At 46.6% G+C, this 143,031-nt stretch overlaps 2 protein-coding genes across 5 annotated transcripts in view; both read left to right on the top strand.

Annotated features, from left to right (window-relative positions):
* SGMS1 (sphingomyelin synthase 1) overlaps window positions 1–45,088 on the top strand; it is a 282,425-nt gene extending 237,337 nt beyond the window's left edge. For both annotated transcript variants that reach the window (XM_042961125.1, XM_042961126.1), the window contains 5 exons: window positions 5,025–5,803; window positions 23,322–23,439; window positions 39,452–39,605; window positions 42,617–42,783; window positions 43,477–45,088. In XM_042961125.1, the coding sequence (XP_042817059.1) occupies window positions 5,199–5,803; window positions 23,322–23,439; window positions 39,452–39,605; window positions 42,617–42,783; window positions 43,477–43,656 (1,224 nt within the window). In that variant the 5' untranslated portion in view covers window positions 5,025–5,198 and the 3' untranslated portion in view covers window positions 43,657–45,088. The remainder of the gene's footprint in view (window positions 1–5,024; window positions 5,804–23,321; window positions 23,440–39,451; window positions 39,606–42,616; window positions 42,784–43,476) is intronic.
* An 8,464-nt stretch (window positions 45,089–53,552) lies between these two features.
* ASAH2 (N-acylsphingosine amidohydrolase 2) lies at window positions 53,553–142,482 on the top strand. Of its 3 annotated transcripts, XM_042960804.1 has the most exons (22): window positions 53,553–54,983; window positions 83,556–83,674; window positions 86,370–86,501; window positions 89,190–89,395; window positions 91,059–91,208; window positions 99,188–99,364; window positions 100,643–100,770; window positions 101,911–101,988; window positions 112,521–112,641; window positions 114,191–114,316; window positions 118,287–118,373; window positions 120,566–120,670; window positions 120,809–120,890; window positions 122,928–123,043; window positions 124,096–124,190; window positions 125,356–125,395; window positions 126,422–126,517; window positions 129,589–129,684; window positions 131,739–131,885; window positions 136,837–136,896; window positions 140,232–140,320; window positions 142,270–142,482. In XM_042960804.1, exons 3-22 carry the CDS (start codon window positions 86,375–86,377, stop codon window positions 142,457–142,459), a joined length of 2,316 nt encoding a protein of 771 aa, XP_042816738.1. In that variant the 5' UTR covers window positions 53,553–54,983; window positions 83,556–83,674; window positions 86,370–86,374; the 3' UTR covers window positions 142,460–142,482. The 3 variants fall into 3 exon arrangements, with proteins under 3 accessions (XP_042816738.1, XP_042816740.1, XP_042816739.1); XM_042960806.1 differs by lacking the exon at window positions 131,739–131,885; XM_042960805.1 differs by lacking the exon at window positions 120,809–120,890 and having other exon boundaries at window positions 120,526–120,670.
* Window positions 142,483–143,031: the final 549 nt, after the last annotated feature.

Raw genomic sequence — 143,031 nt, 5'->3', positions numbered from 1 at the left:
AACCTGCTTCGGATTCTGTGTCTCCTTCTCTCTCTGCCTCTCCCCTGCTTGCACTCTGCCTCTCTCTCTCTCTCTCTCTCAAAAGTAAATAGACATTAAAAAATTTTTTTTAATTCAGTTCTTACTTTCATGACACTTACTTTTAATAAGTTCCTTGAAACTTTAAAGGTTAACTGACGTTCAGTAAATAATTTTTTTTACATTTTTATGTATTGCTTTATGTTATCCAAAGCACAGTTGTGCACACATTCTTGAAACTAATGCAATAAGCAGATGGAATAAATCATTCCTCCACAGGAAACTGAGGCCTTGGGATTGGAGGAAAGTACAGAGTAATTATTAGAACTCAGATTTTTCAGGGGCGCCTGGGCGGCTCAGATGGTTAAACGTCTGACTTCGTCTCAGGTCATGATCTCTCAGTTTGTGGGTTCGAGACCCACATCGGGCTCTATGCTGACAGCTTGGAGCCTGGAGCCCACTTCGGATTCTGTGTCTCCCCCTCTCTCTGCCCCTCCCCCGCTCGTTCTCTGTCTTCCTCTCTCTCAAAAAAATAAAAAAACATTAAAAAATTAAAAAGAACTTAGATTTTCTGCGCAATTGTTGTGCACTGCGTTATGCAATGTGTTTTAATTTCTTGAAAACTTGTGTTCATTGTTTAATTCATATCGTAGCTTTTTGTGAACACAACGATGTCTTATTTCTCGACAATACCAGACAATAAGATAATATAGTAGATTCTTTTTGAGCAGAGATAAACCACATACTCATAAATGACTTAGTTCTTTTGTTTGGTTAATGTTTTGTTTTCATTACCAGGCTAATTGCTTTAACATATTTGTCTGGTTGTAGAGAGCTGGCCGTGATAATGAAGTACAAATAGTTTATAGTGTGTTGTGGCACATTATCTGATGGCTTTTATAATTTTAAAGCCTAAAATATCTACTGTAAGAATGGGAGCCGGATTGTGTTAGCAGATTTCTTTTTCATTTAGTCTGGGTCCGAGAGAAACCTGCTAGATATAGGATCCGTGATGAGTAGGAGGGGTTGTTCCTGCCCTCAGTCCTGTAGGACTCCATGATTTTGGTTTATAGACTCTTAGCCTGCCCCTCACACATGTTCACATCCCTGAGGTCGTCGAGTACCTGCAGCGGGGGGCCCGGGACGCATGTTGGGTTCCGTCTCGCTGCAGACTAGCTCTGCTCTTCTGCAGGAGAGTTTAGACGCATCACCGCCCCCTGGACTCTGGTTTACTTCCGTCCGAAAATTGCCCATGAACGAGCGTCCCGGCACCTCTTCCCTCTCTCATCTTCCAGTATTTCGGGATATACCGAGTTTATGTCCAGATTTTATTCTCTTTTTACTTTGGAATTCTGAGTACCCAATCTAATGCGTTGAGCTCTGCATTATTTCTGAACATTCTCCCAGGAATGGATTCGGGGCGACTTTTCTGGACGGCGGTACTAGTTGTTTTCGGAGCTCAGCCCAACATGCAGTCTTCTGGGTCTAGATGGGAAAACACTTCTCAGAAACGCTGCACCCTATCCTATCCTATCCTGTCCTGTCCTGTCCTGTCCTGTCCTATCCTGTCCTGTCCTGTGCTGTCCTATCCTAAAGTGCGCATGTGGGGGGTCTGGGTGGCTCAGTCGGTTACGCATGGCCTCAGCGTTCACTCAGGTCATGATCTCATGGCTTGTGGGTTTGAGCCCCGCACTAGGCTCTGTGTGGACAGCTCGGAGCCTGGAGTCTGCTTCGGATTCTGCGTCTCCCTCTCTCTCTGCCCCGCCCCCACTCACACTCCATCTCTCTCTCAAAAATAAACATTAAAAAAAAAAAAAAAGTGAGCGTGTGAGGCCAGCCACTTTGTCTCCCACGGCTGGACCCTGGGGTGTCTGAGTAAGTCCTCACCTTTGAGCAGTGACCTTTGAAGTATTGAGTATGCCCGGCAGTTGCTTCCATGGAAATTTTCTTTTCCCCTTTTACGTGATCTTAAAATCGTCTGCAAGAAAATAGCATCTAGGCCTTTATTTTCAAGCTTCAAAGCTTGCTTGAAAAACAAAGGTTTCTTTTCTGAGGAAATTTGGAAGGCTGTTTGAACTCGTGTGTCAGAATGATGGGGCTTTAAAAATGCCATTTGGAGGTGGCAGCTTCAGTCCCTATTTATGAAATGTCACCGGGGGCCCAGTCGGGTGTCAGAAAGCAAGCAGGACATTACCAGAAGAACAAGACATATTTCTTGGTGTAATCAGTAGCTTTCATTCCTTTTCCCCCATGAGGTCCTCAGAGCAGGAGCAGCCCCAGGGAAGGTGGGCGGGGTTGTTGTTAATCCTATTTTCCAGAGGAAACTGAGGCTCGGCGAGGGTTCAGGACTTTCTCAGGAAGGGATGTAGCCAGGCAGGGGCCCGACTCCCCGCTCCCCGACTCACATAGGCGGCCGTCTTTGTGGGCACACGAGCCGGTTACATCACGTGGTCGCAGGTATCCGCGTGGTCGGGATTCAGGGATGGGGATGGGATTGGCAAGGACCTGAAGGACCAAGGGAAGAAGACCTTGGACTTGTTGGAGCGGAGTCGATGGCGGGGTGTGGGCACTGGGGGTGAGCGCCGGGACGGCCTCGGGGAGGGGACAGCGCTGTTGTCCTCTCACCAGGGGCGCCGTCGCTGCGTCTTGCTGCGTCTTGACAGTTCCTGTGGCTGTCAGACTGCTGATGGGACTCACTTTTGTGACATCCGTGTTCCTCCACCTGCGAGCGTGTCTGACGGCCTCCATTGTCTCCTACCTTTGGCTGTTTTCCTGTTTTAAAGGTTATTAAGCCTTAAGAGGAGATTATCAGACAATTTCCTCATCAGAAAGAAGTGAAAGCACGAGTTGGCATGGTCTGGTCTCTGTGGTCCCCCGCGGCTTCCCCTCTGGCCGACTTCCCCACCTCCGGCAGGGGAAATGAGGAAGCCACACGAAAAGCCCTTTCATTCCCTTGGGCCTGAACGTTCCACCAGGATTTCTTCTCTAGAGTTCTTGTAGCCACTCCCACGTGCAGAAGGCCCCCTTGCCTGTTACTGTCACTCTGCCGGGCAGTATCTGGCGAGTTCCCCTTTCCTGTAGGACCTTCCGGCAGGACTCCCATGTGGCTTGTGTCTTCCCGTCGCCGGGCAGGACTGGCGACGACTGACGCTCTTCTCTAGTGCTTTTCAAATGGCCAGAGGTCCACTTTGGCTTCATGTTTCCCTCTGAAGAATGCCCACCGCATCCTCCTTGGCCGTCCAAACGGTTTTCAAGCAGCTTGCAGCGTCAGTGGCAATGTCAGTAGGTCTTACTTTCCACGACCCCGTCTACATGCCGGTAGATGTCAGGGGCGTGCCCTGAGGTACTGAGCAGGGGTCGAGTGAGCACCTCCCAGCCCTTGCACGGTGAGTGTGTGGATGCTCAAGGTGGCAGCCCTCCCGCCCTCACTCGTGGTCTCCTGGGTGAAGTGCAGACAGACGCTTGCCACAGGCCGGTGGAACAGCAACGTGGATGCCCAGAAGAGAGAACACCCAGTGTTTTTGCAAGGTCTGGAATATCTTGAGCTGTGCTGCCCTTTGGTTGGTTGCTACGGGGGTGGAGAAACTGGGAGTGGATGGCTGTCCGCCTTCATTCCGGCCTCTGATTCAGGGTACGGTGGAGACGAGTCTGGACTTGGGAATTGAAGACCTGAATTTGGGTCTTGTTTGTGCCGTTACCAATGTGCTCCTTGCGGGGTTGACAGGGATCCCTGGGGAAGAAAAGTGGTGGGGAGCAAGCCTCAGTGAAGTCCATTCGAGGAATCGTGGTAACCCGGTTTTGGTCCCGGACGATTTCCTGGGGCCTCGAACTCATGCACAGTCCCAACTGCCACAGACTGCTGGCCCTCGGAGAGGACGTGCACTTCCTAGACTTCATTTGGATGATTCCTAAAGTGCAGAGCATTGTGTCAGATTACGATTCTACGAGGCATACTCGGGAAACACGGTCACGACTCATTTCTAGCCATTAAACCTATTGATCTGTGCACGTTTTTTCGTGTGGTTTTGTTTTTGTTGTTGTTGTTTTGTAGTTAACACCACATTCACCTTTTGAGAAACAAAAGTTAGCTCTTGGACAGGGTGTTGCCATGGTGAGGGAAAGTAGACTTTGGCTACTGGATAGGATAGAAAATTTGAGAAAGAGAAAAAAAGGATATGGGATCTCCAGACCCCTTTTAGTGCTCCAATTACATACGATTTTTCAAGGGGATACTTGACTGTTCGTTTCACAGATGAGGGCGCTGAAGCTCCCCCAGTGGGTTGCCCACGGGAGATGTTCACTCAAATCATGCTTGGTCTTCCGCTGACCGCCGTTATTTCGCTAACCACGATCGTTTGTTCCAGAACGCGGTCTTTACTTCTAACGTGTTGTTTTGGATTTTAAGTGATTGTTACAACACTAATACATGCTGATTAAAGAAAACCAGCTGAGAGAAGAGTAGAAAATGACCCCACATTTGAAAAAAGGGATTCTTTGGTGTTTTTTTGCGTGTAGGACTCTGCAGTTGTTGGACCAGATGCTCTCGAAGCTCAGCATTTCTGTGATTCTCTTGTGTCTCTGTGACGTTGCAGTGGCTTATGTACGTTTGAAGACATTTCTCCACCAGATAGTTTGGTAGATTCGGCCACTTTGCCGCGTTATTTCAGATTATCTCAGAAAGTAGGTAGTAAGCACAGAGGGAATCCCCAACCTATTCCGAGGCATATCCGGAGCACTGTTGGATGCTGGCTTAGAAAACATTCTTCGGTATCTGTCCGGGTCTCACCTAATGCTCCTTCAGGAACGATGGGCCAGGGAGACCCTGGGCCAGGCCCTGCGGCCAGCTGCACCCTCCCCGGCAGGTGGTTCTCCGGGTGTGCGGGGCGCCTTCCCCGGTAGCCTGTTCTCGGGGTGCACGCTCTGCCTTCCCCGGTGGCCGGTGCTCGGGGCGCGCCCCCGGGGACTGATGTGCGGCCCCCTCCTGACTGTGTCTCTTGCCTCCGCAGAAGGAAGACCCCCGGTGCACCATGAGGTGAGCGCGCTCGGGCGCCCAGAGCCCCGGAGAGCTGCGTGCGGGCTGCGGGAGCGGCTCCGCGCGTCTGGCCTCGCACGTCCCCGGCATGAGGCCGGGCAGCATGGGCGCGCCGCCGCGGGACCGCTGACCCCCGCCCGCCGGGACCATGAAGGAGGTGGCGCACTGGTCCCCCAGGAAGGTGGCAGACTGGCTGCTGGAGCACGCCATGCCCGAGTACTGTGAGCCCCTGGAACACTTCACGGGCCGGGACCTGATCGGCCTGACCCGGGAGGACTTCGCGCGGCCGCCCCTGTGCCGCGTGTCGGCCGACAGCGGGCAGCGGCTCCTGGACATGATCGAGACCCTGAAGGTGGAGCAGCACATGGAGGCGCACAAGAACGGCCACGCCAACGGGCACCTGGGCGCAGGCGCGGCCGGCCCCGGCCCCCAGGCCACGCCCAACGGGGTGCCCAACGGCTACCGGAAGGAGATGATCAGGATCCCCATGCCCGAGCCCGAGCGCTCCCAGTACCCCATGGAGTGGGGCAAGACCTGCCTGGCCTTCCTGTACGCGCTCTCCTGCTTCGTCCTCACCACGGTGATGATCTCGGTCGTCCACGAGCGAGTGCCTCCCAAGGAGGTGCAGCCCCCGCTGCCGGACACGTTTTTTGACCATTTTAACCGCGTGCAGTGGGCCTTTTCTATCTGTGAGATTAACGGCATGATCCTCGTAGGACTCTGGTTAATTCAGTGGCTGCTCTTAAAATACAAGTAAGTGGGAAGCGAAAGCTCTGGGCCGCGGCGATTGGAGCGGGTGGGGGAGCGGTCCGGGGGGGGGGGGGGCGCAGGCGTCTGGTGCGGGTTATTGGGCAGTGACGCTCAGCGGGAGAAAACCCTCGGACCCCTCCGGAGAGCACAGGCTCCTGCATCACGGAGGAGCCACCCAGCGTTGGCGCCATTAACCCCCCAAATAAATCGTCGACTGGCCCGTGTGCCGTGACGGCCGCGTGGCTTTTCCCACGCAGGGTCAGACACGCAGACCCTCAGCGGTAGGGATTTAAGGACGTCTCGCACCCAGAATGCAGGACAGCCGTTCCAGGGTGGCTTGGGCTGTTGGGAAGGCGGCACCCTCGGGAAATGACCGTGCGTGAACCCGCACGGCTTTCCACCGTCCAGAATGCACAGCACTTACAGTCACGTGGGGCTCTTTCGCTGAGGCTTCTCAGGAGCTTGCACAGGCACCTCCTTTTGGTTGCCGCTGGGTGCCAGGTGGCTTTCGTGTCCTAGGCTGTGCACTCAGTACGGACCCCTCGGGCGCGCTGGTTGCCCGGGCCCACAAAACCCACCTTGCCCCCGTCGTCGGCGTCTGGCTTTTCCATTAGTGGAACGTTTTCGTGTTCCATGCGTGGGAGCTGGGAACCGATTTGCATCTGTGTCCAGTGGACTGCGTTTCATGACCCCCAGTGTGGATCACCCCCAGTGATCTCCACAGTTAAGGAGATCATCTGAAATCAAGACAACCAAGTGCAGACTGAGAGCCTGTGCTGAACTTTTGTCCAAGAAATGATGAGTTTTTTTCCTGGCATGTTTTCTTATTAATTCTTATATAAAGATAGCATTTCTTATAAATTCTGTATCTGCCCGTGGAAGCGAACGCAGTTCCCCACCGCGTGCCGGGAAAGAACGGCCTTACCCCTTTATAAAGGAAGTTGTTTAAGTGGCCGGTGCCGACTTTGGGGTTGGCCTGGCACTTCCACAGTAAACTGGGTTTGAAATACAAACCGTGGTCTGGGCTGCATTCGATTTGGCGGAAGACTTTCGTTCGCTTCGTTTTAATAGGCTGAGGAAGCAGGAGAGGCTCTAGAAATGTGAGGTGCTGAGAATTTACTTAATGCGTTTTTTTCAGCTGCCAGACTTCACATCTGCTTTTGACGTAAAAGCCCATGAGAAGAAAATGCCAGTAGGATTTCTGGGTTTTGTCTGATCTCTGTTATTTTGTTTACCCTGAGTTTGTTTTCTGGTTTTTCGTAAAAATTCGCACATGCAAGTAAATGGTTTACTGCCCCAGAATGAAACCCTGCAGATCAGTCAACACCGTGTACAAGTTCGAATCTTTCACTTTTATTTAACTAATTTTTAATTAGTCAATTAATTTTTTTTTTAGGACCGCACCTTTTCGATACCGTGCTCTTGTTCTACGACGTGTCCCAACCATAGGGCTCATTTCTGCAAAGTGTGTTGCTATTTACATTCCTCTGGGCTGGGACTTGTCACACTTGTTTCTCTTGAAGCTTTCTGATTCTATGTTTTCCTGGTACTTCCTGCCACTGCTGCGGTCCCTTGTGTATTTAACTTTCTCAGCAGCTGCGGATCTGTGGGTGTCGGCCCCCCACCGAGCCCCCACTGAGCCCCCACATGCTGGGTGTTGTGGGGGAGTCTCTAAGCCTCCAGAGCTTTGTTTTCCTCACGGATAAATTAAGGGCCTCCTAGTCTAGAGAGTTTCTGTTATCCTGCAACTGTGTTTCATTCGTTTCTAACATTGTTCCTTTTTTTTTTTTTTTTAAAGTCTGTTTATTTTCGAGAGGGAGAGCAAGTGGGGAGGGAACGGAGAGAGACAGAGAGACAACCGCAAGGAGGCCGGCCCCACTTAGTGCAGAGCCCGGTGCGGGGCTCGAGTTCATCAACCGCCGGATCGCGACCTGAGCCGAAGTTGGATGCTTCACCGACTGACCCCCCCCCCCCCCACACTGGGCACCCCTGTTTCTAACATTATTGAATGGGCCAGTTATGTTTAAACACTGTTAGCCGCAGAGCATTTTTTTGTCCGGAACACATCCAAGTAAAGATTCTCTGAAGTCTTCTCTCAAGATTCCATGTGGGCAGCTGAGGGAGGCCGGCTGTTGTCGTGACAGTCCAGCCCCTGTCCTGCTCTCCGTGTCCTTCGTCGGGAGGCCTCTCCTGAGCGTGTGTGGCACAGCGGGTGTGTAAGAGGCAGGAAGAGCGATGAAGCGGGTGGGAATGAACCGGCTCCCTTCCCCTGGCCCGCAGGAGGAAGAGGAAAATGTTCTGTAGAGTCAGAGAGACCCCTTGTTTCCGGTGTGTGGCTTTTGTGGGGCAGCGGTTTTATTTATCCAGTGTGTTAGGGAAGCGGATCCTTCTGGTTCTGGAACGTTCTGTGTAACAGAGCTAACTTGTCACTGTGTTTGTGCTCGACTCTCCTGATTCTTGCCCGCCGTCCCCAGTGTGCAAGGGGTTTGCCGCCTAAGAGCACATTTTACACAGCTCCCAGGAGTGAGGCCCGTCCAGCCAGTCATTCCCACAGGGCGTTTGACTTTCAGAGTGTCAAAGCCCTTCCGGGCGCCTGGGGGGCTCAGTCATTGGGCATCTGACTTCGGCTCAGGTCATGAACTCACAATTCGTGGGTTCGAGCCCCACATCGGGCTCTGTGCTGACAGCTCGAAGCCTGGAGCCTGCTTCGGATTCTGTCTCTCTCCATCTCTCGGCCCCTCCCCTGCTCATGTTCTATCTATCTATCAAAAACAAATAAACATTAAAAAAAAAAAAAGGTACTTAAAAAGAAGTAAAAGTAATTAGGACACATGAGAGCTGGTCTCAACAGGGTGCTCTCTTTGTGAAAATGCATCAAGCTGTAGTTATAACTTGAGCACTTTGCTTTATCTATTTATGCAATACTTCAACAAAAAAGTTTACATTTAGAAACCAAAATACTGGGGTGCCTGGGTGGCTCAGTTGGTTAAGCATTGACTTCAGCTCAGGTCATGAACTCATAGTTCGTGGGTTCGAGCCCCGCTTCGGGCTCTGTGCTGACAGCTCAGAGCCTGGAGCCTGCTTTGGAATTTGTGTTTCCCTTTCTCTCTGCCCTCCCCCACTCGCGGTCTCTCTCTCTCTCTCTCTCTCAAAAATAAAGGTTTAAAAAGAAAAAAAAGTCTCGGAGCCCTTCAAGGCATCAGCCTGTTCCTTCCTGCTTCTGTATCTTCCACTCCTCAGGGAAGGATCAGAGGCTGAAGCCATGGAGGATGATTGATTCACTGAGAGGTAACATCACTAAAATTTGGGCCCCACCCCGCGATCACAAGCCCATCGGCAGGACGCGTGAGGTGCAAACCTTGACACGCTATTGACACTGAGACGCGTGCTGCCCTTCTGTCGCCTGTGGGTGTCCTTTACTGTTAAACAGAAGTTGTAGTTTTTTACTTAAAATATTTTTTTGCCTCCTTAACACGTCCGCCTCAGGTTTGTATGTACGTGTGTTTGTGTTCACGTGGGATTTCCGTGGGATTTCCATGACATCGCTAAGCGGAAGATAATAGTGCCCGTTCTTCGAAACTTTTTCTCCTTTTTTTTTTCTTTGCTTATTTACTTATTTATTTATTTATTTATTTATTAATTTACATCCAAGTTAGTTAGCATACAGTGCAACAGTGATTTCAGGAGTAGATTCCTTAGTGCCCCTTACCTGTTTAGCCCATCCCCCTTCCCTCAACCCCTCCTGTAACCCTCAGTTTGTTCTCCATATTTAAGAGTCTCTATTGTTTTGTCCCCCTCCCTGTTTTTATATTATTTTTGCTTCCCTTCCCTTGTGTTCATCTGTTTTGTATCTTAAATTCTTCATATGAGTGAAGTCATATGATATTTGTCTTTCTCTGACTAATTTCACTTGGCATAATACCCTCCAGTTCCATCCACGTAGTTGCAAATGGCAAGATTTCATTCTTTTTGATTGCCGAGTAATACTCCATTTGTGTGTGTGTGTGTGTGTGTATACACATACATACATATATACATACCACATTTTCTGTATCCATTCATCCGTTGATGGACATTTGGGCTCTTTCCATACTTTGCCTATTGTCAATAGTGCTGCTATAAACATGGGGCGCATGTGTCCCTTCAAAATAGCACAGCTGTATCCCTTGTATAAATGCCTAGTAGTACAATTGCTGGGTCGTAGGGTAGCTCTATTTTCAATTTTTTGAGGAGCCTCCACACTGTTTTCCAGAGGGGCTGCACCAGCTTGCACTCCCACTAGCAGTGCAAAAGGGTTCCTCTTTCTCCACATCCTGGCCAACATCCGTTGTTGCCTGAGTTGTTAATCTTAGCTATTCTGACAGGTTTGGGGCGGTATCTCATTGTGGTTTTGATCTGCATTTCCCTGACGATGAGTGATGTTGAGCATTTTTTCATGTGCCGGTTGGCCACCTGGATATCTTCTTTGGAGAAGTGTCTACTCATGTCTTTTGCCCGTGTCTTCACTGGATTATTTGTTTTTAGGGTGTTGAGTTTGGTAAGTTCTTTATAGATTTTGGATACTATAACCCTTTATCTGATCTGTCATTTGCAAATATCTTCTCCCATTCCATCGGTTGCCTTTTGGTTTTACTGATGGTTTCCTTTGCCGTGCAGAAGCTTTTTATTTTGATGAGGTCCCAATAGTTGATTTTTGCTTTTGTTTCCCTTGCCTACGGAGACCTGTTGAGTAAGAAGTTGCTGGGGCCAAGGTCAAAGAGGTTTTGCCTGCTTTCTCCTTAAGGATGTTGATGGCTTCCTGTCTTACATTGAGGCCTTTCATCCATTTTGAGTTTATTTTTGTGTCTGGTGTAAGAAAGTGGTCCGGGTTCATTCTTCTGCGTGTCACTGTCCAGTTTTCCCAGCACCATTTGCTGAAGAGACTGTCTTTTTTTCCATTGGATATTCTTTCCTGCTTTGTCAAAGATTAGTTGGCCATACGTTTGTGGGTCCATTGCTGGGTTCTGTATTCCATTCCATTGATCTGAGTGTCTTGTTTTTGTGCCATGGAACTTTTTCATCTTTAAAATCGTGCATAATGTCGTCTCCCATTTAGAATTGGACTTTGAAGCCATTGACTAGGAAAAACTCCCTGGAAATCTCTGCATTTGTGTGAGACTTGCCTGCAACAGGTATCCCTTGTGTTAAGAAAGGACAGAGAACATGTCACCCCTGACAGATGCGGTAAGGGTTCCTCACGCGTGGCTGAATCCCAGCTAACACGGTGGTGCCTGTGTGTGATACGTGTAGCTGAGCCCCTGACAGAGAAGAAGGTCAAGGAGCAGGATGGTGGGCTTCCCAAGTCAGTCAGGGGTCTCCCAACCCCCAGAGAAATCGCTTGTGGCTTAGAGCGGCATCCTCAGGTGCCACAAACTCAACCTGTCCCAAACCAAGTCACCATCTTTTTCTTCCGGTCCTCCGCGTGCGTGGGCAGTGGCATTGTCTAGAAGCCTACGGCATGTCGTGGGTTTGCCTAGAAGCCTGTAGCGTGTCGGCTTGCGTCACACAGACAGCCACTGCATTCTGGCGAGTCTGACCTCAGGTTCTGTACGTCTTTCTGTTGCTGCCTAGTGATGTGTGGTGGGTCCTCAGAGGGAGGCCTAGTTCCTCAGCATGCAGTTCGGGGTCCTTCAGGGTCTGGCCCCAGTCTGTCCTGCCTCATCCCTGACTACCCCGCTCCAGTTTCCTGGGAATGCTCGTCCCAGTGCTTTCTCCTCGTTGTGGGTGGTCTCCCTCGCTGCCAGGTTTTAAGTCCCTGAGGGAGAGGCCTCGGTCCCACTTGTCACTCATCTTTAGGCCCCGCTGCCGGGTACGGAGAGTGACACACAGAAAGTGCTCATTTAAAGTTCATTTGTTCCTTCAGCTTGTCTTTACTGAGCAGCCTGTTAGGTGCCAGGCACTGTCACAGACCCTGAGGCTGCAGCAGAGGCCCCGGTGTCCTCGTGGAGCTTGTATTGTGGCCAGTGGGAGGCAGGCAGTGAGCAAATGAATACGTGATTCCAGGTAGCGTTCAGGGAAATGGGGGAAAATGAAGAAAGCACTGTGACGGGTTAGCAAGCGGATGACGATTTAGATACGGTGATTAGAAAAGTCAGTTTAGGGGCCCCTGGGGGGCTCAGTCGGTTGAGCGTCCGACTTCAGCCCAGGTCACAGTCTCGCGGTTCGTGGGTTCGAGCCCCGCGTCGGGCTCTGCGCTGACAGCTCAGAGCCTGGAGCCTGCTTGGGATTCTGTGTCTCCCTCTCTCTCTGCCCCTCCCCTGCTCACGCTCACTCACTCTCTCTCTCTGTCTCTCTAAAATAAATAAAATAGTGAAAAAAAAGAAAAGTCAGTTGAGCAGACACCTGAACCCAAGTGAGGGGAGCACCCTGCGGTGTTGGGGACAGGGGCCGTGCACACCGGAGACGCAACAGGTGCAGCGGCCCCCGGGCTCACTGGAGCAGCAGCTCAGGGCGCGTGCGGCCCACTGAGCTGAGAGGAAGCCGCGACTCAGACGGTCAGCAGGGTGTGGACGGCAGGCGAGCGGGGACGTTGTGGGCCACGGATGAACAGGATGCCGTTCTGAGTGTGGTGACAGGTCGTCAGAGGAGAATGACGCGAACGGGTCACGTCATAAAGGAGTCGCTCCGGCCACAGCATAGAGTGGACGCGGGGCCGGTCGGGACGCATCGCAGCAGCCAGATGGATCGTCGCCGTGACTTAGACTCACGTGACATTTGCGTAAACCTTGTTGCTCTAGAAGCCACGGCTGCGACTACATGTGGGCTCCCGTATGTTTTATAGCCACGACGCTGGCTTCGGCTGCAGAATTTCTCATATAAGGCTTTCAGGTCAGTCTGTGAACCGCTGAATTTTATATAGCATCTAATGAGGAGCTGGAATTCACTAACGTGGCGCTCTCGCCACCTTGCTTGGACACACCCGATCACACGTTCATCCCGACAGGTGTTTTCTCCTGTGGCTTCTTTTGGACCAGATACTTGTCTAAAAGGTGTAGTGCAAGCCCGTTGGGGCTGGGGGTGGGGATTGTGTAAGAACGAATTAAGTATCGCAGGATACATTATTGGCCCCACTGCCGGAGAGAAGATTTGAAGAGAAAAAGGAGCCACTGGAGAGTTGGGTCCTGGAGCGCAGTCGCAAGAGGTCAGTGCTCGAGACAGCCTGGGCCTGCCGTAGAACATTCCGGCATAAAGAGTTAGAAGGTTAGAAGGAGTCACAGGGGGCGACTGCCGCCACTGAGTCTGTCCTTTGACGGTTGGGGCCAAGACGAAAGGCGAGGAGGGAGAGGGTGCTGGCAGAGCCCGCTCAGGACCGTCTCTGGGGCCTCGCTGACCTACGGGAAGAGGCAGGTGCAGTTTTCCCGGCCGGCTTCCCCGGGACGGCACCCAGGGCACCGGGAGGGCATTCTGGATGGCGACAGCAGCGTGCGGGCGACGTTCAGACCATGCGGGAAAGGACTTGTTTCGTATTCTGTCCTTTGATAAGCGCTCTGGCCTCGCGGGCGGCGTTGATCAGGAGGGTCACGTGCCAGCCTGAGGACGCATCCGCAGCCTTCACCTCGTCCCGCGAGTGGGATCTAATCTCCCGCCGATGAGCAGCCACTGTATTTTGGTTCGTGTCTTACTGCACAGGCTGGACCCCGTGCTATAACATTTACCGTCTGTTCTGCCCCCTTCTTGACTGCCCTGCACCCGTGCTACTCCTCACGGGTAGTTAATTGGATCGAGCACTTACCTCTTGCCTCTTCCGTAGTCCCCAGGGTCCTTTATGGCCACGGTTACTGTCCACGTCTGGCCGGATCTTCGGTGGTTGTGGTTAAGCTTTTCAGAGCTCTGCGTTCAGGGCGTCCGCGATGAAGCTGGTGTCCCCACGTTTCCAGGCAACAGAGTTCATTTTCCAAGTTCCAGAAGTGCCCTTTCTGGAGGCCGTCGCCCGCTGCTGTAGACGGACCTCACGCTGAGGACCGCGAGGCTGGTCTGCTGGGACGTCCAGACATCGTTCTGTCGAGCTGTTGGTCAGGAAGTCCTGGTCAGGTGGCATGCCAGGGCCCAGCACCAGCACGGCCGAGCCGCGTGGGGGTTCTCTTCGGCCGGGCGCTGTCAGTTTCTGAAAGCGTGTGTTGTCCAAACTCACCAGGTATACAGCTCAGAAGGACACACGTTCCCCCATGTTGGTGCAGCGCTGGAGTTGGGGGGGGGGGGACACCTGGCTCATGTAATTGACCGGTCGGCTGTCGTGTTCCTTGTCCGTGCCAGCGGTGAAGCAAGACGAGGGCTCAGGGACCCCCCTTCCCGCCTTCGCCCCCCTCTGCACACAGGCTGCGTCCGGGACGTGAGCCCCCCCCGTCTCTTTTCTTCTGCACCTCCCGTCCGTGTGGCCAGCACTCAGGGTCACCCCGTTCAAGTGGCACATTCCAAACCAGCTGAGGTCAAGAATTGGTTTCTACGTGCGTCCCGTCATTTAACCCCGTCAGTCCTTAACATAACTGGCGGCTCCCCTTTCTCAGCAAAGGAAGCCGAGACGCAGGGTTGACTTGCCGCAGGTCCCACGGGGAGTGAGTTGGGGCCGGAAGGCTCTGCGGCAGAGAGGCAGTCTAGAAGTGCCCTTGTCCTGTGGAGACACGCTTTCTTAGCTGATGCGGTGGCACGAGACGGCGTGATTAGGACAGACAGACCGAAGACGGATCCCCTGTGTTGAGCGGCAGGGTTGATGTGTCCTCGCCCACCGTGCGGAGACACGTGCGCCTGCCCCGCCCCCCCTCCCCCCCCTCCCCCGACAGTGGTGACGTCTTGCTGTGCCACCGTGCTTTGTAGGAAGTGCACTTGGCTCCATGCTGGCCGTGTGCCGCCCTGTCACCTCCCACGTGGGCCCAGCTCACCACTGCTCTGGGAGATCCCCTCGGCCACCAGCTTCAGTCACGCTTTTCCCCTGGAGACCGCCGAGCAGGGGCGCCCAATCTTATTTGCTAATGCTCTGTTTCCGGCAAGTTCTCTCCCCTTTGATTGCAGCCCTCCCACCAGCTGGGCTGCAGGACCTGGGCTGAGATCCTGTTTCCTTTCCTTTCCTGGGGACCTTCTCTGTCCCATTATTTTCCCCAGCGATCCTGACCTCCCAGGTTTCCACGGGCCCCTGCTTCAGCTCCTCTGATGGGGACGTTGCTTGCAGAGGAGGGGACTGTCACTCTAGGAGCTGGGTGGTGGACTCAGTCCGGGCTCTGCCTGACTTCTCATTCCCACGGTGGCTGACAGGCGGTCTCCTCGTATTTTCTCATGTTTACCAGGTTAGATCTCAAGACCTAAATGCTAGTCTAAGTCCTAGGAATTCTAGGGAAATCGGATTCACCCTGCAGAGCTCCCTAAATGCTGGAATCACAGCAGTTTAGGTTTTAAGTTAACATAAATGTTGTAAGAGTTTTTTGCACCAAGACTTAAGAGAAAAGGGGGAGAGAGCGAAACTAAAAGTACACAGGCACAATAAATGACCATTTTCATGGGTCGATTTTTATTTATAACGCTAAAGAAAACTAAGTAATGCAGCTTGCCTCTAGGCAGATTAGAAGTGAAACAAAAAGAAAACAGAAGTCACCTGTCGGGTTGCCAAACATAAACAATGGGTTTGTAGCCCTTGGGATATTTTTCTGTATGTGCCCAGATATGTGTAATCTGTATATGAGTGGGTGTTTAAGCAGTATTAGGTTCACCTTCTTTCTGTTTTATAGCACACCCAGGCATGCTCTCTCCCAAACCATTAGTTACCCATGGTCTGATTTGGAAGTCACCGCATTTGTCCCCCGCCAGCCTGTCGGCACTGTGACAGTGACAGGCACTCAGTTACGCGGCAGATCTTACTTGTGGAAGATCACCTGTCCCTGCAGCCACTTACTGTACTAACCGAGTAGATCTGGTCAGCCTGTCTGAAGTCCCTGCCTGAGTCCTTGACACCCTCCTGGTTCCCAAGCCTAACCCACCACATCCGTCTTAGTAAGTGGCATCCCACCCTTCCTCACCACCTCTGTGGCCGCCCTGGATCTGCCACCATCCTCTCTGGGCTGGGCTGTCACAGGAGCCTCCCCCCACCCCGTCTCTCTGTTCCTGGTCTCGCTTCCCCTGATACGCTTGTCAGCCTGGCAGCCTGCGTGTGTCACCGTGAGAGTAAGCAGGTGTACCTCCCTCTTCTCCCAGCTGCGACAGCTTTGAGGTCAAAGTGCTCGTGCTGACCCGGGGGGGTCCTCCCAGCTCTCCTGTCCTCGGACGTTCTACTCCACCACCCCTCACCTGTCAGCAGACGCCCGCACACGCTAGCCTCTGTCTGGAATCTCCTGCCACGGACATCCTCCTGGCTAACCCCCATTCACAGGGACGTCTCCTCCGACCCGCGTAGCCCCAGACTGCAGTCTGCCTTCCCCCACACCCTCGCTCAGTTTGACCGCCTCGCTCTCTAGATAAAATGCTCTGTATTTTGCTTATTTGTCTTGCTAGTTGTCCGCCCCTTCCACCGCTAGGCAAGCACCCAGGCAGGCTTCCCGTCCGTGCTGTGCAGCACAACATTCCCAGTGCCCAGCACGTGTATTTTTGTTACGTGAACAAATGCGGAAGTCTTAAAAAATTTGAAGTAATCTCCATACCCAACGTGGGGCTCGAACTCAGGACCCCAAGAGCAAGAGTCGCAGGCTCTACCGGCTGTGAGCCAGCCGGGTGTCCCTACGTGAACAAATAAATAATAGCAGCGGCTAACGTTTATTGAATGTTGCCCTGTGCTCATCACCGTGCCAAAAATTCAGTGTTAGCCACTGCTGCTGATGTATGTGCTTATTACGGTTTTTGAAACCCTCTAAAACCCTCTGTGAGAAGGAGAGTGTGTTACTTTTAAGGTTAATCCATTAGCCCAGAGCAAACATCAATAATCGTTCAGTTCCGCTAGCTGTGACAGAACCAGACCCTAAGAAGGTGATTTAAGGTGGTAAGTTTTGATGTAGGAAAGATGTGAGTGTACATATACCTATATGCGTCATATGTATGCATGTAGGCATTTATGTATATGATGCATATATGTTATGGACACGTAAGATCTATGTATTTGGGTATACCATGTATGTGCTTGCATTATGTGTGTGCGTATAGCTATGTGTTATATATGTGTATATGTAACACAAGCACGCATGTTTATACACACGTATGTACGTGTGCATGTGAACATATATCATTTTTGTTAATAGCCTGAAATACCAACAAGAAACGTAACTCCTTCTGTTTTGCACATATAGATCTAGCAGTTTCTGGAAGACACTTGACGTTAATTCTTCATGACTGTTCCAGGCAGATCATATTGATATCGTCTCTCATATCTTGTAGAGTAACATTTTTTTTCTTTACCTTATGTTACAGTCTCTGTTTAACCCAGGAAATGATAACGTATATATTGATACATTGAGTGCGGGCAGTTTTATAATATGACCTGTTCTTTGCTAATTCCTTAAGCCAGTGTGGATCGTTTCCTGCTTGTAATCAATTATTGTATTAGAGTGCACATCTTTTTTTTTTTTTTTTTTTTTAGAGTGCACATCTTCTACATGGCACTTAGGAAAGAAAACCTAAGCCATTGCCTTTTTTTTTTCTTTTGCCCTGACCATTTCTTTAGTGAAAAGAACAGCTGGTTGAAACTCCAGAGACCAAGGGCCCATGTGGTTCTCATTGACTGGCTCTGGCCCCAGGCTAGTGCTTGAACGTTTTACATCCTGATTTTTCCTTCTGTAAAATGGGACAATAACCTATGCTAAGCAGGAATGTGGTTAAAATAATTAATACCAAAGATGTAAAATTTCTTTGAGATGGCTCATTAAAAGGGAGAAAGGCATTCCGCATGCACAGACACCTGTCTGGGCGGGGTCTGTGAGCATGTCTGTCTCCTGACTCACAGGCTGTGCCATCCACCCTTGCGGGTGCCCAGGAAATATTAAATGAGTTACAGATCTTTGCGGGGGGGGGGGCATGCACGTTTGCTCTTTGTCCCACGGCATTTACCCTGTCCCTTTTGTGTGTTTCACAAACCTTTCCTTGGCATTTTCTTTCACAAAGTAGTGAGTTAAGCTCCAGGTTTTCATGGCTGTCCGTCCACCTGGACCAGTCGAGACCCGGGTGAGGGCTGTGAAGACACGGGACGGCGGGGGGCGGCTCGGTCCCGGGCTGCGGGCATCTGCGTGGATGCAGCCATCCTAGCAGGTGTTGTGAATGTTACTGCGCGTGCCGGAAGGTGCAGAGTGAGTGTCGGAGGCGGGTTAGTTCTGGCTGATACATGGACGAGTTTAAAGGACAGTCGTTTACGAAAGGAGGCGGGAAGGGCCTGTCAGAGGCAATAAAGAAGCGATGTTCTGAGGCACAGAGCCGCGTGGTCTGGCCAGTGTCGCAGGTACCACCGTGAGCCTCACTGGGACTAAAAGAGAGGCCCAGCCGTGTCTAAGAGCTTCCCCTGGTAGAAGGGACGAGCCCCTCTGTTGCTAATGGTGGTGTCAGCGTCACGTGAAATATACCATAAAGTAGAAGCAAAGTTCAAGAGTGGTGCAGAGGGCGAAGTGGCTCAGTCCATTTGGGGACATCTGGAAGGCTTCGGGCAGAGGTGGCATTTGGGGTGGGTGGCTGGGATTATTGCAGACGGGATAATGGCAGAGGCCAAGGAGAGAGATTCAGGGCAAACGCAAGAAGCTAGGGTTTTAGAGAATAATGAGCAGCTTCTTTTGCCCCGGGGAGTGGGCTTTGTGTCTGCCAGGTAAGGCAGCTGTGGGGTCTGGTGGAGGGGACTTTGAACTTGAGTAGGCAGTGGTGAGGGGCTGACATTATCCAGGGAACCCAAGGGCTGGTAGCAAGGAAGTAAAGGGAGGAGAACATTTAAAACCTGTTGAAGTTTGGAGGGGCACCTGGGTGGCTCAGTCGGTTAAGTGTCCGACTTCAGCTCTGGTCTCGTGGATCGGGGGTTCGAGCCCCACATTGGGCTTTGTGCCGACAGCATGGAACCTGCTTCTGATCCTGTCCCCCGTCTCTCTCTGCTGTTCCCCTGCTCGTGAGTGTGTGTGGGCGCTCTCTCTCGCAAAAAAAACAAAAAAACCCACTTTGGAGTAAATGTCCACAGAGCATGGGAATGGGGCGGGGGTGGTGAAGAAATTAAAACACAAGGATGGGATAGAGCGTACCAGGGAACTTCTCCAGAGTCTCCTGCCAGAGGACGGAGTGACAGGCAGCATCCTGGGAAACGAGCGGATGGAATGGCGGGCACAGAGGTCCTACCTGAGGCAGGAGGGACTTTGCACAGTAGATTCCAAGGGCGCCAGTGGCAGCGGACTGGGGTTGAATCCGGACGACAGCGGCTGGAACGGCGGGACATGAGGTTGGACAGAGGCGGGCCGGGCTGTCCCGGGCCTCCTGGGCTTGGTAAGGGCTTCGGATCGAACTGTAAACGCATTTGGCCACCACTGAAGGGGGTCAGAGGCTGTGTTCTGTTTATCTGTTTCCAAAAAAATGATCCCGGCTCATCCGTGTGGAAGGGATTTTAGGGAAGCACGGGTGGTGTTAGGGGCAACAGGTGCCAGGTCATTGTGTGGGAGTGCGGGCGAGACGGAACACCGAGGCGTGGCTGCCGCTCCAGACCCGCAGATCGAACCCCAGCGGGTAAGCAGACGTGGCCGTGCACGGTGGTAGACGCCTTTAGTGCTGGAGATCTAGATGGATCTGGTCCCGGACTGTGATAACCAGTGTGCCTACTAAATTATCATCAGAACTCTTCGTTTTTAGAGTTCTGGTCGATAGGAAATATGACGTAAAACCCTAACTTAGTGAAAAATCTGAGTTAAATAGATTTTTCAACGTGATTTAAATGTGTTAGGATGTCACCTCATCTGTAGGTGCACAGGGTGTGTTCTCCAGGTAAAATTGGGGTTCCTTACACAATTTGACACCCATTTCCCGAGTCTTTTCGTGTCGTGTGATATATTTGTACTTCGGCTTAAACTCAGAGCCTCAGTCTCCCCATCTGTGAACCAAGGATCATATTGCGTTGCAGGTTGCCTTAAGAGCTAAATGGCACAGAGCCTGGCATATGGGAGAAATCTGGCAAAATCCTGGTTACTGTTTGTAACAGCCTGGAAAGACACCTCAGTAGCATTTCTCTGATTCGTGAGGAGGAGGAGGAGGCGAGGTGTCCTTTTGCTGGTGAGGAAGTAATTTTCAAGGAAATTAGTTGCGGTGGCCCAAGTCACCAGGTGCACCTTTGTTAGAGGCCGAGCACCCGTGTGATGCCCTCAGAGCACCGGGTCTGCGTGGTGGACCCACGACTGCGCCACAGACGACGGGTCTCCCTGTCCTGTCCCTGCCACGTGTGCTTCTCTTGTTTCTCGCTTCTTGGATTGTTGCTTAGTCCACTGCCGTGTTTCAGGGCCCGTTGGTTCTAAGGGCCAGAAGCTTCCATAAAGCAGGCAGACCAGGTCTGAGCTCTGAAAGCATTTGTACGTTTTCTAGCTGTGGATTAGTTGAAAGAGACAGCTTGTGGGAAACAGAAGGACTCTCCAGTGTTTTAATTTTACACTGTAGTGTGTTGACTTCTTTCAGCCTTTTTTCCTATAGAACTTTACAGATCATTGTGCCAGGTGCCAAAACCCACCTAACTTTGGTAGTATTTATTCAGGTTCTGAGTACTTTTTTCCTTTCTAAATTAGGGATGTTGAAAAGTTCACAGTCACCTGTTCTAGACATGACATCTCCTCTAACAAGTCTTTAATAATTGTCTGTAAAATAGTAATTAGTGCTTTTATTCTTGTACCTGTATAATCACATTTCACCAACGTGGATTGTTTCTGTTTTTTTTCTGTCTCAGGAAAAGTTGTAAGGGCCTATTAGTCAAATAGTCCGCAAATAGATAGCCACGGCCAAAGACAAGTACCTGAGGAGGTCATGGTCAGGGCACAGTGTGAGCGGACGGGGAACAGGCTTCTCTCCGGCGTGAAAGGAGAGATGACCCCACGCGAGAAGAACACCACTGTGGTGTCGACAGTTAGCAGTGTCTTGTTCTTGGCATTTGCTGGATTTCTCGTAATACCTCATCAACACTTTCTCTGTGGCTTTTTTGTTGCCTTGTTCCATTTTTAACTGCTGTAAACCTTTTTAAAAAACACATCTCGAACTTTTGAACCTCTAAGTAAGTAAAACATTCTAACGTGTGAAATTTTTGATGAAGGAATCAGTGCCTTAAGTACATACATTTCTTTGAAACACTTTTATGATCTACTTTTTTAAGTTTGTGGGGGGAGATCCTAGCTTAACTTTATAGATTGAAGATATTCTAAGATTAATTTTTAAAAGATTAAGTGATTCTCACAGCCACTTTCAACTCGTGGCCTTGTCAGTACTGATGAAGTCACATGAGAAATTCATTTGATTGTTTTCACTTCAAGTCAAAGAGTAAATGTGACTGAATCTTCGATGTTTGTTACTTTTAATTTTTTTCTTTTTTTTTTAAAGTTTACTTATTATTTTATTTATTTTTATTTATTTATTTATTTTTGAGAGAGAGAGAGAGAGCACAAGTGGGGAGGGACAGAGAGAGAGAGGGAGAGAGAGAATCCCAAGCAGGCTCCATGCTCCGTGTGGAGCCTGACACGGGCTCGATCAGATGACTGTGAGACCTTGACCTGAGCCTAAATCAAGAGTCCACCACCCAAGCTCCCCTTACTTTAAATTTTTTTTTTTTAATTTTAATTGTTGTCTTTACCCAGATTAACTGGTAGCAGTCACTTTGTTTTTCTACCCCTAGAGAGAGAAACAGATCTGGATAAACAGTTTTGTGTCTTAGGTCTTTCTTGGGTACGTCAAGTGAAATTGCAAATAATTCTGGTTGGTTGGGGCTGGGTGGTGAGAGAGGGCATTTCCTTGTGAAGTAAGATAATCTTTATAATTCACTTTGGTGTTTCGAGTGTTCTTGGTCAGACATTCATGGGGTACATATTGTTCTCTACTGTTGTCCTTCTCTGTATTGTTTAATTATATCGTGCCTTTTGTCGTACCGAGCGGCGCATACCTTTCCAAGACAGCTCTGTGCTGGGTAAATTCTTGCACTTGGAGGTGGTGTGAACAGCTTCGCTAAGAGAAAGTAACACCACCTCTGTGGTGAGCAATTCTGACCCAGTTTCTGAAATGTGGGTGAGGGGGTAAAACACCCAGACTCCATCCATACGTCGTAAGTAACATACACCAACAGGTGCAGTTAGGAATGAAATGCCAGTGCGGTTGCGTGGGTTATTTTGTTCTTCTTTCTTACTCCCACAGCCGGCCCGTTACTGAACCCGTTACTTTTGTTCCTCTCGTTACCACCAAAAATACGGGTGGCACCAAGTTCTCTTTCTAGGCCCCACTGCAGTAGGGATGTCCATCCTGCCTAAGAATCGAGCAACACCGTAGACTGTAGAGTGACTGAACGCCCAGGGTCCAAAAGGAAAGCCTGGCCCCTGTGTCTCAGACTTTTTTGTGTGTTTAACTCCGGCCGCTCCAGGCCAAGGAAACCCTTGAACTCCTCATGGCGGAGGGAGGAGCCCCCAGGACCGGGATCGTGGCCTGTGGAAGAACAGGCTAGACGTAGGAAGGGAGGGACCGTTTTTGTCCAAGGATTCCCTGAAGTCAGTACAACTTAATCTAACTGAAGGTGACCCGTGTGGACCGCCAACTCCGTACCCCGTGCACGTGTGTGGGTCAGGTAATTCGTTAGAAAGGCTCATCAAGGTGAAGGACGAAGAGCCTCTGTGTCTCTTTCCTGCTTGTTTGGTCGTCCATCCATGTAACCGTCGTGCGTGTGTGACGGGGGCTTTCCATACGGGATTTCTGATGCCATTACCCCAGGTTTACGGGTACACAGAGCGCAAGTCAGAGATGTCTGTGGCCTGTCCCACGGCCACGTGGTTAGGACACGGAGAGGGGCGGCGGGCTCACATGCTGGCCCTCAGGCTCTTTGCCTTGACATCATGCTTTCTCAGAGATCAGCTCGGAGAATCCCTTTCTGGGACGTACGGGCGAAATTGTTCAGTGTCCTTGACCCATTCCTGGTCAGAAGAATTTTGAATTTGCACTTTAGTGCCATTGTACTTTTCTGAGCATTTTCCTTGTATGACAGAAGAGACTGCACGTGTTTAAGCACAGACACTAAGGCAGCTGTGACGGGGCGGGGCGGGCCCTTACACGTCAGGCGAACGTCAGCTCAGGTTTAAGGCCTCGGGTAGCCTAATCAGTAGCAACAGCGAGCACTGGAGACTCTCTGGGCCAGTTAATAGTAAAAACCAAAAACCACAACATCGTTCTCAGAATCCTCACCGCAGTCTATTGGCTTTGATGAGAACGCTCTTATTCTAGGCTCTCAAGGAACGTTGGGTGGGTTGGCTTGGTCGGGTCACAGAGAACTGAAATGCACCTGCAGAATTTCCTGACTGAGTGCCCTGTTTTTCCCTTTCTCCAGGTCTATCATTAGCAGAAGATTTTTCTGCATAGTCGGCACGCTGTACCTCTACCGCTGTATCACAATGTATGTAACCACACTCCCGGTGCCCGGTATGCATTTCAACTGCTCTCCGAAGGTAATCTTTGCTCACTGTGATTTTCCCTGTGTTTTCTGTCTGTCCTCCGGCCCGGGGGTCCTTTGACTAAGGCCAAAGGTGGAAGTTTCTTCAGAGTGTAGTCAAGGCCCACCCCCCCGCCCGTGTCCGGGAAGGTTACTGAGCAGTGTGGCCCGGCGCCCGCCCCCTCCCCCCTTCCCCACATCTCCAGGCCCCGCCATGCGCCCCAGCTGGGAGCATATGTGGTCTGGTGAGTGCGCTGGAGGCGGTTAAGCCGCGTGTGTGGGTGTAGCTCTTTGCTTTTCCTGCCAAACTTTTAAAATACCATTCGCTCCCTTGACACAGATCCAAGAGCTCGTATATGCTTTTTTCCCCTCTCTTGGGTGGAAGGTTCGGCCTCCAGTGATATTTTTTCCTTCTTTCTACTAATCCCTGCGGTGGTCATCTCTGACGGCAGAGCAGGAGACGCTGTCCCCTCGTGCCCTCCACCCACCCAAACGAGGTCACCGCTCCCCAGAGGCGCGTGTGGCCCTATCGATCTCTCAGAGACCTTTCGCTAACGTAAACCGTTCCTCTCTTAGCGTCTCTGTTTTTCCACCCGGTTCACAAAATAACTTTTACCTTGCAATGCTTCCAACTAGGGAGGTCACTGGAACTTTTGAAATAATTAGCAGAAGATGGAGTTGTAAAAATGTTGGCTTGCAGCAAAGCTCTCAAGCAGTAAGGAGAGGCCGGCGTCCTCGGTTAGGCTGGGAGAAAATACGGGGTGCTCCGATGTGTTTGGAATGATTATTTTTGCATCGCGCTGATGTTGGTAAAACACCCATGTCCTTTCAGCTCCCTCCCCTTTTATAAAGTTTCTTCTTTCCAGAAGAGAGAGTTTCTCTGCTGGAACCATGAAAGAGAGCTGCAAAACCTATTGGATTTTTGAAGCGGAGTCTTTATCATTTGAAGGTTTGGACCCCGCTAAGTTACGTGCTTACTTACCGGTCTCCCTTCTAAGACTCACGCGTGTGCCCAGGAGGGTGGCTGGTCCCCTGCTTCTCTCTTCCTCTGGTTCACTTCAGACTCCTCACCCTGGAGAAGCCGCCACAAAGAACAGGTGGTCCCAGCTTCCGCTCGTCCCTCACAGCAGCCCCACCGCCCTCCCCCTTCCACCTCGTCCCCTCTTCCTCCCGGGAAGCCAGCCTCCCTTCTGCGGCCTCTGAAAACTGAGTGCCTGCCTGGGGCTGCCGGGCTGTAGGAAATATCTTCGCCGGGAGGCTCCAGTGATGCACGTGGACTCCGGGGGGGAGGCTGGCGATCAGCCATGTGTTCTCAGTAGTAGGCTGACAGTTGAGATGTATGTGCCTAAGTTGAGTTCGGCTTCTTGAAAAAAGTCTGCACGTCGAGAAGCGTCTCCAGCGGGGAGTGGGGCGCGCTCGTTTAGGTAGATGGGAAGTCTGGCCGGGCCCACAGACCGGATCGGCCGTGAGGGACTGTGCCGTGCGGCCATCCCCCTTGCCCTGGCTCCCGCTCCGTTTCTCCTTACGGCCTCTCTCTGCCATCGCGCCCAGGCCGGCCGGCCCACGCCCGGGGCCTATTGGCACTCACGGCCTGCCTGAGTCATAGGCAAATCCAGCCAAGGTCCCGAGGCTATAAAGAGTTGTGGCTTTTCTTGGTAAAAACAAGAGGTCACAGCAGGAACTGTGCCAAAAAACGAAACCTCAGACGTGCCTCTGGTTTATGGTGTTGCCAGAAATCCCGAGCGGGGCCGTCCCTCGTGATGGTCATTTGGAAATCGGGAGTTTTTAAATAAAAGAACGTGGGAGGGGATGAAACGTGAGTACAGCTTAGCAAAAAAAGTGAGCACAATTAGTTACAATGTGTTAAATCTAATTCCTTTAGGCTCGTGGAAGAAAGGATTCAGAAAATAATTTTTATTCTAAAACCGTTCATGCGCGTCTCCCAGGGCAGAGAACCTCATGTGTGGAAGCTGTACGTGCCCAACCCCCCAGACGCCGTGATTATCAAGAGTGGCTACGTTAGCTTCATCTCATTTTATTTTGACGTATTTAAAAAATTAAAAGTATATGTGTATTTTTTTAAATGTTTTTTATTTAGTTTTGAGAGAGAGAGAGAGGCAAAGCTCGAGTGGGGGAGGGGCAGAGAGAGAGAGAGGGAGACACAGAATCGGAAGCGGGCTCCAGGCTCCGAGCCGTCCGTGCAGAGCTGGACGTGGGTCTCGAACTTGGGAACGGCGAGATCATGACCTGAGCCGAAGTCGGACACTTAATCAACTGAGCCACCCAGGCACCCCTTGAGGTATTTTAAAACAGACCCCAGGTAATGCCGTTTCATGGCTATCTACTTTAGTATGCATCTGAAAATTTTGGACATTTTATTGATAACTTTCATGCTGTTGGTGTAGTCAACACGATCAACTGTCATTCCTCGGTATCGGCAGTTCCCAGTTCGTAGACCATCTTGGTTGTTTTAAAAATGCCTTTAAAAACATCAGTTTGGGGACGCCTGGGTGGCTCAGTCGGTTAAGCGGCCGACTTCGGCTCAGGTCATGATCTCGTGGTCCGTGGGTTCAAGCCCCTCGTCGGGCTTTGTGCTGACAGCTCAGAGCCTGGAGCCTGTTTCAGATTCTGTGTCTCCCTCTCTCTGACCCTCCCTCGTCCATGCTCTGTCTCTCTCTGTCTCAAAAATAAATAAATGTTAAAAAAAAAATTTTTTTAAAAACATCAGTTTGTACAAGTTACAGGAGCCAACTTCCTTACATTTAGTTGATCTGTCTCTTAAGTCTCCAATTCTAGGCCAGTACTCTCTCCTTTCTCCCTCTTTTCTTGTTTTAAGCCCATTCGTAACCCATGGAGATCAGACAGGCTATTCCGTGGGGTATCCCACGTTCTGGATTTATCCGGTTTTTCCTTTGTAGTGTCGATTAACCTTTTTCTGTCCTCCATTTTTTCTCTAAATAGAAAGTTGGCTCTGGAGACTTGATTCCAGTTCAGTTGTGACTCCGTCGGCAGGAACGGTCCCCAGGAACAAGGGAATGGTTTCTGATGCTGGACAGAAGAGTCGGGGAGGCCACGGAGGCTGGGGCTGCCCCTGGCATGGCGGGCCAAGCTCGAGCAATCGAGTGACCAGTTGAGGACTAGAACGGTGTCAGAAGGGGGAGAAGGGGTGCTAGAGGGGGACCCTGGACATCAGCTTTGCTGCTTCAGAGCCCTGCCCACGGCTAATCAGCCAGGATTGAAAGGAGCCTCAGGAAGTCACCCCACCCTCCATAGCCTCGCCTCCAGAACAGCCTCCCCCTGACCCGTTGCACAGAGAGGGGGCTTCTCACCCCATAAAAGGACAAACCGACCGAGTAACGAGTAGTGGGAAGAACTGAGGTCAGAGTCAGGACGGTCTCACACAGCCCCTTCCCAGCCAGGGCAGTTGCGTTGACCTTCTCAGTTCCCCAGTCTCCTTAGTGGCTGCACAGCACTAGTGACACTTTCTGGGTCTGTCTGAAGGAGCTCGGGGGAGATGGCAGCACGTAGGGCTCAGTCGGCAGAAAACGCCAAAGGCAGGGTATGCTTCAACCCTACGCCCTGCCCTGTCTGGCGAACGTTCGCGTCACAGGCCGGCCTGCGTCGCACGCCTCCAGGGGCCGGCGAGCGAGGAGTGAGCGTGGGGGACAGAGGTGCCTGTGTGGACAGCGCCTCGGCCCCCTGGTGCAAGCCCGCGCCCTCGTGGTCCCTGTGCAGAGCGCTGCAGCGGCTGGTGCTTGGCCGTCCCCCAGAGGGAGGGCAGGAGGGCGCAGGTCGTACCCCTGGGCAAAAACCTGACGTGGGGAATGAGGGTTTCACAGGCCCCTTGGGTCTTCTCACTGGGATAGTTATGCGTGAGGCGCTTGGGAGACCCCTGAGTGGGGCGCTGTCTAGGACGGTTAGCGGTACGGGGTCAAGGTTGGGCGAGCACGGGAGCCGTCACGTTCTGCATGCGGGCACGTGAAAAGGCCCGAGACAGGGCGGGAAGTAGAGCCTCCAGAGGCGAGAGCTCCCCACGTGACCCCTTTCCCAGCCTGTCGGTTGGTGGCCCTCGCACGGTGTCCTGGCATCATTCAGCTGCGTGGGACGAGTTGGGCCGTAGAAGACACTTTGTGTGTGACGTCGTCTGTCGGTTCTGCCGTCATGTTGGGAGTCCTAATGCTGGTGCCCAGGACGTGGGGCTTCCAGGAGGAAGGGCCCTGCAGGCTCGCGGCACTCAGTACGCTCATCTCCTGGCCGTGTGCTCGGCACTCGGCAGGACCGTGACGGTCGTGTGCGGTGACCAGGGCAGGAAGGACAGAGGCCTCCGTCAGTGCTCCCGCCACAGAGCTGAGCCCCCCTGGGGACATGCAGAGGGGAGTCGCGGTGTGCAGCTGCTCGATGAGGAGCTCCTGGGACGCACGTGTCCTCTGGCCTAGCGGACGCCAGCCGGTCACGCCGTCGGCCCCGTTACCATCATCAGAGCTTTTCTGCCAGGAGTGTGTGAACCAACCAGAACATAGCCACCTGCCTCTTGTTCCCGCTCTTTCAGATCCAGTTTTAAAAAAGAAAACGCAACGGCAAACATTTGCGAATTCTGTGGTGTCCTTAGCTTTCCGTACGAACGTTGGCTCTGACCGTCGGGGCAAAGGAAGACCCGCCCCGGGCCCCAGGTTCGCGCACAGCCCATGGCTGATGGAGGAGGTACCGTGGGGCTGTTTCAGCTCTCTTGCCAGTCACCCTGCGAAGGAATCCGTGGCTCAGATCACGTTGAGGTGCATGCTGGGCTCTGCTGTGTGGTCTCCGTGGTGACCTTGGAACAGAGAGTGTCACGGTCACATGGCAGCAAGGGCGCTCGGCTGGCCGGTGCCGTGATCTGACACGGCGTCTTAGTGACGTGGTTCTCCTCAGGTGCAAAGTTGAGTTTTCTTCTCTGCACCCCCCGCCCCCATGCACTTGAACGTGGCCCGCCGTTGGACAGGCTGTGTTTGGGTGGCAGCGGGGGTTCACTGTTCTGCGGTCGGGACAGAACGGCCTCCGTGCTCTCTCCTGCCCACATCCCAGAATCGAGAAAGGTGCAAGCTCCTGCAGCCCGAGGTTGAGACGTGGAGGCCCCACTCCTGCTCTGCGGGGACCTCGTGGCCTCTTCTGGTGCTTTCTCAGGTGGCTGCCCCGTGGCAGGCAGCCCTGCACGCCCGCCGATCCCAGGTTGTGACAAGGTCCCGCGGGCCTTGTCGGCCGTGAGAACATGGCCTGCGTCCCTTACCAAAGTAGCTTCATGTCCTGCTGTGGAATCGTGTGGGATTTAATTTGTCAGTGCGCGATTTCACCTCATTTTCTGCTTGCTGCCCTGTTTCTTACCGTCGTCACCGTGACCCCCCTTTCCGTGTTCAGTCTCACTTTTAACTATTTCTCGCAGGTAATTTCCAGACCCTTCCCCATCCCAAGGCTCTTCCTCTGTCTGCTGCCAAAGCTCTCTTCCTTTTTCAGGGACAAAAAAAAAAAAAAAAAAAATAGAAATGCACTGGATTGTTTTCTCTCTTAAAAAGATTTTTTTCCATTTTAAAGAAACTACACATTTATTGTAGATACACTAAAAACGATACAGGAAGAGGAAAGTTTTTACAATCACTCAGAGCCCTGTTTACTGTTAATGTTTCCGTATGTTTATTAGTCCTTTATGCATCGTCGTCTTACGTATTTCTCATCTTGCTTTCTGTGCAGTTATTCCCATTTCCTTATAGTTTACCCTTGATATGTGCAGTTTTACATCATTTTATAAGCGTTAGACTTTCTGCGTGGTTTTATTTACGGGACATCCCCAGAGAGCCCCCAGATTGTGAGGCAGGGAGATTGTTTCCTGAACAAGCATTTCTAGAGCACCTGCCCTATGTGGGGTGAGATTTGAGGATACACAGGTCGATACCACAGGGGCCTCCATGGGCACCCAGGTTCCCCTGAGTCACCCGGCAGATCGCCGTCACCTGCCTATGGTGCCCGCAGAAGGTAGCATACTCTGCTGGGTGTCGGCCGTCCCGGCCAGGTCTCAAAGGGTGAGGAGTTCACCAGGTGGGGTTAAGCCACAGGGAAGTACAGAGGAGGCCTGGGGAAGGGGGGTGACCCTGGGTGTGGGCCCCAGTGGCAAGTGGCCAGGGATGAAGCCGGAGAGGCACAGTGGGCAGACTTGAGGGGTCTTGTCACCCTTCTGAGGAGCCAGGCTGCGGGGGAAGGCATAGCAGGAGTGAGAGGTGGTCACCTGTGCCCCTTCGAGGGACCCTCCAGCTGTCTGGGAGGGAGGGGGGACAGAGGACTTGCCCAGGTGCCGGATGCCGGGCCCCTGTCCTGAACACCCTGTCGTTTGGCACCCCCGGGGGTGTGAGGGAGTTACAGTTGATTCAGAGCTGCACCCCCCCCCCCCCCCCCGCTGCCTCCCAGTTATTGTCGGTCTTTAGTGACGCGGCAGGGAGTCTGGCCACGTCTCGGGTCGTGAGGGAGGCGATGAGGCCGCGTTGCCACTATGGCCTGATTTAGAGGTGAGGTGGAGAGGGAGGGCTGTGTTTGGGGGACACTGGGAAGGTGACAGGTTTTCCACGTGGCAGCAGCTGTCTAGAGTAAGCAGGTCACCAGGCTCAGAGAACTCAGTAGGCACCCCAGGGAGACCCACAGGTGGTGGCAGATGGGTCTCCAGGAAGCGTTTTCCACTGTGTCAGAGTAGGGGCAGATGGACAAATGGACTTGTGTCCTGAGGGAAGGGCTGCCCGGCCACCGCAGGCCAGGGCATCCCATTGAGAAGCCATACTCCCTGCTGGAGAGGTTCCCGCTGGCCGTGTTTGAGATAATTATAGTATCACAATGAAATAATGACAGTAGTTGATTATAATACATTAGAGCAAAAACAGCTTTTAAGAATTGAGGGAGAAAAAGGTAAAAGAAATACTAGAAAATCACCATTTGTAACGACTACAGTAGTAATTCAAGCAGGAGCCATTATTGGTGCTAAGGCCGTTAGGTGAAAGGTTGAGGGCATGATACTTAGCTAATTTAGAAAAGAACACAAACTGCTTATTAATTATAAAGGGGCAGAGGTGCGTATTTGGTGGAGAAATCTGGCAGGCACTCCTGTAGCCAAGTGATCAAACCGGTCACGGGACAAATGATGAGAGATGCTTGTCGCTATGGTGTGCAGAGAAGGGCCTGCCATTTCTGTAATATTCCTGCCAATAACACTTCACCTGGACTTGAACATAAACAATCAGATAAACCCAAATTGAGGGACATTCTGTAAAGAAACGAGGCTGGACTCTTCAGAAATATCAGCGTCATAAAAACAAAGACCGAGAAACTAGCAGACTGGGAGAAATTAAGACTGTGACAAGTGTCCTCACTGTGCATTCTCTGATCAGACCCTTGGCTGGGGCATAAGAGCTGTGAAGGGCATTCCAGAGATGTCTTAACTGGGACCATACTGCCTCGTTGTTAAAAGTTAGGAGTGTGACAGTGGAGGAACATGTCCTAGCATATTCAGTTTGTCCTCAACTGGTCCAGGAAAAAGAGGGAGAATGGAGCAAGGGTGGCAGCACATCGATGATGGAGGAGGCTAAGCACAGAGTCTGTGGGTGTTTATCAGACACACGATTCCCAAGGATAGCGGCTCAACTTAGGATTTTCTGATTTTACAGTGATAACAGCGAACGCATTTTCCACTTACATTTTTCAACTCACTGTGGGTTTATTAGGAGGCAGTACAGTCGAGGAAGACCTGTACTGTCCTTTAGATTTAGGGATCTTCCTAATAAACATCTGAGGGAATTTGCTTATAAATTTTTGCTTCATGAACAAGTGAGGCTAAAGGATCGCTCAACACTAAAAGCAAGTGTACTTTTGTTAAAGGGATTAGTGCCTTGCTGAAATACTGGATTTATTTAATGTAACAAATAAGAAAATGGGAAATCTGGAGCCAACCTTTTTTAAAGATTTTGTGAAGCTTTGGTAAGTCTCCTTTACTAGAGGTCATAAAAAAAAATACAGAAATTTTTAGGGGGAGGAAGGGAGGCTGGTTAGGCATTTCGTGTTTTATTGATGATAATTAGAGAGACCGTGCCCCCACAAAATAAAAAAATAAAAGAAAACAACCCGCATAGTATTAGAATGGATGGATACACTTGACAATGGAGAGGTGCAGAGAGCCAGATCCTTCAGACCTTAAGGGAGGGAAACGTCTTTTTAGAAGTTGCACGAATGTGTTCTAAGAGGACGCGCAGTGAAATCTCGCCACATCAGTGGAGGTGGACGCGATATTTGTGGGTGGAACGAAGTCTTCCCAGGAATGAAGCAGTTACCACGTGGAGGAGAAGGGTTCAGAAAAGTGCCTTGTGACCACGGACGAGAGTCGGTGAGGGCCGCGTGGACGGCCACCCCGATCTGGATTGCTGGGTGCCGGGGTGGGATTCTCCCCGAAGGACATGGTCATTGCCATGCTGCCCGAAGTTTGGACGCACTTTATAACGGAGCAGGCACTTGTAGCAGACCTCCCCTCACCTTGGCTGGGGGTGCCGTGGGCGAGGAAGTATCATCCTTGCCGTCTTCCAGACGAGAGACCGCTGAGGCCGCGTTGGGCAGAGTGTCTGTCCAGAGCCCCCCGGACGCCGGACCCCGACCTGGGGCTTGTGCTCCTGTGCAGGCAGACTCAGAGACATTGGGAGCACCCCTCTGCCACTGCCCAGCCCAGGGTGAGGAAAGTCAAGGACAGGTGGGAAACACCTTGTTAGAGAAGGCGGAAAACGTGCCCTTGGCTTGTGAACGATTTCCATGAGAACAGCTTTTATAGAAACGGGGAAGTTTGATTTAAATGGAAAAAAAAAAAACAACCCACTTATGGAAAGTGGCTCTTCAGCGAGTACTCCTGTGCACCTGCCTGGAAATGACGTGCGTAAAGTGGGCTGGATTTCGTGAGAACCGCCACCACAACCTGGAGATGCTCTGGAGCCTTTGTCATCTGGGGAGGCGTTGGGGACAACAGCAGGCCGTCTGTAGGGCCCCAGAGGCAAGCTCGCTTAGGGAGGGGAGAGGTGGGATCTGAGCCCAGACGACTCACTGGGTGAAACAGAGAAACAGCCTCTCTGCTGATTTGCTCATCTGTGAAATGGGCGTCACGGCCTCTGCACCAACCACCCCACCGGCTGGTGCGGATACGGCCGGATCATTAATGGGGAAACTCAGTGGAAAAGTTGGACTCTCCATCCCCACGAAAGCTAATGTTTTCGTACACAAAATCCCCCTGTTACCACTCCCTTTCTCCTGCCCGCTCAAGTAGTAGTAAGACGGTGTGAGAAATCGTGCGGGGCGGGAGTACGGAATCACAAGAACCGTTCACCCAACCCGCAGGCACAGCACCTCTCCCGCGAAGGACGTTCTCGTAACTCCTGCTCGTTCTTACGGACGCGTCATTGGTTGGGAGGGCTGCCCCGCCGGGTGACACGCAGGGAGCGGCGGAGTCTTGCCGTTTCGGGCTCCGTCATCAGGGGGAGAAGCTGAGGGAAGCCGCAGTGTGGAGCGTGTGTTTCTCAGCTGCAGGTGCTCGGGCGTGATAGGCATGCCGCCAGCCCTTCCGTGCCCCGATGCCTGCTTCCCTAGCGGGTGTGCCTGTGGTCTGGGGGCTCAGAGCGGCCTTCTCGGCTTGTTGTAGAGGAGAGTGACTTTTCTGTTTGGCGGGGAGATTGCTCTTCAGGAATGGGACAAAAAGTTATTTGCCCTGATGGCAGTAGGTAGATTCATTGAATGATGGACTGATTGAATGATGGACTGATTGAATGAATGAATGAGTAATTTGAGAGCTACCTGGCTGCATGGCTTCGCAGTGGGGCATGATCACAGGACGTGACCTCTGAACATCTGGACAGGAGGAGGCTGCTGGAGGAAAATTACTCCGCGTGTACCCAGGTCCTGGTTTATGCAAAGCTGGGGGGTACCGGTGGTGTGCAGGGGGCCTGCAGTGCCTCGGACAGTGGCAGATGGGGTCCCAGGACTTGGGTCCCCTCCCCAGCTCCAACACTGAGCAGCCGGCGGATGGGACCAGCCGTGCCGATTTTCCAGGGCTTCTGCAGGGCGAAGCCTCGGTGAGGGGCACGGATTATACTCAGTAGCATTTCCACTCCCGTCGCCTTGCGGCCGTTCGTCAGGGTTAGAGCGGAGCCGTTGGATGACGCAGCGTTATTTGGTGAGCTCGGTTCCGGGGGGTGTGCCCTCTCGGGCCAGTAGGGGGTGAGTGTCCCTGCTCTTCAGATGCAGCAAAGGGAAGAGGCAAGTGGGCTAGACCGTGTGCAAACCGGGTGATGGGGAACAAATTCTCATCCAAGCGCTCTGGTACTCAGCCCTGAAAAGTCGGGGAAGCCTGCTTTCTAATAGCCAGGGCCTCACTGGTTTCTGACTGTACTAGATTAGTCTGTGTCATTAGGAAGCCTCTCCCGCCGCCTCCTGCTCGCGGTTTCTTCCTGTGCCTTGTTATTGCTTAAGCGATTTGGGCCAGTTTACTTCTTAGCCATTCATCAGATGCTGAAGAAAATTGCTGTATTTTCACTGAAAACTGACTTTTCTGTGTCCCTAAGAGACGATAATTCACAGAGCGAATTACTACAGCTGTGTAGCGTCTACTGAGACAGTGATTTGTGTGAACGTCCCCCAAAATATCTCTGCTTTCAGAAATGAACATTCAACAGCCTCCTGTTGTGGGGGGCGGGGTACTTTTCCAGCGACAGTGGGGTGAGCGCAGTCCATGCTCTTTCCCACCGACTGCAAGTAAGAAACACCCCGCAGAATGTTCGCAGCAGCTTTTTGAGGATGCTGCAGGAGGGGGGCAGGCAGATTGGGGAATGAAACTAAAGGAAGCATGAGAGGGAAGACCAGAGTTCCCGTTTTTTCCTCTTCTTTAGTCTCTTCCCGTATGTCCTGCCTGCACTCGAAGGCCGCCGAGATCCCACAACTGGAGACTTCCAAGAGAATTCCTCTCTTTCTAGCCCAAGGAGCGGGGACTTCTAGAAGTCCCTTTGGGACAGAGACTGGGAGAAATCCTGCCAGCTGCCATTGAAACACTACTGACGTGTAGTTTGTACATTCTACGTGTTCTCTGTGCTTGTTTTTAAAAAAATACAGTTGATTATGCCAAATGTTTTGTTTTTTCCTCGATAAGAGACGATGTTTATGATACAAACTTACTACACAGGCATTATAAACTGATTTCGTTCATAATTTATTACGCAGTCGTAGCCCAAGTCAACGCATTTGAATCACTGTGGTGTGAGTCTAACCAGTCACCTCAGATGGTGGTTCAGTAGGTTTGAGAATCGTTTTATAGGGACTCCCGATGTTGCCAGTACTTGCCGGCCTGGGCTTCGAGTAGCAAGCAAGCAGTTATTTAATAACAATTCCTGGTTAGATTGTTTCCACTCTGTTCCTTTTATACGTAATATCATAGTGGGAGAGTTCTACCTAAAGGTTCATTCCCATCTGGGATCATTTCTTTGCAGTAGGCTCTGAGACTCCATGTAAACGAGTCACGGGCGATGCGGTTTGGATTGCCGGTCAATATCGACGATGATTTTTGCAGGAGAATTTTGTAGATTGTCATAACAATGATGCTCCCCAAGTGGTAGGTGAGGAAGTGGAGGGTTAGACTGGTCCGGCTGCCTCGGATCACACAGCTAAGTGGCAGAGCCCAGTCTGCCCGCCACCCCTCCCGGCTGGCAGGTGCATTCGGCTCATCCCCCCTCACCCAGCCGCTGGGCGTGCCCCGCCAGCCCCAGCCCTGCTTCCACTTCCCTCAGCCTTGCTAACTTGATGCGCGAGCAAAGTTTGTATCTGTTTGTTTGGCAGTCTCCATGCCTCCCGCTGGTCGAATCCTTTGTCCTCTGATACATTTTGTCTCCCACGTTGGTCTTATTTACTTGGTTCATATGGTCAGTTTCCATGAAAAAGATGTTAGCTGGTTTCTGTTCCGGTTGTTATGCAACATGTCTTTTACTTTGTTTGCTTTTTTTTTTTTTAAACATAATTAAAATTTTTATGTGGCCATAGCCATCCACCTTCTTTTCCTGTTTCCCACTAAGCTTGAAGAGACTGCCCCTCCCAGAGGTTTGACAGCCATGGAAAGAGATTTTTTAAAAGAAAGCTTAGGTGTTTTAAGGGCACTTGGAAGAAATGCAGCATTAATTTTCAGCTATTTTTTTCTCGATGCTGTGTTTACCTGGTAATGTCTCCCTCCTCCCCACGCGTACAGGTTCCCCACAAATATTTTCGTGCTAAAATGGGAGGGCAAATTACGGGGTGGTGGTGCCTGAGAATAGGATTTCTAGTGTAAAAAACAGTTTTTGGAAAGACAATCTGAAATGGAATAAAATGAAAAGCTACCCAGGCTTTTGTTGCCATAATTTTCCTCTTTATATTATGCATTGTTATGACAGAACTGGACCCAACTTTCCATTTAAATCTTTTGAAAAATTTCTATCGTGTTTATTACATATGTGCAATTAAAAAAAAAAAAAACAAAAAACGGGCACCTGGGTAGCTCAGTTAAGCATCCGACTTCAGCTCAGGTCATGATCTCACAGTTCATGAGTTTGAGCCCCACGTCGGGCTCTATGCTGACAGCTCAGAGCCTGGAGCCTGCTTTGGATTCTGAGTCTCCCTCTTTCTCTCTGCCCCGCCCTCATACTCTCTCTCTTTTTCCAAAAATAAGTAAACATTTTAAAAATGTTTTTAAACAAAATGGTTCTGTACAACTTTCACGACACACCGTAGCCATCCGTCCCCCTGAGCCCTGACCAACTCCAGCCCACGTTCCTAACTGCTTTCAACAATTTTAACTGAAGCTGGTGGTGCTTATCTTCATAGCTTTTTACTTTTCACAGGTGTGTGTGTGTGTGTGTGTGTGTGTGTGTGTGTGTGTGTGTGTGTGTGTTACCCTGCGGTCTATAAGGGACACGGCAGTTCCGTTTCTCTGTTTTTCTGATGGAAGTCTTATTATTGACCTCCTACGGGAAGGCTGGAGGGAGGGTCCACGGTGCCCCAGCTCCCACCCCCCCGGTGGGCGGTCCTGCTTCCTGTCCCCTCTTCCCTGTCCGGGTCTGGATTTCTGTTCTGACTTAACTCCACATTTCGTGTTCACACTATTAGTTTCTAAATGCTTCGTAGCCAGCTGAAGTCGTTTCCTATAATGACTCTTGTGCACAACATTTTGTTTCTTAGAGAGTTAGTGATTGCCTTGCCTTTTGCTTTCTTAGTGTTCTGTGTGCACACTCACCCCCATGTGGTTTCACCTTCCCGCGGATGACCCTCGCACCCGTACCCACCCCCCGCCATGGTTCACTGTGCAGGCTCACAGCCCCTCGGCTCTGCCTTCACTGACGACCTAGCAAATCCTGTCTCTTCTTTTTTTCTGCTCTTTCTGCTTTACAAAGCGTATGCTCTCTAGTTCCCTGAAGAGTATGTAGGTGGTAAATACTGTGAAATCTTGTGAAAACAGCTTTAGTCGATTCTGTACTGCAGGGTCGCTTAAGAGTATGGCTGGGCAGGGGCGCCTGGGTGGCTCAGTCGGTTAAGCGTCTGACTTCAGCTCAGGTCACAATCTCGCGGTCCGTGAGTTCAAGCCCCGCGTTGGGCTCTGGGCTCATGGCTCAGAGCCTGGAGCCTGCTTCCGATTCTGTGTCTCCCTCTCTCTCTGACCCTCCCCCGTTCATGCTCTGTCTCTCTCTGTCTCAAAAATAAATAAACTTAAAAAAAAAATTAAAAAAAAAAAAGAGTATGGCTGGGCATAGGTTGCTAAGTTGAAAATCATTTTCCCACGGAACTTGGAGGCATTTTTCCAAAGCCTTCTGTCTTCCAGGATTGTTTTTGAAAAAGCTGACTCTTTGATCCTTTGTATGAAGCTTGTTTGTGTGGTTTTTTTTATAAATACATCATGACTTTAATTTTAATATTTACTTATTTTTGAGACAGAGAGAGACAGAGTGCAAGTGGAGGGGAGGGGCAGAGAGAGAGGGAGACACAGAATCCGAAGCAGGCTCCAGGCTCCGAGCTGTCAGCACAGAGCCCGATGCGGGGCTCGAACTCACAAACCGTGAGATCATGACCTGAGCCAAAGTTGGCGCTTAACCGACTGAGCCACCCAGGCACCCCAAGTATGAAGCTTGTCTTTGATTTCTGGAGGCATTAGGGTCTCTTGCTAACCCCCACTGCATACCTGAAATCTCGTGGTGCCGAGTCTTGCTGTAGAGGTCTGTTTTCTTGTGGTGACCCTTTGAATTTGGAAATCTGTCTCCTCTGTGCCATGTGTCCAACCTGCCATCCTTGAGTAGAAATGTTGATACGTTTTCTTAAAGGGAAATTGTAGCAGACCACGTGTCTCCCAAAGCCTGGCATGTTATCAGTGAAATGTTGAAAAGGGTCAGGGTGATTAATTTAATTCTGGTTAAAAGTGACTAGTGTGCTGGCAACCTAAGATACAGACCGTTTGACATAGCAAAGAAAAATGGCAGGGAGTGTGTTGTTTAAGCCTCTGATGGCTCTGGCGTGCAGCCCAGACTTGCATCAGAGACGGAGGTTTATCCGTGAGATTGTTTCACTCTTGCTGAAAAGGAAGAGCACACGGTTCCACTCACGTGATTTCGGTAGATTGAAGGTACATCCAATCAGTCCCTTGTGTCGCTTTGGTCGCCGAAAGTCCCGTTTGACCTCCTCAGCCTCCAGCATCAGCTGGGTCCGTAGAGCCGCTGTCCTGTAAGCTGAGCACGGGGACTTGTCCCAGATATTTTCCCCCAAGTGGCTCCCGTCGTAAACCGCGATCAGTTACTCTTTCTCTGTCAGTGTAATTTTAAAAACGGGCCAAGCGTCTGCTGAAACGTGCTCCAGAAAGCGCACGCACGCAAGGACCGGCTGTGGCCACACGCTTCCTCTCTAGTGAACGTGCACGGCAGCCTTCGTGGGGGGTTTACGTGTCTTGACGGAAGCTCAAAAAGCAGGAACATTCCCGTGCGCCTCCTCTCCTCAGCAGCCACACCAGGCGCTTCTGTGAGCACGCGTGGGGGGCGTTAGTTCTGTTGCTCCCTCCCTGGAGGGACCTCTGTGTCACACCGACTGACCCCTCCCCCTTCAGACTCCAGTGATGAGTGCGGACTGTCACCTGTGCGTCCGACCACTGAGCTGTAAATTGGGGGTTCCCGTGACCCCCGCAGATTTGGTTAGTTTGCCAAAGGTTGCTCCCAGAAGTAAGGAAAACATGTAACTTACCAGAGACCCGGTGTATTATAAGAGGATGTAACTTAGGGCAGCCAGACGGAAGGAATGCCCTGGGCGAGGTCTCTGGGGAGGGGCGTGGGGCTCCCACGCTCCCCACATCTCTACTTTCTCATCAGCCTGGCCGCTTTCTGAACCTCCATCCTTGTGGATTTCTGTGGAGGCATCGTTATGTAAGCAGGATTTTTTTTTAATGTTTTTATTTATTCTTGAGAGAGAGAGAGAGACAGAGGCAGAGCATGAGCAGGGGAGGGGCAGAGAGAGAGGGAGACACAGAATCGGAAGCAGGCTCCAGGCTCCGAGCTGTCCGCACAGAGCCCGACACAGGGCTCGAACTCACGAGCTGTGAGATCAGGACCTGAGCAGAAGTCGGACGCTTACCCGCTTAACCGATGGAGCCGACCAGGCGCCCCTGTAAGCAGGACTGATGAGTCACTGGCCATCCACCTCCAGCCCTCGCCCCTCCCTGGTGGTCCAGCCCTCTGATCACGGGGTTGGCTCTCCGGGCATCCAGCCCCGACCGCCCTAACGAGCTCTCAGGTGCGGGTGACAGCGGCTGGTTGTGACTAGCCACAGATGCCTTTTGTCTCGGGAAATGGCAGAGGTGGTGCCAAGAGCCACGTCCAGGGCCAGGTGTGCGTTTCTCGGCAGAAGTCAGGGTATCGCAGGGCCTGGCCCTGACCGGAGGAGGGCGCCGCAGCACCCCGGGGTGGACTGGTAACCCTCTCGTCTCTCCTCTCCCACAGCTGTTCGGAGACTGGGAAGCACAAGTGCGGAGGATAATGAAGCTCATTGCCGGTGGCGGCCTGTCCATCACCGGCTCTCACAACATGTGCGGGGACTACCTGTACAGCGGCCACACGGTCATGCTCACGCTCACTTACTTATTTATCAAAGAGTGTAAGTCGAGGACAGCCCTCCGGCAGCGTCCCCACCGCACCTGACACCGCGGGCCCCCGGCGCGGGGGGCGGGGTCGGGGGGCGGGGTCACCGCTCTTGCCCCTGGGGGGGGGGGGGGCGGGGGGCGCCTGGTCTCCTCTGGTGTCGGCAGAGCCTTCGGGCTGCGCTACAGCTGCTGGAAGGAGCCGGGAGGAAAGCTCGTGAGCCCAGGCCTGGTGGCACGTGATGTAGACCGCGTGTCACCGCCCTACGCTGCGCGTGGGGGTCAGCGAGGTCTCTGCCCTCATAGAAGCCGGGGGCTCAGGGACACTAAGTGATGCAGGCGCCAAATGGGAGTCTCCTTTAAAATGTACTAATAAGGGCCGCCTGGGGGGCTCAGTCGGTGAAGCATCCGTCTCCTGATTTCGGCTCAGGTCATGACCTCCGGGTTCGTCGGTTCGAGCCCAGCATCAGGCTCTGCGCTGACAGTGCTGGGGATTCTCCCTCTCCCGCTCTCTCTGCCCCTCCCCTGCTCGCTCACTGCCTCTCAAAACACAGAAAGTTACAAACAACTACCTAAAATATATTTTTAAATGTACTTAAAATATTTTATTGCGAAACACACAAAAAATACTTAAATAAACCCCCGTCCCCTGCTCAGATTTAACAGATGCTGGCATTCACCATATCGGTTTCAGATAACCCTTCGTGAAGCGCATAAAGGCCTAACATATGATTAAGGCTGTTCATGCCTCGCTTCCCATGTTCCTGTGTCATTTCCATGCATGTCTTGAGTCTTGCCGATGATGGCTTTGTGGTTTCTAAAATTAACATATGGTATGACGTTATAGATGGTCTTTTGCCCCCTTTTTTCTCTCGGATTATGTTTGTGAGACATGAGGCTCTCTTTCTCCTGCGGTCCGGAGGGGCCTGGGGGGTGCGCGTGGGGCACCTTCTGAGTGAATTCTAACACTTTCTGTTGGTTTGGCCCTTTTGCCGGGGGGGGGGGGGGGGGCGGGGAATGGAGGGGGTTGTCACAGCCTGGGGAGTGCTCCCTGCTGGTTGTACTGTAAAGGCAGTGAAGTCTTATCCTCAAAAGAAGCACGGCCATGTCGGGAAACTTGGAGGACGCGGCTCACAACCTCTGACTTTGAGTCCTGGTGCCGTCCCCACCTCCGTGACGGGGAAAGACCTTAACCTCTCTGAGTCTTAGCTTCCTCGTCTTTAGAGTGAGATGCTGGTAGCCGCTCTATGGCCGAGGGACAGGTTGTAGAAATTAAAACGGATGTCATGTCGGGACTGACATGACATGAATAATGAATGGTAGCTGTAGGGTGTATCAATGCAGATTTTCCTGAGGGTGGGGTACGGTGCCCCCCACCCCTGCCCTGACCACTCCATTTAAAGTCGCAAACCTCCCTTCCCCTTCTCGGTTTCTGATCCTGCTTCTCCTGTTCAACTCTATTTTTTCACAGCGTTTAACACCTTCTAACACAGTGTAAAATCTCCTTCTTTATTATAATTATTTTTACTGTGTCTCCTCTGTCCCAGGAAGGGATCTCCCCCAACAAAGGTAGGCTCTTTGCCTGTTTTGTTCGTTGATCTCTATACCCAGAGCATTTCCTGTCCCAGGCACATAGTAGATGTTCAATAAATACTGGTTAAACGAATGACTAGTTCTTTTTTTTTTTTTAATTTTTTTTAGTTGTCTTTATTTTTGAGAGGCAGAGAGAGACAGAGTGTGAGTGGAGGAGGGGCAGAGAGAGAGGGAGACACAGAATCCGAAGCAGGCTCCAGGCTCTGAGCTGTCAGCACAGAGCGTGATGCAGGGCTCGAACTCACGAACCGTGAGATCATGACCTGAGCTGAAGTCAGACGCTCAACCGACTGAGCCACCCAGGCACCCCCAAATGAGTAGTACTTGTATGCTGTGAGAAGCCAGTGAAAGTCTAACCTTTCTCCCCCTGGGTAGGGAGGACAGATCACATTCAAGTGACATTTTTGCGTAAAACTTCAGACCCTCTTCAGCCCATTCTTTGAGAATGCAAAGTGGGAAGGCCTGGACAAATAGAGACTATGGTGCTCCCCTCAGGTGGGAGCTTCCAAATCAAGGTACGGACAGGTATTGACCTGACACTACCCTGCCTTTGAATGCACTTGCACCAAAATCCCCAGGCATTTGGATTCTTTCTTATTTCTGTTTGAGAAATGGAATCTGAGACTCTTTTTTTTTTTTTTTTTTAATTTATGAAATTTACTGTCAAATTGGTTTCCATACAACACCCAGTGCTCATCCCAAAAGGTGCCCTCCTCAATACCCATCACCCACCCTCCCCTCCCTCCCACCCCGCATCAACCCAGAATCTGAGACTCTTAAAGAGTTTCAGGTCAGTGTTTAGTCACAAAGCTTGGGAAGCAAGTAAGACAGTTGGATCAATTCTAATTGCCTAGTCCATGTGTAAGGATCTATAGACCAAAAAGTATTGATTTTTGTTTGGAGCATTAACCCCAAATTATTTATAAGTAAGTTGAATGAGACGTCAGTGGACAGGCTTTTTTTTTTTTTTTTTAATGGAACATGACACATTATCCTCTCAGTTGTCCTTCTCAACTGTCTTTATATGTGAATCAAGCAGTAGCCAAGTATAAATTACAATTGCTAATAAAGTCACGTCATAAGATAAGCTGCTTCCATTCTTTTTTTTTTTTTTAACACTTATTTGTTTTTGAGAGACAGAGATAGTGCGCAAGCGGGGGAGGGGCAGAGAGCGAGGGAGACACAGAATCTGAAACAGGCTCCAGGCTCCGAGCCGTCAGCACAGAGCCCGACGCGGGGCTCGAACTCACAGACCGCGAGATCGTGACCTGAGCCGAAGTCGGACGCTTCACCGACGGAGCCCCCCAGACGCCCCAAGCTGCTTCCATTCTAACCTTGACTACACATAAGCTAAGACCCTTAAATTTGCAGCCCAAACGATCTGTTTTCAGACGGAAAGATCAGAGTAACCGCTGTGAATCGCTCCTCTTTTCAGACTCCCCTCGACGACTGTGGTGGTACCACTGGATTTGCTGGCTCCTCAGCGTGGTTGGGATCTTCTGTATTCTCTTAGCGCATGACCACTACACTGTGGACGTGGTGGTGGCGTATTACATCACCACAAGACTCTTCTGGTGGTACCACACTATGGCCAATCAGCAAGTGAGTTTTCCCCTTGTCTGATTACAGCTTCCCTCAATGCCTGGCCTGGCGGTGCTGGCTTGGGGGCGGGGGGACGTGCAGAGAACCCACGGATGTCTTAGGCCTCTCTCCAGGGGGGCTAGGCAACTGGGATTGCGTGGTCTTTCGTGATGCTGACCCACTTCGCAACAAAAAATGAGCAAGAAACGTGTTAGTAGAGTGACGCAGAGATCGCATCCTTCTAGAACAGGTATCACCGTCCCCCGTCCCTGACAAATGCCTTCCAAACTGGGCCCCCCTGCTGTTTGATTGGCACCCCTCCCCTCTTCTCCTGGCCTGGAGAAGCCAGGACACTTAACTGAGCAGCCGAACACTTAACTTCCATCGCAGAAGAGTAACAGAGACACTAACAGGGGCACGCGCACTTACGGACAAGAGATCGAGGAAGCCACGCGTTCTCCGTGCGCTCCCGGAGTTGGAGTTCTTTGCTCTCCTGCTAGGGGGTGGCCTGGTTAGCACACGAGTGCAGAGTGGGGGCGTGCGTGTGAAACTGGGGTACGTGGGTGGACACAGGGCCGTTCCGGGGTCCTTTGTGAATTGTAATTAGGAAAATACATCCACTTAAAGTGGAAGATCGTTAGAAAAGTACATATGTTCGTTTGGGGGCCCATGAATTGCTCTCCCTGACCTGGTTTCCTGTCTTTGTCGTCATAGGTGCTCAAAGAAGCTTCCCAGATGAACCTCCTGGCTAGGGTGTGGTGGTATAGGCCATTTCAGTACTTTGAAAAGAATGTCCAAGGAATCGTACCTCGATCTTACCACTGGCCCTTCCCCTGGCCGGTGGTCCACCTCGGGAGGCAGGTGAAATACAGCCGCTTGGTGAACGACACATAACGGCCGCACCAAGTGGGGGACGAGGACCCTTTCCAAGTGCTGAGAACTCCAGTGAGAGCAGACGCCATGAACAGACGATCCCGTTATCTTTCAGCCGTTTCCTTGACTTAACCTATTGAGTTACCTGGTCAGCACTGTGATCTTTTTTTCTCTCCAAAGGACCTGCGTGGGACAACAATAAAGAAAACGTAACCTATCATGCACTGCACACATTTCCTGTTCGTGAGTCCGGGGTTCCGCATAAGCTGCATCACCACGTTCCTTTGTATACGATGCAACAGCATAAATGTAAGCTTTTCTATCATCAGTTCTGGTCTTTCCAGTCACATCTGGAAAATAAAGCGTATTATTTTCTTGGGAAAACATACTTTTCATATCTCTTGCCCCAAAGATTGGGCTGTAAGCCATTTTCTAGCAAATGTCTCTATGAAGGTTTCTAAGTACCTGAATGGGGTTCGATTCTGAAATCTTTCTACCTGTTGCACCGCTATTCAAATAAAAAATGACAGACACAGAAAGGTGTGGTAACTTTGGGTTTTGTAAAAAGCAGAGAGAGTGTGTCAAAAAGTGCAAAAAAAAAAAAAAGATTCTGTTATAAAGTGATTTTCTAAGTATTTCCTAACTTTATTTTTCAAAATGATGTTATGAAAACCAAATTTCAAGATTTTTACATGTCAGAGAGAAGAGAGTTAAAATTAAAAAAAAAATGCTTCTTGGGAGAGAAATTTGTCTATGTTTCTAGTGCCTTTCTTGTCTTGATTGTATGGTCAGTAGGCAATCTTAAATGTTTTTATTTAAAATAAAATATTCCATGAAAATATAAATGTATGTATACACTACTAAATTTTGCATTTATAGCTAAATTAAATCTGAAGACTGCTTATGGTTTTTAAATTGCTATGAATTAACGAATGGGGAGTTAATTAGAAAATCAGAGCCCTGTTCCCATATTGTGAGCAGGTGGCAATGACATGTACCACTTAAATTATTTTCTCATCTATTTGGTGGTTCGATTTTAACTATACAGTGAAAACAGCCATGAATACTTTGTTTTTAAAGAGAGAGTTTTGAAAATGATCAGTTAACTAAAACTTGAAAGCTATAAATTAGTTATCCATACTCTGATGACAATTTTGTTGGTGAACAACAAAACAGAGATCTATTTCTTTACAATATATTTGTGCAGAAACTGCATGTATCTCTAAGTTTTACTCCTAACAGAAGTATGTTTGGGGAAGTATTCTATTCCATACTTGCCAATGTGGAGAACAAAATAGTTTTTTAAGAATGAAGAAGTATATATATCCATTCTGTATTTTACGTGCAGCAGAATTATCTTCCGTAGGGTTTTTTTTTTTCCTGTGTATTCACAAGGTGATATTTGTATTGTAAAACAATAATGGTGAAGGAAATAAAAAGGCTTTTAAAATTTTGTTTGTTTTAAATATTTGTAAAGTTATTATTATTCCAGAGAGTATACTGATATCTTAACAGCTTACCTAGACCATAAATTAATCAAAATGCACTTTTTAATAAAACCTGATACTTAAAACATAAATGGCTGTTACTCCTGATGTGTTCACATCCTTCCCAGAGGTCGTAAACGAAGTCATTAAAGCAAGGTAAAAACCTGAGTTGTGGATGTCTTCCCGGAGTTTGAGACAGGGCCTGCGGCGACCATGTTTCTTTCCCCTTGAGATTTCCTAAAATGTGTGAGTGGGGGTTTTTTTGGTTTTTTGTTTTTTTCCAAAGTACACCAAAAGAATCACACAGGTAAGTTAATTTCAAAATGCAGACAGACCACCTTGCTACAGATGTAAGACTGGGATCGTGTCCCGCCTGGGGCTCCGGCCGTGTGTCTCACTCAGAGGACCAGAATCCTGGGATGGGTTTCTAGCACAGCCTCTCCCACGCTTGGACTCTTGGGCGAGTGTTGCGAATCGAAAGGGAAAGCACCTTGAGTAATGAAAACGCGTCACTGGCACGTGCTAAACATTGGATCTTTCTTCCTAAGTCAAAGCAGTTTTATTTAAAAAAAAAAAAAGATTATTACAGGTTTGCATACTACATAGGTACTAAGAAATTCATTCACTAATTTCTCTTCATGCCCGACGGCACCAGTTCGTGAATGGACATACCGTGTGGCTCCCGGGTCTGAAGATCCCAGGAAGGATAGAGAAACCTCGTGCTGTGGAGGATTGCAGTACACTTGGTGGGGTCTGCCTGAATGAGGACATGTGCTTTTCTGTCCTTTCGTTTGGTAAGACAGTACCTCCTAAGGACAGTAGCTTCTTTACTTGGCTCTTGTATGAGCTGGGCATTCTTTACATGCGCTATCTTGTTAATGGCCACACAGCCACAGGGTTAATGATTACCCCATTTTGTGGGAGGCGACTCAGAGAAGTTGAATAAACCTCCCAAGGTCATGCAGCCGGTAAGTGGTGAAACTCTGATTGGAGTGCAGGTCTCCACCCCTCCTCACCACCCTGCATGCCCCCAAATGCTGTGAGTGTTTGTAAATTCTTCCGCAGGAGTCCGCGGTGGGAGACATCGGTGCCCGTGGCGGTAAGGCCAAGTAGAATGGCTCTTCCTACGAACTGAGTGCCAGGAAATCCACCTCATGAGGTATGAGAGACTAATTTTGCCAGTTTCCTAATTGCTAAATGTTTCATTTGTCTCCCCAGCAAATACCTAAATTGATCAACGTGATAAAGATCTCAAAAACTTTATAAATATCACATAAAACGAGGGCTTTAATTTGACTGCCATTGTACAAAAAGTCAACCAGGTGTTGAGGTAACCTTCGGGAAGTAGAATGTGCTACCTGGGGCCCGTGTTACTGATGTCCTTTATTTTTCTCTCGCTTTGGTCCGGAAACTTACTCTGAACAAACCCAGACTTGAAATGGTGCCTGTCAGCGCCTTAGGGTTCTTACGTGTCTTCTGGTTCAGGTTACAAGAAAATTAAGCGAGTCCTGCTGGGTCCAGACTCCGGCTCTTAGAGGTCAGAGGTGGGCATGGTCCTCGAGACACAGGCCGAGTGAGGAGACGTTGCCCGAAGCTGGACAAGGGAGGAACAGGATTGGGGCATCGCCCGGCTTACTATTGGCGAAGATACGGAGTGTGGGTTTATCACGCAAGTTAACGTGTGTTGCATGTGTGAGGAGTCCTTCGAGTTCGTGAGGGCTGGCATGGCCCTGGTGTCATCCAGCATCTAGTGACTGAGCAGATTTAGAAATGCCCTTGAGGATTTGTGACGTATGAATCATGGCATCCGACGTGTAACACCTGGTCCGCAGGAATAGTGCTTATCCAGAGGATCCATTCGCCATCAGCACACCGTGGTCGGTGGGTGCAAAGATTGGAGAGTCTCTCGAGGATTCTTGGGGGCAGGTTTGCTAAAGATTTGAAGACAGATCAATGAGATGGGCAGACTCCACGTTTCTCCTAGCTAAAAAAAAAAGGGGAGGGGGGGCGCCTGGGTGGCTCGGTCGGTTGAGCGTCCGACTTCAGCTCAGGTCGTGATCTCACGGTTCGTGGGCTCGAGCCCCGCGTCAAGCTCTGTGCTGACAGCTCAGAGCCCGGAGCCCGCTTCACTGCCCTTCCCCACTTGTGCTCTGTCTCTCTCTCTCAAAAATAAACAAAAGCAGGGAGTCCCAATTCAGAGGCTGTACAGCCTCCAGCGTCCAGGTTCCCGTGTTGAAGGATGTGTAGGGTGCCGCTTCCGGGGCAGGAATGGCATTCCACGTGAGGATAGGGAAGGTTCTGGCTCCCTGGAGGGGGCCGGCCCAGAGTTTTCTCCCAGCCCTCCGGTGGCCTAGAGCCACGTGTGTTTTGACGGTCTCTTGTTGGGCACATAGACGTTAAAATTGCTATGTCTTCTTGGAGATTTGACCCCTTTATCATTATGTCATCTCTCTATTCCTGAGGATATTCTTGTTGTGAAGCGTGCTTTGTCCGAAGTTAAAATAACTTGAGCTTTCTTCTGATTAGTGTTAGTATGGTATATATCTTTCTCCACCCCTTTATTTTTAACCTGTCTGGATCTTTTTTTTTTAATTTTTTAATTTTTTTAAATTTACATCCAAATTAGCATCTAGTGCAACAATGATTTCAGGAGGCGATTCCTTAGCGCCCCTTCCCCATTTTGCCCATCCCCCCTCCTGCAACCCCTCCCGTAACCCTCGGTTTGTTCTCCATATTTAAGAGTCTCTTCTGTTTTCTCCCCCTCCCTGTTTTTATAGTATTTTTGCTTCCCTTCCCTTATGTTCATCTGTTTTGTCCCTTAAAGTCCTCATAGGAGTGAAGTCATAGGATTTTTGTCTTTCTCTAATTTCACTTAGCGTAATACCCTCCAGTTCCATCCACATAGTTGCACATGGCAAGATTTCATTCTTTTTGATGCCGAGTAATACTGCATTATATATATATATACCACAATTCCTTTATCGTTTCATCCATCGATGGACATTTGGGCTCTTTCCGTACTTTGCCTGTTGTTGTTAGTGCTGCTATAACATGGGGCGCGTGTGTCCCTTCGAAACAGTGCACCTGTATCCTGTGGAGAAATGCCTAGTTGTGCATTTGCTGAGTCGTAGGATAGTTCTATTTTTAGTTTTTTGAGGAACCTCCATACTGTTTTCCAGAGGGGCTGCACCAGCTTGCATTCCCACCAACAATGCAAAAGAGATCCTCTTTCTCCGCATCCTCGCCAACATCTGTTGTTGCCTGAGTTGTTAATGTGAGCCATTCTGACAGGAGTAAGGTGGTATCTCATTGTGGTTTTGATTTGCATTTCCCTGATGATGAGTGACGTGGAGCATTTTTTCATGTGTCGGTTGGCCATCTGGATGTCTTCTTTGGAGAAGTGTCTATTCATATCTTTTGCCCATGTCTTCACTGGATTATTTGTTTTTTGGGTGTTGAGTTTGATAAGTTCTTTGTGGATTTTGGATACTAACCCTTTATCTGATATGTTGTTTGCAAATCTCTTCTCCCATTCTGTCGGTTGCGTTTTAGTTTTGCTGGTTGTTTCCTTCGCTGTGCAGAAGCTTTTTATTTTGATGAGGTCTCAGTAGTTCATTTTTGCTTTTGTTTCCCTTGTCTGGATCTTTATATTTAAAGTAGGTTTCTTATAGACAGAATATATAAACAGAAAAACAGCATCTTGTTTTTCACCTATTCTGACGATCTCTTGTTTTTTTAATTGATGTATTTAGACCTTTCACATTTAAAGTACGGTTAACCTTTGAACCACACGGGTTTGAGCTAAGCAGGTCCACTTACACATGGATTTCTTTTTCAGTAAATACAGTACTGTAAATGTATTTTCTGATTTTATTAATATTTTATTTTTTCTAGCTTCCTTTTTTTTTTAAGTTTATTTATGTTGAGAGAGAGAGAGGTAGAGGGAGAGAATCCCAAGCAGGCTCTGCACTGCTAATGCAGAGCCTGATGTGGGACTCAAACTCACAAACTGTAAGATCATGACCTGAGCTGAAACCAAGAGTCGGTGGCCAACTGACCGAGCCACCCAGGGGCCCTTCTCCAGCTTTATTCTAGGAATGCAGTATATAGAATACAAAGTACGTGTTAATCAATTGTTTATGTTAGCGATGAGGCTTCTGGTCACCAGTTAGCTATTAGTCGACAAGTTTTGGGGGAATCAAAAGGTATTTGTGGATTGTTGACCCCTCTCCCTCCCCCTACCAGCAGTTCATCTAAGTGTCCATATAAGTGTTCCTTCTAATTTATGGCTTCAGCGGCTTCTCCATGTAAGCAGATCTGACCTGTGAGATCTGGATGCACCTGTCTCTCCAGGTTCGGGCATGGTGGTTGGAACCATTGACCCCAATCCTGTGATGGCTCCAAGAAAAGTTGTTTTTCAGTTTGTCCAGCCTTTTCTAGTTGTAAGGATAGGAATGGTGACCAGACTCCCAAGCTTTTTCCGTCTTGAACATGAAACCAGAAGCCCTTGGTGACCCAGCTTTTGTAGTCAAATAAATTTGGGAGTTAGTGACTAAGCCGTTATCTCTAGAGTGCCCTTAATGTCTGGACATACAAATCTGTGTCCTAACAACAAATGAAGAACTAAAACTAAAACGGCTGGTAGAGTCCACTGTCATGACTTCCAACTCTGCACACGTGAGCTGTCCAGAAGAACGTGAAGATAATTAATGCTGGACTGGGGAACAGAGGGCATACGTGTAGGTGGCTTAAATGTGAGCTTACCCAGCAGAGCCTTTGATGTGCCCTCCCACAGATGACCTAGGATGCAGCCGGGCGCTAGAGCAAAGCCCAAACTCCAGAGTAGTCTGAATGACTTTCCCTCTCTTTCTTTCTTTAGACTGCTCTAGTTGTTAGTTGTCTGACTGCTGTGGCATATCCCGGGCTGGTCCCTGGGAAACAACTGCCAAGGACATTGGTTAGTAACAAATATGGCTGCTTATGAGGAACCTCAGAACATTAAGAGAAAATGTCAGGTGCCAACAGTCCAGAATGCTTGGTCCATTTATGTCCAAGTGTTTACAGTATGTTCTGTTGGGTTGGTCAATTTCTTCTCTCTCTCTCTCTGGCTTGGACCAAGATAAGTTCTAAATTAGTTTAACTTGGTTACTCAAAGCCTTTTTCAGCGTGAGTAGGAAATACAGAAAGTGGTATTCTTGTAGCTGTCCCAGTCCATATTGTACCAAGAACCTCAACCAGAATATCGTCCTTACTTTTATTTCACACCAAGGGCTTTGTCCGACTCCTCTCTCAAGCGTTGGAGTCTAAAATGCGGTCGCGCTTGGGAGATGCAGTGTGTCATGTTCAAACACAAACCAAGGGCAGCTCCTGAAAGAATGTGAATCATTTAGGCCAGTTACGTGTATCGTGGTGTAATGTGGGGTAATGATGAGGCACACGTACCAGTTCTGTGCTCAGTAAACAACCCCTGGCATTATAGAGAGGGAAATGAGAGAGAGAGACGGAAATGGGGCCCCTGGGAGCCAAGGAAGAAGTCCCAGTCAATGGAAAGACCGGCCCCAGCCAGGGAGAGAGCTGGACGACATACTGAACCAAACCTAGACTCAGCCTTTATCGGGACTTCTGGATTCGTTATCAGTAGACAGAAGCCATGTATGTCTTGGGTCTTTATTAAAAGACTTGCTGGACCGTCCTGAGCATCTGATGCGTGTGCACAATGGTGACTGGGTTACTGGCCGACTCTGACAGAGCAGGACACAGTTATCTCGGATGAGGAGCGAGGGTCACTATGAAACAGAAACGTGTATCTCCATGATTTACTGGTGCTTGGGATCTGCTCCCCTGGCCAGCTCTGTGTTATTACTTGGAGGAACTGGGATGGTTTTAATTGCTTCCTGCTAGTAGTTATCAGCACGGGAGAAGCAGAAAGGGGGTTCCAGCCAAAGCACTCTGTCTTTTGTGCTCTTTTTAATAAAGAGCTTGTGCACAGAATCGGGTTTTCCACGGGGGACGCGTAGCAATGCTCCTCGATATTTTAGGATGTTTCGGGGGGGGGGGTACCTCACTTGGGAAAAAAGTGTGATCTGTGAAAATAAACGTTTGTTTGGAAGGCTTCTCTGAAGTCATCGGCTTTGGGTTTCAAGAGGCCACAATCCAATCGTTGCCAGGCTTACGGAAAGCGTGTTCGTTGCTAGTCCCCGGGGTCACGGGAGCCTTCTGACCCCTGGCTGCCGTTGGGCTGTGACGGTGGCCCCCGGCAGGGGTAGGAGCCGAGAATGCTGTGTTTGCAGCAGAAGCTTCCTTGACGCAGCAGGAGCGTCACAGCCGGTTCAGCGAGCCCCACAGGCTCTGTGCGCACCAGAGGGGGCCCGACGGATCTGCAGGCGTATGCTGGCTGGGCTTCTCCGCAGGCTCCGGGGGCGAGCACATAAAGCAAAGCTTGTAGAGGAGCTGTGCACACGTCTTCCCGGGAAGTGTCGCCGGCCCCGGACGTGGGAGCACATTCCTGTGCTCACCAGCGGACACCAGATGACCCCAGGGCTTGATCTCTGCCCTGCAGCTCGCCCTGGCCTCTCCAAACCCTGGGGCCCAATAGCTGCTGCTGAGGTTTCCCCTGGGGCTCCGGGTTCCTGAGCAGAGGGATCGAAGCAGGGAACGCGGCCAGAAGGCCCTGTTCCCTGTTTTTGCACAATCCTCGGTACCACCAAGAAAGGGCTGCGGGGGTGCGGCGGGGGGGAGGGTGGGGGTGAGGGGGGGAGGGGTAGAGAGATGGCAATACGGTACTTCCTTCGGGAGGGAAAATGTCAATGTATTCAGCACACATAACCCCCACATACTATTAACATTCACCAAGTGTGAATTCAAACAAAAGTCACCAAAATTAGATGGGAAGGGATCTGAAATGTCACTTTCACACATGCCGGGCTTGGAGAGCTGTGACAAATTGGCTTCCTGTGGATCCGGGCCGTCAAAACTGGCTTGGGACGTTCAGGTCTAATCACCAATTAAACTCGGCAAACACAGCGGATTTGCGCAGGCCCTGGGAGATCCATTTCCTTCTTGCGAATGAAGAGGGCCCCGGTCCAGCTCTTTTTCATCTGACAAAAAATGAGGAGGAATTGCTGGCCATCTCCCTACCGGTGAAGGAGGTCAGAGCAGGAAAGGCAGGCGGGCTCACTGGAGAGACCCGCTGGTTTCTCACTCCCTCTCCCAGTCTGCCCAGGAAGGCAGGAAAAGCTCTAGCGGGACCAGAGCCGCTGGGGGCGGGGCCTGGAGGGCCGGTGAGCCTTGGGTCCACAGAACACAGACTTCTCTGTTTCCCAAACTGTCGTTCCCTCGCTCGGGGTGGCGAGTGAGATCTCAGGGGTCACACTCACACAAACACACACGTATGCAAATTTAGCATTCCCATCAGCGCATTTCAAGCCGTAACAAATATTTTATTATGGAAAGTTTTTAAGTCTACGCTAACTTCGTAAGAATCCCACAGTGAGAAACCCAGGTAGGCACCGGCTAGCTTCTACCGTTATTTTCTTAACTTGCTGTATCACCTATCAATCCATTTGCCTGTCTTTCTATGGGTCTTATCCATTACCCTGATTTTCTGAATGCATTTCAAGTAAATTGCAGACACGTCTCCCTAAATACTTCAGCGTCCGTGTTCACTAAAATTCAAAATTTGTTCCCAGGTTTTGTTTGTTGCTGTTGTGGTGGTGGTAAAATGTATAGGCGAAGAAATACATAAATCTTGTGTATATTTGCTGTTTTGACAAATGCATGCACCTATGTTATGCAAACACCTATCGTGACAGAGACGATTACTGTGGCCTTTCTGCCTCTTCCCCATCAATCTTGGCCAGCCCCCCACCCTACCATGACTCCCAGAGGCAAACACCTACCGTACCTACCCTGATTTTCCACCACACACCTCGCCCCGTGTATGATGTGTGTACTCTTTGCATCTGTGTACTTCATTCTGTGTAATATGTTTGCAGTCATCCGTGTTGCCGTGCATGTGGATAATCCCTTCCTTTTTATCAGTGACAAGTATTCCACTGAATAAATAGACAGCAGTGTGTTTATCCACTCCCCTCTGGATTGATACCTGGACAGTTTCAAAGTTGTGCCTATTATGAATAAAGCAGCTTACAATATTCTTGTATACGTTTTCCTTGTGTGTGTGCATGTATTTAGGTCTATATGTTTTCATCTCTGGTAGGTAAATACTACCCAGGTGTGGGATTGCTGGGTCAGAAAGTAGATGTATGTTGAATTTTCTAAGAAATGGCGCCTGGGTGGCTCAGTCGGTTGAGCACCCGACTTCAGCTCAGGTCACGATCTCATGGTTTGTGGGTTCGAGCCGCGCGTCGGGCTCTGTGCTGACAGCTCAGAGCCCGGAGCCCGCTTCAGATTCTGCGTCTCCCTCTCTTTCTGCCTCTCTCTCCATCTCTGTCTCTCCCAAAAGTAAATAAACATTAAAAAAAAATTAATTTTAATTTTACAAGGACCAAACCTATAAGCCACATGTCCTTCAATTATTTTAGTGTTTCAGCAGTATTGGCTGTGTTTTCCCACCTATTCAGATTCTTTTTGGTGAATCTTTGTCAACAGTTTCTTTTAAATACAAATCAATAAATTCCAAAAAAAACAAAAAACAAAAAACCCCAAAACTTTAAAAAATAAGTAATAGAAGGGAACAACAGCAAAATGACCAGACTTGCTCCTAGGAAGTTTTTTTCCTTCTGTGAATTCATAGGGTTCCTTATTATTAAAGTCCGTCTGAATCAGAGGTTCTTTTAGAAAAATTTGGGGAGTAAAAATCTTTTTATAAACTCCACCGAAGGATGACATACGTACAGAAAAGTGCATCCAGAATCATCTTCGCAAACCGTACACATCCGCGTCGCGGGCCTCCGGCTGGAGAAGCAGCATGGCCCGCGCCAGGGCGGCCCCGGGAGATGGGCCACATCGGGCATGATGAAAATTACAAGTGCAAAGACAAGCGGAGGCCCCGCCGAGCTCACCGGGGCATCCCACCGAACACCTAAGGGATGCCCCCGCAACAGTGAAGGCAGACTCCCCCATTAGAGGCCCTACTGTCCTCTCCCGGGGCTGTCTCGACCCCACACCTCCTCCGGCACCACTCCGGCCGCGTGGATTTCGCCTCTACAGTCTCTCTCCCAACGCCGCGCGGCTTGCACCCGGCATTCTGCAAGGAGAAGCCGTCGCTTTAGCTAAAACTCATCACCGAGTCTCCCTCCGAGCGTCCTGGGGGCACGGTGGGGGGCTGGGGGAGCCCCACGGAATAGAGCAGCCCCCGGCCTCCGCTGGGCCGGCTGAAACGCGAGAGGCCAGGGGACAAGCTGTGTCACTCCGGACGTGGGGCTACTCGCGCCTGGTGCGGGGGGTGTGTGTGAATCAGAGTAACGGCAGCTACGCGCTGGGGCTGTTCTGGGGCCGGAAGGGGAAGGGCTTGCAGGCAGGAAGGGGGCTCGAGTTCCGGGGGGCACGGGATAAGGCCTTCCCGGTTTGTGCCCTGAGCAGGAAGGGGCGCTTCCCCCCCCAGCCCTGTCAGCCGAAGCACCGAAGGTCAGCGGTGTCGCAGGAGCCCCGCAGACCCAGATGCCCCCCGCGCCCCACTCTGGGTTCCAGGCCCGCGGCCCCCAGTCGGGATGAAGGCAGCAAGTGGCCTGTGTGGGCGGCGCACTGTCATCTCGAAACCAGTCTAATTGTGAGCACGGCAATGAGAGCAAACTTCGGACAGTGCATCCGAACACAGGAGGAGAATAAGCTACTGCTGCTGTTTCTGGTTTTTGGCACAGGACACACGGCCCCAGTCGGACCCCACGTGGAAATGAAAAGGTAGTGGGGGTCGTGGGAGGCTGGAAGTCATTTAGCAAACTGTAGATGAGTAAAAATTTGGACGCGTCGGAAGAGAGTCAATGGCCCAGGCTCTTCTTCTCTTGAAAGATACTTGGACGAGGGGCGCCTGGGTGGCTCCGTCCCTTAAGCGTCGGACTCTTGCTTTCAGCTCAGGTCATGATCTCGCAGTCCGTGAGTTCGAGCCCCGCGTCGGGCTCTGTGCTGACAGCTGGGAGCCTGGAGCCTGCTTCCGATTCTGTGTCTCCCTTTCTCTCTGCCCCTCCCCCGCTCATGCTCGCTCTCTCCCTGTCTCTCTCTCAAAAATAAATAAAGCACTTAAAAAAATTTTTTTCACATGACTTTAGCCTCCCTCTTTGATTTCCAACCCTAATTCGCACCAAAGCTAGTCCGTAACTGTCAACTTGGAAACCCATCACGCTTTGCAATGTATTTTCTCCTGGTGTCTCTGCAGAGAGTGGATCGCTCCCAGCCCATCTCACTCTCCCCGCGCTCCAGCCCAGAAGGCTGTGGAATCACTCGTGCCTCCTGTTTCTCTCCCATCCTTCGCAGCCCGCCAGGAAATCCTGTTGCCTCCACCTTCTGACACACCCTTACTGTGACCCACCGCTTCCGCCACCTCCGCCTCCAGCCCCTGGTCCGAGCCTCTGGCTTGGGGGTGGGCGGGAGCCTCTCCATCCGCCTCACTGCTCCTCAACCCGCCCCTCTGCAGCGTGTGGTCACCCAGGAACCCGGGTGACAGGTACGCGAGAAAGCTTTCCAAGGCTCAGATGGTGCCGCTGCTCTGCCCGTCAGCGTCTCACTGCTTCTCACTGAAGTCAGCGCACCGCCAAGCGTCCTCGAGCCCTTCCCGCCCGCCACCCCTGCTGGTCCACTCCGCACACCTTGGCCCCGTCGCCACTGCTCCAGTCTTGGTCTCGCGGCTCAGGCCCCCCGGGCCAGTTTGTCCTCCTTCAACGCATCCACCGCACTCTCGTCGGGGGAGACCTTTATCACTGGCCTTCCTTTCCCCAGGAATGCGCTCCCTCGGGCAGAAACACGGCTCGTTCTTTCTCCCACTTCCTTCAGGTGTCTGTTGGACTGTCACGCTGTCAGAGGACTTCTTTGATTATATCACACAGAACAACATTCTCTCACCTCTTGTTCTGCCGCCTTCTTCCTCTTCGCACACACGACCTAACAGATTACATTTATTTTTTGCTTGTCTCCTTCCATGTAGAACGGGGGTCTCATGAGAAGATGGGCTTTGTTTGGGTCCAAAAGAGTATGGTTGCCAGACGGTTGGCATTCAATAGATACGTGAGAATAAATATTGGGTTGGATGAATACCACCTGATCATCACGGTCAAGATTCTGGTGCCCAGAGAGAGCGAAACCAGGTGGAGAGCACCTGCCTTCCCCAGCTCCTGCTCGTCCACCCCACAGTTCTAGGAGGCTTCGTGTTACGTGCTCAGTATTCTTATTGATCAACGTGTTCACTCATTATTATGTAAGGTGCTACAAAGAGCGACTGGACAACTCCCTATTAAAAAAGAAATAACCCAAGACCAGAATTCTAAAGGATCGAACAACCCAGAGATCTAAATGGGGAGGACGGTAGATAAAGCTTCTGGAAAAATATAGACGGTGTGTTGGGCCCCGAAGAAGGGCATTGCAGTTAGGTTTGCTTCATGCCAAACTACTCCAAGCATAGTGGCTTAAAGTGACAGGTGTCTGATTGTGGCTGATAGTTTTGTGGGTCAGGAATCCGGGCAGAACTTGGCTGGGAGACACTGCTCCTCAGTGTGGCATTGGTGATCCTCCATTGGATCCTGCTGGTGGACGGACTGCTTTGGAGTCTGACCCCGATTCACTTGTCTATCTGGCGCCTCCGTGCGGGTAGCTGAAAGGAGACCATTCGGAACTGTGACCAAAGCATCTACGTGTGGTCCCTGCAGCATAGTAGCTTCAGGATTTCCAGACTTCTTACACAGCGACCCAGGCTTCTGTTAAAGACAAGACAACAGGTCGGTCCAAAATGGAGTTGCTTCTGCTAAGCCCCACGCCACCAAACTCAGACTTAATTACATTTTTGGCTCTCCAAGAAAGGAATCTTAAACCAGTCAATTGGGAATCACCTAATCAGCACGAGTTAAATCATCTGCCTGAGAGACCCCTGCCTTCCCCTAAAGGAAAGTAACCTTGCAATAACCAACCTGCTTTCTCCCCCCCACCCCCAGCATAACTGTCTTGTCCTGCTCCCTGCTGCCTATAAAAGGCATCCATTTTGCACAGCTCCTCGAAGCCCCTTCCTGTCTGTATTGGGGTGCCGCCCAATACACGAATCATTGAATAAAGCCAGGAAGATCTTTAAAACGGACTCAGTTGGATTTTGTTATTTTAACAGATCCAAGGGCAAGTGCTCCAGGAAATGGAGAATGGACACAAGGCTTTTGTGACCCAGCCTCAGAAGTCACACGGCAGAGATTCCATGTCCTCTGTTGTCATCACGGGCAGCCATAAACCCACCGAGTCTTGGGGTGGGGGTGGGGGAATGACACAGATCCCCTCTATTCCACAGACGGAGTGTCAAAGAATTTGCAGCCTTGTTTTTGAACTCAGGGAGGTATGACTCAGTTAACCGGGGAGTAGGTGAGAAAGTATTTTGAGGATAAAAGTTTGAGCAGGGATGGGATAGGACAGGTGCATTTAGGAGCCATAAAGAGGCCCAGGTGCCCAGCATGACCAGGAAATTGTCAAAGGCCAGGTCAAAGGCAGAGGCCTTGGGCTGGGTGGGTTTGAATACCCCGTGAAGGAGTCTAGCCTTTGCTCTGCAGACAAGCTGTGTTTGAACTGTGTTGCTCACATACCCCGAAGGGAATTTTGAAAGAAAGTGTTCAGCTTTGCATCCATCCCCACCCCCTCCCCCCACCATGATTTAAAAGGAATCGCAAAGGTCAGCAGCTCTGTGTGGTCATTCAGGCTGACGGAGGCTTTCTACCTACTTCTTCGTGGAACATCCAGGGTCACTGTGGGCATCTCCCTCCGAGACCGCGTGGGAGCCTGGAGAAGCACGTGGGGGGCCAAGGCCGGCTTCGGTGCCTGTCACTTCCGCTCACGCCCCAGTGGCCGGACCTCAGCGAATGGCCACTCCAGACCGCACAGGAGGCCCGGAAGAAGCGAGGAGCACAGATGTCGCGGGAGAGCAAGGAGCCCTCCCTACAGGGCATAGGCCGTGCCCTGTGCACGGATGCATGTGACTCCCCGAGCGTCAGCTCGCAGGACCCCCAGGTAGACGCGCTTCAGGCGCAGGAGGCCCCGCAGCCTCGGGGCCCAGTTAGGAGGTGAGACATCGCTGCGGGAGGCTCGGCCACTCCAGGCAGGGGGCTGCAGGGGGGGCCTGGGCCGAGTCGGGCCGCAGATCCCCGCGCGGCTGTCCGGCTGTCTCCGGGCGCCTTCAACGGTCCATCCCCAGCCGCTCGCTCCTCCCTGCCTTGCAGCCAACTCCTCCATGAACCCCAGGGTGGATTGTGCTGCGCCTGAAGAAAAGCAGGGCTTTGCCCTGGGCTCAGAGGCAAGCTTCGCCCCTCCGGCTTCTAGGAAGCGGCCCAACAAGAACTAGGAAAGCGGCCCCGGTTTTCAGAATCCTGGGCACCTGTGCTTCCTGTCATGGAGACAACGGACGGACAGGATGTCGTGCCCTTGAGGGGCCTGATCAGACGCGAGAGGTCTTTGCCTTCTCTTCCCTGCCGCCGATACAGGGGCCCCAAAGGTTGGAAGAGTGGATCCCCCCCCCCAGGGGCCCCAGAAACCACGCAGTCTAAAGCAGACTGTACTGCAGGCAGCCGATGCTCCGTTTTTTTGGCCGGGCACAGTGTGGACGCTGCTGCGTTTGCTGCCCTGAGCTACCAGGGCGGTTGGGTGTAATCAGTCTCTCCAGTGACACCCTTTCCAGACCAGCGAGGCGGCCCCTCTGCGCGGAGCCTGACTCCTCCGCAGGCAGTGACCCTACCCCACGTCTCTGGGTGGATTTGTCCCCCGACGTCGCCTCGCAGTGCGGCGTAGGGGACCCGGCGGAGGAAAGGGTGTCCTTTTCCACATCAAACACGGGAGGCAGGTATGTCTGAGAAGACGAACCCCTCCTTCCCACGCCGTGTCCGTGCAGGGTGCTTGGGGACGGGCTCCAGGTGTGACCTTGGGAGGCCCAGGCAGGGTTTTTCCACAAGCAGGCTCAGCTGGGGCGCGTCCTGCCCGGTGTGTGAGTCAGCACACAAGTAGTTAAGTTGGAGAGCCTTGGCTTCCCTGGGCTGGTGCATTCAGCCTCCGGGAGTCAGCAAGCGCTCATGAGAGCGGGGGCCGGGGACACCCAAGTGCCCTGGCACTCGGGCTCGCGACGGGGACCCGCTTGCCTCTCTGAACAGCCAGCTGCCGCCGCAGGTACGTAGCTGGGCTTGGATGGATGGTGCTTTGTTTTCTCCCCCGAGGACAGAGAGCCACGGTTGCTCGCGTGTGCACACAGGCTCCCTTGACACTGAGAAGAAACAGATGTTTATTAGCCTCCTGAATAATATGACTTATTAAAATAAGGGACAGGGGCGGGGGGGGGGGCGGGGAGAGAGGGGAGAGATGCTTCCTCTCCCCGTGCGTTTCCCTCGCAAAGGCGGCTTTTCTTAATTCTGTGTGCATTCCAGGGCTGTGTGCGCTCAGGTCATTTGAATGTCGCGATCACAGGGGGAATTCGAAAGATGGCCTTTCGCTGTCCTTTCCGTGAATCTTCAGATCCGCGTTCAGAGAGCTGGATTCGGTCTGAAGAGTTGTGTTGCCTAATCGGGGAAGTCAAGCGGCGGGAACTCACTTTCCTACCCCGTTTTCGACAGTGAGATTCGAATCCTTAGTCTTCAGAAGCAAACTTCTTCAGGTTTACCACATAGCTGCAGGATCTCAGACGTGGTGTTTTTCTGGCTCACAGCCCGAGGCCTCCTGGCTCAGATACGTAGGGTGACCTGAGATAACTTTTCGAATCCCAGTTCTGTTGTTGTTGTTGTTGTTTAATTGTCAACTTAGCAATCATAAGGTGTCGTCTTGGCTTTGGGAGTAGATGCCCGTGGTTCATCGCTTAAATACGACCCCCGGTGTTCATCCCAGCAGGTGCTGTCCTCCATGCCCGTCCCCCGTTTCCCCCACCCCCAGCAACCCTCAGTGTGTTGTCCGTACTTAAGAGTCTCTTATGGTGTGGTCTCCCTCTGTGTATCTAATTTTTCCTTCCCTTCCCCTCTTCTTGTAATGAGTCTGCTCAACTTGGTCATCCTGGCCTTCCCATCCTTTTGGATGACTCTTCTTTATACGAGCCATTGAAGAATGTCTGAAATTCTGAGTGGATTGGAACTATCCTCAAAAACTCGGACTTGGTGGAATTTCCAAGGATATAGGGACATAAGCAAAGCCTGTTTGGATCTCATTCCATCTCTAATCTTTTTATTTTTTTTTTTAAGCTAGATGACCAGTTTATTATAAAAGGGTATAATTCAGGAACAGCCAGATAGAAAAGATACAGAGGGCCAGGCAGGTATGAGGAAGGGGCCCAGAGCCTCCCCCCCCCTCTCCAGGGACACCATTGCAGCGAATCTCCACGTGTCTCCCAACCTAGACCCTAGAAGCCCATCCTTTTGGGGTGTCTACGGAGGCCACATTGCAGAGGCGTGGTTGATTCAGTCCTCAGCCCGTCTCTGTTTTGTCATGGCCACATCAGCCACCAATAACTGACATCTGTGGCATTGATGATCAGGGTGATGTCACTGCAGCTGGAGTCAAAAGGATGTGAATTCGAGTCCCACGTGCGTAATTTACTGGCTCTTCGAAATACCTCGAGCCTCACTTGCTCCGTTTGTAAAATTGGGATCCTGTGTGTAAATGTGGTGCTGGTCACACAGAGAGAAATAGGATGGGCTCTGACACCAAAGCTTCCAGTGGAGAGAGAGACACTCATGAAACCCTAGGTACCAGAATGGAGGAGTGTGTAAAGTGTGAGAGGAAGAAATGGGTTAAGCCATGAGCTCCAGCTGGGGGATCACTGGATTCTCGGTAGGAGGCTGAGGAGAGGCGTGGCCCCCAACCCCGTCCCCTTTGCCAAAAGGAAACCGTTTGTGATGTGAGGTGACACCTAGAAGGCTTGTCTCATTGGCTAAAGAACAGACACCGGTAGCTGGTTTTACACGTTCTTCCAAATGGGCACCTTTCAAAGCCTTCTGCAGGGAGAATGTCGCCAGCCTCCTCCTCCTTTCTCTTCCTCTCACAGAAAAGGGTGCCCCTTCTTTCTACTCCTGCTCCAAGGTCAACAGTAGATGAGAGAAATGGAGAGCTCACCACATCTCTAGCGCAAATGCATCATTGAGAGGGAACCAGGCTAATCTGGACCATCGTCTCTCAGGGCAGGTTCCAGAAGTTCTAGCAGAACCAGGGTGGAATGGGTGTGTTTGAAAAAATGCTCATAAAACCTTTGAGGTAATGAGTTATCCAGTCTTAGGATCAAGACTCTTAAACAGGAGGTGAAGAGCCACTTCCTATCACCGGACTTGAATGTCAAGGGTCACCCTAAAGGGAAAGAACTCTGATACCCAGACCTCCTGCAGCAGGGGACACTTGGGCTGTGACTCTAAGTAGTCCCCCCTCCCCAATTTTCCCATCTAGCATGTGGGAATCTGTCCCAAATTTCTCCAGAACACTGGAAACCAGAAACTGTTGTGTCCATGGTCATGAGGCTTCTCCTCACACCTCACTGAGGACAGCTTCAGTGACCTTACGACGCTCAAGAAGGAGGAAGAAGGTGGTCAGGGGTTAGTCATCCATCACTAGATTCTGGCAGGCGGTGAGGCCACAAGAGGGCGGTGCAGAGAATAGCGCTGATGACCGTGAAGGAGAATTTGAATGTCTGCTGACGAGCTTCTTAGGATCCTGCCAAGAAATGAGGTCCCTGAGGCCCTCCGAGAATCTTCTGCAACTGTTTTCCGTATTGTTTTTCTTTACTGCTACCCACCTTTCTTTGTTGCTCTTGCAGACTGGCCTGGTCTGGGAGGAGCAGCTAACAGAAAGGAAAACAGCAAAGTGTATTTGTGATACAGAACACAGCAGTGTGTACCCGTTGGATATGGTTTCGGCAGCCATCTGGAATATCCAGTCTCAATTCCTGCTCCCCATTGCCTCCCTAGCTCCAGGGACAACATTGTTATCTTAGACTATGCTTCAGAAATGTCTCATTCAGGGCTTAGAAGGTGGTTTGTGTCGTGACAACGGTGGGGTAAGGAAAGTTCACATTGGTGCGTTGGGGCCAGCTGTATATACTTCCAGTGTTTTCCTCGGGGGGCCTGAAATCAACCATGGCGGGAGTGTTCACATACACACCAGTACAACACGCCGGGGCTGTCTATGCCCGGAGAGCCAGTTGTTAAATGGGTAGCAACCCACCGCTCCCAGGACATGTCACAGAAAATTCTGTGACAAAGAGATGAGATGCTGCCTTAAGACATTAAGAGGGAAAAAATTGCCTTTGGGAGAAACTATTTTGTATTGTTAAAGAACACATGATAGACCCATGATCAGGTTTACTTAGTGGCAAAACTCTACAAGTTCGAAAATGAGCATTCTGGCCAGGTCACCTTTCCAGGGAATGCTATCACTTTTTCTAAATGTTCAGACCCCTGAACTATGTTGATGGAGACACATAACCCCATCTTTATGTTACTGTGTTCATAAGGGGAAGAATTTATAAGTGAACCTTTGCAGCTGAAGTTTAAGAGTACTCTAATCCTTTTCCAGCCCATTTACTATTTGGGTTAATACGAGTAGGAACAAGAAATTTTCCAAACTCTAAGGTGGAAGATTGTTTGTTGAAGTGCGTCTCCCTAACCTCACAGCCACGGAGACTGAGTATGACCAGCACCCCACATAGATGAACTCTGTGGCCAAGATGACTTCAGATCTTCTCAGAGAGTGGGGGCACTTCGGAGAGCTCCCTCTCTGGGAGCATTCATTCATTGATAGGTCCTTGAAGTTCCTCATCTGATGATGCAAAACCAAAGGAAACTTTCCATCTAGAAAATGACAACTCCCTGTGGATGAAACTGACATATAAGAGGAATTATTCATGAGCACTTAATAAGCGTCTGTGCTAAACAAATAAAGGGCACTGTGAAGCAGATTTACTCATCCAGTCTGCCTGACATGTACTTCTTAGTGAACCCTCACAACCACAGGAAGAGGTAGTTGTGAGTATTCTCTCCAATTCAAAGATGAGGAAATTGATGTATCAAGTTAAGTGACTTCTTCCAGTGAGGGCATTGCTGAGATTTGACCTCAAGAAATCTCCGTCTAGAGGGGCGCCTGGGCGGCTCAGTCAGGTAAGCATCCAACTTCAGCTCAGGTCATGATCTCACGGTTCGTGGGTTCGAGCCCACGTCGGGCTCTGTGCTGACAGCTCAGAGCAGGGAGCCTGATTCAGATCCTGTCTCCCTCTCCCTCTGCCCCTCCCCCGCTCATTTCCTCTCTCTCTTTTTCTCTCTCTCTCAAAAATAAATACTAAAAAAAAAAAAATCTTAATCTAGAACCCTTCCTCTTAAGCCACCATTGTTTACCATCTCCCTGCAAAGTACGTGACTAGAAATTTAGCTCCTCTCCTTGGAACATGGGCCTCCACTTTTGTTGCATGAAAAACGATCTTGATTCAGATGTCGCAGAACAATGGCTGTCAAAATTGGATCAAGTTTTCCGCGATGCGTTGAGTCGGCGCTTCCTGCAGACACAAAGCAGTGGTTGAAGAATGGAGCAGGGAAGTTCGGGCTTCGACGTGCACAGCCACGGCCCGGACACAGGAGTGCTTCTTTCCAGCTGTTTCTCCCGCGAAAGAAAGGCAAAACCCTTCCACCACCAATGTTTCACCTCTCTCCGTCTTCCGGGTTCCAGCAGGAATCTCGAACAAGGTCGTGATAGTCCAAGAAGAAACAAGAAGCGTGTTTCTCTCCCACACGCGCCCTTTCGACGTTGCTGGAAGCTTGGAAGAAACGCTATGTTTGTGACGTTTTGGTTCGGCGTGAGAGTTACGAGCGTCGGCCTTAGCCCTCGTCCTGATGGCTTTTGGGCCTTGTGTTTATACCCAGAACTCACAACGAACCCACTTCCTTCTCCACCGCACAATCAGTTGATTTCCCCAAGTTTCTTCTTTTGGCACATGGCACCATGATTCTCTCCCGCCCTTCAAAAATTGGACTGACGCTTGGTCTTCCCTCTTCTCCTTTTCCCATGTTGACCTGGTGGCAACTCCTAGTGGGATAATCAACGCTTCTCTGATATCTTCCTCCTTTCTGTTCCTACTGTCACCCCCACAGACCACCTAAGCTCTGCTTCCCCTCCCCCCCAAATGGGGTCTCAACTCTTCAACGGCTGCCTGTTTCAGCTCCAACTTCTACAGCATTAGAGCACTGAGCAGGGACACATTTGGAGGGCCTCAAGAAGTCCTGTGGTCAGTTAGTGATGTTGGCCATGCCAGGGGATGGGAAATAAGCATTGTCTGTTAGCCCCACCTGCTCCTTTATGTTTGCAAAAATGCAGGTCTCTTCACGTGTTTATCTCATTCAAACACATTCGGGGACCCTTTCCTGCGTTCACTCAGTTAAGATTCCCCAGCCTGGCATTTTAGAACATTTGAGAACATCCAGTAACTTATCCCTCAGCTGTAGATTTTATTGCCCCCCGACAAAGCCTACATCAGTGGGTCTCAGGCTCAGGGTCACAATGGACCAGCGGGCGACAAGGGGTGGGGTTACATCCAGAGCGCCGGCCACCTTCCGTAACACTGTATCCTGTCCTCACCCTGACATATTGGGGTACGGATGTGGGAGTGTCACATATGAAGAGCATCTTTCAGAAAGTTAAGGGAGAAAACGATTGGGGACTGCTGCCTCAGTTTACCCAAACCACGCTGTCTGCTGTTGTATATATTTGGGACTTTCCTTCCCCTGCGCTGACGCTCCAGCATCCACACCTCTCCCTGGCCAAATCTGGTTTCTTCTTCAAAGTTTGGCTTCAATTCCATCTTGTTCATGAAGCCCGCCTTGATTTTTCAAACTAGAGAGGATCTCTCCTTTCTGCAAGCCCCCAGAGCATCTTATGTAAGATGCTTATGTTCAACCTTGCGTTGTGTTTACTTGGCATCTGTCTTGTATTCCCTGCAAAATCCAAGAGAATGATTTAAAACATCTTTGTATTTCACTGGGCCACATACCTGGTAGGACCTCCACGAACTGGCCTCTTCTCGCCACCCTTGTCCTGTCTTTCCTCGGTGTCCCCCCTTTGCCTTCTCTGCTCTCGAAACAGCAGACGACCCGGAGTTTCCCAGAAGTCAACTTTGCACGTGCCTTCTTATCAGGTGAAGTCGATGGCCCGGATGACCACAGTTCTCCACCCCTCCCTGAACCCACACCTTCTGCAGCATGAGACGTGGAGACCATTTCTCCTCCCCCTGAATCTGGGCTGGCCCCGCGATGTGCTTTGGGCAGTACAAGGCAGCAGAAGTTACAAGGCGCCAGTTCTGAGCCTGGCCCTCAAAGACTTGCAGGTTTCCACTCGTTTTCTTGGACAGTTGCCTAGCTGCCACACAAGCAAACCTGGGCCAGCTTGCAGGAGAATGAGAGACCGCGTGGAACAGAGATGAGCCATGTGGCACAGGCCATCCTTAAACTGGCAGGTCCAGGGGAGGGGCAGAGAGAGACACACACACGGAATCCGAAGCAGGCTCCAGGCCCTGAGCTGTCGGCACAGAGCTTGACGCAGGGCTCGAACCCACGAACCGCGAGATCATGACCTGAGCCAATTAGAAGCTTAACCGACTGAGCCCCCAGGCGCCCCTCAAGGAATATATTTAAACGAGGGAAGCAATGGATTAACTCAGAGGCTGTAACAAGCCTGCATATGTTCAATTTGTCTCGCATAGTGTAAGTAATGAGGTATTTTTTTAAAAAATGGTTTGCCTAGGGGCGCCTGGGTGGCTCAGTCGGTTAAGCATCCCACTTGGGCTCAGGTCATGCTTTCCAGGTTTGTGGGTTTGAGCCCCACGTCGGGCTCTGTGCCGGCAGCTCGGAGTCTGGAGCCTGCTTCGGAATCTGCGTTTCCCTCCTTCTCTGCCTCTCCCTCTCTCTCTCTCTCTCTCTCTCTCTCTGTCTCTTGAAAATAAACATTAAAAAAAAATTTGTAATGGTTTGCCTATATTTGAAAATCAAGAAATTTAAGGTAAGCCCCATATCACTAACTTTCCGCCAAAAAAAAAAAAATCCATCAACCTTGGGCCTTCGTTTTCTCGTGGCACCAGTGAGTGGGGACTCCCCTTTAGATGAGCATACTCTTCTGGCTGTGACAATCCTCAGTGATCCCTGCCTGTCGGCTTCTCGATACACGTTGTCATTTGTCATCACGTCTGCACTTGTGCTGCGTCCGCGGCTTTCACTCCGTGGTTTACCTGCTGTGAAACCCTGAGCACTTAGGAGAGCTGCTGATAACTGGGTCCCCTCGCCTCCTTCTGCCTGTAGCATGGGTGTGATGGAGACAGATTCTCTCTCCCCAGGCGAGATTTTAAGTGTCACTCATATCTCATTTTTCTCCTCTACTAATTGAATTTTTTTCTCCCTCCAAAGGGTTTTCAGGGATAATTTGGCTTACAACCTGCCGAAACTAGAGCAAGGCATTTTCTTTCATCTCACAATTCAGTTTTATTATGGCAGGAACTGCAGAGAAAGAGTCACCCAGCAGGGACGGCAGGCCGGTCAGGAGGATTGTGCCAGTTTTCTGATGTTTTTCCCCTTCATAACATTATTTTTTAAGTGTGTGTTTATTTTTGAAAGAGAGAGAGACAGAGCGTGAGTGGGGGAAGGGCAGAGAGAGAGGGAGACAGAGAATCCGAAGCGGGCTCCGGGCTCTGAGCTGTCAGCACAGAGCCCCACGCGGGGCTCGAACTCGTGAACTCAAGATCATGGCCTGAGCCGAAGTCAGACGCTTAACCGACGGAGCCACCCAAGGCACGCCTATGTTTTTCCCCTTTAACGGTGCTCACAAGGGTCAATGTACAACCTGCTATCTGTGGTCTGTCTCTTTCAGGATGGACTGCAGAGCTTTATCTATTTATTTTTGGTCGGATGATTACTTATTCTACTTCTAAGGCTTATAACTCATTGATGTTCAGCAGGAAGGCACTGGTACAGGTAGACCAGCTGTTTACTCTGGCATCTGCTCCAATTGGTCGTTGCCCAGGCTGAACCCGTAGTTAAATCTTTCGAACGTATCAACTCTGGACTTAACACACTGGAACGCAAAACACGCTCCTCTTCAACGATGCCTTTACCTTTGGACTCATTTGTGACACAACAGGCTCAGCAACTTGGTCACAGCTCTGTGCCACTTGGCTGTATCAGTTCTTTTATGTAAACACCAACTTAATTATCCAATTCAGAAGAAACTTTGTCTCTTGTGGTGCATCCAAAGTTCAGCTTGTGAGGGCATGAAAGGCAGCTCAGCCTGTTCTCCCATTAGTGAAATGAAAAAGCAGGTAGAACTCGCCTAAGTAAGTTGGTGCCTCAATATTTCTAAACGCCCCATGGGATCGGGCAACCGACTTAAGAGTTGGACCAAGATGGCCTCTGAAGTGACACATTCTGCTTCGTCGAGCTGAGAAAAGCAACGGAAACTCTATTTTTAGTAGTGGTTGTTCTTCAGTAAGGATAGGCAAGAACAGACTAGCAGAGTTGACACCTCCTTTCCAGCCTACTTGGAAAATCGTTCACCCGACGTGATGTTTTCGTATCCTGTATCCATCCGTTGAAGACAATACCTTTTGATCGCAGAGGTAATACACGACCGTTGCGACAAATTTTAATAAGGTTAAGCAAGATGCAGAAAATAAAAAGTTCCCTCACATCCCGGGAGTATTTCGAAATGGATTACTCTAGTTCTCTCTTTGTCTCTGTCTCTCTTTGTATTTTCGATAGCTTTAAGACTTGGGAGTGCTTTCTTTTAAACCCCAAACTTGGGGGAAAAAAAAAAACATCTTGAAGGGAATGTTTTCAAATCTGGTTTGCATTTCCCTGCTGTCCTAGAGATTTTAAACGAAAAGGACTCAGGCTGTCCCTCTGGCCACTGATCATTGTCATGGGCTGACCCCCCTCTCTTTTGAACGTCTTCCAATTGCTTGTCACTCTTATCACCTGTGTGCCTGCTTCTGGAAACCTGGAGTATTCCAATTTTCTGTAATTGGAAGAAAAAGAATGTTTGGTTAGAACTATATGTAAATTAAAAGTCAATAGGCTCTGCACGAGCCGAAGAGGCTCTCCTATGGTTTATTTTTTAAAAAGTTTTTATTTTTTTAAGTTTTTATTTATTATTTTGAGAGAGAGAGAGAGGGAGAGAGAATCCTAAACAGGCTCTGCACTGTCAGCTCGGAGCCCAACACAGGGCTCAAACTCACAAACCACAAGATCATGACCTGAGCTGGAGTTGGACGCTTAACTGACTGAGCCACCCAGGCTCCCCTCTCCTATGGTTTAAAATGCGGACTTTATTTCATAAGTTTCTGTGATCTGGAGACCTTTTATATTTATTTCCCATTTGTAACTATGTCTTAGAGTTGAGACTGCCTGAAATGTGACCTCTGAATTAAAGAGATTTTAGTATATTTTGAAACGCAACATTGAACATCTCTTCATCTGTTTGTCATTTGGATGTCTTCTGTGGAAAAAATGTCCACTAGCTCTGCCCATTTAAAAAAATTTTTAGGGGCACCTGGGTGGCTCAGTTGGTTAAGTGTCCGACTCTTGATTTCGGCTCAGGTCATGATCTCGCGGTCCGTGAGTTCGAGCCCTGTGTCGGACTCTGTGCTGACTTCTCAGAGCCCGGAGCCTGCTTCGGATTCTGTGTCTCCCTCTCTCTCCACCCCTCCCCCACTTGCACTCTGTCTCTCTCTCTCTCTCAAGAATGAATACATGTTAAAAAGTTTTTTTTTAAGTTTATTTATTCTTGAGAGAGAGAGAAAGAGAGCACAAGCAGCGGAGGGGCAGAAAAAGAGGGAGAGAGAGAATCCCAAGCAGGCTCCACACTGTCGGCACAGAGCTTGATGTGGGGCTTGATCTCGTGAACTGTGAGATCGTGACCTGAGCTGAAACCAAGAGTCAGATGCTCAATGAACAGAGTCACTCAGGTGCCCCCCTTCTGCCCATTTTTAAGTTGGTTGTCTGTTTTTTTTGTTATTGAGTTATATGAGTTCTTTACATATTTTGGATATTAATCCCTTCTCTCACATATGGTGTACAAATATTCTCTCCCATTCCGTAGGTTGCCTTTTCATTTTGTTAGTGGTTTCCTTTGTTGTACGGAGGCTTTAGTCTGATGTCATCCCACTTGTGATTTCTGCTTTTGGTGCCTGGGCTTTTTGTGTCCTATCCAAAACATCATTGCCAGGGTCCTTTCTTCTAGGAGTTTTATGGTTTCAGGTCTTATGTTTAAGTGTTTTCTCTTTTTTAATTAAAACATATGTTTTTAATGTTTATTTTTGAGAGAGAGAGAGCGAGAACGAACAGGGGAGGGGTAGAGAGAGAGGGAGACACAGAATCCGAAGCAGGCTCCAGGCTCTGAGCTGTCAGCACAGAGCCCAATACAGTGTTCGAACCCACAAACTGTGAGATCATGACCTGAGCCGAAGTCAGATGCTTAACCAACTGAGCCACCCAGGCACCCCTTATGTTTAAGTCTTTAAAAGCCATTTTGAGTTAATTGTTGCGAATGGTGTAAGATATGGGTCACATTTAATTTAGCTGTATGTGGTTATCTAGGAATAAAACCTTTTTATTTGTGGCATTTATTGGAAACGTTAATGAAAGAAATGTTAAAGAAGATTTATAATTGAGCTCAGGAGTCTTCTTCATTAACTGGTGTTAATTAGGAGGCTGTGTTAATCAGGATGGGTGGGGGGGCTTGCTGTGGTAAAATCGTTGCTTAACACATAAGCATTTATCTCTTGCTTATGCAAAGCGCACTCCTGGTCTGATGAGTCTCTGAAAGAGATTTCTTCCAAGTGGTGACTCAGGGATCGGGTAGCCTATCATCTGGGACAGGCACTTATCAGGGTCACCAGAGCAGAGGAAGAGAGATCATGGAGAACCCACACCCCCTCTAATGCCTCCGCATCAAATACTTCAACCTGCAAGTGACACATATCATTGCCACTCACGGCCCAAGGATCAGTGACTGCCAGGGGGCCAGAGAGCATAACCTCCCTGTATGCCCACAAAGGAGCAAAGGACCAGATATGGACCAGTGTTTCCAGACTCCATGGCCATGACCTTAGGCAAGTACCGTAACTCATCTATTATGAGGGGTTTGGACCAGATGACTCAGTGACCGTCATCCTACTACCCTGAGTCTAAATATCTGATTTCGTCTTAGCTTTGTGATTTTTACTGCTTTGTACGCATGATTTCACTGTTCCTCTAAGAATATCAGGCAACTTCCAGCAAGGGACAGATGTTTGGTTTCTTATTGGCAGTATAACCTTTGGCTATTTGTTTCACTTTTCTATAACTCTTCTTTTCCTTTTTAATTCGAATATAGAATGGGGATACGAAGAGCGCATCTTCAAAAAATTACCGAGTAGTAAATGAGGCAACTCATGTAATGTTTTAGAACAGTGTCTGGATCATTCTAAGAGTCCAGTAGGTTCATTTCGTGTGATTTTATTTTTAGTTTTATTATTATTTTTTTAATGTTTATTTTTGAGAGAGACAGAGAGACAGAGAGAGAGACAGAGCATGAATAGGGAAGGGGCAGAGAGAGAGGGAGACACAGAATCTGAAGCAGGCTTCAGGTTCCGAGCTGTCAGCATATAGCCTGGTGCAGGGCTCGAACCCACAAACTGTGAGATCATGACCTGAGCCGAAGTCACATGCTTAACCGACTGAGCCACCCAGGTGCCCCCAGTTTTATTTTTTAAAGACGACTGTCCTTTTTGCCCTGGCTTGATAAGTGTCTACATAGTAACAACTCAGATAGGTGTTGTTGTCCTTCATGCCCTGGCGTGATTAGTCAGCCCAGCCCATGCCAGTCTCTTTCGTGTACCCACACATAAAATGGGGTCACAGACTCTACTTGTAGGTGTTCTGGGTCTTTCCCCAAGACCCTCACCTCCCGTGCACTGTGCCTCATCTGCCTTAGCACATTCATCTATCGATGGACACTTGGGCTGCTTCCATAATTCGGCAGTTCTAAATAATGCAGCAATAAACAGAAGGATACATATATTCCTTTGAATTAATGTTTTTGTATTTTGGGGGTAAATATCCAGGACTGCAATTCCTGAATCATAGGGTAGTTCTGTTTTTAACTTTTGAGGAACCTCCATACTGTTTTCCACAATGACTGCCCCAGTTTGCATTCCCCCCTATAGTGCAAGAGGGTTCCTTTCTCTCCACATCCTCACCAACGCTTGTTGTTTCTTGTGTTTTTGCTTTTATCCATTATGACAGGTGCGAGGTGCTAGCTTATCTCTAATCATAGTTTTGATTTGCATTTCCCTGATGATCAGTGATATTAAGCATCTTTTCACGTGTCTGTTGGCCACCCAGATGTCTTCTTTGGGGAAATGTCTGTTCATGTTTTCTTCCCATTTTTAATTGGATTATTTGTTTTTTTGGGTGTTGAGTTGCACAAGTTGTTTATATGTTTCAGATACTAACCCTTTATCAGATATGTTGTGGGGTAATATCTTCTCCCATTCCTTAGGTTGCCTTTTAGTTTTGTTGATTGTTTCCTTTGCTGTGTGGAAGTTTTTTATTTTGATGTAGTCCCAATAGTTTATTTTTGCTTTTATTTCCCTTGCCTTGGGAGACATATCTAGAAAAATGTTGCTACAGCTGATGTCAGAGAAATTACTGCCTGTGCTCTCTTCTAGGATTTTTGTGATTTCAGGTCTCACATTTAGGTCTTTAATCCATTTTGAGTTTGTTTTTTGTGTATGGTAAAAGAAAGTGGTCCAGTTTCATTCTTTTGCATGTTGCTGTCCAGTTTTCCTAACACCATTTATTTAAGAGAATGTCTTCTTCCCATTGTATATTTGTTCCTCCTTTGTTGAATATTGACCATATAATTGTGTATTTCTTTCTGCGTTTCCTATTCTGTTCTATTGATCTATGTGTCTATTTGTCCCAGTACCACACTGTTTTGATGACTACTTTGTAGTAGTAATTTTGTAACTTTGTAGTATAACTTGAAGTATAGTAGTAGCTTTACAATATAACTTGAAGTCTAGAATTATGATTCCTCCAGTTTTGTTTTTGTTTTTGTTTTTGTTTTTGTTTTTCAAGATTGCTTTGGCTATTTGGGCATCTTTTGTGGTTCCATACATATTTTAGGATTATTTGTTCCAGTTCTGTGAGACATGCTGTTGGCATTTTGATAGGGATTGAGTTAAATCTGTAGATTCCTTTGGGTTGTATAGACATTTTAACAATATTTGTTCCTCCAATCTATGAGCATGGAATATCTTTCCATTGTAAATGGGATTTTATAATTTCCATTGTACATGGGGTTGTTTTCTTAATTTTTCTTTCTGCTACTTCATTATTAGTATATAGGAATGCAACAGATTTCTGAACATTGATTTTATATCCCATGACTTTACTGAATTCATTTATCAGTTCTAGTAGTTTTTTAGTGGAATCTTTAGGGTTTCCTATATACAGAATCATGTCGTCTGCAGTGAAAGTTTTACTTCTACCTTACCAATTCAGATGCCTTTTCTTTCTTTTTCTTGTCTGATTGCTATGGCTAGGAATACCAGTACTATATTGAATAAAGGTGGTGAGAGTGGACATCCTTGTCTCGTTCCTGACCTTGGGAGAGAAAGCATTCAGTTTTTCCCCATTGAAGATGATGTTTGCTGTGGGTTTTTCAGAGATGGCCTTTATTGTCTTGAGGTATGTTTCCTCTAGACCTACTTTGTTGAGGGTTTTTATCCCGAATGGATTCTGTACTTTGTCAAATGCTTTTTTTTGCGTCTATTGAAATGGTCATATTTCTCTCATTGAGGTGATATATCACGTTGATTGGTTTGTGAATATTGAACCACTTTTGCGTTCTGGGACTAAATCCCACTTGATCGTGGTGTATGATTTTTTTTTAATGTATTGTTGGGTTCAGTTATTACTAGTATCTTGTTGAGGATTTTTGTATCTGTGTTCATCAGAGATATTGGCCTGTCGTTCTCTTTTGTTGTGATGTATTTATCTGGTTTTGGTATCAGGGTAATGCTGGCTTCATAGAATGAGTTTGGAAGTTTTCTTTCCTTTTCTGTTTTTTGGAATAGTTTGAGAAGAATTGGTATTAAATCTTCTTTAAATGTTTGGTTAGAATTTGCATGTGAAGCCATCTGATCCTAGACTTTTGTTTGTTGGGAGTTTTTTGATTACTGATTCAATTCCATTGCTGGTAATTAGTCTGTTTGAATTTTCTATTTCTTCCTGCTTCTGTTTTGGTAGATTATATGTTTCTAGAAACTTATCCATTTCTTCCAGTTATCCAATTTGTTGGCATATAATTTTTCATAATATTCTCTTATAATCCTTTGTGTTTCTGTGGTGTCAGTTATTTCCCCTCTTTCATTTGTGATTTTGTTTATTTGGGTTCTCTTTCTCTCTTCTTCTTCTTCTTCTTTTTTTTTTTTTTTTGATGAGTTTGGCTAGAAGTTTATTAATTTTATAGTTTTTTTCAAAGAACCAATTCTTGGTTTCATTGATTGTTCTATTGACATTTTAGTTCCTGTATCATTTATTTTTACTCTTTATTATTTCCTTCCTTTTGTGGGTTTGGGGTTTCCTTTGTTCTTTTTTTTTTTTTCTAGCTCTTCTAGGTGTAATGTTAGGTTGTTTGAGATTTTTCTTGCTTCTTGAGATTGGCCTGTATTGCTGTCAATTTCCCTATTAGAACCATTTTTGCTACATCTCAAAGATTTTGGACTGTTGTGTTTGCAATAGCATTGTTTCCATGTAATTTTGTATTTCTTCTTTGATTTTTCGGTTGACCCATTCATTGTTTAGTGCCATGTTATTTACCCTCTGTGTATTTGTGGTCCTTCCAGATTTCTTCTTGTGATTTATTTCCAGATTCATAGCATTGTGGTCAGAAAAATTCATGGTATTATTTCGGTCTTTTTTAATTTGTCAAGACTTGTTTTGTGGCCTAATATGTGATCTATTCTGGAGAATTTTCTGTGTGAACTTGAAAGGAATGTGTATTCTGCTGTCTTAAGATGGAATGTTCTGAATATATCTGTTAAATCCCTCTGTTCCAGTGAGTCTGTCCTTCAAAGTCACTATTTCCTTGTGGATTTTCTTTTTGGATAATATGTTCATTGATATAAGTGGGGTGTTAACTTCCCCTACTATTATTGTATTATTATTCATTATTTCCTTTTTGCTTGTTATTAACTGTTCATGTATTTGGGTGCTCCCAGTTTGGGTATATAAATACCTATAATTGTTATATCTTCTTGTTGGATTGTCCAATTAAAATTACATAGTGTCCTTCTTTGTCTCTTGTTACAGTCTTTGTTTTAAAGCCTATTTTGTCCAATGTAAATGTTGCCACTCCAGCTTTCTTTTGATATCCATTCACATGATAAATATTCTCCAACCCCTCACTTTCAATCTGCAGATGTCTTTAGGTCTGAAATGAATCTCTTGTAGGCAGCATATAGGTGAGTCTTGGGTTTTTTTTTTTAATCCATTCTGTCACTCTATGTTTTTTTTTAATACTAAAAAAATTTTTTTTAATGTTTTTATTTATTTTTGAGTGAGAGAGACAGGGCATGAATAGGGGAGGAGCAGAGATGGAGGGAGACACAGAATCTGAAGGGGGCTCCAGGCTTCGAGCTGTCAGCACAGAGCCCAATGCCAGACTCAAACTCACGAATCGGGAGACTATGACCTGAGCTGAAGTTGGCGCTTAACCAGGCACCCCTATCCTATGTCTTTTGATTGGAGATTTTAGTCCATTTATATTCAAAGTAATTATTGATAGACATGTATTTATTACCATGTTGTTACTTGTTTTGTGGTTGTTTCTATAGTTTTTCTCTGATCCTTCTCACTTTCTTTCAGGGTTTGTTGGCTTTCTTTAGTAATGTATTTTGGTTTCTTTCTCTATTCTTTGCATATTGTTAGTACTTTTTGACTTGTGATTACCATTAGGTTTATATATAACATTTGCACAGAGCAGTCTATGTTAAGTCGATCGTCATTTAAGTTTGAACCCATTCTTTACTCCTGTCCTCTTCATAATTTAGGTATATGGTGTTGTATTTTGCTTCCTTTTATTTTATGTATTCCTTGTCTAAATTTTACAGAAATACTTATTTTTACTCTTCTCTTTTTTACTTTTCATACCTTCACTTACATTCTTTCCTTTCCATTTAATGAGTCCTCTGTAATATTTCTTAAAGGGATGGTTTAGTGGTCGTGAACCTTAGTTTTTGTTTGTCTGAGAAACTTCTTTTTTTTTTTTAGGAACTCTTTATCTCTTCTATTCTGAATGATTGCCTTGCTGGATAGAGTATTCTCGGCTGCCCATTTTTCCTTTACAGCACTTTGAATATATCCTGCCACTCCCTTCTGGCCTGAAAAGCGCTAAGAAATCTGCTGATAAAATTGTGAGAGTTCTTTTGTATGTAACTGTCTTCTTTTCTCTCACTGCTTTTAAAGTCTTTTCTTTATCATTTTTGCCATCTTAATTACCCTGTGTCTTGGGTTGATTTTTTTTTTGGGCGGGGGGAGGATCTCTGTGTTTCCTGGATCTAGATATCGATTTCCTTCTCCAGATTAGGGAAGTTTTCAGCCATTATTTCTTCAAATTAGTTTTCTTCCCTCCTTTCTCTGTCTTCTTCTTCTGGGATCCCTAGAATATGGACAATGTGGTGTTTTTTTCCACAGGTACACCCGTGTGGACAGGAGAAGCTAAGCATCTGAGATTTATGTAGAGGGAATGAATTACATCAAAAGATGTTGTCACTTTATCCCTGAAATGACGATAAATGTAACGGCAGCCTGCTTTCCCCCGATCCGGCTTCATCGTCATGTATGGCAAACAGGTCAAATTTGTCACTGCCAAACACAATAAATTCACACCCTGGTTTTGGAAAAAGATAAATCATCAGAGAATAATTTCCAAATACTCCGCAAAGGTTGTATAGCCCCACATTGTTTTTCTAAGTGTAGTAAAATAGGGACAATTTCAATTCCTATCTTATCTAAATTTCAAACCCTCTGGATGTTTTGAAAATAGCAAAGGACTCCCCTTCTTCCCAAGGCTGTGTGTGTCAAACTAATGGGGAGATCCTTCAAACCAGCTGTGAAGAATATGCCGAGAAAATAACTGTGCTCTCAGGCTTAAACATGCAGAACCTACCATTCTTGGACATTTACGTTCAGCCTAATTAACATAAGAACTCGTTCACATCAGGCTACTGTGTTAACAAAGAACTTACCAAAATGTATGTCTACGTGAACCTTTCAGCTAGGTAGGTTTCTGTCAGCCTCCATTTTTCTAATAGGGAAAACAAAAGGGAGGGACTAAGGTCACTGTGCAAAAAGCCTCAATCTTCAGATTCCAAATTCCAGTCCTTCCCATATACTGGATCTTTTGCCTTTATCTTTTGCCCTTTGTATTGAAGACACCACTGCAGTAAATTTGGGGAGATGAATCCTGCAGCCCCAAGGAGGGAGAGGTTATCTACCTTTTCCTGTGAGAAAAGCAGGACTGTCGATATTGCTGGAAACAAGGGCATGGTGAACCCCTTGGGGACGAGAGCCATGGTGCACCCTGTACCATACCGTCTTCCCCTTGTGCTCGGCCAGTGTGTTCAGAGCTGGGACCTCCCTCATGGAAGGAACCTGGGCTTCCCATTGTAGTGAAGTATATCTATTAGTCTCCTTCTCAAACTCAACATATGACAGGTGCAGAAGGGGTTTACTAAGAAGCAGCCTCTCCAGGGGCGCCTGGTGGCTCAGTCAGTTAAGCGCGTGACCGCGGCTCAGGTCATGATCTCACGGTTCATGAGTTTGAGCCCCATGTCGGGCTCTGTGCTGACAGCTCAGAGCCTGGAGCCTGCTTCTGATCCTGTGTCCCCCCTCTCTCTCTGTCCTTCCCCCACTTTCACTCTGTCTCTCTCTCAAAAATAAACATTAAAAAAATAATTAAACAAAACAAAAAAGAAGCAGTCTCTCTGGCTTGGAACAGAAGGAGCCTCCCTTCTGTTGCTTAAGGTTTAAGGTCAAGATTCAACTGAGGCATATGGAAAGGTAAATCTATAAATAGTCAACTGATAATGGGACTGCTTTGGGGTTTAAAGGTATTTTTCAATTTCCTTTGCAAAACCTGTGAAGTGGTAAGATACCACCATGACAGTCCTGTGTACTTAAAACTAATTTTTTTTCTGATCTAATGAAGAATTCATTATGTCAGACTACTCATCACTTTGAACTTTAAAAATGTTCCCAGAGGCAGCTTGGCATACACAGTGTTCAATGATTGGAATGCATATATTCTCCAAAAGGAGGTATGGTGCTCACTTTTGTGAGATTTAGCTTGGGCACGTTCTTAGCTGGAGCTAACAGAATCTACTCCAGAGGAAAGGTATTTATTAGGGGTTAGAGATAACTTGCCGAATCTTGGCGAAGGCTCAAGGCAGAGAACTGGGGTTGAGCTTCCTGCAAAAACTCTCCAACTTAAATATAGACCTGAGCTGCTAAGGGATGGGCTGCTTTGGTCGTGGTCATGGAATAAGGAAGTGGCTGAAGCCACCACACTGCCAGCTCAAAGTCAGGCTGCCATGATCCAAACCAGGAAAGCAGGTGTCCAATACAGAGCCCCTCTCCTCAAGTGGCTCAGTGCTGAATCAGAGTCTCACATGAATGCATCTGAAAGGCAGAAATGAACCTGCATCTGGAACCCAGGGCAAATGAGTGTCTGGTGTTGGCATGCCAGCTGGGTTGAGTGAAGCCCTCTGCAATGCCTGCCACAGTGCTTCACCCCATTTCTCTTCTCTCCACTGGCGTATTAAAGAGCAAAGCTTATTTCCTATCCATCTAGCCTCCTACCTTATCTATGACCCATCCATCCATCCATCCATCCATCCATCCATCTGTCCAACCATCCATCCATCCATCTATCTGTCCAACCATCCATCCATCCATCCATCCAACTATCTGATTTTTGCACTTCCATTATTATTATTATTATTATTATTATTATTATTATTGTTATTATTATATTTTTAAAAATCTGTTTTGGGGATGCATGGGTGGCCCAGTTGGTTATGCGTCTGACTCTTGACTTCAGCTCAGGTTGTGATCTCATGTTTCATGGGTTAGAGCCGTGTGTTGGGCTCTGCACTGACAGTGTGGAGTCTGCTTGGGATTCTCCCTCTCCCTCTCTCTGCCTCTCCCCCCATTCACTCTCTTTCTCTCTCAAAAATAAATAAACTCTAAAAATCTATTTCAGAATGGGTCTAAAAGATAAGGACTGTTTACAAAGGTATGACTACAATACCATTATCACAGTAACATTTTTAATAATAATCCCCTAATATCATCAAATATCTAGTCAGTGTTCAAATCTTCCCAATTGTCTCATCGTTTTCAAAGCCAGTTTGTTTGAAGTGGGTTCTAAATGATGAGGGTTTGGGTCTTACAGTGTAAGTTGGTGGGCATGTCTCTTCAGCCTCTTTTCATCCACAATTTCTTCTCCTTTGCTCCCCTCCCCTCCCCTGCCTTGGCCACTCTCCTCCCCTGCCCTTCTGCTTCCCCGCCTCTCTCTCTTTCTCTCCACTTCCAATTTCTTTGTTCAAGAAACTGGGTCATTTGCCCTACAATCTTTTGCCATCTGGATCGTGCTTACTGTATCCCCACATTGTCCTCTGATAGTTGTTTGTCTTTCATATTTTCTACAAACCCTCATATCTAGAGGTGGATCCAGTTTAGGGTTACTTTTTGGTAAGAGTATTTGAGAAGTGAGGGTGCATGCATCGCTCAGAGGGCTTGCGGTAGTCATTTGTCTCTCTCTTTGGTGACTTAAATCAGCATCCAGTTGGTGATCGTTGCCTGGTTCCATCCTTTCACTAGGGGTCTGCAAAGCATTTAGATTCTTGGTGTGTCATTCCTTCCTCGTTCATTGGCTCAGATTCTTCAAGTGTGAGAAACTCTCTCATCAACGATTTGGCTTTCCCAAGATACCTCTATATAGGAAGAGCAGAGTACATTCTTGATTTCTAGACCTCCCTCCCTTTTTCCTTCCCAGTTTTCAGAAAAACAAATTGGAATTCATTATTTTATTGTGTTAAAAAAATTGTTTTTAACGTTTATTTATTTTTGAGAGACAGAGCACGAGCAGGGGAGGGGCAGAGAGCGAGGGAGTCAGAGAATCCGAAGCAGGCTCCAGGTTCTGAGCTTTCAGCACAGAGCCCGATGCGGGGCTTGAACTCACAAACCAGGAGATCATGACCTGAGCCAAAGTTGGATGCTTAACTGACTGAGCCACCCAGGTGACCCTGGAATTTGTTATTTTAAATGCAGCATCTTTTAAAGGTAGTCAATGAGGTTTGGGTTTTTTTTAAGCATCATTATGACATCATGGATCTAAGCAAATTTGATTTGCTTCAATCTTCTGCAATTATCTTTTTAAAAAATTGATGTCCAGATTGATGCATTTGAGAGCGAACCTCTAGTTCTTTTTGACACAATTCTGATCGTCTTGCTCATCATCTTGACTTCCTTGACTTCCTTGATTCCTTGACTTCCTTGATGGTCTTATTGTGACATCTGTTTAACTATCTCCATGAGGGAAGGGACACGTATATGACCTGAGCCAGGCCAGTCAGATGCTGTCTGTCAGGAACTGAGCCCTGAACAGACCTAGGAATGAAAACGTGTTGCAGGTTTCGTTTGTGTGTTTCTTGCCCCAGACCTAGAACCAGCCATTTCTTCAAGGATCGCTTGTTTTTTGTTTTTGTTTTCGTCTTGTTTTGTTTTATTTGTTTGTTTTGTTTTGTCTTAAGCAAGAAACAGTATTTAGAGACCACAACCTGGATGCTCTATGAAATAACATATGTTTTCAAAAAATAATTTATTCTTCAATTATCCCAAAAATCAAAGAATGGAAAAGGATGAGATGATTAGCATGAGGCATAACCTTGCAAAGAGGGTTTATTTAAAGGCCATCCAGACAGAAATAAAAAGGAAGTACACATTACAATATTTGCAGTGATTTTTATCTTCCCCCCACCCCCAGGGAGTCTGGCTGTTTTTTTGGGTGCTTCAAGTCCCCTCGGCCCAACATGGCTCCTACCCTGGCCCTGCCATGGTGCTTGGCATCTTCTCGATTATTCTCACCCCTCCATGTTTAGAGATGGGTCTTCAAATGTCATCTGGGAGAAATGATACATGATGTAACACCCTGGTTACAATGATCTTACTGGACTAGACTGTGGGTCACCTCCTAAATCTCGGTGTGAATGAGCACAGCAGGGCTCCTTTCCTTGGGGAGGGAGGTGTTGGGAGAGGACTGGCTGGGATGGTGGGTGCAGCCTGGAGGCCCTCCCACTGCAAGTGAGAAGGGAATCTGATGGCAGGTCACTAGGAGGTGTCCGTTGTTTTTACCTGCCTTGATTTCATTTTGGAGATCTATCCTTCCCTCTTTGGGGACGGTCTTGTTGTGACATCTGTTTAACTATCTCTGTGAGGGAAGGGACATGTATATGACCTGAGCCAGGCCAGTCAGATGCTGTCTCTCAGGAACTGAGCCCTGAACAGAACAACGTACAGACCTAGACAGCCGGAGTGCGTCCATCTCGATGGTGAGACTCTGGTTTTGTTTTTTTTGCTGGTTGTTTTTTTTGCTGTAACCATCTTTATTATCTAGATTGATTTTGACTGTAGCTCCTACAGTATTGGGATAAATTCCGCATTTAAACATCAGGGAAAGAAGAAGAGAGACAGGCGAAGATGAAGCAGAAATGTGGTTCTGTGGGGAGCCACCCCTGATGCCCCATACCTCAGGACGGGGGCTGTGCTCAGTCCATTGCTTGTCTATTTGTTTTTCATTTCTTTTCTTTTTTCTTTGATTTAAATCCCAGTTAGTTAACATATAGTATAGTAATGATTTCAGGGACAGAATGTAGTGATTCATCACTTACAACACCCAGGGCTCATCTCAACAGGTGCCCTCCTCAATGCCCATCACCCATCTAGCCCATCCCCCACCCAACACCCCTCCAGCAACCCTCAGTTTGTTCTCTGTATTTCAGAATCTCTTATGACTTGTCCCCTCTCTGTTTTTATCTTATTTTTCCTTCCCTTTCCCTATGTTTATCTGTTTTGTTTCTTAAATTCCACATATGAGTGAAATCATGATACTTGTCTTTCTCTGACTGACCAATTTCGCTTAGCATAATACCTTCCAGTTCCATCCACGTAGTTGCAAATGGCAAGATGTCATTCTTTTTGATTGCCGAGTAATACTCTATTGTATATATATACCACATTTTCTTTATCCATTAATCCATCGTTGGACATTTGGGCTCTTTCCATACTTTGGCTATTGTGGATAGTGCTGCCATAAACATGGGGGCGCATGTGTCCCTTCGAAACAGCATACCTGTATCCCATGGATAAATGCCTAGTAGTGCAATTGCTGGGTCGTAGGGTAGTTCTATTTTTAGTTTTTTGAGGACCCTCCACACTGTTCTCCAGAGTGGCTGCACCAGTCGGCATTCCCACGATGGCGACGCTCTGTAAAGATTGTTCAGGACGTCCTGCCACCTGGATCTGCCCTGATCTCTGGCTTTCCAGAGCCTGTGTCTTCACCTGATTTTCTGCCTTCCAGTGGATTTATTTCTCTCTCCTTCCTCCGCTGCTTAAGTTAGCTGGATTTGCCCTCTGCTGCTTGGCACCAAGAATTCTAACATAAATGCATGAAAGGAACCCTCATTTACTACCATAATCTAACCCGTGCCCCACTATAGCAGAGAGCTAGCTGAGCGACATTATGAAATGCCCTGTTGGAAGGCCCTTAGATCTCGAATATTTCCTTTGGAATGTCGGGGGCTGGTCTCTCTTGACCCTGCAAGGAATTCAGTGGCCTATGTGTTCTTCCAACTGCTTCCTGGACAGCTGGGATCTAGCAGGGAAAAAAGGAAATAGGGGTTTCCCTATTCCTTCCTCTCTGTCTCTCGTGGGCCATTGTTTACCTTCATGCTGCTCTATAGTATACCTGCTTCAAGAGGAGGGTTTTCCCCAATATAAAAATGTGCATGGCCCTTACAGATAATACCAAGAATCGAAAAGATGAAAACAAAACTCACAGTCTTATCACCAGATAATTACTTCTTAACATTTTGCTGTGATTTCTTACAGTCTTCGCTACCACAAATAGATAATGTTTGGAAAACAGGATTATAGGGGTGCCTGGGCGGCTCAGTCGGTTGGAGCATCCAACTTCGGGTCAAGTCACGATCTCACAGCTAGTGAGTTCGAGCCCGCCTCAGGCTCTGGGCTGACAGCTCAGAGCCTGGAGCCTGCTTCGGATTCTGTGTCTCTCTCTCTCTCTCTGCCCCTCCCCTGCTCATGCTTTGTCTCTCTCTCTTTCTCAAAAATAAACAATAAACCATTAAAAACAGTTTATAAAAAAAATTAAAAATTAAAATGAACAAAACAGGATTATAATGTCTTATAAATTTAAAATAACTTAATACAGTAACTTTTTCCGAGTCATTAAAGTATTTTCTTCTATATCATTGGTAATGGTTGCACATTATTCACATGGGCATTGTATGTCCATTATTTACATTCTTAGTTCATCTAAAGCCTCATTCTTTTCTTTTTACATTTATTTATTTATTTTGAGAGAGACAGAGCAGCAGGGGAAGGGCAGAGAGAGAGAGAGACAGAGAGAGAGAATCCCAAGCAGGTTTCACACTCTCAGTGCGGAGCCCAATGCAGGACTCGAACTCATGAATCATGAGATCATGACCTGAGCCGGAATCAGGAGTTGGACACTTAACTGACTGATCCACCCAGGCACCTCTAAAACCTCATTCTTTTTGTATACAAGAATCTAAAAGTTAAAATCACTTTTCTCTTCTGAGATCAGTGTAAATGCTGCCCAATGGGACCCATGGCCCACACTAATGTCCAGCATGCATCATCATTCCCTCCTTGTCTCTGGGTGAGTGACCAGTGGTAAGTAAAGCAAGTGCTCTTTTTGGTGAGCCAGGCTGTAGACCTCGCACAGAACTTGTACTGGAGAGGTGTGTAAGGGCTGAAATCAGTGACCTTCAGTCCTCCGGATCCTTTGCAACTTCTATCTCAGTATCAGGTTGTCCCAGGGGAGGCAGATAAGGCTCTTGTTATCAATACCCTTTAATCTCATCCTGCACCAAGCCCACAAAGGCATGCTAATGAGAACCCTAACTCTCTGGGCATGACTGGGAACCTCTTTTTTCAGTATGTTTCAGAACGTGCTGAGAACTCTGGGCTGAGCAACGTGCAAGGGGAAAGGAACAAGATTCTGGACTGTCATTTGCTTTGCTGGGATGTGGAATTTCTTTTGACGGGTTGAATCAGGTAAGAAAGTTCTGTTTTCTTGGAGGGAGAGAGAGGGATCTTGAATCATCCCCTTGTCTTAGAGATCTTGATGAAATCCTAAAAGCTCCACTCCATTTCCTTAGCTTTGGGAAACCCATTTTGCCAAGTCATTACCTTTTCCTTCCACAGTCTTGTAAAACAGAGACCTCAACATGGTAAAGATGTGCCGAGGGGCTCACTGTTGTCATAAAGCCTCATCACCGAGCTTGCAGAATTGCACTGGATCAAGTGAGAACCAGTGGGAAATGCCAAATCTTTTAAGTTACAACCACTGGCTCAGCTCTCCGTGGTCCATTTGCATTCTGAAGGCAGATGAGGCATTTGCTTTCTTTCACATTTGCCTTCAGATTTGGGGTCATCAAGGAAAAATAAATAGTGCTCACTGGTTAAAAAAGAACATTAAAAGTTGGCATTAATTCTGGCAACAGGGTGGTGAGACCCAGGGAGGTACATCATTGAAATCCGAGTAGGCGGTACAAACTTTAGTGTTAAATCAAGTGCCATTGTGGACTTGTGTAAAAGGCTGGTGGTGGTGATCACTTCAGCCCAATAAAACAAGCAAAAAAGAAAAAAGTATTCTTTTGAACCATGTCTTGCAACTACTTGTTGCACAGGCTCCTAGCATGTGGCCACGTTTGCATCTGCAACGTGCGTGTAGACACTCACATTGGGAGATCCCCCTGTCGGTCAGCCATGTTTAGTTGCCCTGTCGGTCCTGCAATCCCAGCTGGCAGGAAGCCTAATGAAACCAAAGCTTTGAGAAAGAACTGGGTATACTGGGCTCGAGGTTGGCCACTGAAACAGCACCTAAGGACCAGTAAACTTATTTGGATCATCAGAGTTTCAGAGGCACATTTTAGAGGTGTCTCCTGACTCCTGGGGACTGGCCAGTGAATGTTGGGACCAAGATCAGAACCCATTTGTGTTGCCTTACATTTGAAATTGTCCCTAACGGTGGTGGTGAAGGTGATGACAGTGGTGATAAGTGGTTGAGGAAAGCCTGCTAATAACCAAGAGATTCGGGAAGATGTTCAAGTCTCTTTGTCCACTTCCAGTTCAGCCCTACTTCTGAAGTATTTGATGTTAGACTGATTTTTAAACTCTAGTCCAGGGATTGCTCAATAAAATAACTACAAAGACCAGGTAGTAACTTAGATGGAAAAGATCCACTGGGAAGAGGTTGTGGTAGGCTGGAGAAGGCATGCTGTATCTATCTAAAGGTCACAGTAACTACTCAGTTTTACCAAGCTTCTGGCTCAGTGTTACCATGGTTTATGAAACGTGAGAGAAAACCTGAAGGTTTAGATTTGTAACTGTGGACTCTCTTCCGGATGGACTGTAAGCTCCTCCGTCTTGTCAAGTAAATCAAACTGAAACAGAAAATTGGGGCGTGCTAAGCCCACCCATTGGTTGCCAATTTACAACTCTTGGGGGGTAATAGCATCTTAATATGGCTGCATATTACCCATTGTGGGAGCAAGTCCTGGACTCTAATCCCATCTCATTGCTCAGGCTTCCTGAAGTATGGGTTAAGAAAACGGGTTCCAAAGTTTGTATGTGTGATTCCAATAATTCTTTAACACTAGCTTCATATAAATTCCCCTTGAGGACAGTAAGGAGCAGAGTCTTTGCTATTTTGGGACCTAATGATAAATGCAAACACCATAAACACCTATTGCAGTCTATGGGACGAACGAATTATTACTGCACCATCTCCTTTTTATAAGAACTCTATAAGATGGGTACTAAAATTATTGTCATCACCACATCCTTATTTACAGACAGAGAAACTGAGGCTCAGTGTTGGGGAGGATTCCCCAAGGTCGTCCAGTAAGTGGCAGAAATGAGCTTTGGACTCTGGAGTTAGAAGGCAGAATCCAATTTTTATCCACCATATTATACTTTCTCCTGCTACCCGATATGGACTTTTAGCTTCTATAGCCTTGCTGAGTAACAATGAATCCTACTCCTAAAATATCTTCGGGCATCTGTAAGGACATTTCCTGCTGTGGTAGAACACAAGAGCATTATCTTTGTCCCCATCCTTCAACAGGTTTGCAAGATGTGTGAGATCCTTCTGATGACAGAGAGGGAGATTTTCCTGATGTCTGGCTTGAGACCAGAGATGGTCTTCTGTGTTGGTTTCTCATCAAGTAGGAATTGAAAGTTAGCAAATGGAGTTGCAAGGCCAAAGTTATGTGTTTCACCTCCTTGTAGACAAGGTAGTTTTCCCAAGGCCATGACCACAGGGGACAGCCCTAACTGCAGCCAGCCTTCTCACAAGAGCAATCAGCCCTGTTGACAGATGTGTTCCAACCTAGGCCCGTGTGCAGATGGCTTCATCACCATAAATGAAAGCTGTATGATACAGCCAAGGAATACAAATAGATTTTTAGCTTCATTGCCAATGCCAAATGATGGGTGGTTCTCTAGAACGAGCGCTGTTCCAGGAAGTGTTTGGAAACCACATCTGAGCTTATCAAAGAGTGCTGTAATTGCTTGGTCTTGTCTGCCATGGCCCCGGATGTGATAGGTATGCTCTGTACTTGTCCTCCCTGGTGTATAGTCCATTCTAGAAGAGCTAAGACATCTTAACCTTGGGCAGCTCAAAGCATATGTGTTGTAGTTTGTGGTTGTGCCATTTTCTGCCTCTTCCATTTCTGCTTTTCCTCAGGAGACATGGCCAAACACACCCTCTCCACATTAGAGGCATTCCTGATTTTCCTCCTTGTGATGATGACTGCTGTGACGGTAGCCCTCCTCAGCCTCTTGTTTATTACCAGTGGGACCATTGAAAATCATAAAGGCAAGTTGTCATGGGCTCCCTTGGATGCTATTCCTAGCCTGTGGGAAATTTCTGGATGACTGGGGACACGAAGGCAAGGAACAGTGCCTGCTGATAATGCCAATAACAGGGCAGTTCAAATGGTATGTGAGCAGCCCGGGATGGCCACCGAACCCATCCATTAATTGTACTTTCTGCATTGACAGCAATTGTTATCAGGCTTACCTTTGCCCCCAAGTAGGCAGTTGACAGGCACTGTGCCGTGGGCTTGTCTCACTTCTCCGCTGACCTAAGCCCAGTTCAGAATTATTCAAGGCCCAGTAGTGTGAGCATCCCCGGCCCCCCTCCCCCCAAGCCTCTTCTCTTGCTCTTTGCCTTTTCTTGGGCATCATCTTCTCTTGGGGACAAAAGCAGAATGAAAGACCCACTGAATATCGAGTAGTGCTGAGCTTTAGAGAAGGGGGCCTTGAACGCCAATTCTCACGAGGACCAGTCAAGTTCTGTAAAGGAGGTTGGGTGGGGAGGGGAGCTGGGGTGGGGGAGGTGAGATTCTGGTGAAGGGGGTCTGCAGCCCCTCCTGGGTGTGAGCTGTTAGTTGAAATGGTGTCCCATGGATTCAGATCTCCAGAGTTTGCAGCAGAAGCTGGAAACTGGAGGATTTAGGCATCTCCTGATTTTTTTTTAATATTGGGAATGAATTCAGTTTTTGAAAATGATGCAGGCTACTTTTGCGGGCAATATTGGGGCCCTGGGCATTTGATGGAGCCCTGCCTTTGTGGTGGGTTGCATACCTGGTAAATGAGTAGAAACGATGGGTGGGTGTTGAATGCTTTGACCGAAGTAAGGGGAGGGCTAGCTTTAGGCCAAACAGAGAAAGAGCCTGATTTTTTTCAGCCTAGTTTTCTCTCTTGTGGCCTCTTCTTCTTTCTGGTGTAGTGTCTACCATGAGCCTGCACTTTGAACTCCCTGTAGACACAGAGGGACAGAAATCCTCTATGCCAGCAGTGTGCAGGGCAGGGGCATGGACTCCAAGAAAGGAAAGCATCCATAGGACTTATTCAGTTTTAGCTCTTAAAGTTATAGAATCCAGAGGCTGAGACTCATGGAGGTGATCAACGATTATGGTCACTATTCTCATAGTAGGAGCGGCTGTTTATTGTACGGTCGCTTTGTGTCAAGCACTATGGTCAGGAGTCTACATCCTTTTCCCAATCCTTTTCCCACTTAATTCTCATGAATCTTCTATAAAGGTAGGTGCTAGTCTTAGTACCGTTTTCTGGATGTAGAACTTGAGACTCTGAGGTCATAAGGAAATTGCCCTTGGCCATTGGACCTGGTTTGGCTTTGGGTGGTACCCCATTCCTATGTTAGTATCAATAAGGCAAAAGTGACTGCCTCCTTCCTTGCAATACTTGATGTCTTGTGGAAAACATGGGCTTGGTGTTGAGAAAATGTGGATTCTAACTCCATGTTGAATATGGATGAAAGAGCATTAGATCCTTAGTTGGAGGATCTGGTGTCTACACCTGATTCATCCCGTGTTCTCCATGACATTGTGGTTACATCACTTCTCTGGGCTTCAGGATTCTTATATGTAAAGCAAAGGAGATCAGACTAGATGATCTCTAGCTTCTCCTGAGCCCCTAAATTCTAGGATCCCAGGGACGTCAGCAGCCAATCTCTTCACCAAGTACTTTTCTGAGCACTAAGGCCTGTGACAGTGACCTCCGTTGCCTTGGCCACCCTGGCTGTTGTCTGGGGTGGAAACAAACAACCAACATGCATGTGTAAGATATCTCAATAGGTAAGTAGAACCAAAGCTATATTCTGGCCATTATTCGAAATTTTTGATATGTGTTAACATATTTATTGTTCAAAACAACCCTAGGAAGTTAGCGTATTAGGACTGCCTCTCTTTTCTAGATGAGAAACATTGAGGTAGAACAGGATAAGCGATTTCAGCTAGTATGCTCAGCTAGTATGTGGTAGAATCAGTTTTTAAACCCAGGTTGTTTGTTTCTGGTACCTGCTCTTGCAGTCTTTCTGCCATTCTGTTTCCCTTGATATTCACGTATGTATGTGTGTGGACATATGTGTGTACAGGCACGTACATAGATGGTGATATGATTACAATAAGGTGCAGCTATGTTGAACGTGCAGTGATCTCATCTGTATTCCAAATAGAAGGCTTGAGAAGGTTGTGGGTGCAGAGTAGAGACAACAGGGGGGTGGCCTCCTGCCAGGAGGGTTGAGCTGCCTCTGGGTGTGATGGAAATGAACCAACTTGAAGGGAGTCTTGGAGCTCGGTTGGTGGAACAGAGAGGAGTGGGGGTCTCCGGACGGAGAGAGCCGTGGAGACAAATCTCCAGAGGCTGGCCCCTGAGGAACCTGGCGCCTGCTTTGTTTGGCTAGAAAAGTCCATCAGGAGTGAGTGAAGGGCCATGAGTTTGACAAGGAACAGCTTGTGATGAGAAGCAGATGGACATTTGACACAGGCCTTCATTGTTAGGATGACACATCTCCAGCTTACCAGAAAGATCCTCCTTAGGGTTGTTGTATACAACAAGTTCCTGAGAGGTTTCTTTCTATATATTTTAAATATAAGACAGTATATAAAGATTTTTCCATGGGAACCTGAACCTGTGAATTCTAATCGATGCCCACAGATAAGTGGACTGAACTGTTGTTTCTTAAATGTTCTGCTTTTAGATTCAGGCTTTCCGGTCACCCAGAGCCCCCCAGCCACGCTGGGCTCCACGGCCACTCAAGGCTCAACGCTCACACATGGCTCCACAGCCACCCAGGGACCTCCAGTGACCACCACCCCAGAGCCTCCTCTATTTCAGAACTTCAGTGGCTACCATATTGGTGTTGGGCGAGCTGACTGCACAGGACAAGTAGCAGATATCAGTTTGGTAGGCAAATCATGGGCTCCTCAAGGAGAATGAAACAAGTACTTTACTTTTACCCCTTGCACCCTACACTGATTCCTTATGATTACATTATTGTCTTCCTCCTTTTTCATTGACTTCGCTGCTGTCTAACACTGTGGATATCGTGCCATAGAGAGCAGAGGGGCCACGTGTTCAACCACAATTCCTTTGTAAAATGAGTTGGCCACTTTTTTATGAATGGAACTGCTGTCAAACTCATGTACCATCGGGGACGGGCCGGTACCATAAGTGATGGAAGCAGGCCTCTCTGTGAGCTGATAAGAGTCTAGCGAACCGTCAAGGAAGTGGTAGGGATTATGGAACAACTAGAAAGTTCATGGCTTTAGCAATTGTTACCATGGAGGGCTACCCTATCCCACAGTTTGTTCAAGAGAAGCTGGAAAATTTCTGAATTGAAGACCAGAGGATCTAAGTCTGTCTGTGGGGAAATACAGGCAACTCTAGTCAAAACTGGAAACCTAGTGTCGGCCAACACCATGCAAGCCAAGTGAAATGCTTCTGTGGGTCAGGTGTGGCCCATTGGCTGCTGGTCTGCAACCTCTTGGCTGTGATGGTGGATGTATTCACTCACATCAACCTTTTTCTAGGAAGCTAGAACGTGAAGTTGTCTGATGAGATTTTCTCCCTCCTACCAAATAACCCTTAGATTCTAGGAATTGTTCCCTGATATCTATTCTGAAAAGTGGCTCTGGAATGAGAACCCTGAATGACCATTCCTATGAGGGGTAAAGTGAGCGATAGAGAGAGCATTCTGAAGACCAGGATATAACTTTACGGGTGGGTCTTATGACATGGTGTGAGGGGGTGGGGAGTGGGAGATAGGTGGATTTGGTCTGACTTGGCTGAGGAATGGTCACCAAGGTAAAATCCAGGGTGTGGTACCCTCAGAAAAAGATTATTGGGGTGCCTGGGTGGCTCAGTCAGTTCAATGTCTGACTCCTGGTTTCAGCTCAGGTCATGATCTTGTGGTTTGTGAGATCGAGCCCTGTGTGCTCTTTGATGACATGCAGAGCCTGCTTGGGATTCTCTCCCTGTATCTGTCTGCCCCTCCCCCACTTGTGCGCACTCTCTCTCTCTCTCTCTCTCTCTCTCTCTTTCTCTCAGAATAAATAAACTAAAAAATAAAGAGATTATTGAATCATAAAGAAACCATTTTCTTCTGGAAAAAAAAAGAAAGAAAGAAAGAAAAGAACATCATACACCAAACAACCAAAGTGAGGGAACCTTCAGTCTTTAGACGCACCTGGGTATATGGGATGATGGTAGGGGAACTATTTCCTTCTGTAATACCTCAGGCAGGAGAAGAGAACAGAAAACCCTGAAAGGTCTCCGGTGTGGTAACGGAATTCCCAAGCCATGCCAACCCCTTCCTTGCCCGTGAGCCTATGGATGGCTTCTGCCAAACAGATAACTACTTTGCCTTTGCATTTTTGTAACAGAAGAGTAAAGCTTCTCTTATGATGTTGGCTTTATTCTTGAAAACACATGTTATCATCTCACTCAGAGCCACAGTGTCCTGTGGATTGTGTTTTTCTTTCCTACGTGGTCTCTTTTTGCATGGTTGTGCTTGGTTCTCATGGCAGGGCAGTGAGGCAGAGGGGCCCTGACTTTCTCTTCCTTCTAGATGGGCTACAGCAAAACTGGCCAGAATGCACGGGGCATCCTCACCAGGCTGTACAGCCGTGCTTTCATCATGGCGGAACCAGATGGGTCCAATCGAGTGGCGTTTGTCAGCATCGACATAGGCATGGTATCCCAACGACTCAGGCTGGAGGTAAGTGATTGAGGTGACAAAAGAAATGACATGTGATTTAGAAGAGAAGTCTGTGGGTGACCTTGAAAGTAACAAAGCCCTCCTGGCTTCTCATCCAGTGAGATTCTACTGCCCTCCACGTTATTAACTCTCAACAATCCAGCAGACAATTATCCCACAAATAATTCCGGTCTGCGCCATCTTGGTCAAAACTTGCTTTCAATTCTGCTGATGACTCATTGTCATTATTAACGTTAATGTGTTTTGAAATTTTATTATGTTCTGGGTGATCTTCACATACATTCTCTTATTTAATCCTCCTAATTAGAATTCTGAGAGCGCCAACTAATCACTAACCCTTCCCTCGAGTTTTTATATGACTGAGAATAGATGCAAGGAGCCAAATGAGAATGAAAACGTGACACTGAAATGAGATTGGCCATAAATGTCTGAAGCTGGGTGAGAGGTAGATGGGGGTCTCATTATGCTCTTCAGATTATTTTTGTATGTGTTTGAAAATTTCCATAATAAAATTTAAAAAAATATATAATGTTAGCGCTCTCACCCTTTAAGTGCTATTGTAGACTATGACAGGCTCTTCTGTGATTTTTACCTGAATTGAGACCATGTCACCCCACTGTGGGGAAGGTTGAGCTTAGCAGAAAGGTGCCTGTGGGTCCTGGGCAGGCAACAGTAAGATGCACAGAAGGAGAGGGAGACATAGGGTGATGGGCTTGGACTTTCATGTCTGCCTTTCTAAGCCAGATTCTTGGCCCTGACCCAGTTATACTTTCTGCATGGGATCAGGTCACAGAAAGAGAATGTGCTCCCTTAATGTTTGCTCACACCTTCACGAAGGTAAGGGAGATGAGGGTCTGGACTATCCAGGAGAGTGACCATCAAATGCCCACTATTCGTTGTCATGTTCTATCAGCCTCATCTGTTAAACACTGTTACTCCTGCTGTGTGAAGGAGCCAGTGAGAGAGATGAGGGAGGCCCTCAAATATTTCTCCAGTGTCACTCTTTCTTGGGGAATGTGGTGGGATCCTCCCCCATCTATAGACGCTCAGGAAGCAAGATTACATGTTTTCCCCACTCCTACGCTTACAACAAAACTATGCGGTGGGTCTGTTGTTCTCTCCACTTTATGGATAAGGTAATAGAGTCTTAGAGAAGGCAAGTAGCTTTTTCAATTTCACACAGTCAGCAAGTGGGACAGCTGGGTTCTGAACATACAGATGCCTGATGTCAGATCCCATATTCTTAAAAGTGACATTATTCTATTATCTTGCAGGGAAAAATGCATTGACCACCTGCTTTTGGCGTGGCACTTTGCTGGCAATTTCAGAGGGTACATAGCCAAAGGAGTCATAATACACGTTCCCTATGAGCTCACTGCCCAGTTGGGGATAGGAGGAAGGGAGTGTAATAGAAAAACACATGAACTATAGTTCACTGGAGTAAAGTTCAGTGGTGTGTAATCTACTGAATAACAAATAGCTCCAGAATATGGTGGTTTAAAACAATAAACATCATCTAGGGGATTCTGGGTGGCTCAGTTGGTTAAGCATCTGACTCCAGCTCAGGTCATGATCTCATGGTTTGTGAGTTTGAGCCCCACATTGGGCTCTCAGCTGTCAGCGTAGAGCCCCCTTTGGGTCCTCTGTCTCCCTTTCTCTCTGCCCCTCCCTCCTCCACTTGCACGCTCTGTCTCTCTCAAAAATAAATAAACATTAAAAATAATAATAGGGAAGGTAAACAAAAATAATATAAAAACAGGGAAAGGGACAAAACAGAAGAGACTCATAAACATGGAGAACAAACAGAGGGTTACTGGAGGGGGTGTAGGAGGGGGGATGGGCTAAATGGGGAAGGGGCACTAAGGAATCTCCTCCTGAAATCATTGTTGCCCTCGATGCTAACTAATTTGGATGTAAATTTAGGAAAATAAAAAATAAAGCAAGTTAAAAAAATAATAAACATCATCTCATACATTGTGTTGATCAGGAAATCAGGACTGGCTTAACTAGGTGGTTCTGGCTTAGGATATCTTGAAATCAAGGTGTTGGCAAGGGCCACAGTCATTGGAAGTCCTGATTGAACCACTTCCAAGATGAGTCACTTGTGTGGCTGCTGATAGAAGACCTCAGTTTCCCACTTTCCAGATCCTTGCGGCCCAAAACTGTTGCTTCCCCCAAAGTGAGTGACTCGAGAGAAAGAGAAGTGAAGAGGCCACAGTTGTGCTCAGGAGTTGAGCTTCCAGCCTATTCTGTCCATTGGAAGCAAGGTACCAGGTACATTTCACACCCAGGGATAGGACAGCAGAACCTCCCTTCTTACAGGGAGGAGGAGAGAGGAACTTGTGGGCACACAGTGATTTAAAACCACCACAAGGGGAATCCGAAAATGGAATGTAGGGGAAAATTTCACAGTGGATGTGACATTTGAATGGACAAAATTTTAGTTTATTTTAATTCCAGTGTAGTTAATGGTAGAGTTATATTTCGGGTGTACAGTTATTCAACAATTACTGAGTGCTCATCAAGTCGAGTGAATTCTTAGTCCCCTTCACCTGTTTCACCCATCCCCTCTCTCGTAACCCTCTGTTCATTCTCTATAGCTAGGGTCTGTGGTTTGGTTTGTCTCTCTTCTTCCCTTTGTTCATTTGTTTTGTTTCTTAAATTCCACAGATGAGTGAGGTCATATGGTATCTATCTTCCTCTGACTGACTTCTCTTAGCCTAACACTCTCTAGATCCGTCTATGTTGGTTCAGATGGCAAGATTTCATTCTTTTTTTTTGAATATTGAAAAAAGGTTTTTTTAATGTTTATTTCTGAGACAGAGGAAGACAGAGCACGAGCAGGGGAGGGGCAGAGAGAGAGAGGGAGACACAGAATCCAAAGCAGGCTCCAGGCTCCGAGCCGTCAGCACAGACCCCGACACGGGGCTCGAACTCATCAACTGTGAGATCATGACCTGAGCCGAAGTCGGATGCTCAGCCGACTGAGCCACCCAGGTGCCCCAAGATTTCATTCTTTTTGATGGCTGAGTAATATTCCATTGCATATGCATACCACATCTTTTTATCTGGATGGGAGGAATTTTAACTGGTTAACGTGGCAGAGGGAGGGATGTAGCCTCCTTTGCAGGCACAAGGCTTCCTGCTATTAGGACCCATGTAAGCATGTAATTAGAAATACACCTAGCAGGTATGTTGGTCATAATTGTAGAGGGTCTGGGATGCCGGTTTATTTTGACTCTGTTAAGTGATGGGGCTTCTGCAAAAACTTTTGAGTGGAGGAGTAATGCAAACCCAATTTTGCTTCAGAATGATTAATCAGACAGCAGTGTTTGATGAAATAGACTGAGGCTGGACCAGGACACAAACTGGCAGCTTTGTTAAGTTAATACGAAGGCTCTACTGGTGAGGATCTAGTTGGGAAATGGTAATCACACTTGGTATTTCAAACAGAGGAGATTCAACACAGGGGAGTTTTACAACATGTTGGAAGGCTGCACGAACTGGAAAGGGAAGGGAAGCTCGCGGGAAGGATGTTAACTTTGCCTGGACATTTCCCCTGGACCGCGTGAGGCTCGCACAAAGGTCTTCAGTCAGTGTGGTGGCCGTGAGGCTACCTGGTAGTAAGAGGTCACCTTAAATGCAAATGAGGTTTGAGAATGAATAAAAATAAAAGCTAAAACTTGCCTAGTTCCCGCGATGAGTCACGCCTGATGGCTCCACGTACATTAATGAATTCAATCCTCCAAACAACCGGAGGAGGCAGGTGCTATCATTATGTCACGTGACAGGTTGGGAAACAAATATGAGCTGCAGGGGATCAGGGAACTTGTCTGCGGAGCTGGGTGGACGCACAGGCATCTCGGTGCCAGTGCCCACACTTGTTACCATGACGCTTACCACTCTTCTCAAGGGTCGGAGATGGTTCTCATGGGGAGGTGGTGGGGTCATGAGAAGAAATGGGAGAGTCAGGGGTGGACTTTGGGGGTGGAGTGGGGAGGGGAGAGGGGATTAATGTGTTGGACTGCAGAGGCTGTGAAGTCAACAGTCCACCATTTCACAATCCCTTCCTAGTTTTACTTTCCCCGTGTAATCTGGGACCTGGTGGGAAGGCCTTTAAATGAACCCACTCTGTTATCCCAGGCCAACCCAAGGGAAAGTGTGAGGAATAAATGTAGCTCGACAATTGCCTTCCCGCTTCCTTATAATACCTGGTTTTAGGCAGGTTCTCAGCCTCAGCTTTGAGGACTGATGACATTTCCAGCATGCAATGAAGGTTCTGGAAGATCTCTGAGCAGTGAGACAGGGCAGAACAGAGGGGCTTTCCAGGTCTTTCTGCGGCAGGTTCCCAGGTGTGTCAGTAATAGGAAACTGAATGGAAACTGAACACAGAGGTGAGCTGTAGACCTTAAGGTAACTTCTTCATTCTGTTGAAACACCCCTCCTCATGAAGTAGGTAACATGCTATTTACCATGGCTGCTGGCAGACGTTGCTACTAGATGATTGAGTTTTTCTTTTCTTTTTCTTGAAGTTCCGTGGGTCTGAATTCACGTTGGAGCATAAAGGTTAGGATAGAAGTTTTGGGAGATGTTTGTGGTCTTTCTCTTTTGTTTTAAAATTTGAGTGCCATAATTTTTCTTCCTTTTTTTTTTTAATGTTTATTTTTGAGAGAGAGAGACAGACACAGAGACGGAGAGACAGAGATACAAAGCACGAACGGGAGAGGGGCAGAAAGAGAGGGAGACACAGAATCTGAAGCAGGCTCCAGGCTCTGAGCTGTCGGCACAGAGCCCGATGTGGGGCTCAAACTCACAAACTGTGAGATCGTGACCTGAGCTGAAGTTGGACGCTGAACCGACCCAGCCACCCAGATGCCCCCGCAATTTCTCTCTTGCTAAGAGCTCGATTCTTGTGTAAGCCCGAAGAAGTACACTTGCTATAAAATCCTAACATTCTCTGGGAATAAAAATGGGATGGGGTTAGGAGAGCTTTAAGGTTGACCAGAAGTTCTTTCTCTTTGCTACCTTCCTGTCTTAGTTACAGAACTGTGGGCACATTAGCTTTTCACAGCAGCCTTTAGTCAAGCTTTCATGGTGCCCCTTTAGCGATGGGCTTCTCCTTCATGAGTGGAGTTATTACTGTTTTAGAAGAAGACATAGGGTGATGAAGAGTGTGGTCTGGATTTGGGTCACACAGGAGCAACATGGAGACTTACTGGGATGGAGAATGTAGGCTACTTGGTCAGAGGGTGTTGGTCTGGTCATGTCATAGTTCCTTTCACATTTGCCTGGCATCACAGGATTGTGTATATGGACGTGGTAACCTAGCAATCGGCGTGTGGGACACGGATTAGTTAATGAGGCAACACTGTTCATAAGATGTTCCTCATTCAATGACCACACAAGTAGAATGAGGGTGGGGTAGCTCTTCCCCTAAAATAGAAGAGATTGGTGGTTGTATTTACGCGGGTTAAGTATATAGCCTGTAAGTTGCACGCTTCCCAAGCGTGTTCTGGGACCGTCTTGCACCAGCTTATGAGGGCTGGCTGTTAAATATTCAAGAGCTTGGGCGAGGGGGGGGGGCTCGTTGTTAAATTTTGGAAGCTTGAAATTGACTGGGGCAGGGAGTATTTATACCAGAGAAACTGACAAGCGATTCAAATGACAGCTTTTCGTTTCCCGCTGTGTGACGGTTGATCAGCCTACCACTGCCTGTGCCACACGCAGAGTAGACAGCGTTGCTAATCAAAAAAGGCACTCTTTCTTGCTAAGCCCAGGTTTGGGCTCAGAATCCTTCTCAACACCACGCGTCTGAGAGCCACCACCAATAGATGGGACTAAGTGCGTGACGTAAGTGATATTTGCGATCCCTGCCGTGAATGCACTGTCATTACTGTGCAGGGTATTAACTGACAGTATCTTACATGGAGGAAGGTCGCTTGGGGTCTGACACTTCTGCTAGATCATTTTAATGATTTTTGACATTTAAAAAAAGTGAACAGGGGCTTCTGGGTGGTTCAGTCAGTTAAGCGTCTGACTTCGGCTCAGGTCATGATCTCAGTGTGTGGGTTCGAGCCCCGTGTCGGGCTCTGGGCTGACAGCTCGGAGCCTGGAGCCTGCTTCGGATTCTGTGTCTCCCTGTCTCTCTGCCCCTCCCCTGCTCACGTTCTATCTCTCTCTCTCAAAATAAATAAATATAAAAACTTTTTTAAAAAGTGAAAAAAAAATTTTTGTTAATATTTATTTATTTATTTATTTTTTTGAGAGACCATGAGGGGCAAAGGGAGAGGGAGACAGAGGATCCAGAGTGAGCTCTAGCTAGTGAGCTCTAGCTCTAGCTCATCGGGCACCGAGCCCGATGTGGGGCCCGAACTCATGAACCCTGAGATCATGACCTAAGCCAAAGTCAGATGCTTAACCAGCTGAGCCATCCCGGCGCCCCTTTATGTAAAAAAAAAAAAAAAAAAAAGTCAAAACATCTTTCCCAAGGAAGCCACAATAACACCCAATTTCAGGTTGAAGCTGATTCAAGCAGAATCAGAAACAGGTTCTCAGCAGCAGGGATTTTTCTCTCCGTTGTCTTCGTGATGTGTCTGGACCCTACGAGCACACTTATCGTGCGTTTAGATGTTCACAGTCATCCTGAATTACCGCTCAGGAATTCTGTGGGTCAGGAATCCCAGGGAGGCCGAGCTGGGTGATTCCGACTTAGGTTAGAACTGAAGTCACACACACACGCCCACTTCCTTGTCGTGGGTTGAACTCATGCGTCGGCTGGGGCTGCAGGTGTTGGAAGGCCTGGCTGAGGCCGAAGGGTCTACTATTCTGAGGTGGCTCACCCGCCTGGCTAGCAAGTTAGTGCTGACAAGATGGTTCCTTTCCGATGGGCCTCCCCACAGGGTGGCTGGGGTGTCCTTAGGTCCCCTCAGTTGGCTGCCCCCAGACCAGTAAGGGTGACAGTATATGTCAGGGAGCATGGAGTTCTTCATTTTGGGCAGGGAGGCGGCAAGGGGCCCTTACACAACTGTTCGCTGCCCCCGGGACGCTTTCCATTGGTGTTGCTCAACCGGCTTATGCTCTTGGGTGGAAGGCAGCCTCTCTGGAAAGATGTTTCCTCATTGACACCCATCACTCTTTTTCCCCACTCAACGACATTTGTCTTCAGAGCACTTATCATTGTGTGATACCATATTACGTGCTTCTTTGCTTGTTACCTTTCTCCCTCATTAGAATAAATGCTCCATCAGGGTAGGAACCTCATATACTCCTAGTGCTCAGATATTAACCTCATATCGCTCCTAGTGCCTGGATATTAATAGCATGTGTGGAACGATGAATAGCAAACCATACTGGTTCTACAGTTAGAGAGATGTGGATCCAGGTTGTGGCTCTCACATTTACTAGGTCGGTGGGCAAATTATTTATCTTCTTTACACTTCAGTGCTCTTAGCTAAAAGATGCGGTTCCAAATATCCACCTCTGGGGCTCCTGGGTGGCTCAGTCGGTTAAGCATCCATCTCTTGATTTTGGCTCAGGTCATCAACTTCATGAGATGGAGACTGCACGGGGCTCCGGGCTGACAGTGCGGAGCCTGCTTGGGATTCTCTCTCTCTCCCTCTCCCTCTGCCCCTCCCCTGTTCCCTCTCTCTCTCTCTCTCTCTCTCAAAGATAAACAAACATTGAAAAAAACATCTACCTCTTGGGGTCGTTATAAAGATTTTAAAATAACATAATGTGTGTCCTACCTAACACTGTGCTTGCATACGGCGAGAGTCTATGAAACGTTAGCCTTGATGGTTACTGGTTTTGTTGAAGTTGTGCCTACGATGAGACACTCCAGCGCCGAGTGAAGGGCCACTCGACAGGGGTGCCATTGATATGGATCCTTGATTAGACTCATTGGAGCCTTTTCCATAGTGAGTTGCTATGTTATCCTCCTTCTTAGTTCTGGTTTTTTTTTTTTTTCTTTTCTCTTGAAGGTCCTGAACAGACTGCAGAGTAAATATGGCTCCCTGTACAGACAAGACAACGTCATCCTGAGTGGCACTCACACACACTCGGGGCCAGGAGGGTATTTCCAGTATACTGTGTTTGTAATCGCCAGTGAAGGATTTAGCAATCGCACCTTTGAGTACATGGTCACTGGCATCGTGAAGGTAGGCAAAGGGCCCCAGAGGGAGCTGCCCTGTCCCTTGTTCACAAGTGTTCAGGAGTGGTTTTCTGTGATATGGAGAGAGTCCTTATAGGATGTTGCCCTGAGCAGTCTCAGCACCTGCCCCCTCCGTTCCTGACTCCCCAGGAGCTTCTGGTCTCCGAGGCACTGACTGATTGAGAGGGGCGAGTTCCGTGCAGTGAGCCTCCTGCAGGTGTCCAAAGGGACAGCAAACGTTTCCTATGTCACCCTTATAACTGAGAGGGCCCTACCGTCTGTTCTCTGTGCAAAGTCACACAAAAAGGAAGCCATCAAGGAACCAAGAGTCATTGCAAGTAATTCCAATCTCGCCTCCTAGTTCCCAAACAACATGACAGGGGACCCACTTCATAAACACACGCCCTTATTTCTCACGTCCTCTCTGAGAGTTCTAGATGGCACGGTCTTCTGTGTTCCTGGCTTGGGCACCTCTTTCTCCTCTCTCCCCATCTTGAAGCTTATTACTACCTCCCACAGGGTCCTTTCTCATGTTTCCCTCATACCTTTCCCTTCTAGATTTAGTCCCTCTCTACTTTGTCTCATGAAGTACCCCCCAAACCTGGCGATCCAGTCGGCAAAGGCAGAAATGTCTTTACCACGGTGCTTTCCAAACCGTGGATGGTAATTCATGGCTGGCTTCCTGAAGTCAATTCCATGGGTTGCAAGAAGCATTGAATGAACAGAACTAAAGTAAAACAGATCGGAGCCTATCATGGTGCAAAACATACGGGAAGGGTGTATTTTGTGAGCTTCTGTTTTAGCACACATACGTCGACGTGTATTAAGTTGTGATGAAAAATGTTTTGCTTATTGTAGCTTTGAGTCAGAAAAGTGTGAAAAACTTGGCCTCAGAGGTTGAGGGCACGGAGAGGACAAGGAGGGTGGGACACCTTCAAGCTAACAAATCCTGGTCCTAGGTCGGGGGGAGTTGCTCCCGGTTTGGCCAATTGAACCTGCGAACGCTGCCTGACTCAGCAGCTCTGAGACACTCAAATGACCTTCCCAGGTCACGGCAATTCTTATGTCTCAGCCTTGAGGCCATCTGTGTGCCCCCCCAAGTGACACTGGCTGTGTGGTTCTCTAGCTCTTGTCCCATAGCAGGGGCAGCTCGGAGACCAAGGAGATTGTCCACAGCGCTCCTCTGTTTCTATTGACTAAGTCCTTATCCAACAGGATGTCCAAATTCACAACTGGCTCTCTCTCTCTCTCTCTCTCTCTCTCTCTCTCTCTCTCTCACCCACAGAGCATTGAGATGGCGCACAAAAATATGAAACCAGGCAAAATCTTTATCAACAAAGGAAACGTGGAAGGTGTACAGATCAACCGAAGCCCCTCTTCTTACCTTTGGAATCCTCCGTCAGAGCGAGCCAGGCAAGGGGCATTATCACAATAAAATCATGGGTTTCCTTTAGAGATCAGCAACAAAAATCTAAGGATGCAGTTGGTGCTCAAGGAATGGGGTGGGATCCTGAAAGAATAGTAAAGCTAAAGTAAATTTAAAACATGTTGATCATCTAAGCAGAAATAAAAAGTGAATGTGGTAACTCACGCCAGCCCGTGCACCAATCGGCCCGCTCTGCTGGCGGCTGGGGTCAGCGTGAGTGTTGGAAGGACTCCCAGTTTTGCAATCGGGCACGACTCTGGTTCCATCTCTGCTTTATCACTTCCTAGTCATGTGACCTTCAGTGATTTACTTATAGTAATTTATTGCCTCTCAGCTTCTTCTGTAAAGCGGAGATGAAAATGTGCGCAACACGTGTTTATTAAATTAATGAATAGCTCTTTTTGTTAGATCGTTCAGCAGAAATCATCTCCACCCAGGAGACTGTGGCAAGAGAGAAGCCATGAAAGGATAAAGAAGCAGGAACAAAGAACAATAAATAAAACTAGCATAATGGAATGGAACTAAGGCCGATTGTTTGTTTGCTTAAGTGCTGACCCAGGTTAGCCACAGGAGAGAAGCCCTTGACTGCTGTGGCACAGTAAAATAATATCTCACTTTCAACCTGACCACCTGGCATTTTACATTTGTCTGCGTATTTTTCCATCCATTTCAAAGGAGTTGAGTTTTAGAAAACATAATCCGATTTCCCTTGAAAGGCCATGAAAGAACGCTTGAAGCTACAGGTCGGGGATGGTTTTGATGTTGCATATTCCCTGCTATGTTTAAGAGATTCCTTGAAAATTTGACCGGAGTAGAAATTTCAAAGACCGGTCCCTTTTCTAAGAAACACCTGTATGTTCTATAAGATCACGACCATTACATAAAGATGTCAATTTCATCTCCAGTTGGCTGACCTAATGCCACTGAGTGTGATGGTATTTGCAAGCCATTTCTTTAGCTGAGGACTGAGGTCCTGCATGTGGTTCGTAAGACCATAGCACATCAGGAAACCTCGCTCACTGAAGGCATTTTGATTTTAGTTTTTGTGTCAGCTTCTACTGTTGGTCATACAAGAAGCCCAGGCTCTAACTAACATAGAAGTGACTGCGTTTCTTTGTTTTGACCAGGTATTCTTCAAATACCGACAAAGAAATGATCATCCTGAAAATGGTAGATTTGAATGGAGTTGACCTGGGCCTTATCAGGTACTCTGTTTACTTTTTTTGCTTTTCGTCCTATCTGGATAGCTTTCCTTAATCATGGAGGTGGGGACGGGGAGGGGGGCATGGGAGGAAGAGACTAGAATAGTGGCAGCAACGGCTGGGAATATGTTGAGTAGTTAAGAGTCCAGACTTGGGAGTTAGACACATCTGGGTCCAACCATGGATCCTGGGGCAAGGTTCTCAGCTTTCCAGGGCTCGGTTCCTTACCTGGAAAACAGGGCTAATTAAAGGATGACATAAATGAGGGATTCAGGTAAAGAAGTGTAGTGTAGCATCTGGGATATGACATAAGGATTCAGTCAATTCTAGTGCTTATTACTCTATCAAGATGTTGTATGTGGAATTTCTACGATGGCAGACCATTATCTCTTGGTAAAATGAGAAAACAATCTGACCAACCAGGCTAAATGATTATGGGTTTGAGATGATTTATCTGTGTTTTCCTAAAAGAATGAAGTCAAGTCTAATGTAGGACAATGCCAATTAGTGATGGAAGCAGAATTGAGGCCACCTGAAGGAAGCAGATGAGGTGAAATTACAGCCTGGCACAGGTTTTAGTTCAGGATTATACATAAGAAGACATGTGGATTTTTTTTTTTTCATAAAGAAGGCATTTGCATTCATGTGTGAATTTTGTCCCTGCAATTGGACTGACTCAGGAATTGACTGGCTGGGTAACAGCCCCAGGTGCCTTGATGTGCAGATGTCCAAGTGATGGAGGATGCCTGAAGGAAGTGTATGATGGCTCATGGGAGCTACAGTTAAATGGCTTCGGTTCGCTCTGTGTTGTCCTCGTGATGAGCTTTGTGACTTTGGCCAAGTGACTTAACAGCTCTGTGGCTCAATTTTCTTTCTTTCTTTCTTTCTTTCTTTCTTTCTTTCTTTCTTTCTTTCTTCTTTCTTCCTTCCTTCCTTCCTTCCTTCCTTCCTTCCTTCCTTCCTTTCCTCTTTCTTTCTTCCTTCCTTCCTTCCTTCCTTCCTTTCCTCTTTCTTCCTTCCTTCCTTCCTTCCTTCCTTTCCTTTCTTTCTTCCTTCCTTCCTTCCTTCCTTCCTTCCTTCCTTCCTTCCTTTCCTTCCTTCCTTCCTTTCCTCTTTCTTTCTTTCTTTCTTTCTTTCTTTCTTTCTTTCTTTCTTTCTTTCTTTCTTAAATGTTTATTGATTTTGAGAGAGAGAGAGAGCAGGGAAGGGGGAGGGAGGGAGGGAGGGAGAGAGAGAGAGAGAGAGAGAGAGAGAATCCCAAGCAGGCTCCACACTGTCAGCAGAGCCCGATGTGGGGCTCGAACTCACGAAATGTCAGATCGTGCCCCGAGCCAAAATTAAGAGTCGGATGCTTCACCAACTGAGCCACCCCTCAATTTTCTGACTTTAAAAGTGAGAGATAAAGTGAGTCCTTAAAATGTTGATAATAAGCGTGAGTAAAGGTGGTAGGGGCCTATCAGGTAGGATTATGAAATACTTAACTGAAAGGGTCTATGTAAGTCAAATTAATAATTAATTAAAATTAATAAGAGGTGAATGAAAACATTAAGGACTGTGATCAGTACTGGCCCTGTAACCAGGTGGAGAACAGCACGGTGGTGAGGAGTTCTGGTTTTAGGGGTAGATTTTAAGACTTGAGTTCAAATCCCAGCCTTGGCACTTACTAACCTACTTACACCTCAACTATTCCATTTGGAAATGGGAATGATAATGCCTCATAGGACTGTTTCAGGATTAAATGACATAATACATGCAAAGTTCTACTCTGTGTCTGGCATAGAAAAGAGTTATTATTTTGGTTAAATGGTAAGCAGAATAACATTCTGCTTCTTCTAAGAACTCCATTGTTGGCTTCTCAGAATGCTTGACGTTCTTTTTATGTATTTTCTTAAATGTTTATTTATTTATTTTGAGAGAGGGAGTTAGAGAGTGAGGAGGGGAGGTTCAGAGAGAGGGAGAGAGAGCATCCCAAGCAGGCTCTGCACTGTCAGCCTGGAGCCCGACGCAGGGCTCAAACTCACAAACTGTGAGATCACGACCTGAGCCGAAACCAAGAGTCGGATGCCTAAGTGACCAAGCCACCCCGGACGCCCCTGAATGTTCGACATTTTTAGCATTGGAGTTACTTCTTTGGGTGTCAAGTAAGGTCACTAAAAACTCCCTGATAAAATAAACTTTATTATGTGGGTTGACATGATAGAAGTTATTCTTCCATTATAGTGAATTCATCTACTGATTGGTTGCCAACTGGTGTTGAACACAGTGGACTTTCTTTTTTTAAAAAATGCTTTTATTTATTTTTGAGAGAGAGAGACACACAGAGTGTGAGCGGGGGAGGAGCAGAGAGAGGGAGACACAGAATCCGAAGAAGGCTCCAGGCTCTGAGCTGTCAGTACAGAGCCCAGCACGGGGCCCCAACTCACGAACCATGAGATCATGGCCTGAGCTGAAGTCAGACCCTTAACCGACTGAGCCATCCAGGGGCAAACACAGTGGACTTCCTAAATGTGTGCTTGGGGTATGTGTTGTGATGGGCATGGTCCCTATCTTGAAGGCTCTAACAGACTAATGGGGTGATTGGGGCAGGGGACAGAGACAGACAGGCAAGTAATCACAACATACATCAGATGGCCATCAGTGCTACCACCTGGCCATCGATCAACGCTGTGGGAACTTGGAGGAGGTAGCAGGGATACCTGAGAGCATCGTGGAAGTCATGAAAAGACAGTGAGCTGGGAGGCCAGAGGATGGGCTATGTCAGGGAGGGGGTGAGGGAGGAATCCGAAAAGGTGAGCTAGCTCCAGATTGTGGGGCACTTTGGTGGGCCATTTGGTTACGAGACAGTCAGGATACAAGCATGTATCTCTGACGAGTTAGAGAATTCCACATTTGTTGGGAGAAGGAGGCTTTTTCCTTACGGTTTCCACTCAACTCTTGGCTGAATGACTGAGATCGTCCGTGATTCCCTCTTATTAGTTTCTGAATCCTTTAACGATGCCCATGGAAGACTAAAAAATGTTGTCCTTCTTCCAGATGTTCGTGGCTTCCTCGCATATAACTATATAACATATCTGGAAGTCCCAGGGCCAACCGTCAAGGTTATAGCAACTCTCCTCCATCTGCTAGGCTTAACACCCTGCAATAACTTGCTATTGTTTTTGCAGCCACCATATGTTATCCTTGACATAATTGCTCGTGCAATTGCCTCTTGTTGCATAGTGGCAATTGCTCTTTGAATGCATTAAAAATGATCCAAAGCATAAAGCCAAATCTGGGCTGCTGAGTAACTCAGCCACCAGATGTAGGTGCCTGCTGTTAGGCAGAATCCCAAGGCATGAGGAGTTTGGAAGCCTAGAATCTCTGACTGGCGGAACATGGGTGTCCTCTGCCTCACAGCTCAGCTAAGGGCCAGGTAGGTGACGTGACCTGCCCAGTGTTGCAGCCAAAACTGTTCTCTTCATGCTGGGAACCATATTGAGGTCCACAATTTCTTCTTTCCTACCTTCACCTTTGGTTTCATTTCTTCATTCGGCGAGTCTGCACCGGAGACCTACTGGGTGCCACACAGGACTTCCCAGTCCTTGGAATGGTGCTTTTCCTGGCCCTGAAATCAGGAATCAAATAATACCCATGCCCGTGTTCCTTGAGCAAGTCCCTTAAGTTCTCAGAGACTCAATTTCCATATTTCTCAGATGCAGATATAACCTCTTCTCTCCAGAGATCATCGATTTATTTACTCATGTATTAAATGGTGTAGAATATATGTGTCATGAACTGAGCTCGTCCTACAGATACACTGATGGGCAAAAGTAGATGGCGTTGTTGCCCTCAGAGAATTTATAATCTCTTGGTAGAGACAAGAGGTATTCAAACAGTCCTTGAAATATGTGTAAGATGATAACTGGGTTAAGTGCCAAGAAAGGAAAGTGCGTTGCATTGTCTTAAAGGGATGTGACCCGGGCAGGGAGACTGGGAAAAGCTTCCCTAAGGAAGTGATAATGGAGCTAAAAACCAAAGGAAGATTGAGAATTATTTGTAAGCCTTTTATTTTTATATACATTCCAGCTAGTTAACATACAGTGTAACATTAGTTTCAGGTGTGCAATATAGTGATTCAACCTTCCATACATCACCCGCTGCTCATCACAAGTGCCCTCCTCAATCCTCATCACCTGTTGAACCCATCCCCCACCCACCTCCCCTCTGTTGACTGTCACTTTGTCCTCTATGGGTAAGAGTCTGTTGGGGTGCCTGGGTGGCTCCGTCTGTTAAGCGTCCGACTCTTGATTTCAGCTCAGGTCATGATCTCACCATTCGTGAGTTCAAGTGCTGAGAAGGGGTCTGGAGCCTCCTTGGGATTCTCTGCCTCCCCCTCTCTCTGCCCCTCTCCTGCTTGTTCTCTCTCTCTCTCTCTCTCTCTCTCTCGTAATGAATAAATACACATTAAAAAAAGAGTCTGTTTCTTGCTTTGCCTTTCTCTCCCTTTCCTTCCCTTTGCTTGTTTTGTTTCTTAAATTCCACATATGAGTGAAATCATGTGGTATTTGTCCTTTTCTGACTGACTCATTTCACTTAGCATTATACTCTCTAGCTCCACTCAGGCCATTGCAAATGGCAAGATCTCATTCTTCTCTTATTGCTGAGTAACATTCCATTATATATAGACATCTATATCATATATGTATATCATATATGTATATATCTCATATCTATATCATATCTATATCGTATGTATCATGTATGCATATATATATATATATAATATATATATATTATATATATATATATCACATCTTCTTTATACATTCATCTATCAGTGGACTCTTGGGCTGCGTCCATATCTTGGCTATTGTAAACAATGCTGCTGTAAATATCCAGGCACCTGTATCCCTTTGAATTCATGTTTTTGTAATCCTTGGGTAAACACCAAGTTGTGCAATTGCTAGATCGTAGGGTAGTTCTATTTTCACTTTTTGAGGAACCTCCACACTGTTTTCCAGAGTGGCTGCACCAGTTGGCATTCCCACCAACACTGCAGGAGGGTTGCCCTTTCTCCATATCCTCACCAACACTTGTTGTTTTTGTGTTGTTGATTGTAGCCGTTCTGGCAAGGTGTGAGGTGACGTCTCATTGTAGTTTTGCTCGGCATTTCCCTGATGATGAGTGATGCTGAGCATCTTTTCATGTGTCTGTTGGCCATCTGGAGGTCTTCTTTGGAGGAATGTCTATTTGTGTCTTCTGTCCACTTTTTTAATTGGATTATTCATTTTGGGGCTGCCGACTTTTATAACTTGCTTATGTATTTTGGATACTAAACCTTTCTTACATGTCATTTGGAAATATCTTTTCCCATTCCGTAGATTGTCTTTTAGTTTTGTTGGTTCTTTCCTTTGCTGTGCAGAAGCTTTTTATCTTGATGAAGTCCCAACATTCATTTTTGCTTTTATTTCCCTTGCTTTCAGAGACATGTCAAGTAAGAAGTTGCTATGGCTGATGTCAAAGAGGTTGCTGCCTGTGTCCGTCCTCCTCTAGGATTTTTGTGGTTTCAAGTCTCACAGTTAGGTCTTTAATCATTCTGAGTTTATTTTGCATATGGTGTAAGAAAGTGGTCCAGCTTCTCTCTTTTGCATGTTGCCATCCGGTTTTCCCAGCACCAATTATTGAAGAGACTGTCTTCTTCCATGGGATATTCTTTCCTGCTTTGTCAAAGACTAATTGACCATATAGTTGTGGGGTGGAGAGGGCTGCAGTTAGCACATAGGACCTTGGTGCACAACTTACAAAATCACTTTCTTCTCTGGGCCAAGGTGCTTAGCTCCATGAGCTGAGTGGGGTTTGGATTTCAGCCTCCTCTTACCCCCTTTGCAACTCATCTTTGTGCAGGGCACAACCTGCATGCTGGACATGGCGGCCCAGGTTTGAGAGAATAGAACTTGGGATGGGTTTATTACTCTTTTAGAATATTCAAGAAGCTCGATTTTGCCTTTGGCTTTTCTTTTCTGCTTCAGAGTAGGAAGTGCATAGTGTCCCAATGAAGAGGCCCTAGAAAATGCCTCGATTACCTAGGAGGAGAGAATGATTATAATATTCTATATTACTTTGCTGTTTATTGATTCACAGAGCATAGTCAAAATGTATTATTTTTCATCCCTAGGAAACAGAGACTAGGAAATTTTAACTAACTTGGCTACGGAGTAGAATAAAATCTCAAATTTCTGGACCTTCCATGATACCTTGATTACATTATGCTGACTCCAGCATGGCCCTGCTTTAGCTGTGATGTAATCCTTATTTAGAAATGTTTATTAACAGGGACGTTAGTTATCCGTTTATATCTGTGCTCTAACTTCTTTTGAAATTACCTCGACCTAACTTCGCTCTTTTGAACTTTGCTTGGAAGAGTGTTGTTTTGACCAGATAAAATAAATTGTGAGGGCCGCTTTCTTTTATTAAAATGATGACCTTTCTGCATATCTTTACAATACTCACCTGTTCCCATCGCACTTTGGTCGCTGTGACAAGCCTGGTATTTTAATCGCACATATTTCAAAGGCCAGAGGAGGAAAAATACAGCTCTTCTCACTCTGAGATTCACATCACTTTTCCGAATGCTTATTTTTTCAGTTTTGTAGAGAAAGACAAATTCAATTAATTTTCCAAGGCCTAAAATAAATGAACATAAAGGCATGAAATCAATACGAATTCAAGTCTAATTAGCAGACTAGAATTCTCAGCAATTGCTTTCTCTACAGATATTATTGTCGGCCCCTGATTGAGAGAACACACCTGATCCCCCTCTGTGTTCCTCGGCGTGTGACACAATGCCAACCACATTCTTGCTGCTAACAAATTCATGTTGGTTGAATGAGAAGAACAATTGTCATCTCTCCTTGCCTTTATCCGTTACGCTGTGGCCAGAATGACCGTCCGTCCTCTAAACCCATCTTGATGCCTTTGCTACAAATGAGTTTTCTCCAGTGATCCCTTTGCCGAGTCCCTACTCCTCTTTTAAGACCCAGCTCAGATGTCACATCCTCTCCCAAGCATTTCTCAAGGGCAAGATGCTGCCTCGCTCACCTCCACGTCTCCAGTGCCTGGCACAGAATCAAAGTTAACTGTGTACTGAATGAGCAGGTGAATGAACGGAGGGGACAGAGCCAGTATCCCACAGCAGATTAGAACTTGGGCTCTGTGGTCTGACAAACCTGGACTCTTAGACCTGCTTCTTGACTTACAACGGGTGTGACCTTGGTCAGATTACTTACTGGCTCACTCTGAGACTTCGTTTCCTTGGCCATAAAATAAGGACAATGATAACATCTGCCTCCAAGCATGCTTTTAGGATGAAATGAGATCCTGTGTATAAAATCCCTCACCTCATCAGAGAGACATGACAGTCCATGTTGATAAAACTGTTCCACAGCCTTCCTTTGATTGCCCTAGAGAGATTGCAGTCTGGCTGAAGCTGGCTGACCTCAGGGTAATCAGATTAGACAGAAGTGTTCTGGTTGGGGAGCCATGGGAAGGTCATGGCCACCACCCCATTTTCCTTCCAAACTAAATGGAGTAAAACTGTAAAAAGACTCCCAACTAACTGGAAAACACTAGTTGACTAGAATTTTCTCTGGGACCTGAGTTTTAGGAGAAGGAGACAAACCCATATTCGCAAAAAGGAAACTAGTATAAGGATTTTTCCAAAAGAGAGAAATTTTGCAAGTAATTTTAGGGCATGAGCTCAGAACCACCTTTAACCTAATCTTCTGTTCCTTTACATGGGGGCAATACATACCTTGGGGAACAAATTTAGCTCATAGGCTGGTGATAGGTTTGTTCAACACTGTTTAAAAAAATTCTAAATGGATGCCAACATGAAAAAAACACTATTATAGAAATTTTCAAATATATGCCAATTTAGAGTGATTAGTCTTTGAGTTTCCATGTAACTATTATCCACCTTCAGTAATTAGCACTATTCTCCCACTCTGTTTCATCCCTCCTCTCCTTTTGTTTTGCTTTGCTAGAGTTTTAATTTTTCTTTTTTAATGCTTATGTTTTGAGAGAGACAAAGACAGTGCGAGTGGGGGAGGGGCAGACACACACACACACACACACACACACACACACACACACACACAGAATGTGAAGCAGGCTCCATGTTCTAAGCTGTCAGCACAGAGCGTGACGTGGGATTCGAACCCACGAACCGGGAGATTGTGACCTGAGCCGGAGTTTGATGCTTAACTGGCTGAGCCACCCTTTCTTTGCTAGAGTTTTAAAAGCCAACACCAGATAGCAAATCATTTCACTCATATATATTTCAGTGTATATCTCTATCAGGGAAAAACGTAAAAAAATATAACCATAACTCATGATCCCAACCAACAAAATGAAAAATAGTTTCTTGATATGCTCTAAAACCTAGTCTGTGTTCAGTTTTCCCTGATTGTGTCAGTAAGATCTTTTTATAATTGTTTTATTTGAATCAGCATCCAAATAGTCCGCCCACCAACTCCATTTGTTGGCTATGTGTGTTAAGTCTCATGATCGGTAAGATTTCTCCCCTTTTATTCTGTGCTATGTACTCCTCTCTTTCTTTTTTAATGAAAATTTTTTTCTTCTATTTTTTTTAATTAAAAAAATTTTTTTTATTTGGGCGTAGTGGGCACACAATGTTATATTTGGTTCAGGTGTACAACATAGAGACTGGATGATTGTGTGCCTTGTGTTATGCCCACCACAGGCGGAACTCCTGTCTGTCACCACAGGGCACTGGTACACTGCCATTGACTCTGTTCCCTGGGCTGCACCTTCCACCCCCGTGACGTACCCCTTCCCTAACTGCAAACCTGCGCCTCCTGTTCCCCTTCAGCCATTTTGCCCAAACTTCACCCCTTTCCTCTCACGCCATTTACTTCTTCAAGAGTTTTTTAATCGAGGAGTGCCCGGGTGGCTCATCGGTTAGGCATCCGACTCTTGATTTTGGCTCAGGTCGTGATCCCAGGCTCGTGGGTTTGGTCCCGAGTCCGGCTCTATGCTGAGCACAGAGCCTGCTTGGGGTTGTCTCTCCCTCTCTCTCTGCCTCTCCCCTGCTCACAGGCAGGCACATGTGCATGTGAACGCATGTGCACTGATTCTCTATCTCAAAATAAGTAAATAAACTTGAAACATAAATCGATAAATATTTCGCAAAATCATGGATTTATCAAAGATCTGGAAGCTCTGGCTTACTCTCATAAGGCAACATTTGGCAGCCGCATAGTAGAGGCTACGGTCTTTAGGCCCATGCAAGTGCCTCCGGGTGTCCACAGTCCACACCGGTCCCCGTGGCACCAACCAGCTGAACTCATCCGTGTTGCCTACCCAGCCCCTATAGGCCTTGTGCTGGCCATCTCTGACCTACGTATACATCTGTTGGGCAATGAGAACTGAATCCTGAATGATGACCTTGATGTTTAAAAACATCCCTAGTCAGTAAGTAAATGTTCAGTTTTGTGAGCTATAGTACTTAGGTAGTAATGTAAGCTGAAATGTTTTATAGAGTCGTCAGCAAAGAATTAAACCAACAAAAGATTTTTTTTTTTTTTTTTTTTTTTTTTTTTTTTTTTTTTTTTTTTTTTTACAAATCCTACATGGGCCTGAAAGTTCATGAATTAGCATCTCTCTTTTCTTGAGCATTCATTCTAGTTAATTTGCTTTCCAGCCTTCCATTCTCTATCTTTTTTATCCACGTGGAGGTTCGATCCTACAAAGGCCATTGGACAAGGTGTCCCAAGACCCCAACTTTAGTCTTGGTCCCCTATGACCAATGAGCTACCATTTTGCTTCTCTGAGACACCTTGCCAGGTGGAGGTCATAACTGTTTGGGCTCCAGGGCTGTTGTGAAGTGCAAGAACGGTAACAGATGTGAAATTAGTTTGTAGATGTTGTGGCTCTATACTTAAACAGGTATTACTATGCATATGGCTAACATCAAATTATGCATAACAGCCTCTTTCACACCTTTGTGCGCTTACTGTGTTGTTCCTTCCCCCTGGAATGCCCGTAAGAATTAATTGCTAGTCATCTGTGGTCCCCAAACACTTTATGCCTATTTTTTATAAGGTTTGTCACACTGTACTAAAGCCATTTGTTTACATCTTTGTCTGACCCTGGGTGTAAGGAAGCTTCAGTGTGTTCAGAACTGGGCACATGGCAGGGTCTCCGTAAAGGTCTTCTGAATTAGATAGGGTTGACTTCAATCATTGTTATGTGCACCTGTCTTGAAGGACAAGGTCGGCACCCACACAATGCTTTAGGCATATCGTCTGATCACTGACCGTTTAGTTTTGTATTTTTAACTTACGTAAATGCCTAGACTTTTTGAGTATGTTATTCATAAGGTAAGCTCATCATCAGTGAAATAACCTAAATGTGAAAGGCCTACTGTTGAAAACTTTTTTTTTTTTTCCTGCTGGAGAAAACCAAAGCTCGCAGGCATTGTTTTGACTCCATCACCTGGTTCTCTTCCTGAGCCGAGGGCTCCTTTTCTCTTACAGCTGGTTTGCCATCCACCCCGTCAGCATGAACAATACCAATCACCTTGTCAATAGTGACAACATGGGCTATGCATCTTACCTTTTTGAGCAAGAGAAGAACAAAGGATATCTACCTGGACAGGTGAGATTTGGGTCATTGAAAACATCATCTTAATTCATTAGATCCTCATTCGTACAATGCTCAGAATAGCTGATTCACATCTTCAGTGTAAAGTGTCATCAAGCACATCACATACTAATATGCTTGGATAAAAAGAATTCTCCATCCTCCCTGAGAGGGGAAGAAAAATTAACAATGACTGTGTCAAATGCTGCTGACATCTGTAGCTTCATAAAGTTGCAATTAGTTAGAGAAGGAAGGACAAGCTTAAGATTTTTGCAATACGTGATACTTTTTGATCGGCTTGAGGATATGATCAACCGGGTTGATATTAACTTTTCTCTTCAGAGCTATCAAAGTATTAAGTACCTTCTGAGTAGCGTTAAGAACCTGAATGAGGAGGGGACAGGTGATGAATCTTTTCTGCGGTCCAGATTTCCCTGTTAATGGCGAATTTCCTTTTAAGGAGTTTCGTCATACTTTCTTTTAATAAGCCCCAAGGGAGAGATGACCCTAACCCACCAGACTTGTTATCGTAACTTTGAAACGCAATGAGGGATGGAATCAGAGATGGGGGCCGGAACTCAGTCCATGTGCCTCAGAAATCTCCTCAGCTCTGTGTTAATTACTGACTACAGATAGCTAAGTGGTTGGGGGGAGGGGGGGCTGCTCTGTTGGATCCTAAGGTCCAAGTCCCAAATGCCAAAGAATATAGGACGATAAGAACCCCAAGCCCTTGACTAGGATAAATGTCTAGAAAGTGCAATGATACCAAAGTTATTAGCCCCATGAACATTCATAGTGATCTTTTAGCTCCTGACTGATAAAATGCTATTGTTTTTTTCATTTTATCCTGCATTTTAGGGAAAAGAAAGGAACTTCCCATTTATGATCACTGGCTGGGGGCATTTTGAGATAAGTTATCTTTTTGGTGTAAAAAAAAAGACACATGATCTCCAATACCTGCTTATTTCTTTCCCTAAGAAAATTGAAGTCATGGAAGGTAGAATTAGATCAGCTGGGTTGAGGTTAAAGTCTTACACCACTCAAAAAGGTTATGTGCTGTTACTTCAGGTTGAAGAGCTAAAAGAAAAGATACACGGAGGTAGATCTGGATGGTGAATGCTATATTTAGGTTCAGTTTTGCCACAGGAACATCTGGATTCATATTTTCTTTTTAAGCCAGTAGGGATATTTATTTTTCAAGGAGAAAGGGACCTCTCAGCTCCAGATACAATACCAGGAAGGAGTCTGATGAGTCAGCATTTTATACCGTGTTGTTGTATGCTGTGTTTCTTGTCAAAATGTTTCTGTTTGTGGTACAGAGTTGAAACTCTCCTATTTGAAACAGCTTTATTGATCGTTGGAATATCATGAGCGTGATAACATGTTTGCTGACTGCAATGTGAATTTTTTCACAAAGTTTCTCAGAATGTCCTACCTCCTCCTTTTATTGTGCTCAAATGGTTTTGAAGAGTTCCCCAGAGTGGATGGAATGTTTGTGTTTTTAATGGAATTCATTGTGGGAAATAAGAGAGAATAAAAGGCCGTTGGATGTTTCTTTTGGCAGGGACCCTATGTAGCAGCCTTTGCTTCATCAAACCTCGGAGATGTGTCCCCCAATATTCTTGGCCCACATTGTGTCAACACAGGAGACTCTTGTGATAACGTCAATAGCTCTTGTCCCATCGGTGGGGTAGGTAATTATGACATGAGATTCTTTGTGTTTGCATCTCATGTGCATTTTAAGTATTCACCATTAACTTATAATTGTGTTCTCCCCAAGTGCACCCAGGCCTACTGACCGCTGGCTCTTCTCAGGAGCACCCATTAAATTTCGATTGGATAAAATTCTAGTTCTCCATTGGATTGACTCTTAAGTGTTTTGAATGGTGAGGCAATTAGTAAATGTGAGAGATGAAATACCCTTGCCCAAACTTGGACAGTCTGAAACATTTCTTTCACCTTGGCATTTCTGATATCACAAGTTAGTACCAGAAACTGCTTGCCTGAGATGTTTCTCACTTGTGAAGTCTACAGCGTTACACACACACACACACACACACACACACAAAACACATCAAAATTTTTTTTTCTTTTCTATAAAATCACAAACAACAGGGGTGCCTGAGTGGCTCAGTCGGGTTAGTGGCCAACTTCGGCTCAGGTCACGATCTCACAGTTTGTGAGTTCGAGCCCCGCGTTGGGCTCTGTGCTGACAGCTCAGAGCCTGGATTCTGTGTCTCCCTCTCTCTCTGCCCTTCCCTTGCTCATGCTTGCTCTCTCTCTCAAAATTAAATAAACATTGGCATGCCTGGTAGCTCAGTTGGTTAAGCATCTGACTTCTGCACAGGTCATGATCTCCCAGTTCATGAATTCGAGCCCTGTGTTGGGTTGTGCTGACAGCTCAGAGCCTGGAGCCCACTTTGGATTCTGTGTCTCCCCCTCTCTCTGACCCTCCCTTGCTCATACTCTCTCTCTCAAAAATAACTAACTAGATAAATAAATAAATAAACATTAAAAATAAAAATAAAGTCACAAACAACAAATCTTGCTGTCAAAACTCACACAACATGGAAAACCTAGAGGGCAGTAAAAAGTGAGTTCCTCTTCATTCCCTTCCTTCTCCCCCCTCCAAGGAAGTTACCACTATCCCACCTCTTCCTGTATACTTGTCCACACATTCACGAACAAAATTTTACAACTTCTTTGTTGATTTTTTTAATAGGACTGGGATTCGAGTTTTCCACCTACTTTGTTGTCTTTAAAATTGTTTTAGGGCTGAACACAGGTCTGTGTGGCAAGTTTTAAAGACTTACTATTATTAGTATGGCCTTATTTAGGCCATACTGTCATTTATTTCATTGTTTCCCTGCCATGTTCATTTAGATTTTTTCTGCCTTGACGTGAGAAGCAGATTGTAGTTTCTGGGCTCTTGTTCTTTGTGTTTATAGAACATGTCACCTGTGATATGACTTTTATTAAACGTCATTTCTGGGCTATTTATTTTATTCCCATCAATTCTACCCAATGGGTAGTAGAGCGTAACAATTAGAGTTTTCTATTATATATTACCATTTTGGTATAGAAAGTCTTCCTTTATTATTATTCATTTGCAAAATGTTCACACATCATTCATTCTCATTCGATTTCAAGATTACTTGTTGGATTCCAACATTCAGAGAGGAAACGTTTAAATAAATTATGGTACCTGTTTGCAGTAGAATATTATGTACCAACAAACTGTACTGTGTTGGAATATTGAATGTGGGAAAAAGCTCACAGTACACAATGTTGATTTAGAAAATCAGTATTTAGGGGGCGCCTGGGTGGCTCAGTGGGTTAAGCATCCGACTTCGGCTCAGGTCACGATCTCACGGCTCGTGAGTCCAAGCCCTGCGTCGGACTCTGTGCTGACAGCTCGGAGCCTGGAGCCTGCTTCGGATGCTGTGTCTCCCTCTCTCTCTGCTCCTTCCCGTCTGGCACTCTGTTTTTCTGTCTGAAAAATAAATAAACATTAAAAAAATTAAAAAAGGAAGAAAATCAGGGTTTAATCTTGTATATTGATTATGATTGCAGTTTTGAAAATAAATGCATTGTAGTGAAAAGACAAAGTGAAACACACTGAATTGTTAACCCTGACTTTCTCTGTTTGGCATTACTATGGCATTACAGGGGGGGTTTATTCTGTTGATTTTGTTTATTGTTTTTATTCTATTTATACACTTTTGTAGTTTTTTCCTACAAGGAGAATACTTTTAATCAGTAAAAATTATCATAGAATCACACCCTCTCCCACGACAGAATTCTCTTTCTCTCCATTCCATTCCATCTGTTAGATTTGCTTCCCTCATGATTGCAAGATGGCAGTCAGTACTGAGGACAGTATATCCTTTTCTCCCCCCAAATATGGTAGGAGAGAGAGAAAACCCGTCTCTAACCATGGAATAAAAGTTCTTTTCCGTCTGATTGGGTCATGGGAGGTACATATCCATTCCTGGACCGAAACGGTTGCAGGGGAAATAGTGTGCTGACAGGCTCAGGCTGGGGTTCCTGACCAATCTTGGGGAGGGCCTAGGGAATTACCACAGTCGCTTTAGACTTACCTGGGCTGGGAATGGAACCGTTGACTGTGAAAGAAGCAATGCCTTTTTGAACAAAATCGTGATTCGCTTAAGAAACAGAAAGAGGGAAGTGGGCAAATGTTGCTGTATCTTTTGCTTTCGCGTAGCTTCTTTCAACAGATTTTTTTTTTTTAACTTCAGAAACTAGCTTTCATTAAAACAAAGATGTATACTTATTAACAATGCAAACGATGTTGAGAAGTTCGGGAAGCAAAACAGGTCAATGCGCAGCCTCTAACTCCACGATTAACCTGTTAAACCTTAAATGAACATCCTACTAGGCAGCCTTTTCGGCTTCCACGCTCCTACGTGTACGCACAGTTGTACGCAAATGAGGTCACGCTGGAAATGCTGTTCTATAGCTGCTTTCTTATTTCCCGCGAATATACTTTATGTTTTTTAGTTTATTTATTTATTTTGAGAGCAAGAAAGAGAGAGAGAGAGAAAGCAGAGGAGGGGCAGAGAGAAAGAGGGAGAGAGAGAATCCCAAGCAGGCTTCACGCTCAGCATGAAACCCAACACGGGGCTCGAACCCACAGCCCTGGGGTCATGACCTGAACCAAATTCAAGAGTCGGACGCTTAACCTGCTGAGCCTCCCTGGTGTCCCTCCAGTGAATACACTTTAAAACATCCTTTAAACGAATGGTACAGTTTTCAATTTTAAGTACCGTAAGTTAGTTCACCGATCCCCTCGTGATGAATATTTTCTTTCCTTCCCTCCTCTCTCCCTTCTTTTTTCCTCCCATCACATAAATGGACTATGTGTGTCATACATATTTTCACACGTATATGAGTTTCACCTTAGGACAAATTCTTGCGAGCGAATTTGCTGTTCAAGGGAAAGCACAGTTCCCATGGGGGTGACCATGAGTCCTGTCCCCAGCCACAGTGTGTGAGTGACCCTTTCCCCAAAGCCTCCCTGATGCCTGGTTTATCGAGCATTCAGTCTTTGCCAACAGAACAGGCGGAGTTTCTTTTTGTAGTTTAAATGTATATTTAATGATTCACAGGCTTGAATGTATTTTAATGTTGAAGAGAGATTTACATTTCTTTTTTGCAAATCACCTATTTTCATCTGTGTTCCACTGTGTATCCAGTAGGATTTTTTTTTTTTTGCTTTTTTCCTCCCAGATTTATTGAGATATAATTGAGAGATAACATTGTATCATTTTAAGGCATACACTGTGATAATTTTGATACACATATAGGATGCTTTTTACTGCAAATAAGAGAAAACCCAACTCCATAGGGATGAATCAGAAGGTTATTAAGGAGGTGTTCATCCGCATTTTCTTGAAATGCTTTTTAATTTTCAATTATAATATTTAAGTATCTGGTCAATGTCAACATTTTCTGGGGTCAGAAGGGAAGGATAGAGCCAGATTTATCTACTGATTTTTATTTTTTTCCAGTGGCTCACCTATGTGTTCCAATATAACGTTGACTGGGTTTCTGATTGGCTCAGACTCACTTGTGATTTTGCATTCCTTGAGATAATTGCTTCTTTCACTAAGAGCCCGTCTTGTCTCCCTGTGTTGCAGTCTAGCATGTGCATCGCTATGGGACCCGGACACGACATGTTCAACAGCACTCAGATTATCGGAGGGATCATATACCAGAGAGCAAAGGTCAGCCACGGGCTGGCCTCTTTCAAGTTCATTTAACCTTGTTCTTTCAAATCCACGGGCAGCGCGCCTTACAGAGACGGTAATGGTAAGAGACAGCAGGAGCCCGAGCTGCGCTGTGGAGTCTGGAAGCCTGCTGTTTCCAGGCCCGCGAGGAAGGCCGCTTCCAAAGGCACAAGACCCCCCCGCTCTCGGACTGCCCCTCTGACTTCCCCGAGGAAGTGCTTTTAAAACCAAGGAGGCAGGGAAACATTCTGTTGGGGCCAGAACACTTGCTTCCGACAACATGGTGACAGACAGTGTAAGGATTCCAGGTAACACGGTGTCAGACGTGACCAGATGGATCCGGACCCACCGGGCCACCTGGCCACCCTTCACTCCTTCAGCGTCAAGGCCAAGCAGAGCCATTCGCTCCTGCTCTGGAAATTCGATTCAGATGACTTCCTAGGCTCCAATACGGCATAGACTCTCCGTTTTACATTTCCTTCTCTTTCCTTTTTAAAACATTTTTTGATGAGGACAGAATCTGGTCTTCAGTGAGATTACAAGGAGTTGCTCTCTGCTTCTCCCTCTGCTAAACTTTGGCTTCCATTTTCCCCCAAATTTTGTGTCAGCTCCTATGGGGACAGACATCGGATTTTTTTTTTAAGTTTATTTGTTTATTTTGAGAGAGAGAGAGAGAGAGAAAGTGTGAGTGGGGAGGGGCAGAGACAGAGGGAGAGAATCCCAAGCAGGCTCTGAGCTGTCAGCACAGAGCCCGGCGTGGGGCTCGAGCCCACGGACTGTGAGACCATGACCTGAGCCGAAGTCGGATGCTTAATCGGCTGAGCCACCCAGGCACCCCAGATATCTGATTGGAAAGACAAAGGATGGGGGGCCTGGGTGTCTCAGTCAGCTAAGTGTCCGACTTTGGCTCAGGTCATGATCTCACAGTCCATGAGTTCGAGCCCCACGTCGGGCTCTGTGCTGACAGCTCAGAGCCTGGAGCCTGTTTTGGATTCTGTGTCTCCCTCTCTCTCTGCCCCTCCCCCACCTGTGCTCGCTCTCTCTCTCTCTCTCTCTCTCTCTCTCTCAAAAATAAATAAACATTAAAAAATACTAAAAAAGAAGAACAGAAAAGACAAAGGATGACTTCAGGCTGTGGTATCCCCCATAGTTAAATCTCTTCCTTTGCCTGGCTCGTTCCTACCTTTGCTGCGCGTGCGTGTGCACACGCACACGCACATGTGTGTTTAAGTAAATATTTTGCTCCAAGGGTTCTAAAATGTTTCAGGAGCCAGTAAGGAAGAGCTAAAGTACCTTTAAAGCCATTGGACAGCAGCCAGCCTAGTTGCTGCACTTCCTGCTTTATTACTGTGGCATCATCAGAGGATTGTTCTAAATGAACAGATTCTATTTAGGGGAGGCACCTGTGACACACTTCAGTGTTACTGTCCTGGGCCCGCGAGTCATAGGGGTTCATCTCACAGGCTGGAATCTCTTCTCAGCAAGGCACACCTTTGCTTTTCGTCAGAAAGGCGGGCAGCAGCTGGTGTTACCCACGACTCACCTGAGAGCCCCCACGTGGCTGTAGGAGCGAGGATGGGGACAGAGTGGGGACAGTTAGGTGTCAAACAAAGGGGGCATGTGCTGAGGCGGGACTGGCCTACCGTGTCTGGTGCAGATCAGTTTCCGAACGCGATGTCTCCCATTTCCCTGCAAGGTTAGAAGAAAGCGTCAATTCACCCTGAAGGGAAACAAAACAGAACAGAACATCAAAGCGTGGATGGTGGGTGGGGCAGACGACGTGGGTCGTGAAGTCTTTCCAGCTGTCCTTTGGTGGCAGGGAACTCAATCAGAGAATCCCTGCGGTTGAGCTCTCCTCCTGGCCAAATCAGTGATGGGCCCACCTACTCCTAATCTTAAATTTTCTTGACTGTCTTTCAAGAGAGATGGAGGCCTTTTGGTGCCATGGGCCATATCCCTAGACTTTCGTGTTTGTGGGGAGTAGACACAGGTCAATGGTCTCAGGGCCGCCATGAGTCTGGGAAGCGACTGGAGGTGGCAGAGGGACCCACGTGGGTAGTGGCCATTTCTAAGCAGCCAGCAAACCTTGGCTCAGAGATGCTTTTCCAAATTGGTGCTTACGGGGTAATATCCGTACTGTTCATTTTAGCTCTTCTGCTTTCGACAGCAAGCCTGTGTGGGTTTTCTAGGAACTGTATGCCTCGGCCTCCCAGGAGCTGACGGGACCACTGGCCGCGGCCCATCAGTGGGTGAATATGTCCAACGTCACCGTCTGGCTCAACTCCACCCACACAGTAAGTGTCCCTGAGCCACACTGATCATGCCACGAGGGGAGAGCTCTGGGCTGATCTCAGTACTTACGGAAGTTTGACTTCTGTTTCTTGTTCTGTTGACTTCTCATCTTTGTGTCTGTTTAAAAATCTTCCCTTTAGGCCCAAACCTGTAAACCTGCCCTGGGCTACAGTTTCGCGGCCGGCACAATAGACGGGTTCGGGAGCCTCAACTTCACGCAGGGTGAGGGGGCATGTCGTGACCTCTGTGGTTCCGGGCTCTGAAGCGTCAGGGCTCTGAAGGGCTTCGCTACAGCCAATACGTTTGTCATTTGTTACTGTTGCCTTTAAACACAGGGGCGGGCGTGCTTTCCAGGTGTGCACGTGACAGCCAGATTTCCCAGGGATGGGTCTCCTGGAATGCAGCTTCCACGGATTCACATAGAACGGGAGTCAGCTTTTCTTTGCATTTCAGAGTATGGATGGATGTTGTTGTTTTTTTTTTAATTTATTTTTTTAATTTTATTTTTTAAATTTACATCCAAATTAGTTAGCATCTAGTGCAACAATGATTTCAGGAGGAGATTCCTTAGTGCCCCTTCCCCATTTAGCCCATCCCCCCTTCCGCACCCCCTCCAGTAACCCTCTGTTTGTTCTCCATGTTTATGAGTCTCTTCTGTTTTGTCTCCCTCCCTGTTTTTGTTTTATTTTTGTTGCCCTTCCCTTATGTTCATCTGTTTTGTCTCTTAAAGTCCTCATAGGAGTGAAGTCATATGATGCTTGTCTTTCTCTGACTAATTTCACTTAGCCTAATACCCTCCAGTTCCATCCACGTAGTTGCAAATGGCAAGATTTCATTCTTTTTGATGCCGAGTAATACTCCATTGTATATATACACCACAATTTCTTTATCGTTTCATCCATCGATGGACATTTGGGCTCTTTCCGTACTTTGGCTATTGTTGATAGTGCTGCTGTAAACACGGAGGTGCGCGTGGAAAGTGCTTTCGTATTTTCTTTTGATTTCCTCCTTGACCGTTGTCAATTTATGATCATGTTGCTTCATTTCCACATAGTTGTGAGTTTCCCAAATTTTCTTCTGTAATTTATTCCTAATTTCATTACATTGCGGTTGTAAAACACACTTTGTATTACTTATACCTTTTGACGTTTGCTGGAGTTTGTTTCATGGCCAGCCTATAGTCTATCCTGGACAGTGCCTGTATGAACTTGCATAGAGTGTCTGTTATGTTCTTGCTGCGTGGACGGAGGTATCTGCGGGTACCTGTTAGGTCCACTTGGCTTCTAGTGCTGTTCACCTTTTCTATTGTTGGTCTTCTGACTCGTTGTCCCATCTATTACTGAAACTGGGATTCTTTTTTTTTTTTTAATGTTTATTTATTAGTTTGAGAGAGAGAGAGCGAGCGCAGGGGAGGGGCAGAGCGAGAAGGAGACACAGAACCCAAAGAAGGCTCCAGGCTCTGAGCTGTCAGCACAGAGCCCGATGCGGGGCTGGAACCCAGGAAGCATGAGATCATGACTTGAGCTGAGGTTGGATGCTTAACCAAATGAGCCATATTACTGAAAGTGGTGTTATTAAAGCTCCAGCTATTATTATTGATTGTCTCTTTCTCCCTCCATTTCTGTCAGTTTTGGCTCATGTGTTTTGGTGCTCTGTTAATAGGTCCATGTATGTTTATAAGTGTTATATTTTCCTAATGAAACATAGATTCTAAGTTCATAGGTTTCAGAGTTAATGTAACTTTTCCCCAGATTGTTGCTTTCATGTGTGATTTTTTTTTTTACTCTGTGTGTGTGTGTGGGGGGGGGGCACACACATGTGTGGATATTTAGGTGGGGAGTTAAGAGAGGCTCTTTCTTTGGACCACAAGCTAAACAATCAGTGCTTCAAGTTGGAGGTTGACGTTTTTAGTTTCTACAATGGGAAGAATGTGATTTAGTTCGTAAATCTACAGTTAATTATATCATTTTGTTTTTATTTGAAACATGAATGAGGAAGAGCAGTGGAAACAAATCCTTAAGGACCTTGAACAAAGTACATTCTTTTATCCTATTGGCCACACCAAGGATCTAATTAAATAATGACTCCTATTTTAGGAAGCACAGGAAATTTTGCCTCTTCTCTTATTCAATCTGTTTGGCACTCTTGGACAACAACCTTCATAACATCTTTGTAATAAAGTCACTGCTGTGCATTTGTCAAAGTGATGACATTTTTTTCAGAGCGTTAGAATCAAATTAGTGATAATATTCCTAACAGGGACAACAGTAGGGGATCCATTCTGGGACACTCTTCGGGATCAACTCCTGGGCAAGCCATCTGAAGAAATCAAAAGGTGTCATAAACCAAAGCCAATCCTTCTTCACACTGGAGAGGTAACGAATTTTGACTATGACGGTAAACTTAGCATATTGTTATTTTAAAACTTACGAATTGTCAGAGACAAATGATAGATCGTTACTGACATGGGAGTTCTTATTCAGATTTTACCACATCCAATTTTTAATATTAAAAATACGTGTATTAAGAATCACACTCTAAGGAATAAGAGGCATGATTATTAAATATTGTGACTTAGATTTTATGATAAATAACTGAAACGATTAAAACAGTGGAAAAGGAAAATTAGATCAACATCTACCTTATTCAGGATTCATTGATGTTGACTCCAGGAAAGGAGTTGAGACACAATTCTCTGCAGAGGAAAACATCTCAGGTCCCATAAAAAAGGACATGTCCATACCTCCATTTTCTCACAATTCAGGCAACATGTTTAACTAAAGCAATATTCTTTTAACACTGCTTTGGACCATGGATTTTCACATTCTGATCGTCAAAACTTCACGTTGGTGTTCATAATGTAAGTTGTTGATGTGGAAAAAATTTTAAATAGAGTTTTTTTCTTCCTCTAATATTCGATTAGAATTCTTCAGGAAGAAGAAAGAGAGGAAAGGAAGGGATAGAGGAAAAGCTTCCACACTAATCTGACTATGGAAAAGGATAGATTATCTTGGAGAAAACTTGGAAAGCAAGGCCAGGCTTGGTAACTGGACTCAAAAGGGAAATCATTAAGCTAAGCCGTTCCCATGGTGGTAGAATTACTTATACACCTTGCACAGTCCTCTTTGGCTTATCTATTACACATTGAGATTCTACCATGCCAGGTCCACCAAAAACTTCACGGATGAGAAAGCAAGTTCAGGTTAATGGGGCATTGGCATTGAGATCCATATGTTATGACCGGATAGAATATTGAATACTACCTCATTAATTAGAAAGAAAATCTATGGTAGGAGGATAAAGCACCAAAAACAGCTGGAAACATTTAAAATCCTTTAATAAAGGGAATTCTCTGAGCATCATCTGTCGCTTGCCCATATAGAGAGCAATATCCTTTCACACAGTTTTCATATTTGGGGTTTTTTAGCTGACAAAACCGCATCCATGGCACCCAGACATCGTTGATGTTCAGATGATCACCGTTGGGTCCTTGGCCATAATTGCCATCCCTGGGGAATTTACGTAAGTTTTCTTTGTTACTTTGTAGTTAAAAATGTAATTATTGGGTATGTGTTTCTGTTGCAGTCACTTCTTCTGGGGGGGGGGCGGGGAGATAATTCTGCGCTGGCTCCTTTGTATCTCACTGTATCATACTCTTTTTTCAGTTTTCCCCACTTGGGATCTTGCGGCAAATTCTGAAACCCTGACCCTCCTTTTATCCCCACGACCGACTCTTCTCTTCCTTCAGCTCTTTGTTCAGATCTCTAACAGAGATGCCAGTCCTGCTGACCCCAGCTCACACTGTCCTTACCGCCACCACCAAGTCCCCACAGCATCAGCAGCGGCCTCATCATTACAAGGACTGCCGTAATCGCCTTTTCATCCTTACTCTGCTTTCTGGTCCCCGTAGCCACCATTGCCATCCCATTTCTTTTATTTGCTTGTTGACCATCTCCCCCCCCGCCCCACCCCCCACCGCCCACCCTGGAAAGTGAGCTTCATGCCCTTGAATCCTTAGCCCTTAGAAAGGAGACTCTTGGGGCACCTGGGTGGCTCAGTCGGTTAAGCGGCCGACTTCGACTCAGGTCATGATCTCATGGTCCGTGAGTTCGAGCCCCGCATCGGGCTCTGGGCTGATGGCTCGGAGCCTGGAGCCTGCTTCCGATTCTGTGTCTCCCTCTCGCTCTGCCCCTCCCCCGTTCATGCTCTGTCTCTCTCTGTCTCAAAAAGAAATAAACGTTAAAAAAAAATTTAGAAGGGGGCCTCTTATGTGGCAGATGCTGTGTTTTGTTAAGGATTCAATGAAAGAAGGAAACGGTAAATTCTTTGTAGGCAGGAGCACGTACACTCTCAACTTGCCTCTGTTCTTGCTAACATCGAACACAGACAGTACATTTTTTTTGGGTCAACGAATGGAAAATGATCGTCGTCTTTGCCAGTGATATTCACGGAGGGCCTTTCCCTCCTCCAAGTCGTCTGTTTTCAGTTGAGGATTTGTTCTGAAGACAGGACAGCCAGGGGGAAAGAGGCTCAAGTTTAGCTCTGCCTCGTCACAGAGCTTGCACGTGCCTTACCACGTTGTGTTAAGAGCCAGGATCCCGCCTGTCTTTCGCCGCAAGTTTTTCTGTGGTCTTTGCATGCTTTTGGAGTCGGGAACCACTTAGATAACTCTGTTTTCTTGACTCAGGACCATGTCTGGACGAAGACTTCGGGAGGCCGTTCAAGCAGTGAGTTAAAAATGAAATAAAATATGTATACCTTTATATTTGGGGAAGAGAAAAGAATTCCCTAATCCTGCGATCTGATACCTTTTAAATTAATTGTTGCTAAGATGCCTAGAGTTTCACACACTTGAAAGTAATGCGTAGAGGGGTGCCTATGTGGCTCAGTCGGTTAAGCATCCGACTTTGGCTCAGGTCATGATCTTGTGGTCTGTGAGTTCAAGCCCCGTGTCAGGCTCTCTGCTGACAGTTCAGAGCCTGGATCCTGCTTCCCATTCTGTGTCTCCCTCTCTCTGTGCTCCTCCTCCACTCATGCTCTGTCTCTCTTGCTCTCAAAAAATAAATAAAACACAAACAATTAAAAATAAATAAAAAAGGAAGTAATGCGTGGAGGTGAATATGAAATATTAGTGGTATAAAAATAAGCTTAAAATGAGAAGGAAGCTATAATCCAGTTTAAATATTTTATTGATATATTTATCTGTTAATAATTTAAAAATTGATAATGGTTTTACAGATCAAATAGTAAATAACCTTACGTACCTTAATATCTTGAAGTTCTGTCTAAATAAAATCTAATCCATGTTAGGAATTCTGTATTTTATCTGCATTTATGATTTTCTTCCTATTCAGGAAGGTAGTGTAGATGGTTCTAAAATGACGTAATCATGCTTAGAGCCGGAAATAACCACTACGGTCAGCTAGTATCCTTCTATTATGCCTTTTAAGGAAACGGGCTTAGTGTCTGTATTTTAGTAATAAGAAGATTCTATATCTGCAAATTCAACCAACCAGTGAGATGTTCTTAGATCCACTGACTTGCCCACAGGTAGTGCAGTTATGGCTCTAACTTTTCCCCAAGGCCTCGTGGGTACTTGCACACGGCCGAACAGTTTTGATCATTAGGAACGAGGTTAAGAGAGTCACCTTACACGAGATTCACATCTACGATTGTATGTTAAGTATAACTGGGCCGATAGGATACAGTACAGCGAAGAGCAATTTTATCGGGCTCTACCTTTCCCCCACCAGGAATTTGCAACCTATGGGATGCAGAACATGACCGCCGTCATTTCAGGCCTGTGCAACGTGTATACACATTACATTACCACCTTTGAAGAATACCAGGTAAAGTAGAAAAGTTCTCGTCGCTTCAGTGAACTCTACCCTCATCAAGACTGTGGTGGCAAATGCAGGTTTCCTGTCTAGACTTCCTCAAAGGGGTTTTTGAGTGGTGATTTTGTTTTGGGACAGACGAGAGAATGATAAGCCAGAGGTCGTGTTGGGGAGGATTTGTATCTGGGAGTTTGCCCTTTCCAAGTTCAAGTCAGAATTCTGGCCTCACTGACCTCCACTTTTTCTGAAATGAGTTATTTTGTCGGGGGCTTTGGTAATGAGCATGGGTGCTGGCATGTCTCAGGAGTCCACGTGGAGGCATACGGTCTACTCCTTGACAAACGTCCAGTGACAGCAGCAGTGAGCTCTGTTGACTTTCCTGAAAGTCCCTGTCTTCTAGGAGATCCCGTTGACTAATGATTCCTAACCGGTACACTGGATGGGAATAATTTCTGTTTATCCAGTTTTGCATTCCTCTGTAACCGTTCACTTAGAATTTCCTTCCATTGTGAGTGTACGTTTCAAACAACGATAACACTAGCAGTACCTCTGACTTGGTCACCGATGGGGACCACGGACACGTTTTAGATCACCTAGAGTTATTGCAGATTTGGAAACATTTCACTCTCGTTGCTATTTTAAAATCACAGTAGTTTGGGGGCGCCTGGGTGGCTCCTTCGGTTGAGCCTCTGACTTCGGCTCAGGTCATGATCTCACAGCTCGTGGGTTCGAGCCCTGCGTCGGGCTCTGTGTTGATGGCTCGGAGCCTGGAGCCGGCTTCCGATTCTGTGTCTCCCTCTCTCTCCACCCCTCCCCTGCTCATGTTCTGTCTCAAAAAAAAAAAAAAATCAGAGAGGAATTTAAATGTTTTGTCTAACAGCCTTGAAAATTCAGAATAATAGATCTATAAACAGTAACGAATATAAAAATTCCATTTCTGCATTATGAGTAGGAAGGGAGAGAAGAATATGTGAGAAATAAGAAAAAGAAGTTCACTGGAGGAGACACAGAAGCCATATCAATGTATCATTTTTGAGGAGGAAGGAAGAAAGGGAGGGAGAGCGGGTTGGGGTGGGGTGGGAAACCCCAGGGAGAGAAAGGCCCAGAAACAGACAGGAACAGGTATACCAAGAGATGAGGAAAGCATGATTTGAGATAGATAACAAGGAGAGCAGCAGAGAGTTCAAGAAAGATGGGGAGGGGCGCCTGGGTGGCTCAGTCGGTTGAGCCTCCAACTTTGGCTCAGGTCATGATCTCACAGCTTGTGAGTTCAAGCCCAGCGTTGGGCTCTGTGCTGACAGCCTGGAGCCGGCTTTGGATTCTGTCTCTCCCTCTCTCTCTGCCCCTCCCCCAATCACGCTGTGTCTCTGTCTCTCTCAAAAAATAAAAACAAACATTAAAAAAAATTAAAAATAAAATAAAATCACAGTAGTTATTAGACCTTATTACTCAGTCAAGAAACACAAACATTACTCGTTATTCAATGAAGAAGAACAAACATTATGCTATCACAAAAGTGGTCCATGAATGTTTGATTCATGTATTTCAGTCTAATTGGTTTTCTTTGTCAACCATGTATTTTATTGTATGCATTTAGAAAACATTTACTCTGAGAGGGGTCCATAGGTCTCAACAGACTGCCAAAGGAGTCCAAAGGCACAAATAGGGTTAGGAACCCCTACTGGCTTCTCTTAGGGACACGCTCCTACAAGGACTAATATTAATTAATTTATTCACTAGTTCATTCCACAGATATGTGTTGTGACAGATACTGTACTAGCCACTATCTGAGCATAACAATAAGTAACAATCTGCCCCTACCCTCACGATTACTAGGATTTATGGTCTAGTGAAAGACAGAAAAGCAGGCAATCACACTTCTGTAAAAGGGATGCAACAGGGTGATATGAAAACAGAGAGGAAGTGCATTAGTCTATATTGGGCATTTGAGGAATGGAGACTGGCAGATTTTCTGGAAGATGTAACATCTGTGTGAGTTCTTGAGAATGAGTAAGGACTAGTTAGGCAAATAAAATTTAGGGAGGGAGCCGGTATTGGGGAAGCTATGCATGCAAAGGTCCGGGGGGCACTGAGTTGGTACATTTGTGGGGCCATAGTTCGTGGAGGATAGTGAGACAGGGACTAGTTGATGGAGAGGCATGGGTTAATGCAGCATCTTCTATGCTGTGCCCCAGAAAGAAGGCTTTAGAAAACTGAAGTAGAATTAATTGCAAGGGAGGAGTGTTCTGATCAAATTTGTGATCCAGAAAGGTCACTAGGATGGCAGTGTAGAAAGATCAATTGGAAGATTAAGTGTGGAGGCAGAGAACTGGTTGGGAAGCGGTGGTTATGATCCGGGTGAGAGCCAAGGGTTTGGCCACAGTAAAATCAGGAGACCCAGAGGAAAATGAAAGAGTTCAAGAGATGCCAGGTAATGGGAGCTTGGGGATTTACAGGATATAGGATGAGGGAGAGAGAGGAGTCTCTAAGATGTTGGGGGGGGGGGTGGCATTCACTGAGCTGAAGAATGTCGCAGGGAGAGGGGGTGCATTTGGAGTGATGGGATCCACTTAAGATTTGATAAGTCTGTGGAAAAACCGAAGGCTTGCAGCTCAGCTAAAGGAGAGTAGATGTATCTGGTTCTAGTTTGTAGCTCCATGATGGTTGAATGTCCTTCTCGGGTCAGTATCCTCACTACCCATTTTCTCCAGGAGTTCCTGAGATTCTCATTCTCCCTCATTTTTTTCTCCTGCTATGCTCCTCGAGGGCAAACATTTATATTACAAGTGCTTAACATAGACTTAAGCTCAGGAGCCGTTCCCCTCTTTCAGAGTAGATGGGCTGGTCGTCCAAATACCGGAAGCCGAGAGAAGCCACTGCCTTTAACAAGTAGTTGGTGGGAGCCATTTACTTTAGCCGGTATATGGAAATGTCCACCCTCCGTTGTCATGATTAAATCTTGAATGAGGCCAGTTTGAATTATGTGAGATGTCCAGTATCACCCTTCACCAAAGACGTGGGAGCTCTGTAAATGGGTCAAGGCATGTAGAACGGTGTATGATTCAGCCCTGCCTCTCCTGCAGGCTCAGCGATACGAGGCAGCTTCTACAATTTATGGACCACATACCCTGTCTGCTTATATCCAGCTCTTCAGGGCCCTTGCTAAGGCCATTGCTACGGTAACCAAAACTCATATGTGTGTGTGCATGTGTGTGTGTGTGTGTGTGTCTGTGTGTGTGTGTCTCAGGGGTGGGGAGATGCGGAGGAAAGCCAAAGAAAACCTTAGCTGCAAATGTTCAGTTTTTTCAAAACCTTCATATTTAAAGAGTTTGTAGTTATGAGGTACCTCTAAGAAATGAAACCAATAGTGAATTCAGATTCAGTTAATACACTTTGGTGGTGACAGCTTTGCTCATATGTATTATCTCATGGTATGCTCATGATCGTCATGTGAATATGGCGGTATCATTTCCCCCCCCTCCCACTTTTCAGATAAGCAAATTGGTTTGGAGATGATAGCTCACCGGGCTTACACTAACTGTAGCTGGGAGTTGAACCAGTGTTCTCGAATCCCGGTGATGATCCTGCCAATGACGTCATGAGTTGAGTGGGTCATTCCTTCTGAGATGCCCATTTTCCATATTGTAGCATCTCTGAAATCGGGGTGCACCTTCCAATCAGAGGAATCTTATGGTTAAAATTAGTAGCATGTTTTTACTTTCTTGGTGGTTCAAAAACAATAGTTGCTATAATCAATAGAGGTTTAGATGCAATGAAATACAGCAGGTACCTTGGAATGTGCATTCGCACGCATCTACCTAGAGTAAGTACATCTAAACAAGTTTCCTTGAAAGAACTCCACTTATGGACATCTTCTTCTGGGATGCAGTTATTAATGAAACTAACTCTGGTGTCAGAAGATTACTCAACAAGCAGGATAAAGGGCATAAAATAATAAACAGATCTTTATATAATACCCCATAAACCCCAGTGAAGGCTGAGAAAGAATTGGGGCATAGCACAGACTATAAAGCCTTTTCAAAGGAAGAGCTTGGTCATATCAAGTTGAAACAATGAAATACCTGTTTCTGTGGGTCCAAAAGTTGGATATTGGCAATCCCATTTGCTTCCTCTAATCGCCGACTGTGTGAAGTTTCAGTAGGAGGTATTTACGTAGGGTCTATTTTAATTACCCCGTTATTGTATTATCATAACACTCCTTCAGCTTCAGCTCTGGTGCTTTTTTTTCAAAGTAGAACTGCTTTGATTTTCATCATAAAGGCTGTAACTAGTTATAGAATATTCAGATGATACAGCAAAGTAGGAACCCATAACCCACCCTGAGAGATGGCCTCTGTTTTCAGAGTTGTAACTTTCATTTACAACTATACGTCTACTGTTCCTCCCATAGAAATAGAATCTCCAAGTTTTATAGTGATACTTAGGAAGAAAGTGTGGTTCATTTTGTAGACATTTGTGTCACAGTCGATGTTATGCATCTGTATCTAAGATTAGCTATGCGATCTTGAAAAAGAATACTGAGTATCTCCAAGCTGATTTTCCCACTTGCAAAATGGGAATGCCAACCGATATTATGGCCATTGAAAAAGATTAAATATATAAAGTGAGGATTAGAGTACATTATGAAGGACTACTTAAAATTTGAGATCAGCGTTGCGATGGCACTATTAAAGGTGACAAATGTGGAAAACATAGGTTAAACCAGTCACGATATATGCTGATCTTAACTTTTAAATTAAAAGAGTGTTGATTTTTTTTTTTTAATGAGCACAGAGAAGGGCTAGGGAAAAAAAGAAAATTTGGTACTGACTCTGGATAAGAGAGGTACAACACTTTTTAAAAGTAAAAGAGCTTATCGTGTGTGTCCGGCCCTATCCAAAGTCACACAATTAAGGAATGGCAGTCCCAGGATCTAACCCTGAGTAGTGCTTACACTCAGATAGCTGAACTATACTGCCTTGGGCAGGGGGGCGGGGTGAAAGTGTTGCCTATGACCCAAATTTTCCTCTGGCGACCAAAGTTTACATTCTGGATGTCTAGACTCACGTCTTAGCAAGGTTCCCCCACATCTTGTTAAAGCTGTTAGCTCTCAGAGTGAGGATGTGTGTGTGGGCATTTCCTTTAATGAAGTCATTTCTGGGAGGTGGGAGCCTGGCGAAAGGGGCTTTGACTCTACATTGTGTGCTCCTTAAGCAAATGCTCTCTGTTCTAGGACGCGGTAGCCAACCTGAGCAGAGGTCCAGAGCCTCCATATTTCAAACAACTGATAGCCTCATTAATTCCCAATATTGTGGATAGAGCACCACTAGGCAGAAATTTTGGGGATGTTCTGCAGCCCGCAAAACCTACATACAGAGTGGTAAGGCTCACCAGGAGATCCAGAAGCCTGCGTCTGGGGATGGGGGAAAGATACTGTCTAATGTCACCAACTGCCTCTAATCATGATGCAGACCAGCTGTTAGCAATGATTTTGAAAATTGTTCTTAACTCTGCAGGGCCTCTGCAAACATCAGAATGGGGAAATATTTATTTTTCAGGTGGCCATCATGTAAAATCAAATTTCTAAAATCCAAATTATTCTTTTCTTAATTTTTTCTTTTCCATTTTCTTAAATGAATGAAGAAAATTCATTTTCTTAATGGATGGTCATGGAACCATTTGTTGCAGCTAAGAAAAGTCTCTAAAGTCAAGGACAGGAAGAGCTTGTAGAAGTGAAGCAGGACTATTTTACACTGATTTTACATTGATCTTGTATCCTGCAACTTTGCTAAATCATTTATCTGTTCCAGTAGATTTTGGGTGGGGGATGTGGATTCCTTACACATTTCTACATATGTATCATGTCATCTGTGAATAAAAACAGGCTTCCTTATTCTTTTTTGGATTTCTTTTCTGGATGCCTTTAATTTTTTTTCCTTATTGCACTGGCTGGAATCTCCAATACGATGTTGAATAGAAGTTGTAAGACTGGGCATCCTTGTCTTGTTTCTAATTTTAGGAGGAAGAGTAGTCATTAAGTATGATGTTTTCTTTATGATTTTTGTAGATGCCTTTTATCAACTTGAGAAAGTTCCCTTGTAGGCCAATTTTTTTCTCTTTTCTTTTCTTTTCTTTCTTCCTTTCTTTCTTTGTTTCTCTCTCTCTCTCCCTCCCTCCCTCCCTCCCTCCCTCCCGCTAAGAATAGAGGTTGGATTTGTTTCAAATGCTTTTCTATGTCTTCTGAAGTGACCATGAGGGATTTTGTCTCTTATCCTATTCATATAGTGTATCACATTTGTTGATTTTCAGATATTAAATAAATACCCTTTAGTAATGGTGTATAATCCTTTCTATATGCTGTTTCATTTGGTTAGTTAATATTTTGCTGAAGTTTTATACTCACGTCCATGAGGACTTTTGCTGTCTTTTCACATGTTGTCTTAGTTGCCTTTTGTGTTAGGGAAACACTAGTCTCAAAGAATGAGTTAGCAAGGGTTTCCTCCTGCATTTTCTAAAAGTGCATAGAACATATTGGTATTATTTCTTCTTTAAATATTCTATCAGATTTTTCAGCAGAGCCACATGGACCTTGGCTTCTCTTTATGGCAAAATTTTTATTTACTAATTAAATTTCCTTACTCCTTATAAGCCTAACCAGATTTTCTATTTTTTCTTGAGTCAATTATGTATCTTTCTCAGCATTTAATTTGTCTTGAGGAATCTGTATCTTCCTAAAAGTTTGGATCTTCCTAGGAATTTGCCCGTTTCATGTAAGTTGTCTACTTTGTTGAGATAAAATTCATAATAGGTTCTCACAATCCTTTTAATTTCTGTAGGGCCAACAACAATGTCCTTTCTTTCTTCCTGATTTTGATAATTTCTGTCTTCAAAGCACTAGCTTTTACCTTCATTGATTTTATCTTTTTTTTTTTTTTCTGTTTCTATTTCACAGATTTTTGCTCTGGTGTTCTGTATTCTTCCTTCTGATGGCTTTGATTTTATTTTGCTCTTCTCATTTTTTAAGGTTGGAAGCTCTTCTTATGTTTGAGTGTACCTTTTTTTTTTTTTCTAATTCCTCTGTTGATTTTTAAAAATGATAGATATTTTTAATTATTTTTCTAGCCATTTTCGAGACTCAAGAAGTCTCTCCTCTCCACACTCTACACTCGGTAGTTGTGACAGCAGGCGTATAGAGGTTCTCCCCACGCCAAGCAATTCTTTAGTCCTCTGCAGACACCCCATTGGTGTCCTACAATTGAATTCACTTCTGACACTGTCTGCTGGGGGTTGGCACACACTCCACAGGTTGAGGGCTCAGTCCCACAGACAGGACCCCCCAGCCCCTCACGCTTCAGATACCAACGGCGAATCTAAGTTGTCGCATCTGCTTCTGACCCATTGGCTATGAACTGGAGATCCCCATGAGCCCCATCTCGGGTTAAGTAACTTACTAGAACAGGCTTAGAGAACTCAGGAAAACAGTTTACTTGCTAGGTTATACACAGATACTTGCTAGGTTATACACAGACTCAGGAACAGCCTGAGGGAGACGCAGAGAGGGCAAGGGGTAGGGGAGGGAATGTCAAGCTTCCATGACCTCTCCAGGAAGGGCCCCCTACCAGCTTCTCCAAGCATTCGCCAACCTAGAAGCTCTGGTGAACCCTAGACTTGAGGGACTTTTATGCTGATTAAATCATCAGCTGTTGATGATGAACCCAACTCCCAGCCCCTTTCCAGTCCCTGGAGATCAGGGCGTAGGACTTGATCCTTTCAACCGTCTAATCACCTGGTTGATTACCTGGCACCAGCCCTCACCTTGAGGCTATTGGAAAACCCACACCAAAGGCCATGTCACTAAGGTGCAATCAGACCCATCCTTCGGGGATTCTAAGGCTGGAAATGTGCCAGGAAATGGGGGCAGGAAGGGAGGCTTAACTGACTGAGCCCCCCGCCAGGTGCCCCTAGAATATTTTGAATTGAGCCCACGTATTTACCCTTCGGGTGCTGCTTACTGTTTCTGAGGAATTTGAGTTATTGTTACCATCTAGCATCATTTCCTTTCAGCATGAGGAACTTCCACTGGTATTTCTCCAAGGGCAGGTCTGTAACAACACAATCTCTGAGGCTTCATTGATCTGGAAGGGCTGTATTTTCCCTTTATCTCTGAAGAACATTTCACTGTGTTCTTGGTTGCCAAATGTTTTTCTTTCATCACTTTGAATGTGTCACACGGTTGCCCTGTTCTTTGCTCTCTAATGAGAAGTCAATTGCTAATCCTGGGGTGTGCCTGTAAGTAATGCGTTGTATTTCCCTTAACTGCTTTCAAGATTTTCTTTTCTTTTCTTTTTTTGTCTCTGACTGCCACCTGTGTGCTACAATGTATCTAAGTGTGAAACACTTTGGGATTATCCTACTTGGGATGTGTTGAGTTCCTTGGCTCCTCAAGGTAACGTTTATCAAGTTTGGGAAGATTTCATCCATTATTTCTTCAAAAAGAGTTTTGTTTGTTTCTCTCTTTCCTCTAATTCGGGGTCTTCTGTTTTGTGAATGTCAGTATACCTGAGGGCCCATGTGTTTTTGGTTTTTTTTGAGGCTTTATCAATTTTTCTTCACTTTTCTCTGTCCATTCTTCTGATAAAATAATTTGTAATTGATAAATGCTAGTTCACTTATCCTCTCTTCTGTCATCTCGTATTTGCTATTAAGCCCTTACTGAAGAATTTCTCACATCAGTTGTGATTTTTGGTTCCAAACATCTGATTGGATGCTTAATCCATTTTTAAAGTTACTTCTCCTAGGGCGCCTGGGTGGCTCAGTTGGTTGAGCATCTGACTCTTGATTTCAGCTCAGGTCGTGATCGCATGGTTCATGAGTTTAAACCCCACACAGGGCTCTGTGCTGATAGCGTGGAGCCTACTTGGGATTCTCTCTCTCTCTCGCTCTCTGCCCCTCCCCCCCCATTCTCTCTCTCTCAAAATAAACAAGTAAACATTTTTTAATTAAAAGAAATAAATAAAATTACTTTTCTTCACTGAGGTTCTCTAGGTCATTATCATCATAAGAATTTCTTCAGTTCTTTACACATAATTTCTATTAGTTCACAGAACATCCTTATAACAGCTGCTTTGAAGTTTGCGTCTGGTTTAACGACAATGTCTGGGGGCACAGAAAGTCAGTTTTGATTGCTGCTTTTTCCTCTTAATATGAGCCATATTTTCATATACGCACATCTCATCATTTTTTGTTGTTGAATCCTGGATGTGTTTTGCTATATTGTAGCAATTCTGGATTCTTGCCTCACCTCTTCACCCCCGGCCTTGTTGTTTTTGTTTGTTTGTTTGCTCATCGAAAACTTGACTAAGTTAGTGAGCTCTGTCTCTCTTAAGTGTGGCTCTCAAGGTGTTGCCCCCGTAGTTACCTCACTCAGTGTTCAGCCCACTATTGATCAGAGTTTGTGCTTGGATGCTTCAGGGAGTAAGAATTTCAGTCCCTGCGGACACAGTCTTTTCTTGGCTTCAGGTGGTTGTCTTACAGAGTTGTGAGGAACTTCCCACACCTCTCCAGAGTTCTCTCTCTCTGTGGCTCTCCTCTGTCTGGTGCCCTCTTCTGTCTGTCACTCTACCTCGTCAACGCAAGACTTCCTGGCCTTCGTGGACCCCACAAGGCTGCCTTACTTTGCCTGAGCTCTGCCTCTTTGTGCTGTGAATGGCACGCTCTGAAGGCGTTAAGTTGATCACTGTGTCTGTTTTCCATCACTCTAGGATCACTCTTTCCATTGCTTGTTTTCCTTGCCCTGCAACCATTGTATAATACACACCTGTCCAGCTCTTCTGGTTGTTTCCAGTGCGGGGGATGGGGCGGGGGGGGGGGGAAGGGGGAGACGCACACCCTGTCATTCTGCCTCGTATCTCGTTCATGCCAGTGTAAGCACAAGTCACTCGTGGGAAGTTTTGATCACTCTTATGTAAGTCAGTCCGTTTCCTATATGTGTGTTGGAGGGAAGTGTGAGAAAATAGCAAAGGCTGAAGAAGCAGCTTTAATGCACTGTCGCTGACATGAGCCATAGCTCTCTGTTTTCATCTACATCTGAATATACTAAAGGCAAATTCACTGGCGAAAAATTGTAGAGCAATTTACTGGCCCCAAATTCCTGTGTCCACTCTTGCAAGGGCATGTTCTCTGATAGTCTGAGAAGATAGCTCACTTGGTTAAATAGAATAAAATCTGTACAGGTGCCCAGCATCCTAGAACATTTCATAAATCATGGCCTAAATCTGAGCCCAGCAAAGAATGCTTTTATTAAAACTCATAAAATGAGTTTTTATTTTCAGGGAGAAGTTGCCGAAGTGATATTTGTAGGCGCTAACCCAAAGAATTCAGCAGAAAACCAGGTAAGCATCAACGATTCTTTTTATAGATTTCAACCCACTTTTCAGTCTTTGTTTGAAAATCCTTCTAGAGGTTAACAACATAATGACAAAATATTCCTACTTGATTTTCATCTTATTTTTTTAAATTTTTTAAATGTGTATTTATTTTTGAGAGAGGAACAGAGAGAAAGAGAGAGAGAGAGACAGGCAGAGAGAGAGGGAGACACAGAGGCTCTGAGCTGTCAGCACAGAGCCCCATGCAGGGCTCAAACCCACAAACCATGAGACCGTGACCAGAGCCGAAGTCCGATGCTTAACTGACTGAGTCACCCAGGTGCCCCTCATCTTATTTTTTTTAAGTGTGGGAAATTTTTCAGTAGGAACAGTAATGTAGAATTAAGTCTGGGAAAAAAAGCACATGGGAAACATTTAACTGGCTCTGCTTAGGCTCACATGTTGCACAATACAGAAAGAACTGCACTGTCTCTTGAGAAGCTATAAATTTGAGTACAATCCCATTTATGTATTCCAACTTAGAAACCCGACTAAATTTGGAAAAATAAAGCGCCAAGGATGAAGTGTATCTTTGGTTCCTTCCTACCCCTGTTTTGGCCCCTCTCCTCCAGGATCCTGGCCTCTGGTCCTACCTGTACTGTCGTGGAGGGGGTGCCCTCCTGGGTTGGAGCCCTTTATCTTGCATTTGCCATTTCCCTACTCTTTACTACTGGCGCTAATTGGATATTTATTTCTTTACCTCGAAAAATGACACAAGAAATACATGTTCAATGTAAAAATAGGCAATATAGAAGGTTTTTAAAGCAGAATAGGAGGGGTGCCTGGGTGGCTCATTGAGTTAAGCGTCCGACTTCGGCTCAGGTCGTGATCTCACGGTTTGTGGGTTCGAGCCCAACATCAGGCTCTGTGCTGACCGCTCGGAGCCTGGAGCCTGCTTTGAATTTTGTGTGTCCGTCTCTCTCTGCCCCACCCCTGCTCGTGTTCTGTCTCTGTCTCAAAAATAACATAAAAACATTAAAAAAAAATAGAGTTCGAAAGTACCTGTCTTTCCATAAACGTTTTTAGAGGTAATAATTGTTCATAGTTTGTTACATATCAGTTCATACTTTACTGTTTTTATATCCACATAGAAGACACATGACAAAGTGCACATATGTAATATGGCTATTAATAAAATGAATTCATTTTACTCCTCTGTAACTCCTTTAGAATGTTCTTATAACTACCCAAGCAACAGCTAGATACGTTCTGGTTGTAAAAATTCAAACAACAAAGAAAGCTGTAGAAGAAAAGGAGTAAGTATACAAAAATGATTTCGAGGTCAGACTTTTTTTTATTGTGGTCGAGGGTACATTTATTCTGTCCATGAGCCATTCTTCCCAGGGACCATTGTTACTTACAACCCCAAACGCCTTTTCTCCAAATCCGCCTTCCATTTCCGTTCATTGAAATCTCATAATTGCTGTGATAATAATTGTGGCAAGAGGACATTGGCAAATACGCCATTAGGGAAAAATGTTCTCCTGCTTGGAAAGTCAACACGCACCTGTTTGCAATAATTTCTCTAGGCAGTCAAACTCTGTCATAATATTTGCATGTTTATAGCATTGTTTTCGGGAGATCTCAAAGTGTGGTAGCAAAACTGCAGGATTAATTGTCATTTGATATCCTTGGGGCGGAGAAAGACTAATCGTCACTATTGCCATGGAGAAGCAGGAGAACAAAATGCTTAGAGCACTGTAATGAGAAAATAATTAATTCCTTAAAAAATTTTTTTGGTAATGTTTATTTATTTTTGAGAGAGAGAGACAGAGCACAAGCAAGGGAGGGACAGAGAGAGAGGGAGACACAGAATCTGAAGCAGCCTCCAGGCTCTGAGCTGTCAGCACAGAGTCTGACACGGGGCTCGAACCCCCAGACCATGAGATCACGACCTGAGCCAAAGTCGAATGCTTAACTGACTGAGCCACCCAGGCTCCCCTAGAATTAATTTCTACGAAGGCACTGGGACTCAGCACACGACAGTTTCCACTCCCCTCTTTTGTTGGTAATCGGGACCTCCTCACCTCTGCTTATTCTTTACAGGCGCTACGTGAAGTGCTCTGTGTACGTTGTCACCTCGGTCTAATTCAATCCTTACTTCTGTGCATTGGGTTACATTTTATTATCCCCATGTTACAGACGAAGAAACTGAGGCCTAGAGAAAGATCCAGTAACTTGTATGAAGCAGTTGTGTGTCAGGAGTTGTGTGTCAGGAGTTGTGTGTTGGGAGGTGGGAAATGGTAGTCACATAGTTCACATAGTCAGTGGCCTACCCTCGTTCTCTGGTCCCCACTCTAGACCTGTGCGCCAGGGATCACCCTATCTCCTACTCCATCAACAGCCTCCCCGATGTCACTCTGCCCTAAATGGCCGGAAGCCATTCTCTTTACAAGTGACCATCATAGTGAAAACTTCTTCATTGAATATAACCCATCAGCTGAGTAATATTTTAGATAATCCCATGGCCCAGTTGTAAATAAGTGATCCATTCACCAGAGTGTTATTTGAACATCTACACGTGACAGGTGTAAAGGACTGTAACGGATAAAAATGAATTAGACACAGGTCCTGCCCTTAAGGGCCACAATCTAAAGATTTTTGAGGAAAATTAGAGATTATGGCCTCTGTATCTTTTAATTTGTTATATCAAATCTGCACTGTATTTGAAGCTGAATTGTTGGTCTGAAATGAATTATTATCGCAATTTTCCAATGGGGGAATGAAACCTGCTCGTGATGTGCTTTCTAGGAATCCATTATGACAAAATATAGGGATTGCTTTCAGCATCTAAGACGGGGAAGGTTTATGCATCATTTTCAATTCTTTTCACTTGGGAGACATATTTACTAATAATTCATTTACCCAGAGATGGAAAGATGAAGAAACATTCCCATTTTCCCTCCTACGTCTTGAAATGACAAGAGAAAGTCTTGGAATATAGATCAATAAACATGTCTTGAAAAGGCTTGACTTAGGCCTTTTTTAGAATCTCGAGTTTTATTCCGTCTCTTCTCTGCCCTGGTTTGCAAAATCTGCTATCAGCTCTAGAATTATGCTCCATTCACTTTTCTTAAAAAAAAAAAAAGAAAGTCATGGTGTGTAATAGCATGGGTAAAGTGACATTCTGAAGACATCGCACGGAATGTAGAGAGAGATGCACCTGAGAATATGGACGAAATTCTAATACGTTTTCACACAAGGTATTGGCAGCTCAGCCTACAGACCACAAGGACGTACTTACAGGCAGGCACCTTTTATGACCGTGCGGGGTCTCATCAAATGTGTCAATTGCGTTTCAGACCCATCAGACCTTCCTCACTGTCGAGAAATACGAGGCCACATCAGCAACGTGGCGGATAGTACATAACGACGCCTCCTGGGAGACACGGTGAGCTCGCCTGTTGGACATTTTGTCTTTCAAGCCATGGGAACAGTCGGTCAGTGAAGCGGGGAAGACAAATGGGAACACGGGCTCAAGGCCGGAAATTACTGCTATCAAATTCCCATGGAGCCTTCTGGCCATATTTAGTGGATTTATTCGACTCCATTTGGATTCTCTTTCCCTGCAGAACAGTGGGACATGTGCTACTGTCAGGAGAGGTGCTAATGAGGTTGTGGCCTCCATTTTTGTAAACATCTGTTAATTTTGTTCTTTTCCACGGCCACGGACATTACCCCTGAAGGCTGGCTAGCCTCAGCCATTCTTGCAAATGGGTCGCGAGGCACACGGGCCTCTGTAGGGCCTGACAGTTCCTTCTGGGAAAATAACAAGAGTCTATGGGCAAAATGATTACATGTTTATACGTGGCCAATGATTCTTCATTGGAATTACTAACACACGAGAAGCTTGAGTGTTTATCTTTTCCTGACTCCAGTGAGAAAGAATTTGCTTCTGGAGTTTCCTCGGAGAGGCGTATCTCTGTGTTTTCGTTACCAAATCCCTGAGCCGAATAAATATTTTGAAGATTTGCAAGTGGCATCTGAGATAAGAAAATGTTTTTGTTCCCGAGCGCATCCATTTCACACCGCAGGACAGTGGCAGGGGAGTGGGCAAAAATTTTGGCAACTTGTACCTGACTCACATCACCCTAGATTAGGTCATTAGTTGCGTGTTGGTTTCCTTCACGTGGTTAACTGAAAATAGAGATGGGACCGTGCTGGGGCCCCTGTGATAGCCAGACATAAATCTGGGCCTCAATTTTCCTCGGATGTTTAGGAATCTCGGGCACAGATCATTTTTAAACAAATAATAAATACATATTTAGGGTTAAGATAAGATTATACAGACGATAAAAAAGCATGATTTGTTTTCAAAAGCCCCAAATCGGAACAGCAGTGAACACTGAGGATATGTATAGGCTTGCTTCTGCCTTGTTCAGCAGCAGCTGGAATGTCACCTCTGTCATGAGAGCACAGGGCCCGTCGCTGAAACACGCAGAATGTTGAGAATACTCTCTCCACCCAGGGAACTTACTGTCTACACAGTTGGGGTTATCAGTCAGTCACCCACTCTATCTCACTTACCTGCAAGAGTATCTCACCCGCTTGAGGTGGTCTACAAGGGCTCGTGTGAGCTGACTCCGTCTGTTTTTGTGACCTCAGCCCCTGTGTCACACTTCGCTGCCCCTTCCTTCTGCTCTTCTGCTGCACCACGTTTTTTCCTGCTCGGAACGCTTCGCACCCTCTGTTCCTTCTACCTAGAATGTCTTTCCTCTGGGCACGTGTGGGTTCAGCTTAAATAACATCTCCGTAGAGATACCGCTGCCATACTTGTTTCGTTTCACCCACCACTTTTAAAAATCATTTCTCGGTTTACCCGTTCACTGCCTTTCTTCCCCCCTTGCCCTGGTAGAACACAAGCTCCATGGAACTTGGAGCCATGTCTGTCTTGCTTATGGCCATATCCTCGTGCCTCTAGAAAAGAGTCTGGCGCATGCACTCGTGAAGTAGATATTTTTAACAAATGAATCTGGCTGGGAGAGGAAGTGTCAGTTGAAGCAGAGGACAGCAAGGGCAGAAACAGTGCCACAGCCATTCTCAAACAGGAGACATCCGTGTTCTGAGTATTGAGTGAGGCTTTTTGGGGATGGATAAGGTTTGGGTTGTTATAAAGGTAGAACAGGTAAGACAATTTCTACAAATGGCTATTAACTAAAGGTTCCCTTCTAGAAAGTATTTGTCCCTGTTTTGTTCATTGCTGCACTCCCAGTATCTAGGAGAATGCCTGGCTTACGGTCGGTACTCCCTGAATGTTCGTATAATGACCAGTCCTACCTTTGTCGAATCACACCTTTTTAAGAGTAAAACTTGGTTTGTTTGTTTGTTTCCTACCAACAGTTTCTATTGGCACAAGGGATTGCTGGGTCACAGCAATGCAACGATACAATGGCATATTCCGGGTACTGCCCAGCCTGGAATCTACAGAATGAGATACTTCGGACACCATCGGAAACAGGACTTTCTCAAGCCGGCCGTCATACTTCCATTTGAAAGCACTTCCTCCGCCTTTGAAGTTGTAACTAGTTAATGAAAAGTTGACGAATAATTTAACGCGTGGCTGTCCTCCCTAATTTATAAAAATGATTTCACACGAATGTAAACAATTAGGATGACTTCTATAATTGTCCCTGTTTGAGGACAGATAGTTTCCTGTGAATGGGACAGAGGTGTGTGTGTGTGTGTGTGAGTGTGTGTGTGTGTGTGACTGGTGGTCTAGAGCCTAACACATGATTTTCCTCGGGGCCTTGCAACTGTTTGAAGGGACAGTTCCCCTCGATAATAAAACCTCTGAAAAGTTAGTAAGAGTGGCTGAAGATGTGTGAACAGTGGTTCAAGTATTTATTTATAGAATTATTGAGTGTTAGGCTGGGAAAGTTTAAACAGCTCATGTAGTTGGAGTCTTCATTTTGCAGATGGGAATGATGAAGTTTCATGGATTTAAGATTCACAAAGGCTACAGGACCTCTCCCCCCATCACACTTTAAAAAAAATAGTATGTAAACATCGACCATAAATGTATAAGTCCAATTAGAGGCAATTGGTGTGGAAATGAGCATGTCAGCTTTTCTCTATTTAGCATAGCCTCTCAAAGCGATTACC

This window comes from Panthera tigris, chromosome D2, assembly GCF_018350195.1.
Source record: "Panthera tigris isolate Pti1 chromosome D2, P.tigris_Pti1_mat1.1, whole genome shotgun sequence".
Classification (NCBI taxonomy): domain Eukaryota; kingdom Metazoa; phylum Chordata; class Mammalia; order Carnivora; family Felidae; genus Panthera; species Panthera tigris.
Note: the sequence above shows the minus strand (reverse complement) of the source record. Positions and strands in the feature narration are given on the sequence as shown.

What these genes read in the sequence shown, in the direction of transcription:
- ASAH2 (XM_042960804.1), top strand. Translation starts at nt 86,375, where the DNA reads ATGGCCAAACACACCCTCTCCACATTAGAGGCATTCCTGATTTTCCTC. An exon ending in TCATATACCAGAGAGCAAAG is followed by an intron (nt 118,374 to 120,565) that starts GTCAGCCACGGG and finishes TGGGTTTTCTAG; the next exon opens with GAACTGTATGCCTCGGCCTC. An exon ending in TCCTTCTTCACACTGGAGAG is followed by an intron (nt 123,044 to 124,095) that starts GTAACGAATTTT and finishes GGGGTTTTTTAG; the next exon opens with CTGACAAAACCGCATCCATG.